Raw genomic sequence first — 124,221 nt, 5'->3', positions numbered from 1 at the left:
CTTAAACTGGGCTTCCATATCACCTCTTCACCCTCTCTCCTCCTTTTCCGGGGCCTGTCCTACCTTTCCACTCCTGTCCAGGAGGGATTCCCAAAATGTCCTCCTTTTTGAGCATGACTAAGGCGTGTGAATGTCTGTTTCTAGGAGTGTTTTGAGCTTTTCTTTGGTTACTTCCCTCCCTCCCTTTTTTCCTTGAAGGTCCTCCATTTGGCGGTCCCCAGGCATCCCAGCACCACTAGCACCCTGCCCCTGTCCTCCTCGCCCCCGCCCTGGGGCCAAGGCATTTGGGGGCCAGGGCTCTACTCTCTTGGGAGAGGAGGCACTTTTCAATAGGTGGCTGGGTGTCCTTTCCCACTTAGGGAGACCCTGAGGCAAACCTATCATTTCTCCAGAGGAGGTTTGCATGGCCTTCCCTTGAGGCTGAGAGAGTGTGGCTTGCCCAAAGTCGCCCAGTGGGTTTCTATGGCCAACCAGGGCATCAAACTCCTGACTCAGACCACTACACCACACTGTCCTCGCAGAGCCAGCGTGTCCTAGTGGCGGCAGTGGACTCGGACTCTCTGGACACCAGGGTTCAAATCTTGACTCGGCCATGGAAACCCCCCGGGTGACCTTGGTCAAGGCACACTCTCTCAGCCTCAGGGTATGGCCATTGCAAAGCCTCTATGAAGAAGTCTGTAGAGATAGATCTTGCAGCCCCTTGGAGACTCACTGAAAGAAAGAAGTTGGCAGAGGAGCTTCTATAGACTACAGTCTACTTCCTCAGATGCATATGGTCATATGTCTAGGAAAGCTCATGCTACCAAATTCTGATTGAAAAAAAGAAGTTGGCAGCAGGAGCTTTCCTAGACATGAGTCTACTTCCTCAGATGCATGAAGAAACTTGCCATAAATCAGAAATGACTTGAAGGCCCGCAACAACAACAAAAAGGCAAACCTAACCCAGGGTTTTCTTGGCAAGGTTTGATCATGGGAGGTTTGCCATTGCAATTGGAAAGGGGGTGAATGTCCCTTTCCCTCAGGTGTCCCTTGCTCCCTTTGCTCACTGGAGGACTTGGTGCCTGACTGGCTCAAGCAAAGGTGAGGAGATGACATGCACATCTTTAAACACGAGCAACTTACATCATGGTTGCATCCGCACTGCAGAAATAATTCAGTTTGACACCACTTCAACTGCCTTGGCTCCATGGTGTGGAATTCCATGATTTGTAGTTTTGTGAAAGATTTAGCCTTCTCTGTCAGAGAGCCTGGTGCCATAACAAACTACAAATCCCAGTATTCTATAGCACTGGGCCATGGCAAGTAAAGCAGTGTCCAACTGCATTATTTCTGCAGTGCAGTTGCAGCCTTGGATTTGCAAGGGAACTTTTCAGGGCCCTGGAAATATATTTAAAAAGCAAGGTTGGACTACAACATCATAAAGCTCCACATTAGTAATCGCTAGGATTTCCTTGATTATCAGCCTGGTAAAATTTGGGAATGGTAGAATTCTGGGAATTGTAGTTTGTAGAATTCAGACTACCATTCCCAGGATTCCATAGCATTGAGCCTTGGCAGTTAAAGTGGTGTCAAACCAGATTATTTCTGCAGTGGGGATGCAGCCCAGGTTTTTAGAGAGCAATAGTAAGACACATTGCTTGAGACACACAAACACGCACATGCAGACAGGTCCACCTTAAGTTGGCTTGGCATGCAGAGAGCGTAGGCCTGGCTTTCACCAAAATCCCCTGGAATTCTTCCCTCCAGGACAGAACCAACAGGAACATGTCGTGTCAGGCAGGGAGCTGCTGCTCAACTCTTTCTCATCCTCTTTCTTGAGGGAAGAAAGTAGAGCCAGGGCTAGCAAAAACAACAACCCGCCCCTCGTAAGGTGTATCATCCATGATGACTGGGGCAGGGGTTTGGAATGGGTGGCCCTTGCACAATGACTATTCATGGCAGCAAAAAGGTAGGAGAAAGGCTCAAACCAAAGCAGAAACTTAATTTTTTGTGGGTTTGTCAGGCTATGTGGCCATGTTCTAGAAGAATTCATTCCTGACGTTTCACCTGCATCTGTGGCTGGCATCGTTCTCATCTTTCTCAGAAAAAAGTTAGGAATAAATTCTTCTCGAACATGGCCACATAGCCTGAAAAACCCACAAAAAACTATGGATGCTGGCCATGAAAGCCTTCGACTTCACATCAAACCAGAAACTACTCGACGATCTGCAGTAGACCCACAACTTTTTATCCCAACTGCTTATCAAATAGCGACAAGGCTAAGGGAGATTCCTAAGGAATCCTGGAATTTGTAGTTTGTTGTACTAAAGCACTTTGAGAAAGGCTAAATATCTCACAAAACTATAGATCCCAGAATCGCATAGCAGTGAGCCATGGCAGTTAAAGTGATGTCAAACTGCATTAATTCTGCAGTGGAGATGCAGCCTCTGTCCCCAGTTCTGGCATCATCCTGTTTGGAGGATGAACAGCCCAAACCCCAGTTATGGTGCAAGCAGTCCAGCAAGTCTCGCACCAAAACCGGAGCATAACAAGTTTAAAAAGCATTAAAATAACTTAACAGTTTCTCCAAACCCTCTGAGAAGATCTGGAGCCTTCCATTTCCATGCCACAGCAGCTGTCTGCACATGCATCCCACTGGGCTGCCTGGCACATCCGCCGTTGGCGCAGGTTGCTTGTTCTGAGGTCATGGATGTGACTGTCGCCAGGTACCTCATTCTGACCTCAAGTGAGCAACCCACAATTGTGGCAGGCACACCTGGCAGCTTGGTGGGACTGCTATTTAGATACCTGCCGTGGCACAGAAACATAGACCAAGGTAAGGGCAGGACAGGCTATGCCTTCCAATGTGGCACTGATAAAGATTTCCCTCCTTCCTGTCACAAATTTGGCTTCTTAAAACAAATAAGTGTGGTGGGGGGGATCAAGAATGGGGTTTTTTCATACAGAAGGACTATGATATGAACTTAATTTTGGAACCAGAAGCAAATGCCTATGCAGTCTTGCTCCTTGCCACCTCAGATGCAGTCTGAAACTGCTTTACTCGGGAATTACTCTCAAATAAACATATACAGCAAGGTTTTCCTACAAATGAGAGCCAGCATGGCATTAGTGGAAATAACATGAAGACTTAGGCATTTATCATACAGAGGTTTGGGGGGATGGATGGGGGGGTTTGTGGCTCAGATCCGACGTGACTGTGGGTCCAATGATGCGAATTCACATGGTAACATGATGTGTTTCTATGGTAACTCCTTCCGTGGTGCTTCCGCAGTGAATCCAAAGTGATTCCTCATTTTGGTGAATTTGGTACTAAAGTGAATTCATAGCATTCGCATTCAAGCTCACTTCGATTTCACTTTGAATTGGTCTGGTGTGGAAGATCACTCTGATGTTGCCCCCCTTGGCCCCCTGCTTCCTGTTCCTTCATCCCCCTCCTCCTCCTTCACCCCATCTCATCCTCTCTGCCACCTATCCCATCATCCTCTGCCTGCTCCTGCATCTCGATGAAGGATGACAGCTAACAAGGGGACAGGGAAGGAGGACAGCGTCCAGAGCCCCAGTGAGCATGTGCAAGGGTGCCAATTTGAATCGTTGAACCCTCAAAGTATGTTCCAGTGTGGTAATACAATGTGCACTCACTCTGCTTTGCTTGAATCCGCATCACATGACTTGTCTGGAATCGAACTGACTCCACTTCCCCTTCAATTCGGAAGGGCAACAGAAAGGCAACCAGGTGTAGTAAAACATCATGTTTTAATGTGAATTCACATTGCTAGACAGGAGTGACTCTGGATCTGGTGTGAAAAAACATCATGCTTTGCCTTGCTAGAACAGGAGTGATTGTGGATCTGAGCTACAAACCCTCCAAGTGTGATAAGGGCTTATGATGACCAGGATTTGGATCTCTGCTTGGCCACGAAAACAGATTGGGTGACTTTGGGCAAAGTCACACTCACTCAGCCTCAGAGAATGGCAATAAGTTCGCCATAAGTGGGAAACAACTTGAAGGCAAACAACACACACGCACGCATTCCTACAAATGTGTGCCTCTTCTCTCCCAGCCACTGTTTTAGACATAGCTGTTCCAGTGAATAAATCCAATTAGATCTCACGATCCAGGCAGTCCACCCACAGGAGGCCTAAGGAAGCTGGAGCAGGGTAGTCAGGGGAAACCCAGGAGCGGATGGGGTTAAGCAGTGTCTCTCCACCCTCCTCTTCTGTACCCAGGCACAGCCTGTCACACAATTACGTAAGCAGCTGTAATTTGAACCTTAGAGTCATATACTTGGTTTGGCAAAAAAGTTTTTGTGTGTGTGTGTGTGTGTCCACCGCAAATCTCCAGGGGAAAGGTGTCTACAGGGGAGGTGGAAGAACTGCTGTAGGCAGCAGTTCCTGGCAGGCCTGCCCTCCACGTGCTCAGAAACAATGCACATTCTCCCGCAGAGACACCGCAATAGTAGTAACCAATGTAAACTTTCTTGGGCGTGGTGTCAGTTCTGGCAAGCCTTCTTAGCTCCTATAAAGTCCTGGCCCCTTATTGCTTCCTCACATTTTATGAGGTAATAATTGTACTTGCTTTGGCCACACTGCTGCTAGCATGGGTTTGTGGCTCATATCCGCTGACTGTGTGGAAACAAATGTTACTCACTCACTATTTTTGGACTCAGTTTATAGGTTTAGGGGTGTTGTAACCAAGAAGAGCCAGCATGGTTGAGTGGTTGAGCATTGGACTACAACTCTGGAGACCAGGGTTCAAATCCCTGCTCGGCCATGGAAACCCACTGGGTGAACTTGAACATCTCACACTCTCTCACCTTCAGAGGAAGGCAAAAGTAAACCCATTCTGAATAAATCTTCCCAAAAAACCCCCTTGTGATAGGGTAGCCTTAAGTTGGAAATGACCTGAAGGCATGCAACAACAACCTAGAAGAAGGCCCCCGTGTGAAAAAGTCAAAAGTGAGCTAAGCAATGAACCATAAATACCATGAGGGTTTTCCTCTGCTTAGCTGAAACCAAGGAAAGACTTGAAAAAATTGTTGATGTATTCTTGTGGGTGTAATATAGGGAAACATCATGAATAGTTCCAGTGCTGAAAAACATGGAGCACAATAAAGCACTGGTAATTTTGTCAAGATGTAAAATCTAGAGATTACTCAATATATGGAAAGGCCCCAACAACATCCTTCAAAAGAAACATAAAAATGAGAGCTTATTTCTTAACTGGTTTTGTCTCCTCATGATATCACAGAGAACTAATCAGGATTGTACTTAAGAAAAAGAAGGAAATGGTAGAGTCAAGAGAAACCTTCACAAATTTTAAGGTTAAAATTTGCTTTCCTGGTTTTCTCTATCGTGCTATAGCTCTTCTCACACAAGTATGCTGACATTTCATATACTACCTCAGCAGGTATTTGTATGGTAAAAAAAGAAACTGATGAGTTAAGATTTGTGTTTATTATAACAAAAACAAAAATACTGTAAGTACACTGCTGCATGCTAGTTGCTTCTTTAGTCGTGCAGCTGTATCCTAATGTTTTTATCAGTTCAGGATCACGTCCTCCCATATAAACCACCCTGTTATGCTCAAATCCTCTGGCAGATATTTACTGCAGTCAGCCAGTGGACAACTGTCAGCCAGAGGACTTCTTCTTCAGCCTGTGGAATGACCCGCCGGAAGAGATTCATCAGCTAAATACACTGTCCAGATTTAAAAGATCAGTCTCTTCTGGCAGGCTCATCCAGATGATTTTTAAAATGTGAATTTTATCTGATGAATTTTATATGTGGATTGCTTTAATATGTGCATATCTTATTTTTCCTTTTAAATTGATATGTGTTTCAACTGATGTTTGTTTGTTAATTGTTGTTGTCCCACACCTTGATCTATGGTTCCTTCTTCTTCTTCTTCTTCTTCTTCTTCTTCTTCTTCTTCTTCTTAATGATCTACCTGTTACGAGCTATCTTGAGTCCCGGTTCTGAGATGTAAGTAAAAGTAGTAAATAAAGAACCTGCCTGGCACCTTAGATATGTGATGGACTGTAACTCCATCCATAGCACATGTGGCTGCCCACCATCCACTTTTAATGGATCTGTTGCATTGCAGTCACTTCAGTGGCTTAGTCCCCCTACTGTTTTTTAGGCTGAGAAGAGTAACTGGATAAGACCAGAATATACGGTACAGAGCTGTAAGAACTGTAAAATGCAAGGACAGTTCCACTGAATCATCATTGTTATGCCTGGCAATTCTGAGAAACAAGGCAAATAGCAAAACAATAAGGAACTACTATCAGCAGAGCATATAGTTTATGAAATAATCTGGAAAATGGCTGGCATGTTGGATACCATCACATCTACCTGGATATCTATCCATTGTATGCTCTGTCTCCCATTGCCTCTAGCTAGACCGGGACAGTTAGCTGATGGGTTGGTGAGTATGCCTGTGTGAATGGGAGTATGTATGTAGAACCACTTGTTGCAAGAACTTTAAAAGCCACTTCCTGACCAGACTAAAAATAGATTATCTGAATAATATGTATCTCCATTGGCTATGCTGCCTAGGTCTGATGGGACTTGTAAGCCAACCACAAAAGATTTGGATGGCCATAGTTATTCATGGCTCATATATATGTATTCATCTCAAGGTGTTTTAATTGCAGATGTCATAATATCATATACACACCACCACCACCTGTACTGTTGGAAGGAAGGAAGCTATCTTTCCCTTTGGCAGCAAAATGCCTTTGGCTAGCGTCTATTATGGCTGTTCAGATTAAACAGCCTAACTGTGAACTGTATCACAAGCACAGTTTGCCGAAATAGATGTGAAATATATCTGAAACAAGAAAGAAGCATATGAAAGCAATGTATGTATGTGTTGAAGTGATATAAGATACCCAGATATTTCAGACTGCCAGTTTGTGATTTTTGTAGTCTATAATGACAGTGCATTATAGGAACCCAACCTATTTAAGGAATCGCCTGCTTCCATATAATCTGCCCTGTACACCCAGATCCTCTAGGAGGAATTGATTGCAACCTGTAAGGACTAAACTGAAGGCGACCTCCCAGAGGACCTTCTCCGCTGTTGCTCCCACCCTATGGAATGGCCTGCCGGATGAGATCCGCCAAATATTCAACCTAGTCCTGTTACAGACGGGCAAAAAGTACGTACTAGGTACATACTAGGGTTAGGAAAGGGCGTCCTTTCCGGACGCCCTAACCCTAGTATGTACCTAGCACGTACAAAATGGCAGCACCCATTCTACATGTGCACCAGCATTGGGATATCACAACTGCACCGCCTCCAAATGGCACCGGAAGGAGCTCCAAAACAGTTTGTGTCGCTGGTGCAGCCTTTACACGGCTGCGCCAGCGACACAAATGAGAAAGGGACTGAGTGGCCCCTTTCTCTTCATCCTCGCCGCTGTTGGGTGTCCTTGGGGCATGAAGCCCCAAGGATACCCCTTTCCAGGCCATGGGGAAGCGGCCTTTTGCCGCTTCCCCGCGGCCTGGAAAGCGATGGATCGGGGCCTCAGAAGCTGCCCTGTGGCAGCTGAGGCCCCAATCCGGTGGGGAAAGGGGCGGTAACAGGCCGCCCCAAAAGGGCGGTCTGTAAACCGTCCTAGATAGCTTTAAAAAAGCGGTCAAGATGGATCTCTTTTGGCAGGCCTTCCCGGAATACATATAGATTCCTCATACTTGGAATATTCTGTATTTGTACAATCCCAGCCACGATGAGTTTGCCCAGTGCTTTTGTGCTATGCTATTGTGTGATTTTAATATAAATGTGTTGATTTTAATGTCTGAACTTTAATGTTAGAACGGTTTAATTCCTTTTTAAAGGGGGGGGGGTTTGTATATATTTGTATTACTGTTATCTCTGTACATCTGTATTATTGTAATTGTTGGAAGCTGCTTTGATTGTTTCTTACAAATAAATGGGATTTAAATAAAGGTTTTATTTTATTATTATTTATAGTGCATTACAAAAATTTCGGTGCAATGTGAGTGCATTTTATGACTCATTTACATGCATTATTAAGACTTGTAATTACAATCAAATGACAGCATGAAAAAGTTAAGAACTCAATTCTGTCTATATCTGTCTAGAGTTCAACCACTGAGTTCATTGCCCTTTGTTGTTGTGTGCCCTCAAGTCATTTCTGATTTATAGCAACTCTATGGCAAACCTATCATGGGGTTTTCTGAGAGCTGAGAGTGTATGACTTGCTCAAGATCACCCAGTGTAATTTCAAGACTGAGCAGGGATTTGAACCCTGGTCTCCAGAGTTATAGTCCAGTCTTTATTCCCACATTAATGAATACAGAATGGATCTTCAATGTCATTCCTATCTGACCCCAGCCCACCCCACCCTGTACCACTGGCTATTTACAGCTCCATCCCATGCTTGTCTACTCTGTTGTAATTCCCATTGATTTCAGTGAATTGTATGAGAAAACAAAGCAAAAACCGCCAGAGAGTAGCATCTTTCTCCTTTTCTTACTGCATGATGTCATAACGCGTCAGTTCTCTTTCAGTGGGAGACAATTTTCTAGATAGAAAAATTGGTTCGGCAAAAAACACGCTTTTACAACAGTCTCCCTCAGGAAGAGAACTGAAGCACTACAACATCATGCAGTGAGGCATGGAAAAAGGTGCTACTCTTTGGCTTTGTTTCTGCTTTTTTTCTCTTGTGATAAGCCTTGATGGTGTTTCTTGAAGGTTTTCTTGTGCCTGGAATATGGATTTTTTCAAATTCTTCTGGTTCAAACATGGAACTGTATAGAAGGAGCAGAAAACATTGTCTTCGATTTGTAACTCTCTCTCCGTCTATCTAAAAAGATTGCATGTACAGCGCTGTGTAAATTTACAGCGCTTCATAAATAAAGGTTAATAATAATAATAATAATAATAATAATATTTTCCTAGTGCTTCTTCCATCTTTTTGCTTTTAAAGGAAAAGGCACTAGAGTTGCACATTGTGTTTTGATTGGCAGCATAACAGGTTTCTGTTTGTGAAGCTTCCTTACAGATCCCTCAATATAAAATTTCAGCTTTCATTGATTATTTCCTTACTCTTAATTTTTCCCATTCCAGTTCCAAAATACATGATTTTTGTAGTCTCTTTACTTCTGTCACTTTTTTCCATGCTGCTTACTAACCTTATTGTTCTCATCAATAAAAACAAAACCAAGTTAGATTTAACTACATCACCCTTCCTTCACCTAGTACTTTATAAATGTTATTGCTATAATTCCCATAATCCCCAGCAAGTAACAGGGAAATCCCATGAATCATTTGTTGCTGGAGCATTCCTGGTTCTTCCCAGGACAAGTACTTTTAGGATGTTATCACACGGGGGAAATTGGAAGGTCAGTGCAGTGTGATCCCAGATGCAATCATGGGGTTTTACATTTTTTGTGTGAGAGGTTATCACATGTAATCGAAAATGCTAAGTCAATTCAAACCCAATCCAAGGTTAACCGAGAGATGTGTAAATTCAGGGAAATATAGAATTATAAATCCTGTTCCACTCCAAAGTTGTGTTCAATTCGAATTTGGCAGGTATGGAACGCATGTCTCAGTCACCCTTGGATTGGCTTCGAATCAGACTACAATTCCCAGGCTCCTTTGCCCGGGGGGGGGGGGAATACTCTGGCCTCCCAAAAAAGTTAAAACACTGACCCCCAAAGTCCGCCTTCCCTCCCTCCCTCCCTCCCTCCCTGTGTGTGGGGCTTTTCTCTCAGCCTTGCAAAGTTCCTCTGGGAGTTCTGGAGCTGTTTTGGTGATGAAGCAGCCCTCCCTCCCCCACAAAGACACACACACTGCCTCCCTCCTTCTCTCGGCTCTTTCTGGCTCTTTCCCTTTGCAAACTCATCCTCTCCAACTGGAGGGAAGGGATTGGCCAGGGCTCTCTCTTTCTCTTTCACAACCCTCTCACAGGGTTTTCTTGGCAGGTTTATTCAGATGGGATTTGCCATGGCCATTTTCTGAGGAGGCTGAGAGAGTGTGACTTGCATCAGGCCACGCAGTGGGATTCGATCCCTGTCTTCTAGAGTCATAGTCCAATGCTCAAACCAAATACAAGGTTGCTTTGGACTGATTTTGGTGAATTGCCTAAATAATGTGAAATAAAAGGTAATGAATGAACAAATAACACAAATTACCTAAAAATCATGAAATAAAGGGTAATGAATGAATCTCACCATCCACATACTTGTGTTCATTTCCAAATTGGCCCCACTTCCTTTTCTTTCAAAATTGAGAGACATTCCTCCTGTGTTAATAATGTCCTTAGATTGCAATGTTGTCTCAAAATTATTACAGCAATTGCATGAATTTCCCGGGAAAATGCCTTTTTAATCCCCTGATTTTCCCATGTGATAGTCTCCATAGATTCACAATGAAAGCAAAATCCAAACTCTCAAAATAAAATGAAATGAAATCACCTTTTTGATATTTGTACTTAGAAAATTATTTCTAATTTTGTTGTACAGTACAGGGTATTTTGGAGCTTTTCTTGAAAATGTACCCGTGAGATATGGTGACTCCAGGTTTCTTTGCAAACCTATTCTGTGTATATCAGTCTCTCCTTAAGTGGAAAACATGCTGTTGTGTCCTTCTTCAGACAGTAGGCAACTAAAGAGAATTAACTTGCTCCTTTCCTAATTCCAGTTTATCTCAAGCTGTCAAGAAATATATATTTACTCAGATCCCCACTTTCCTTGCTGTAGTCTAAATCTAGATCAGCACCCACCCTAGGATTATCTGCCAAAAATTAGGGACGAGAGATTTCTGTCTGTTTTGGCCCTCAGTGAGTCCACTGCTTATTTTGTGTTATGTGGTCTTTGCATGTTGTCCACTTAAGGAGAGACTGATATACACATGTATCTTTCATGTATCTTCTAGGACTTTAATTGGTATTACGGCCAGAAGGTAGGGGGTCTAGATTAATATCCACAAGCCAGAATTTGTGCCAGGGACAAATCATACAGTTTAACTCCCTTTTGTATCTTCTCTCTCTCTCTCTCTCTCTCTCTCTCTGTGTGTGTGTGTGTAGTTGTTGTTGTTGTGCTCCTTCAGGTCACTTCCAGTTTATGACAACCCTAAAATGAGCCTATCATGGGTTTTTCTTGGCAAGCTTTGTTCAGAGAAGGTTTGCCATTGCCTTCCCTTGAGGCTAACAGAGTGACTTGTTGAGTGGGTTTCATGACTGAGCTGGGAATCGAACCCTGGTCTCTAGAGTTGTAGCCCAGCACTTGAACCACTATGTCACACACTGTAGTAGCAAGAAGGAAGCTATGGGTTTGTGGGGTTTTTTCTCCTCAAGGGGCCTACTGACCCCAGAAGGGAAGGAATTGTGCTGTGTTTTCAGCTCCAGCTCCCCATATATCCAGACTATTGGCCATGTTAGCTAGAACTTATAAGAGTTAGAATCCAAAACATAGAGAGGGCACCAGGTGGCCTGTTCCACAGAAGAGGTGGGGAATGGGTAACACTCAAAATGTTGAAGAACAACTTCCATCCTTTCTCCTAATGATCAGGGCTGATGGAAATTTCATTTCACTAGCATCAGGAGGTCCACACATCGTGAAGCCCTAATGGAGAGGAGAAATTGTTCCCTGTTTATTTTCTGAGTTTCATCTGCAGATGGGAAATTTCCAGAAATTTTGAAGCCATGGGGAGAAAAACCCTGGGGTTTTTTCCCCAGAAAAAAACTGGGAAAACTGAAAAAAATGCAGTTCTAGCAATCTTTGCAGATTGAAAGTCACTTGGTTTCTTTAGGAACATAACATGCATCAAGTATAATATGTCTTGGCATAAAAGTGTCATGTTTGATATATTTAAGGTATAGTTTATTCAGGAAATAATTACAATTTGAGATTATTAGTCCTACAAATGGAGCTACAAGATCCTGAACTGGAAGGAACACATTAACTATAAAGAATCTTTTTGTTTTTGCCAATTTATGAGGAACAGGCAAAAAACAAGCAAACAAACAAAACAGAAGAAATCATCAACATTAGCAATACAAATAAAATTATTTCCTCTCCATTAGCTACCCAAAGTGCCTTGTAGACATAAAGCACTCATTCCTAGAAAAATAAGAAAAGGAAACCAAGATCAGGAATTACAAGGATGTGAAATACTGTACATAGGAGCTCATCACTTGGTGTTTTAAGTTGGCTTTAGCTTCCAGGGCTGCAGCTGGGATGCAGGATGGAGGCAGGGATCATCACACACTAAATCACTGCCAAATTGCTGGCCACCATCAGCCCAGATCCAAGCTGCACTCTGCCAGCACTTTTTAGAAGTCAAGTGATAGTCTTACATAAATGTCTACTGGCTACATAAATTTTAGAAAGAATGCGTGGGGGATATACACCAAGCGATAAGCTCCTATGTACAGTAATGAGCCCTGGTAGTGTAGTAGTTAAATGCCTGTACTGCAGCCACTCACTCACTCACAAACCACAAGATTGTGAGTTCAGTACCAGCCAAGGGCTCAAGCTCGACTCAGGCTTGCATCCTTTTGAGGTCGCTAAAATGAGTACCCAGCTTGTTGGGGGCAATTGGCTTACACTTTGTAAAGCGCTTAGGGAGTGCTTAAGTGCACTGATAAGCAGTATAGAAATGTACTTGAGATTGCTATTAAATGTTTTCATCATCATTCAAAAGGAACATATTCCATAATCCAATCCCCTCCCAAAATGTGGGGGGGGGAAACCTTCCACCCCTCTCAAAAGTCTTTGGATGTTTTAAGTGCCTTCATATATCTAGTTTTATCCCAAGGATATGAGTCAAGTTTGCCCTGTCAGCCTTAGAACACTTAGAAGAAAACGGGGGTGTGCACGGGTGCGCATGGGCGCACAAGGAACGGGATGGGGCTAAGAATGCATCTTACTGCAAAAGAGAATGCCGCCGCTGCCACTGGGTATTCCAATCACCTCCTACATCCGTTCCAGAGGGCACGATTTCTGAGAACTGTTCCGAAGCGTTCTCAGAAATTGCGCCCTCTGGAACAGATGTAGGACACGATTGGAACACCCGGCGGTGTTCCATGCGCGCCCATGTGCACCAGTGCGTGCCCCCATTTTGGAATGCAACAGGCCCGTTTCAGGGCCTGTGCGATATTCTTCTTAAAATTCTGCTGTCTCAGGGTTGCCTATTTTGCTGGCCAAACTTGGTCTGGGTGTAGGGGTGTGTGTGTGTGTGTGTGTGTGTGTGTGTGTGTGTGATAAATCATGGTCCTGTATGTGGCAAAAATGTATCCTGCCACCTTAACATCTTCTCCACACGATTTGGGGCAGGGGTGGTGGGAGAAAAAAAGACAAAATAGGAAGACATGAAAAAACTTTGTAAGTCCCTTAGGACTGTTTGACTTTGGTTGAAACTGAAGCAAGCACTACGTGGGGGAATGCTTGATACAACCGTCACCAACCACAAGTTATGCAAACAAATAACGTAACAGCTATTTCACATATACTAAACTGCATGTTCTCTGGAATGAAGTGGTACAATTGGCCAAGCAGCGTATTTACCACAGTGGTAGGTAAGAATACAGTAGATGTTATCTAAAAACTTCAAACTGTGTACTTAGCATTAATGAAAGTATTATTCACACTACTGCTATAGGGAGGACTAAACTACAGTAAAAGCGGGTATGTAGGAATTTGGCAATCAAAGTCTTCCACTGTGAAATATTCTGAAGAAAATTCAGCACTAAAGAATCAATCACAAGCATCATGACTACTGAAATTTAAAGCACCTATGTTAAGAGAGCAAGTATGGTGTAGTGGCTTGAGTGTGGGACTATGACTCTGGAGACCAGGGCTTGATTCTTAACTTGGCCATGAAACCCACTGGGTGACCTTGAGTAATTCAAATGCTCTCAGCCTCAGGGGAAGGCATTGGCAAACCTCCTCTGAACAAATCTTGGCAAAAGAACCCCATATGGCCTTAGGTTCACCATGAGTCAGAAATGACTTGAAAGCATTTAACAACAACAAGTTTGTGAAGTCAACAGCTTTCATGGCCAGCATCCATGGTTTTTTGTGGGTTTTTCAGGCTATGAGGCCATGTTCTAGGAGAGTTTTTTGCTGACGTTTCACCAGCAGCTTTGGCTGGCATCTTCAGAGAATGCTGGCATGGAAGAGAGTGGGACACACACACGCACACACACACATGCACGCACACGCATGCGCGTGCACACACACACACACACTGTGTTGAGAGGAGGTGATTTGCATGTTAATCTGTGTGTTGGTTTGTGGTTGAATGGCAAGGTCTCAGGGTGTCCATTTACTTAATGATCCATTTTTTGCTGGGAATCCCTCTGGGTGGTTTTCATTTGGGATGGTAGCCAAACTTTGTTTACTTTCAGGGTTTCTTATTTCCTGTTGAAGTTGTCCGGGTGTTTATGGATTTCAGTGGCTTCCTTGTGCATTCTGACCTGATAGTTGTTGGCATGGTCCAGAATTTCAGTGTTTTCAAATAGCATTTTGTGCCCAGGATGGTTTATAATGTGTTCTGCTACTGCTGATTTTTCTAGCTAACCCAGTCTGCAGTGTCACTCATGCTCCTTGATTCGTGTTTGAACACATACACATATTAACATGCAAATCACTTCCCCTCTCTTCAATGCCAGCATTCTCTGAAGATCCATGCACAGCTGCTGGCCAAACATCAGGAAAAAACTCTTCTAGAATATGGCTTCATAGCCTGAAAAAGCCACAAAAAACAACAAATTATTGTTAACTGCTGTCAAGTAAACTTTGACTAATGGCGTCCTCATGAATGAGTGACTTCCAAGTCACCCTATCATTCACAGCATTGCTCAGTTCTTGCAGATTCAGGCCTTGACATTCAAATTCAGATATATAGAAGAAAATGTGACTTTGGATTCCCATGCTTAAACTGAAAAAAAAAATTCTTATGAATATTTGCTTGGGATATTTTTTAAAAACATATTTTTTCATGTTATCACTGCACTGAACCATTAGAAAGCTTTTCCACAAATCTAGCTCTTTTCTGCCATCATGTGGCTGTTGTGACTCCAAACTTTTAGATATACCAGTTGCATCAAGTCCTTTTTTTCTTCCTGTGCTGAACCATGTTTTCACCAGTCTGTCCCATTGTTTCTCTGATTTTCTTCCTCCTTGTCCCCCATCACGCTCTCACACAGGAGTATATCACACGGGGCTTTTTGCAGGTCAGATCCAGGGTGACTCCTGGTTCAGCTATGCAAATTCACATTATAACGTGAATGTTTTATCACACCTGGCTGCCCTTCCATTGCCCTTCTGAATCGAGGAGGAATCGAATCCAAGGCAAGTCATGTGATGCGGATTCATGCAAAGTGGAGTGAGTGCAAATTGTATTACCACACCGGTACATACCATGTGGATTCAATGATTCGAATTGGGACCCTTGCACATGCTCAGTGGGGCTCTGGATGCTGTCCTCCTTCCCTGCCCCCTCCTTAGCTGTCATCCTTCATCGGACTGAAGGAGCAGGCAGGGGCTGATGGGATAGGTCGCAGGGGGTCATTGGTGCCAGTATTCGGATGCAGGAGCAGGCAGGTACAGACAGACAGATGTAAGGAAAAGTAGCTTTAAGATGCATAGGTGAAAACACCCCTATATTTTTTATCAATTATGTCATCCTGCATCTTAAAATATTCTGTTTCCTCAGTGACTCAAATTTGACTTTCAGTTTCCTCTGATACTCATCTGGATTTGAATAATCTAAAATTAACTCTGGTAACCTCTTTGTTGTTTGGGGCAAAGTGTTTCCCTACCTCTCCCTTGAATTTCCGTTGTGGTTGAAATAATGAGTAATCCAATAAATTTGTGGATGACAGTGTGGCATATAACACCACAGACATAAACTTATGAGAATTTTCTGAACTGGGAACTTTGGTCTGGTCTACAGCTAGAAGGAAGCAGTCATTTAAACCAATCATAAGGGACAACCCAGATGAAGGCACACTGTTGATAACAGCCCTGCATTGCACTAGGTACATGTTCCTTTGATTGCCAATCCCTTAAAGAAGAAGGGAGTCTGGTTGCCTAGGTCTAAAATGGGGGCTAGCATTTGGAAAATCTAGAAAGGAATCGTTTTTTGTGGTTTTTTCGGGCTATGTGGCCATGTTCTAGAAGAGTTTCTTCCTGAATCTTTGCCACACATTGGACAACAGGGTGGTGACTGCTGGAGGGCAGCATTGACCCCCATGGGACCTCATGGTGTTACATCCTGGGCTGAGTTCTCTAGATGCCATGGGGGAGGGTAATTTTTACTTTTCTGACCCATTCTCTCAGTACCAGTTTTACCATGTTTTGAGATCCCCCTGGTATATTTTATGTCCAGGTGATGCTTCCCCCCCCCCCCCCGCCCATGGGACAAAACAGACCCCGGCTGTCCTGATATGACAGGGACAGTGTCAATCAATCTTCTGTCTTCCCAATTTTCCAGCTGCTTTTAAAATGTCTCACTTTCTCTCTCCCACTTTCCTTGTTTGTCCTCAGCTTACTTCAGTTGCTGCAAGCTGAGTTCAAACCACAACAGTTTTCACTGAATTAGCTCAGCCGAGGGGGATGTAGAGCATGAGACCTTGCCCAGTAGGTTCAACCAAAATCAAACAGCTACAGCCTCTTTTAGCCTATCTGTTCTTCCTCATTAATAATTGTTGCCATCTTGACCACCCCGATGTTTCTTGGCCACACATGCCCTGGTTCTTGTGTGAAATGTTGGAGGGTATGAAATAAATCAGAGGCCAATTTCCTATTTAGTTCATTGGTTTTTTTTTTTAAAAAGCTTGTCCCAGTTTACATATTGCTCTAGCAATTAAAAAAAAGCAAAAAGCAAAACTGCCCCCAACATCCCCTGGCACTGTAGGGAAACATATTTCCCTACAGTGCCAGTGGTGGTGGTAATCATCATTCAAAAATTGCTGGATCTAGTGAAATGCTAGGGAATCTAAAATCAGCCTTGTGGCTGTGTAGCTCATAGACAACATTTTCCTCACCCCTGGTCTAGGATGGGCAAGGACCACTTCCCCACAGTGAGTGTATAGCTTGCTTCCTCTGTATTTATTGATCGTGCTTATCATGTTTCTATAGTTGTTTTTCTCAAACTGTTGCTTGGATTTCACCGGCCAGTCTCAATGCTTGGAAAAGTTACTTTTTTGGACTATAAATCCAAGAATCTTGCACCTGCCATGGCCAGTGGCCATATTAATTTAGGGTTCTGAGAGCTTTAGTCCAAAATAAAACAATGAGATCTTCTCCCATTTCTACATGGGCCTATGCATTGCAAGTGCAATTAGCAGCTGCTGCTATTGTTAGTCCAACAGTAACCAACCAGTTGTGTGTGCAGCCAGCCCACAGGACAGTCAAGCAGAAATGTACTGAGCAGTCTTCACCCAGTAGGTTTCCATGGCTGAGCAGAGATTTGAACCCTGGTCCAACATTCCAACCACTATGCTAGACTAGCTTTGAAACTGTATCGTGAGGCAAATTCATGGTCCTGAATGAATTGTATCGGGGAGTGGGGGAGAAAATTCATGGCCCTGTGATCCAGGCCTCTCCCATAGCTGCCTTCAACAGGGGGTGATAGAAAGGCAGCAGGGACAATGAAAATGGCAGCAATGTTTCTCCTCTTTAAAGAAGAAAGTGCTTGGCTATGGCTGCAACAATGCATCCTTTTAAAGTATTTCCTGAAACATACGGATATTGCCTGGTATTATTATTATTAAGCTTTATTTATAAAGCATTGTAAATTTAAATTTTAAATTTTAAAAATAGAATAAAATAAAATAAACCTGTCTATGGCATACATTCTACAAAAACAATTAATTATTAAACATAATAGATAATAATAGCTATGGTCAAAGGAACCACCAACTTGCTCTTCTCATGCCCTCCCTAGCCTCAGGCCCTGAAGGTGACATCTTTTTTGTTCAGCTTGCTGCTATTCCATTTATCAATATTTGAAATTAAGGTGGCACTTGGCTGAAGCCTTGACTAAAGTGTCTGTCTACAAAACATGGGAAAAGAGAGAGGGGAGGAGTGTTCTTGGACCCACTGCCACTCATCACCTTATTTTTAATTTTAAAAAGTAGTACAAGTGGAATGGCAGAAAAAGTGCTCCCTGAAAAACCCTTACCCAAGGAAAACCTTGCCCTTAGTTAGACCTAGCAGTGTTTCTGGAAACAAGGTTAAGTGTAAAAGCAAAATAGAAGAAATGACAGGGGATGAATAAGCATACTTTGAGAAGCATGTGGTGGGAGAAAGAAAAATACATGCAACTAAAATTGTCTCTACTTGGAGCTGCTGGAAGAGCAAACTCTGTCTGAAATGGGAAGCAGAGTCATGATACCCGTAGTACTAATGCCTGTGCTTCACCTGAGAAAAGCTAAACCATTGAGCTCTCTGCTACAAAGAGATAGCTGTAGCAAAGAATTTATCAAAGAAAGATTAAATGTAAACATAAAATTGCCAACTGATCATATCAAATTCAGTCTATATCTGCCATCATTATAGGACAGATTCCACATTCTTTGCATTCTTCTTTTATGATTGGTTTGCCTTAGTCATTTTCAATTCTCTCCAAGGAGGTCTTGAGGGTAGAGGTTTGAAGAACCCATTTGTAGGACTTGCCACCAAATAGAAATGTGTTCTGCATATTTTTGTACAGAATGATTGATACCATCAAAGTGGGAAAAGAAAAAGAAAATACTTTAAAGCCAATTGGTAGAAGTTCATCTTTGTTTTTAGCCCCCAAATGAACAGTGCACTTTGGGGGAGGGGTTAAAGACACTTACTGCTAAATTTCATTTTCCAGCCTAGTTTGCTGCACTCGGTTCATTCAAAAAAGTTGCTGAGTTCAACTCAGCACCCATCCAAAGTGAGCATTCAGGAGAACTGTGTCAGAAAATATTATCTGTTGATTGGCTGAAAAGGAAGAAAAGTCAGCCATGGAGGTGAGGCCTGCATCTTTCCAAAGATGGTCTCAGACATGAAGTCTGAAAATAGTAGAAGGGGCCATATACAATGAAGAGTGCCTTTAGATAGACCTGTAGGTTGTTATGACATCCAGGTTTCCATTACAGAAGCAGTAATCATAATATCTAAAATCTAGTGCAAAACAAATACGAATCTCCTTCACAGATGTGAGCAGAAAGCTCTACTGTCATCACATAACCCTTTCCCCTCCCTATTCATGGCTTTGGGAGGAATCTACCTCAGAGGCGGGTGGGGGGGGGGAGAGCAAGGTCTGGGGCTGCATACGTCATTCACTGGATCTGGAAGTACAGCATTGCTCTGCATCTCTCAATGCTCCTTTTTTTTTTTAAACAAAAATTGAACTGAAAAGACCCTTGGTGCCCTCTAGGGCATATAGGGATCACTTCCAGTTTTTTTTTGGGGGGGGGAATGCTCCCCTCAGCCATTCTTCCCTGCCAAACAAACAAACAAAACCTGGTAAAAATTGCCTTCATATCGACCCTGGGGGGAGGAGTGCTTCTTCTTTATAACCAGTTGGGATTGAGGAGGCACACAAGGACCCCTGAGTGTGTCATGTTGCCAGTCCTTCATCTGGTCCCACCGGAGGTGTGAAGATATTCCTTTGGGAATTCACTAGCACTGAGAAGAGCTCAGTAACCACAGGGTGGACAGGACAGGTCACAGTGGTCAGTATGTCTGGGGTGATAATATAAAGAGCCGGTCTTCTTCCTTGCGGATCCATCTCATAAGTTTGTTAACAGCAGTGAGAGCTGTTGCTTTGGTTCCCAGGGGGCTGAAGCATACGTAGAGCTCAAACGCACTAGTCACCTAGAGAAAAGGAATGTTAAAACTGCATTACAACATGCCATCAAAGCAAAGAAGTCCCTCTAGTGTTGTTGCTATGTTCAGAATGAACTAACCCTCCATTCATCTTGTACACAAGGAGATGTTGGCGTATTGGTTGTAAGAAATGATTTGTGATCTTTTGCACTGTGCCATCTGAAGCTGGGGAAGGAATGTGTAACTTTTCAGGAAGAAAACTGATGAAGAATACTATACTTGTAAAATGATAGTGGTGAAAGGGCCTGTGGGATTTAGAGTTAAAACCTTACAGACCTTTTAAGCAACAGCACTTTAAAAAAAACATTGTAATGGGTATTGGTGAATGTATCTATAAAATATTCCCTCAGAAGACAGATAAACAAACTAATGTTTATTTGTAGTTTGTTACAATACATGTTAATTTAGCTTTTGATTTTTTAATCTTTTAATCTTCTAATCCTAAAATGGCAAAACTGTATAATAAAGGAATATACCACCTGTCAGTAAGCAAAGTTACATCTCTGGGCTGGGGAACCTTTTGCCATCCAGATATTGCTGGCCTTAAGCTACCAGAATACCTTACCATTACTAGCCATGCTGACGGGCTGACTGGAACTGAAATTCAAAAACACCTGGAAGGCCAAAGGTTCCCCACTTCGAGCTCCTGCTCCAGTTCCTGTTTTTGCTACAAATTCTCTAGAAATGACTGAGTCACAGCAGCCAGGAAGTGGAACTCTCACCCAAGCCAGGAGATTTTCATTTGATCCAGTATAATAGATGTGATGCAGAGGACGGGAGGAATTATGGGCCCGGCTGTGTAAATACTGATATAGTTCCAGAAGTCTCTCTTTTTCTTCCTCAGTAATGTAGGGAGCATCGATTTCTGGGCTGGAAAAATAATTTTTCTTTGGTTAGACCTTCTCATCATAAAAGAAATGAAAGCAGAGCAGCTGCTTCTCATGTATCTCCTTCAGGAAGAAAGCAAAACCAATGAACATGGTAAATGTTCTCCATATTGTCAGATGAGCTATAATTGAAATGGAATATCTAGTTAGTACAGCTACAGTTTCATTTATAATGGGCACTATTAACTGTAATTACAAACTTGGGATCAGGAAATGGATAGACTGACTAGGGACTTCCATAATGTCTACAATACATTTCTGCCCCACAGATCATATGTCTTGTATTGGTGCCATGCAGAGGGCCCTTTAACTGGAACTACAGCCTTCTCTTGTTTTGTTTGCAACATCCAGGTTGCTTGATTTATTCCAGAAAAAGTTACTAGACTGGAAAGATACTCTTAATAATCATTTCTCACCATCAGGTTTGAAACAAGATGCTAGAAATATTTCTACAATCCATCGTTTTATGCCCAAGAATTTAAAAAGCATAAATTGCAATTATTTTTGTGAGAACATAACAGTACATATATAGTCGCCTGAGAGTGTGTTTTGACTCCAGACTGCTGAAACAAGGGGAAACAAACAAGGTGCCCAAACTTGGCTAGTATTTAAAAAACCAAGAATAATGTTTAGCTCAGTTATTCAAACAGCTACAGCTCACTTTCTCTGCCAGCTCACAACCAGTGGGGTTGGCAGGAACTTGCCATACAGTCTCTCTTATAAAACATGTCCAGGGGTAGCTTGGTTGGCCATATAGCAAAGTACAATAACATTCAAAATCCTCAAAAAGTGATATTTTTATTGGGCCAATGAAAATGCACAAATACGTGTTGCAAGCTTTTGAAGCTCCACTGGCTTCTTCATCAGGCAAAGGTGTTAACAATCAAATATATTAAGAAAGAAAAATATGACAGTTAGACACAAGCCTACATTTTTTCCATAAGTTGTTATTGTTGTTGTTCTCAGTTAAAATGATATGAGAGGATATCCATGCAGGCAGGCCACTTGTCCTTCTGGCCATGTGGGTTTTGGGTGACAAAGAGTTGTAAAGTCCAGGAAATAAAATTTAAATTCCATTAGCAACACAAAGAGATACCTCCTTTGAGAGCCAGGTTGCTACTGTCCTTTGGGACAACAACGACATCTTGACAAAATGTTGGCCTGTGACTAACATCATCATATTTTTCTTTCTCCTATATGATTTTTGACACTTTTGCCTGGTGAAGGAGCCAGTGGAACTTTGAAAGTCTCTGTTACAGTGACTCAGACATATCTTGATGTCCTATGGCTAAACAAGGATGCCATCCTGATTGGTATGAACTACTCTGACCAAAAAGAAGCCACAGGTAAAAAAAAATTACTCCTGTTCAACCTTGCTCTCAACAAAGCAGCCAGAGATGTTGCTTACCTGGTGAAGAGTCCTGAACTCTTTGATTTGTAGATGAAGTGACGGAGCTCTGGGATTCCTACTTGGGAAGCACTGTAGAAAGGTGTGCGCAGTGACTCCAGGAGGGCGTGATGAACACCACGCTTCTTCAGGCGCTCTTGGAACTTGCGCTTACAGTCTGACACGGTAAAAAAGTCCTCACGGTCCGTGGATATCAGGAGAAGGCACAAGTCAGTGTCTTGTTCTAAGTAGGAAATGTGGGCATGGAAGAAACCACTGGAATTGAACTTGGGCAGGCAGATAGGTGTCCAGGCCTCTCCTTCTCTAAAAGAGGAGGAGGAACTGATGAGGTTAAAGAGTAAGTGGAGGTCAATTGGGTGTAGGAATTGGTCCTTTTTTCTCACTAGAGACACCAGCTGGTTCTTGGACAGTAGAATGGCAAATACTAGACTTTTGGCTTTGGCTTGCTGGAGGCAGGAACTCACTGCATCCCTGACCCCGGCAGCCATAGGCAGGCAACGGGCAGCACCCATCAGAAAACTGGGGTCCCTGGCCATCAGGTCTAGCAAATTGTTGGTGATACGCTCGGAGCCTGCCAGCAGTCTCCTCAGGTCATAGTTCTGCTTCTGCTGGAAGATGCGGTTGAGCTGGGTCCATGTCAGAAGACTAACAATCTGGTAGTAAATATAAAGCAGCTCCTGAGCAATTTCTTGCTCTGACTGCCGAGTATGAGCCACAGCGACAAGCACTAGCGGGCTTCTGCGCACAAACACCATCTTATATCCATCTGCCAAGAAAGCAAAGATGGAGAGGAAAAAAAATGATAAACACATATCAGTATCTTCTAATTATTGCGCCAAACCCCAGCAGGAAGCAGCGATAGTTCTTTTTGGGTAGAATGTGAGGCTCACCAGATGTTGCTTGTCTGCACCTCCCATCAGACTTAGTATTTAGGACAACAATTCCTCATTTCCCCCTCCCCCTTATTCTATAGCAGGACAGGAGAACATGTAGCCCTGCAAAAGTTGCTGAACTGCACCTTCCACCAGCACTGAACAAGATAAGTCAATGTTGAGAGATGATGGAAACATCTGAGTGCTTCAAGTTCTCCAGCCTTACTATAGGTAATGGTGAGAAGAAAGACAGTGTCCCAAGCAAATAAGTTTGCATTCACTACTGTGACAGGAAAATTAAACTCTACCAGTAAACCAGTATTTTTAATCTACTAGTAGCAAGGGAGCACTGAATCTTACAGCAGGCATTGGCAGATCTGGGGGTCATTTTTTCTTCTGGGGTACTTTCAGGTCTGCATATACAAACAAAAGTGCTCTATTTTTTTAAAAAGCAGAACAAATATAGAAATGGTCTAAAAACACTTTTGATTTTTTTAAATTAAAGAGTCTGGTGGGGGCGGTCCATCTTGGGGATGTAACTGGTGGGGGGATGAAGGATTTGCCCCCCAAATAAGATCCCCCACAAGTTTTCCTTCAGTCCCCCAAATTCCAGCATGATGCTGACCCTGGGCAGGTCACACTCTCTTAGCCTCAGAGGATGGCAATGGCAAACATCCTTTGAACAAATCATGCCAAGTCGCCTTTGGGTCGCCATATGTCAGAAATGACTTGAAGGCATATAACAAGATTTCAATGTAAATGTCCCCTGCAATGTGATATATTTAGTACCTGCATGAATAGACCGGATGGCATTTTTTTCTGCTTCTAGGAAGGACACTAGAGCCATCATCACCCCCATGGTGCTGGACAGTGCCTCTTCAGATCCATAGCGGGAGTACACTGGCTTGCCTGCCTCACTTAGAACAAAGACATGTTTCTGGTGCATACGCCAGGCCTCCATGGTTATATCTTCCTCCTCTTTCCCAGAGAGGATTGAATCTCGGTGTGAGGACTGTGGTGAGATGTTGAGTTTGTCCTCTTCACTCTGCCTTATCTCTTCTTCCAGATCCAGTGCTATACCAGTAAGCTGAGTACTTAACTCGCTGAAGTCCTTGCTGATCTCCTCCATTTTTGTCTGGTCATCTTGGGCCTCTTCCCTCTCAGCTGAGCTCTGGGGAATTGCATCCTGATTATCTGTGCCAGTCAGGTCCTCATAGGATTTGGCATGAACAAACATGGCTCCCTCCTGGCCGGCCCCTTATAAACAATACCAGAATAGTTGCTTAGAGCCTTATTGCATGACAAAAGAAAGCCAAGAGAGAAGAGAGATGGGCAAACGAACATAAGCACCTTTAATGACAGAAATAAACCAAGGTTTTCCTCAACTTCATGGCGGAGTATCTGTATCAGTGATGGCAGAGAACTAACTGAATGGATGCCTTTATTTTAATAGCACTACCATACTAGCAGATGGGAGTAGCTGTATTTTAATAACATGAACCAGAAGCCATAATGAATATCAGCCTCCTGAAAGCACTCCAGTTCTACAGTTTTCTGTACAATAGAGAAAGCCTAAGTGCCTTGCATTTTAAAATTATGGAAACTCTACTGCCAGAGGCTTGATATTTTGATTCTCATCCAAGCATCTGAAATTAATTATTCATTGTTCATACTAAAGCAAAGCATATGCAGATACATTTGGTACTTCTCACAAAAGAACCTGGTTCCTTGAAATCTAACAACTAAGGAATGGAGCATTTGCTTTGGGCAATCAGTAGGAAAAGAACTGAACTATCTGCAGATTAAGGTTACTCCCAGGAACATGGAATGGGGACAGGGAATAATTCTCATTGTTCAGAGCAGAATTTATTCTCTGGAATACAGATGGATGGGTTTGTGCTGCATGTCAATCCTAACCCTTAGCCATAGTTTCTTTTATACAACCATACTGCTGCTATAATCCTGCTGTCTATAGCAGAACTATCACAATCACTAACCACTAGACTTGATGGCTAGGGCGTTTGACCATTAAAGTTCAAAACACCGGGAAGCCAGCAGTTTCCCTACCTCGGTCTACATACTGCTTTATATCATCTTTCCTCCCACTGAAATGCAGAAGTTTACTCTGTTTTTGTGGCTTCCACTTCCTTTGGCCAAAGGAACATTGCATGTATTAACTGTTTTCATAAGGGGTTTGGAAATGGTTCTTACAGTACAGTTCATATACTTAGGGCTTCTTCAGAATAATACAGGACAAAACTCTGCTTTTACCCCAGCTGAGACTAGTACTGATGGTTTGAGAAGAGAGTTTTAGGGGGTTAATCAGAAAGTGGTGCCTGGCTATGTTTTTAGTATATACTTGGGAGGATCAGAGACATGACAGGCAGCTTAGCATCAAAATTACAGTAAATGATTATTTCTTTAATATGGCTGAGAAATGAACACATATTTCACATGTTAAACAAGAATGGCTCAACCATGTATACAAAAAGGAAAATTATAAGGAGGCATTAATTTTCTATAATAAGTCTTTCCAAATGTCTCCTATAGTGTCATTCTATGTGGAAAATGTTACATTAACACATTCAATTCTATTAGTTTTTCTTGAAAGATTAACAATTGCTATGCTCCCTATAAGCCAGAAGTACACTCCTGTGGCTCTCTGAAAGGACAGCAAATCCTATCTTTCCCTTACCATTAGGCAGTGGGAGTTACAGTTAAACAACATCTAGAGGGCCACAAGTTGCCCACACCTAGTGTCAATCATTACTTGGATTGGAAGTCATCCTATTTATCACTAGATATTCAGCCAAAATGTCACAGGATATAGGGCAGAAGGTCTCAGTATCAAAGAGAAATAAGAAAGTGATGATAATATTACTACCAACCAAATACTTGAATCACTTTCAGCCCAAACCTACCTGGTTCGGTTCCCTGAGCCAGCCCTGGAGTAGGACTTTCTGATCTCTCAGCATATTGTCTGTCAGGAGGGACCAGTGACCCATTGAGCACGTCTCCACTTTTCTGTTTGTAAACATCAGCAGCCATCACTGAAAAACCAGAGGAACCTGTAACCAAAAAAGCAGAGGGGAAGGCAAACCAATCAACCAACAGTTGGTCTTTATTGTCCCAGTGTACTGCAGAACACTCCAGCCTGAGTGAAAAGACAAGTGGATCTGAGTTTTCCCTAGCATTATATTTATACAATGGCAAAGATTCAATATTAAATTTCCCATCGTTACCATGTGAAGTGGTTATACCGCAACTTTCCTTTTACACCTTGCCATCTAAGGAAATGTATGTTACAGTCGGCCCTTCTTATACATGGATTTTTTATACGCGAATTCAAGCATACACGGTTTGAAAATGTTCAAAAAAAGTATAAATTTCAAATATCAAACCTTGATTTTCCATTTTTTATAAGGGACACCATTTTGCTATATCATTATATTTAATGGGACTTGAGCATACACGGATTTTGTTATACACGGGGGATCTTGGAACCAAACCTCAGCGTATAAAAAGGGCCCACTGTATTAACATTTTCACATTACATTTGCAGAAGTGAGGCAACAGTCTCATTCATACTACACAGCTATAGCATTTTGATACGACTTTGTAGTTTAAATGAGGTATTCAGAATACTCTGGCAGAGAGTTCTAAATACCTTACAAAACTACCAATCCAGAATACCATAAAATGGAAATTCTGGAAGTTAAAGTGATATCAAAGCACTTTAGACCAAGCTCCTATATTGCTTCACTGTTACATAAATATATGCCAGCAGAGTTACATTATGCATCACCTGCACTGAATATCAATATAGTGCAATGGATAATAATAATAATTTGTTTTATTTATATACCGCTATTCCAAAGATCATAGCGGTGAACAGCAAGTAAGCTAATTTGCCCCCAACAGTCTGGGTACTCATTTAACGACCTCGGAAGGATGCAAGCCTGAGACGAGCTTGGGCCCTTTTGCTGGTCTTGAACTCGCAACCTTGTGGTTTTGAGTGAATGGCTGCAGTACAGGCATTTAACCACTGCGCCACCAGGGATGTGGATCAATGATCAATACACATGGCTAATAATGCTTTGGGACAAATGCAATGCACAATGCACAAATGCAATGCATAGAAACAATGAGCTTTCACGTACAATGTACTACCACATGAGCAACAGCCCCACAGCTGCTCTTGCTGTTATTGTTGTGTGCCTTCAAGTCATTTCCAACTTATGACAACCCTAAGGTGACCCTATCATGGGGGGTTCTTGGCAAGATTTGTTCAGAGGAGGTTTGCCATTGCTTTCCCCTGAGGCTGAGAGCATGCGACTTGTCCAGGGTCACCCAATGGGTTTTATGGCCAAGGGGGGTAATCGACTAAAACAGAATTAAACAATAATAGTATAAAAACATTAAAAGCATTAAAAGCATTTTTAAAAAAGGCAGAAACATAGGTGGGGAAGAATAGACAAATGAGGGGACAATATATCTGAGGAGGGTAACTAAGTTGGAAAGGCCTGCCGGAAGAGATCCGTCTTGAGTGCTTTCTTAAAAGCTGTCAGAGTGGAAATGTGACAGATCTCCTCCGGCAAGTCATTCCATAGTTTAGGAGCAGTAGTAGAGAAGGCCCTCTGGGAAAGTGATGTTAACCTAGATTTTTAAATAAATAATAATAATAATAATAATAATAATAATAAATTATTTATTTATATCCCGCCCAATCACGAAGAATCCGGGTGGGTTACAGCAGTAACAAAAATACATCACAATAACAATAGAATAAAAATAACATAACAAATTACAATAATAATAAATAGCAAGAAGAATGCATAGCAAATAACCACAATAATAAAAACTGCATAACAAGTGACAGATCAAATCAATACAACTCAAGATTAATCCCCAGAATACATAGCAAATAACAATAAATTTGGCTGTAGTAGATTTCTTCCAGAGGACCTTAGTGTGCGGGGCGGACAATAGGGAAGAAGGCGTTCCTTCAAGTACTGTGGGCCCAAGCCATGTAGGGCTTTAAAGGTAATCACCAACACCTTGTACTTTGCCCGGAAACTAATAGGCAGCCAATGCAGAAGAAGATGAACCTGTATTGATTATGCACAAGTATTTAAGGGAAATGCTACTTTTTTCTCAGAGAACGGAGAAGCTGGACTTCAAGCCACAGTATTGCTGATCCCTGTGGCTCTAACCTGTTTGTGATTGACAGTGAGGAAGAAAAGGTGTTTGTTCTGCATTACACAGGCACTGTGGGTCACTGGATAGGCCTTCACAAGGGTTCTGATGAAACCTGTGGCTGGCTGGATGGAGAAGAATTCAACAACTTGTTGAAAATGAAAGGTGAACTGTGAATTTCTGAGCACCAGCTTCATTGTTCCCTCACATTGCCATGAAACAAGAAACTGGATATGCAGTTAGCCTGATACATAAACAAAGTATAAAAATTGAATGAAAAACCAATGGAGCCTATCGTAGTGTGACCTATATGCCTAGGGAGGGGCCAAACAAATGGCCTGGAAAAGTTGGCTTCCGGGTGGTTTGGGGGTGTGGCATTTTGACAGCACCTGCCCTGAACACGCTGGGAAGGCACCCAGTCAAGCCGCTCCAGGGATGTGGCATTTTGATGCCACATGCCCCGGAGTGCCTGGAAGCCATCCTGGAGTTTTCTGCTCCTATTTGGGCTGGTGGTGGGGCAGATTGGGGCCGTGGCATGTGCTTGCCAAGGCTCCGGGGTGAGTAGCTCCAGGCAGGCCCAATCCATTCTTTTGGTGAAGTCTGTTTCGCTCCTAATTATCTGAGAGACCATACCTTCCTATATGAGCTTGCCCAAGTTTTAAGTTCATCAGGGAAGGGTTTTTAATTTCTCACAAGCACATCTAATGAGGGCATGTGAGAAAACCTGCTTGATGTGTGGTGATAGCAACACTCTGGGAGTGTAGATCCCTGCCTAGCCTGGTGGTGGTGCTGGGACAGCCCTGGAGCAATTGGGCCAATGCTGCTAAACTAAACCAAGCAAGTGGAAATTGGTAGCTATCTTGGAAGAGAAGGTTAGTGCATTACAACTTCAGTGCATCGGAGAACAAGAGTACTGCCTGGATAGAACATAGGGAGAACTGAACATACAAAACCAACAGGAAGAAACTTGCAGGGAAAATGAAGAGGTCTGTAATAGTGAAGAAACACCCTGGAGGAAAGTCAGTCAGTAGCAGGTTGTACAGACGGGATTCATATTTCTCCAACTAAACAATTACTTCCTACATCTTCAGGAAGATAGCAGCAGTAAAGATGCACAAACAGAAAACTAGTAACAAAGGATACTTCATGCCAAGTAAGGAGTCAGGGCAACAGGGAGTGCTGGTTGTGGGCTCACCGCTCAGGGGTATAGAGGCACCTATGTGCCAACCTGATAAGATGTATTGGAAAGTGTGCTGTCTTCCTAGCAGATGTATCTGAGATGTCACTGACAACTTGCCAAAAGTCATCAAGAACACAGATCAGCATCCCTGTCTCCTTATTCTTATTTTACAGAGAAACAGTACCAACAAAATAACCAAGAACATATTCTGAGCAGATCACCTTTGACTATGAAGCTTTGGGTAGGAAGGTGAAGGGGTTTGATGCACAGGTAGTATTCTCATCAATTTTGCCAATTAAGGATAGAGGGCTACACAGGAAGAGTATTAAGATACTAAAAGTGAATGACTGGCCGTGTAGATGGCATATATGGGAGAAGTTTGGCTTCTAGGGCCACGGTCTTCATTTTTTAGACATGGGACTAATGGCTACAGACAAGCTGCACTTCACAAAGACTGGGAAGAATGTCTTTGGTAGTAACATGGCAAGTTTGATCAAGAAGGCTTTAGACTAAATCCTTGGGAACTGGAGATGATAGCTCAAATATCAACCTAAAGGTGTGCTGGATGGTGTTACAGCCCCAGCCCCAAGAGATAGATGCACAGCCTGAGGATACTGAGGACTTTATCACACCTGAGGAATTTCTCTTAATTTTGAATGAAAAGAAAGTGGGGTCAGAACACATTTACATGAATTCGCTAGTTCAGCGAATTTACATGAATGCGAATTGCGTTTGAACTGACTTCCCATTGTCCGAAAATAGCATGCCATTGCCTGAAATTGCATGTGGTAGTCTGTCACGCAATAATGTGAAACCCCATGATTGCGCTTGGACTGACTTCCCATTGCCCAAATTTGCGTGTGGTAGTCTATCACACAATAACATTAAACCCCATGATTGCGTTCAGATTGCCAATGGATTATACTTCCAATTTCCCTTGTCTGATAAACTCCTGAGATTCAGCTTCTAAATCTGGATATTTGGGTTTCGGTGGTGGCTAAGAGTGATATTCCCCACTCAAAACTAGTGAGCTACCTGTTCCTATACCTAGAGATCTGTCATCTGATGGTGATACACAACTTACTTAAATCTCATTTGGACTACTATAATGTGTTCTATATAAGACTGTCCTTGAAGAATGTTCAGAAACTTCAGCCAGTTCCAAAAATGTGTAGCCAGATTGCCAACTACCTTGCTGTAACAGCTTGATTGGTGACTGGCTTATTTTCAGGTGCAATTCTAAGCATTGGTTATGAATGATATGGCCCTATATGGCTTGGGTTCAGGCTATCTGAAGGTTTGTAGCTTCTTATATGAACTTGTCTGGAGTATGAGATTTTGAGGAAGATGCTTTGTTCACTCCTGTCACCCTTTTAGCCATTTTTTGGGTGTGGGGTTTGAGAGAGAGTCATTTGGATAGGTAGTCCTTGGCTTTAGAACTCCCTTCCAAAGGGAGCTGTTTTAATGCTTTAATGGTTTTTACTTTTTAAAATGGGTTTAACTATGCTATTTTTTACTTACATTTTAATATTAATATTTAATTATTTTTTTAACTTTTATTTAATGTTTCGTTTTTATTGTTTTTTTAAATTATTGTAAGCTGCCTTGAATCTCATTTTTGGAGAAAGGTGGAATATAAATCCCATAAAATAAAATAATACAAAGTTAAGTCGAAGGCTTTCATGGTCGGCATCCATAGTTTTTTGTGGGTTTTTCGGGCTATGTGGCTATGTTCTAGCAGAGTTTTTTCCTGATGTTTCGCCAGCATCTGTAGCTGGCATCTTCAGAGAAGATGCTTTCTCTGAAGATGCCAGCCACAGATGCTGGCGAAACGTCAGGAAGAAACTCTGCTAGAACATGGCCACATAGCCCAAAAAACCCACAAAAAACAATACAAAGTTACATCACCAGGCATTCCCATCAAACTTGGAAAAATATTCCTATTTGGTCATATCTTTTCTAGTGGAATTGAATCTCGTTCAAATGTGTTATTATAGGGGCAAGACAGTTTAACTTTCCAGACATTGATGGACAGCTTCTTCTGTTGTACCTCATCACTGGATATACTGAGTAGGTCTCGTGGTTACTAGAGTTAAACGTCTAGAAGGCCTCAGACCTGTATTACTGGATGCATTTTAGCTGCTGTAACTTATTACTAAATAAGTACTTTGTATTGCTTTCCTTTTAGGTTTGTAAGAAAAGATAAAACAGCAACAGCTGTCCAGCGTTTCATTCAAGTCAGCAGCCAAAATAAACATAGGAGGGAATTTCCTGTCAATGGGGTGCTAAAAGGAGTAGATACATAGTAAAGATAAGATTTTAGCTGATAGCGTTACAGCATCTACCCAGGTCTAAAACAGCAGAAATAACTGATCATTTAATGTGTGCAGGGCTTGGAATGCATGTGAATCTGCACAAACTGGCAAGACTGAAGACGATTCACTGGCTCTGTGCGCATACACACCCCAGAAATCAAGCTCTCTTGACACATATTTGCCTCTTGTTTAAGAGTAAAATTTGGGGGCATTTTATATAGCAAACTCCAGGTGATTTATGACTGTGCACAGATGTGCCAAGAGCTAGTACTTTCCTCTGATGATCCTAGGAGAAATTAATATCTTTTTCTACCTGGATACTGGAGAATACTTGAGGTTTATTGTTATAGTGGGCTTGCTTTCAAAATCACTGGTAGGTAGTTTTGTGCCATCTGCTGCAACCCTTTCTACTGATAATTTGAGCATCTGAGGCATTCCCAGCAGACTGCTAATCAAGGAAATCCTAACTATTACTAATGTGGACCTCTATTATATTGTATTCCAATCTTACTTTTTAAGTACATTTCCGTGGTCCTGAAAAAAATCACTTGTAAGTCTAAGGCTACAACTGTACTGCAGAAATAATGCAGTTTGACACTGCCTTAACTGCCATGGCCCAATGCTATGGATTACTGGGATTTGTAGTTTGTTGTTGCACCAGAGCACTCTGACAGAGAGGGCTAAATATTTCACAAAACTACAAATCACAGAATTCATAACACTGAGCCATGGCAGTTAAAGTGGTGTCAAACTGCATTATTTCTGCAGTGCAGATGCAGCCTAAGATTCAATAAACTGTAATTCGTAAAGCTCTTAAATCTCCCCTTTTGTGGCCACCAAGCACCTTAATTACAAATTAGCATATGTTAATTGCAGCTGGATTTCTTCTATCCTGTTGCAATTCCCAGTTCATAAATTGTTCTTACACTTGCCCATTAGCATATCTTTTATGCTGAGATTTAGGAAGAATTTTACTTCTCTTTTTAAATGTCAAAAATATTGCCCCTATACATGTTTACACAGAGACTGGATTTTAATGAGTAGTACTTCCAAGTACCGTAGGTGTAAACAGGAATGTAGCCAAAGTGATCTCTATATGAAGTTGGAATGCTCAGTTTTATTATGTTCAGTTTCTGTATCATCATGGAAAAATACAGAACTATAGGCAGTCTTACTACAGAGCTTGGGAAAATAATTTTCATGGTCTGCAATTCCACAATCCCCCAGCCAAGCTTGGTTTCTTTTCCTTCTTTCTTTCTAAAATAATTTTTATTCAACAGCATAATAGCAGCAGAGTAGTCAATAAGAAGATAACAAAAAGGTCTACACAATAACTTATAACCTTATACAATAAAGTTTTGTTTTTCTAATGTTAATTTCTCTAAATAGTAGAAACTTTTATGTAAAATTCATAGATGTAAAAATATGTGTTTACAGTATTTGTCATTCTTTTAGATAGTTTAATCTGTTTCTAGCCTTATTGAGCTTGGTTTCTAAATGACTCCCCTTGAATTTTGTAACATAAAATGAAGAGAGTGCAGGACAAATCTGAGGGGAAACAGCACCTGTCTTAATACTCAGAAACAGAGATTATCCTAAACTGCATCTTCAATTGCATCTGATTCACTTTCTCTTTTATTTAAATCTCTCTCCCTCAGACTTTAGAGCAAAACAAAGAACATGCTCTCCAGTATTTCACAGACACAAACTGCCCAAGCAACATCAGAGTGTGGTTAATAGGGCAAAAGATGCTAATGAAGGAGAAGACACAGGAGAGGCTGCAGCCTTTCCCTGAGTCTATAGGGGAAAACAAGATCCTGTCCCCTCCTCTACCATCCCAGCTGCTGAGTTAATTCAGGGCAAGATTCTGTCCCCTCCTCACCTCTCACAGCACAAAATAGTTCTGCACTTTGAACTCAGTTTGCAGCAACTGTTATGAATAAAATGGGGGAAGTGGGGAAAGGAGTGAGAAACTGGGACATTTTAAAAGCAAATGGAAAAATGAGAGGACAGATTAATGAGGATTGCCCCTGCACAGTTGGAGGATTTGACAGAGACCAGCCTGGGAACAGACTGTGCTATCAACATGGACATGTTTGGTCATATCCCAACGGTGTCTCCAAGTACACATATTTCTTCTGTGTACTGAATGGCTGCCATATTCCTCTAAGGACTGGGAACTGGGAGACCTGGATTCAGGTCTTACCACTGGTACAGACTGTGGCTGTGACTTAGGACAAGCTACTGTTTCATTTAGATTTATTATCTCACCTATACAATGCAATAATAGCCATTTCTAGCAAAGCTGTCCACACAAATACAGTTATGAAGTGCTTTGCTAGTGAAAAGGCATAACATAAAAACTAAGAAAAAACAGCACTGCTGTTCTTTACCTCGCGAGAAAGAGTTCTTGAGCATATTGTTTGACTGGCTACTGCTTGCTAGCATAAAATGTTCTGAAGACAAAGGATTCAGCCCAGCATATTTCCCTAAAACTTGTGCTATTTTACAATATCGTGTTCTAAGTGACAAGAACCCAGGTTAGTAGATTATTCAAAAAGTGCTAACACAGCTACGTCATCTGCCCCTGACATTCCTATGGACTATCCCTTTATCAAATATATATTTCATGTTCTGGATAGCACTCCATACTTCTGACTAGATGGACTACGATCTATAGAAGCTCATGCTTTTATCAAAAAACCCTTTAAGATGCCTCAGAAATCTTAATTGTACTTAATAAATTAATGAGTGCAAATCTGCAGGGCTGGACGAACTGCTTCCCAAAATACTGAGAGAACTTGCTGATGTATGCTCTGAACCCCTTTGCTTTCAATCTGGAGGAAATCCTGAAGATCAAATTAAGCGACAAAGAACTGGAGAACTGCAAACATTGTCCCTCTCTTCATTAAAAGGCAAAAAAGAAGGTTCAGGAAACTACAAGCCAGTCAGCTTGAGCCCAATAAAAGGGAAAATATTAATTAATTGTTTTTAGCCGAACAAAATCTCCCAGAGTATGCTGATTAACTCAAGCCATTGTGTAGGTTCCCAAATTCTGCTTTCTGGGCTATAGGCTTTGCTGGAGGCATAGTAGATTCATTCAAATAAACTGAATTTCTTTCTAATATATGTTTGGCTGCATTTCTGTGTCCTGACTCCACAGCAAGGGTGGGGAGGGGAGTTTGTGTTCTACTAAAAATAAAACACTGAAATTATATATGTCAAGTTAAAGGACAAAATCAAGAGGCCTACTACCCCTCTGCCTGCTCCTTCCTGTTTGCTCTTACAGCCCCAGCTAGCAATAGAGCAGCAGCACACAAAGGATACTTACAGTTTTGACAGGAACAGGCTGCCAAAGGGCGGAGAGCAGCGCAGTGTCAGGACTGATCTGCGCCTGTTTCTGCTGTTGCTGGTGATGCCTAAGCAGAGAAGGAAGAGTGTAAGTCTCCAGGGGAAGAGGAAGGAGTGTCCTGCATGCTGCTGGCTCCTTAAGAGATTGTCACTGCAGTCATGGCTATGCTTCCTAGCCCAGCCAGCTGATTCTGTCCTTGCCAGCTGCAGCCAGGGAAGTGCCTACCTACTTCTCTTCTCAGAGGTCACTTTTGCAGTGCCACAAGGCCCAGTGCATCTTGGGGATTGTAGTTCACAACTGCAACTGAGTCTTTTGATGGATGAAAGAGGTGGATGAAATCCAAAGAGGATGGAAAAGGATTAGAGTTGATCCACATCTTCCAACATTTGAAAAACCAAAACCAGACAGAGGCCTGTTACAGACTACCAAAATAAAGCCGCTTCGGGTCTCTTTGGAGGCATGCTGTTTAAATGATGCATGCAACCTAAGAATCCAGAAGCTGCACCAAAGCTGCACTCCAGTGCTTAGGAATGGAGTGTGGCTTTGGCGCGACCTCCGGACTCTTAGGACCCATGTATCATTTAAATAGTATACCTCCAAAGAGACCCGAAGCAGCTTTATTTTGGCAGTCTGTAACAGGCCAGAGTTAAGCCTTCCGTCAACCCAGAAATCCCTCCTCCCTGTTTGATCATGATCATAGTACATAAGTCTCCCTTATGTTTAGAGCAAAAGGGTTTTGGATTTTGGGGATTTTGGAATACCTGTGTTTGCATATTCAGCACATTTTAAAAATTATTTTATTTAGAGTATTTATACCTCGCTCTTCAGTCACAAAGATTCTCAGAGTGGTTTACAGATGCTAATATGACGGTTCCCTGCCCTCAGATTTACAATCTAAAAAGACATGACATAAAAGGAGAAGGGAATGGCAGTGGGGAAGAAGTAATAAGATATTAGACGTAATAAGATACCTTGGAGATGGGACCCAAGTCTAAACAAAAAATTCATTTATGTTTCATATACACCTTATAGACTGAAGGAATTTTTATACAACATTTGTAATAATTTGGTGCATGAAACAAAGTACATCAAACCATTGGAAAGCAACGGTGTCACTACCTCAGCCACCTTGAAAAGTGTTGATATTTGGAATATTTCAGAATTGCAGATAAGGCTGATTCAACCCGTAACAATTTTTATAGCACTTTTGGAGTATCTCAGGTCCTATAAATACATTATACCATTAATTCTTACTACAAATCCCTAAAGCTGGTCTGTATTACTATTTTCCCATTGTGGTTAAGGATGAAGGAAGAAGCCCCTTTTCAGGCTATTAAATGACTTGGAGGCACACAACAATAACAGCAACAACAAAATGGTCTGTTCTGATGTTTTCAATAATATGCACCATATTATTAAATGTTAGGTTTAATACCATCAAAACACTAGCAGCATAGTTACTCATGAGGAAGTTTCAGTTATTTTTGCTCTACGGCTTCCAAAATTCACAACCCATTATGGTCACTGGTTACTCTAGCTGGAAGATTATGGGAGTTGTATAGTGTACAGTTGGCCCTCCATATCAACAGATTCCTTATTCGTGCTTCATATCATAACCATCCTCCAAAACTGAGCATCTATAGTAAAGTTCGTGTTATTCTTTCAAATAAATCTGCTGCATATCCTTCTACACCTGTTAGCCACGACTTGGGCCCCATCTCCAAGATAACTTATTATGTCTTATATCTTATTACCTCTTCCCTACCGTCATTCCTTTCTCCTTTTGTGTCATGTCTTTTTAATCTATATTACTATCAGACAAGAGAGCCAGCATAGAGTAATGGTCTGAGTGTTGGACTAGGACATTGGGAGACCAGGGTTTTAGTAACTAATCAGGTCAGGGAGGCTTTTATAAGGGCTGTGTGGTTTCGTTATGTTTCTAACTTTTGTGCTTTTCTGTAATTTTATACTGTTTTTAGTTAGTTTTTTTGTGGGGTTTTTGGTCTATGTGGCCATGTTCTAAAATAACTTATGCCTGACGTTTTGCCTGCATCTGTGCCTGGCATCTTTCTCTGAAGATGCCAGCCACAGATGCTGGTGCAGCATCAAGAATAAACTCTTCTACAGCATGGCCACGTGGCCCAAAAAACTGCACAAAAAACTATGGATGTTGGCCATGAAAGCCTTCGACTTCACATTGTTTTAGTTAGTTGATTTTAATCGCTTTTTAAAATTTTATTGTAAACATTTTAAAGGCTTTCATTTGTGAGCAGCCTTGGGTCCCTTTCTGGGACAAAGGTGGTACAGCAGGACAGAAATAAACGAATGAATAAGGGTTCGAATCCTTGGACAAGTCACACTCTCTCAGCCTCAGGGGGGATTGCAAAAGCAAATCCCCTCTGAACAAATCCTGATCAGAAAACCCCATGATTGGTTTGCCTTAGGGTCGCCATAAGTCCAGAATGACTTGAAACTACACAGCAAAGAGGAGAAGAGGACTAGGAGGGAGGAGAAAGTAAGAAAATGAGGGGTAAGGTAGCATTGTTTAAGGAATCTAGATGAAGGTGTAAGATGAATAATATGAATTGGTAGAAGGTAGATGGGATCCGAAGAGCTTTAGTTAATAGATTTAAAACAATGATAAATTTTAGAGAGATGGTTAGTAAGGAATTTGTGTTTGCCAAGTTAGTAAGAGATATATGTTTGTCTAGTTAAGGTGTTGTTAAATATTTTTTTCCTTTTTCTTATGTTATATGTGTATATCATGGTTGTTTGTCTTACATGTAATGAAATATGCAACTAATAAAAATAACTGTTTTTAAAAAAGAAACTACACAGCAGCAGCAACAACAACAACAACACAGCCAGATACACTGAGGGGCAATGGCAGAACCTAATCCCGCCTACAGAGTCTACAAAGGCAGCCTGACTGAGGGAGTGGACTACAAGCCTCGCCCTGCAGAGGGCGCCAAAGAGAAGCGGGAAAAGAGTGGCCAAGCATCCTGGGAAATGTAGTTGGAAGGGGACTACTGTGATTTCTTATTTTATTTCAGTTTAGTAAAGACGTCCGCTTAGCTTCTTGATTCCTCCTGCTCCTGAGCAAGGCACGAAGCAGCAGTCAGGAGCGCGGGGAAATTAAAGCCACGCAGTTATCCTGAAGGGTCCAAAACACACTGCAGAAATAACCCAGTTTGAGACCGATTTCACTGCCCTGGTTCTGTGCTGTGGAATCCTTGGAATTGTAGTTTATTGTGCTACCAGAGCTCTCTGACAGGGGAGGCTAAATGTCTCACAAAACTACAATTCCCAGGATTCCCTAGCACTAAACAACAGCAGTTAAAGCGGTATCAAACTGGGCTATTTCTGTAGCACCGTTTTCCCTCTCTTTCAAAGCAATTCAGTGGTCCCCAAACTGGGCCCTTTAAGGGATTTTGGACTTCATCTCCCAGAATCCCTTACTATTGGCCAACATGGCTGAGGCTTCTGGGAGATGAAGTGCAAAATTCCTCAAAGGCACAGTTTGGGGACCATTGATAGAGGAAGAGTGGAGTGAATCCAAGAAAGTGCCTGCTGAAATATGCCAGTTAATGCTAAAGGCCCCCCGTGCTATTCTCCTTCCCCCGCTCCCTTCCCTTTTTGGGTTGTGTGCCATGGAATCCTTTCCTACTTAGGGCTACCCTATCATGGGGGTTCCTTGGCAAGATTCCCTCAGGGGAGACTTTGCCTTTGCCTTCCCCTGAGGCTGAGAGAGTGTGACTCGCCCAAGGTGGCACCTCCACTGGGTTTCATGGCAGAACTGGAATTCGAACCCTGTCCTCCAGAGTCCTAGTCCAACACTGGGCCACACTGTTGTTGTTGTTGTTGTTGTGTGCCTTTACATTGTTTCCGACTCACGGAGACTCTTAAGGCAGTGGTCCCCAAACTGTGCCCTTTAAGAGATTTTGGACTTCACCTCCCAGAAGCCTCAGCCATGTTGGCCAATAGGCCGGGATTCTGGGAGCTGAAGTCCAATAATCCCCTTGAAGAGCAGAGTTTGTGGACCAGTGCTCAAAGGGAACTCTATCACGGGGTCTTCTTGGCAAGATTGTTCAGAGGAGGTTTGACATGGCCTTCCTCTGAAGCTGAGAGAGTGTGACTTCCCAAGGGGTTTCTATGGTTGAGCTGGGAATCAAACCCTGGTCTCCAGAGTTGCTGTCCAACGCATATGTGACCCTATAACCTAGCAGATATGCAGGGACAAGTATATATATATATATGTGTGTGTGTGTGTGTGTGTATACCATATTATATATATAAAACACATGTATATCCTATTTCAATCAGACTGACAGGGCTATTTTCTTCGGAAACCATTGCCCACCGCCCGCCTATGGTCTCCGTCTCATAAATGGAGGAGGAGGAGGAGGCTTTTCCAACGAATTTGGGTCCTCTCTAGCCATGGCGACTCTATGCTCCCGCGGGCGCTAGGGAAGTAGTCACGTGGCCCTAAGCCACCGGAACTTCCGGTTTCTTCTCCGTTCGGCGCTGCGGCTTCGCAGGAGGGGAGGAAGGAAGGAAGGGAGCGCGCCTGGAGCGGCCGTTCCGCGGCTGGCGGTGGACCGCCTTGGTAAGTGGGATAAGGATGGAGGAGGAGGAGGAGGATGATGATGATGATGATGATCCAGGGAGTGTTGTCTTAGGAGCGCTCTCTCTGTCTGTCAATCTCTCTCGCGCGCGCCGAGTGTCGGTTATCCCGCTGTGGAAGACGACGACGACGACGATAAGCGGGAAGCGCGCTCTCGGCCTTGTCAAGAGGGCCGGCCGAGGATGGGTCCCTCCCGAGGCCCCTCAGGAGGAGGCGGTGGGTTCCCACGATGTGAATCCACCAATCTGTAGAAGTACAGTAATACAGACTGGCGCCTCTTTATCGTGCCCCGGCCCCAAGCATCCTGGGATTTGTAGTTCGGCGGAGGCACCCCCCCCCGCGCCCTTTTAGCGGAGAAGGCTAAAGGCCTTGTAGAACTACGCGCCCCAGGATGCCATAGGATGGCGCTAGAGCACTGGAAGTGGTGTCATGAATGTGTAGATGTGTGTGCATATGTATATTATAATATTATATATAAATAATAGAGTATTATATATATAGAGAAAGTATTATATGTATATATATATGTGTGTGTGTGTGTGTGTGTGTGTGTGTATATATTATACACTCACACAGATATTTTAAAAAATTCAATAGCACAAACTTTTTTCCCCTGAGGAGCTGGTGGGGTTCACAAATGCTTAGTGTGTGTGTGTGTGTGCGCGCGCCAAGTGTGTATGTATGTATATGTGTGTATATAATATCAATCCTATGGGAGAGGTGAGATAGAAATAAAATTTTATCATATATAATAAGTGTGTGTGTGTGTGTGTGTGTGTGTGTATTAAAAATCCAAAAGTGCAAACCTTTGTTCCTGGGGGGCCAGTGGGATCAACAAATGCTCACCCAGAGAGTTTCTACACCTGTGGTCCCCAAACTGTGCTCCTAAAGAGGTTCTGGACTTCAGCTCCCAGAAGCCTCAGCCATGTTGGCCAGTAGTCTGGGATTCTGGGAGCTGAAGTCCAAAATCCCTTAAAGAGCACAGTTTGGGGACCACTCATCTACACTGGAGCAATCATGCTGTTTGACACCCATTTTAATTGCCCTGGCTCTATCCTACACACTCACTTTGGCAGAGAAGACTGAAGACCTTTTAAAACTACATATCCCAGGATGCCAGAGAATGGCATTACAGCACTTAAAGTGGTGTCAAACTGCATTATTTCTACAGTATGAAAGGGGAAGGTGGGAATATTGAGAATCATACTGCTGGTGCAGAGCTTAAGTTAGAGAGTTGTAAATGTAACAGAGTACTGTTGTCCCTCTATAGCCACAGGTTCTTTTTCCACAGACTCAGCCATCCACAGCTTGAATACATGTATATATACACACATACACAGTGTGCCCGTGTCATACACGGGCGGACCTTACACGGCTTCCAGCATATGCTGGAAGCTGTGCAGTAAAGGGGCACGTGCCCCATTGACTTTAATGGGTCTTGAGCATATGTGGAATTTCCCTTATTGGGGGGGATGGAACTGATCCCATGCGTAAGGGAGGGACCACTGTATATTCCAAAACACAACTTTGACATTCCCATAAGGGGCACCATTTTACTATACCATTGTATTTAATGGTACTCAAGCATCCACAGATGTTGGTATCCACGGGAGAGCCTGGAACCAAACTCCAATGGATACCAAGGGCCCACAGTTTATCTTCAGAATCTGTGCTCTGGAGACAACGGCCTGTTACAGACTGCCAAAATAAAGCTGCTTCGGGTCTCTTTGGAGGCATGCTGTTTAAATGATGCATGCATCCTAAGAATCCGGAAGCTGCACCAAAGCTGCACTCCAGTGCTTAGGAATGGAGTGTGGCTTTGGCGCAACCTCCGGACTCTTAGGACCCATGCATCATTTAAATAGCATACCTCCAAAGAGACCCGAAGCAGCTTTATTTTGGCAGTCTGTAACAGGCCTACATCTCTGTTGTCAAAGGCCTTTGGCCAGACTGACACTATGGAGAGCTGCCATTACTGTGCAGCAGAGGGCTACAGATGTACTTTATTTACTCCATGACTTATGTAAGCAAGTTTCTTACATTGTTAAATTTTACCAGAGATACTTACTGCAGATGAGTAACTGAAAGAAAGGTACAACTCTCCCCCAATTAAAATCCAGATATTATGGAAATATGATATGGGGAAGATTGAACTTTCAATAAATTTAAAATGGCTCCAATCAACCAAAGACTTGTTTATGCTGTAATAGCGCTTGACAACATTTATCCTTTCCTTGTTTTATACTTATTCCAATAAGATGTCTTCTGCAACACTGCATATTTTTAAACATAATGATTTTTTCCTTCAGCTGTTTGCATCATGCATATAAAAATATAATGTTAGTGGTTTTAGTAAAGCAATTGAATTAATAAATTAATTGAATTAATAAATAATTGAAATAATACATTAATTTAATTAATTTAGAATTGATCACCAAATTTGGTGATAGCTTTATTCCTAAGGAAGAGACCAAATGCAGTGGGGCCAGTTTTGTGTTTCAGTGGCAGTTGATGCTGCAGTAAGACCACAGTGAATTATGAACTTGATTCAAAGGACCTGAGCTCTGCCCATATTGAAAAGCAGAAATTATATGGAGCAGAAAAGTATTAAATAAACTGAAATGCGCCAAAGTGAATTGTCAGTGTATTGATTTTCACTTTGCTCCATAACCCCAGAGTGACCTCATATTTCTCCCTCAGTTGCTTACAAAGTGGGTGGATACAAATTTAAATTAAAGATGTGTGGCATTTTCCTTTTCATTTAAAGATACTCGGAAAGAGTTTTGTTTGGTGCGTTTGTGCTTAAATTAGAGTTAGATTCGATTTAAATTAGGTGATAAAAAAGAAAAGAAAACTGGAACACTTGTTGCAACAGTGATTTCCTTGCAGGTACCCAGTTCCGTAAAACTTTTAAAAATGCCCCAAAGTTGCCTTAAGTGACAAAATGTAATGTGACAAAAATCAGAACCACAAAATTAATAAAAATGTTTAGGTAAAAAAATGAATACCAGTCATTACAAATCTGGGAATGGAGGTGTTTTTTTTTTGCTCATTGAATAATAATAATTATTGATAAAAATTTAGAGGTGACATGTTAAATTTGGGCAAGATAAGGCACATTCTTGTACAATTATTTATTGTACTGATGGGTTTATACATGACACAAACCTGCTTGTAGATTTATATACTCAGAACACTGACCAATTTCTATAATTTTTAAAATGTAAACATATGTGTGTGTGTACATATCAATTCTTGTTGAAAAAAAATCAGACACATTTATTAAGTGAAACTGGCTTTCATAATGTTTCTAATAACTGAAAAGAAGATGGCATCAGGCAGATCTTCAGCAAAAGGCAGTCCTTTAATCCAGACACTATTGCTGAGAAAAAGGTCCTGACCTGCAAACCCAACAAATTAAGCTCAGATGCTGTGACACAGGGTGTTATACTTCTGTTAATGATCTCAGTGGGCGGGCAGAATCATTGAAGCAATTGGCCTTTTAATTATGGGGGGTCCCTGCCATACAGAATTTTAAAGGTGGTGACTAAGGCCCTGTTCAGACTGGCCATTAAGGCCAGCCTGGGGGTGGAGTCAGGGCATCACATCCACATGACGCATGCCCTGACTCTGTCCCCCAGGGTGCCATGATGCCGCATGCTGCTCCTTATGGCGTGTGGCGTCATGGGAGACAACACACCTCTCGAGACATCTTGTCAGGCCCACAAATCACTGCTTCTGTACCCCTCAGCAAAGAGTCCCCAACTATGACCTCATGCCTCCTCCAAGGCTTAGCAGTGACTGTTCCCTCGGGTGGGACTCTCAGGCTTCCCTGCTCTGTCCCTGAAGTCTGTCCATGCTGCTCTTCCTCGTCTTTCTTGATAAGGGAAAGAGATTCAAATTGATTCTCTAGCTGCAAGTTCCCAGAACAATCCCTTCTTGGCCTACTTCTCTGTGTGACATTCCTCCAGCTATCTGCCTCCTGTGTATGTGAAATGACCTCCTCCACCCCAGCAACTTCCTCTGTGTGATACTTGTCCAAGATCATTAGTTCCGTTCTGTCCAGGAAATCCTCTTGCTCCCTAATATGCTGAAGTGTAGCTACTCTGGACTCCAGCTGCTGTACTTTCTCCTCCAAGAGCGCTACCAACTTGCACTTGGTGCATGTCAAGTTGAGCCCTCCTCCTAGTGCTTTCTCCTCCTTTGCTTCTGTTCTTTCTCCATGTCTCCTCTCTTTTGACAGGTATGAATAAATTATAGAACTGTCATATAACTGGCATTTGTTGGTCTTGTCTTTTGTTCCATTTGGATATGAATTAAATTGCTGTAATATCACAACAGAGCCAGTGTGACATAGCGGTTTGAGTGTTGGGCTACAACTCTAGAGGCCAGGGTTCGATTCCCAGTTTGGTCATGAAACCCAGTGGGCAAGTCACACTCTCTTAGCCTCAGGGGAAGGTAATGGCAAACCTTCTATGAACCAATCTTTGTAAGAAAACCCCATTATAGGGTTGCCATAAATTGGAAATAACTTGAAGGCATACAGCAACAATATCACAATGTTTTCTGGGAGAATTGAGCACCTGCAAGGTCCATTGTGATCTTCACTAGAGAGATTTAATGAAGGACCCAAGTGTCAGTGACTTGGCAGCTGTTGATTCAACTGGTCCAATGAGATACAGAGCCTTACAAGTCTTAGACCAGGAGTTGGAGACTGTGACAATTTCCTACCTCTGGAATCAATCAGTGCAATTCTGGGCTGCATCAGTAAGAGCATAGTATCCTTATTAAAGGAGTTACTAGTGCTTCTCTGTTCTGCTTTGATCATACCTGACCTGGAATACTATGTCCAGTTCTGGACATCACAGTTTAAGAAGAATATTGGCAAGCTGGAATGTAGTGACCAAAAATCCTCTTCTTTTGAAAAACTATTTTTTTTATTGTTAAATACTGCAGTAATGGTCTACAACCTGCTGAAAAGGTAAATTGCCAGGACTGATTTAAAATAAATTGTGATTTTTTTTTAAAAGGGTAAAAATTCAAATTGAAAGTTGATTTTTAAAATTTAAATGAGATTTTTAAATTGTCTTAAAATGATTACATAAAGGGGTTTAGGTGAAAGATAACTAACTATATAGCATGTGTACATTCAGTGAAGGTGTTAACAGTAGCTCATGAAGATGAAAAATGATCAGTCCAGGTTTGCAGCTCATCTGCTTGAAATGTGCTTTCTGTTCTCTCTCCCTTAGAAGTTAATGAATCGAGCATTTGGGAGATATATTCCCATATTTAAATGTAATTCTTCAAATAAGCATCTGAGAAAATGTAGTATTTATAATGCTTAAGTCACATCATTTTTCCTTGAAACCTTTATCCTTCCAATATTTATTAATAAGTTATTCCTATTGACCTTTTAGAAACTGCCTAAATTTTATTTTTAAAGCAGTGTGCAGTTATTTAAATGTTTAAACAGTTAACCATTCAAAAATCCATGCACATGATCAAATTATCTCATTTTTGAGGAATGAAAATTAGCGTGAAAACAGTTAAGAAAGATTGCTTTGCGTGTACGTACCTTTTAATAAACCCTTTGTTGCTTGGTGTTGTTAACTGCCATCGAGTCAACCCCAGCTCATCATGAGATTGTGGATAAGACATCTCCCTGTCCTCCACTGCTCTGCTTTGGTCCTGCAAACTCAGGCCCTTGGTCTGATTGAGTGAATCCATCTGGCGTGTAGTCTTCCTCTCCTTCTACTACCTTCTACCTTTCCTAGCATTATCGTCTTTTCCAATGAGTCGTGCTTCTCATGATGTGTCCAAAGTATGACAGCCTCAATTTGATCATCTTGGTTTCTAGGGATATTTCAAGCTTGATCTGTTCAAGGACTCATTTGTTTGTCTTTTTGGCTGTCCATCGTATCCTTAGCACTCGTCTCCAGCAATACATCTTGAATGAGTTGATTTTCTTCTTATCCTTTTTCACTGTCCAACTCTTACATTCATACATGATGATGGGGAAGACAATGGCATGGACAATTCTAAATTTTAGTGCTTAGTTGTATGTCTTTAGGATCTTGTCTCTTTCATGAAACCCACTTTTTTGAATATGTTGTAAGGTTACAATACAGTATTACTTAAAATGTTCATTAAATGGAATCTTTTCTCATTAGTGTTTTAAACTGATTTAATTCGTTAAAATGATTTTTTCAAAGAAGCAATGTTTTCAGTCTTATATAAAGGGACCAGGATCATGCTGGATCCTTGGAGACCAGACATCTGACCTGATCTTGGGGTAAACAGCCCTTAACGTGGATCCCTAGTTTGCCACAGAACTTCCTGGAAACTTTATTGGAAACTCCGACTGTTTAGATGACCCGCTTGCTCCCTTGCTTCTCCACTAGTGAGTAGACCCCCATCACTGTGCCTGATGCAGAAACACATTGCCAGGTGCCCTCGTTTTCATGTCAGGCACGGCAGAAGGGGTCTGCTTACTAGTGGAGATGCAGAGGGAAAGGAAGGAGCACATGCTGGTAGCGGGTTCCTGTGCTGGTGCAAGGATGGATGTGTAAACACTCCGCTCATCCCCACACTAGTATGAGGACCAACCAGGGTTAGCACCTGGAACAGGAAAGCATCTGTGCCAGCCCTGTCTGCTCAGGGCCTTAGGCTGTATAGCTGAAAAGTGGTGACAAATAGAAACATTTTCACAAAAAACAGAATTTTCAATCAACTTCATACTTGAGACACATGCTCCCTCTGCTGCAGAATGGCTTTCTGATAAACTTTTCAATAATATTTTGCATGTTCAAATTGGCTTAGTTATTTTTCAAGTGAAAATGTGTGACATATGTTGATTTAAAGGATGATGTCTAATTCTGGCTCATGGATTAATTAAAATGTGTTATATCTGTATCTCATAGATTCTGTAGTTTAGCAGCAAAAAGAACACCGTGGTTGTCAATCACAGGCAAAATGTGGGGAAATCCTCGACCAGCTAACAGAATGGGTCCTTTCCGGTAAGTATTTTAATGTGAAATATGTTTTTAGTGATATTAATGCCACATGTACAGTTTGAGAGATAATATGTTTCTGTTAGCTTACTGAGGATAAAACCAAAGATATTGGGCAGCTGTACCTATATTTCTGTCCTGAGAATAAAACAGTTATCTGAAGAATTCTTTGCTTCATGAGTGCCCTAAATAGACCACAGGAAAGAACCCATAAAAACAACTTTTGTTGATTCCATGTGTCTTTGTACTCATTAGAAATTGTTTATATTCCAGTTTATAAACTTAAAACTTAAAGGTAGAGGCTAGGGGGTGGAAGTATCCATCTTGTGTGGAAGGTATTTGGCGATACACAGGAAGAGTATACAATGAGCTAACCTTATTGCCAGTTGGAGTGTTTCAGGCAGTCATATCCCCTTTCAAAATACTCAATTCTTTTCTCCATTCCAGACTTGGGGAAACTGAAAGGTTTATGGAAATGCAATGAGAATCTGCAGATTTCTCAGATGCTTTGCTTCTTTAACTTTTTGTTTCTCAGAATGGTAATGTTAGATCAGAGCCCCTCAGCTTCATGTTGACACATTCACCCTGGTTGTCAATTGCATAGATGACAAGTTTAGTGTCTTTGACTTTTTTTTTAATTTTCTGAAGAAATCTTTTGTTGTTAGCTGCCTTTGAGTCGACTTCTAATTTGTCCCTTAGAATGAATCTGCTGTGTCTCTTTGGCAGAGCTAAAAACTTGTTACAGTTTTAGTGACCTAAGAATATCTCTAGTTTAAGGGAGATAAAATACAGTGGACCCTTCTTATACATGGATTTTTTATACATGGATTCAAGCATACACGGTTTTAAAATGTTCAAAAAAGTATAAATTTCAAATATCAAACCTTGATTTTCCATTTTTTATAAGGGACACTATTTTGCTATGTCGTTATATTTAATGGGACTTGAGCATACAAGGATTTTATTATACACAGGGGATCTTGGAACCAAACCCCAGCGTATAACAAGGGTCCACTGTAATATAAAATGTCTACGTGTCAGGAATGGGTGCAGTGGACACAGTCCAGTTCTCCATTCCATCATTTTGCACAATACATGGAAGGCAATGTCTAAAGAGTCTTTCTTTTAAGCTCTCTCCTCATATTTAAAACATAGATATTTATGTATTGAAATATTTTTTTCAATATTATAGTCTTGTCTTACTAGAAAAATATAAGTGTAGTAATTCTGTTTTGTGAGTAGGTTTGGAAATAAATATTACCTTTGAACAATCTCTCATTCTCATACTCGTGTTCTTCACAAGAGATAAGTTTCAAATGCACTGAGTATAAAGCTTTATATTAAAGGCAGTGTATTAATATTTTACAAACCAATATACATTCTTGCTAGAACATGTACACTATTAAAGGTTTGCTTGCAGTATAATGTTATTTATTGTTGGATTTTGGTACACAGTATTGGAAAGCCAAAGAATGTAAATGGTGAGGCTGTAGATGGCATTCCTCTACCTAAGATGAATGATTTGTATTTTTAACATATGCTAATACAGTCTAGAAATACCTACCATGTGTAGGAATGATACATGAAGTATTCCTTCACAAGCAGTAACAGGAGAACCAAAGAAAGAGTTTCTTTTCAGATGCTTGTAGAAGCTGGTTTGATGAGTAACCAATGATTGAAGGAGCATAAAAGACAAATGTGGATTTTTAGAAATAACTTTCTAAAAGTTCCGGCTGCAATATACTATGAAACTATATAGATTGTTTCCTTTATTAATTCATTAATATTTCAGGTATTCCATGTTGAGTTCTTCTGGGAATTGTGGTGAAATGGGAGGCGCAAGTTTACTTATCACGTCTGTCGTACACTACCTGCTCTTAAACTACCAAACATCACTATCTTCTGCGGATCTTACTGTTGAACAGCTCTGTAAAAATTTTTTTAGAGAAGAACATGCTGATGTGTAGATTACAAACTCGGGACATTATGAATAACACTGTCTTTATTTCTACAGTGGGAGCCAAGAAGAAAGATTTGCTCCCGGGTGGAACAGGGATTACTCTCCTCCCCTTGATAGTCTTGCTCAAGAAAGACACTCTGGCAACTTCTCTGGCAGAGAATCACTTCCTTTTGATATCCAGGGACTCCCAGGCGTCCTCAATCCTCAGTTTGCCAACAGAGAGGAACCTGCTTTCAGCTTTGGAGGTAGAGATGGACCACATAGTGACTTCAGAGGTGGGGAGGGCCATTTACATGATTTTGGAGGCAGAGATTACCCACCTTCTGACTTCCAGAGCAGAGATGAGTCACATTTGGACTTCAGGGGCAGAGCACCACTCCTTCCAGATTTTAGAGGCAGGGAGATGTATCCAGGAGATTTCCAGGATAGGGAAGGGCAGTCAATGGATTATAGTGGAGGAGACATTCCTCCGATGGATTTCAGGAACAGGGAAGCATTCCGTATGAACTACAGGGATAGGGAAGCCCATGCTATGAACTACAGGGCCAGAGATGATGCCTCATCAGATTTTCGTGCAAGGGGAACATTTGATTTAGATTTCAGAAACAGGGATGGATCTCATCCTCACTTTAGAGGAAGAGATGTATCTGAACAGGAATACAGAGGTAGAGAGCAGCCATATTCAGATTTTAGGAAAAGAGATGTGCCTGATGTAGACTTGAGAGGAATGGGTGCTGCTGACCTAGACTTGAGAGACAGGGATGTACCACATCCAAACTTCAGAAACAGGCCCAAATCCCAGGCAGATCAGGATTTTAGGGGTAGAGATATGCCACCACCTCTGGATTTTGCTGCCAGGGAGACGCCCTTGGTGGAAACAAGTGTTGTCGACTACCAGCGCAGTCAGTCTACAGCACCTCTAACAGACAGGGAATGCAAAATAGAAGAGGATGTTCATGTTGTTAGAGAGAGGTCTTCCTTGGGCATACAGAATGAGGAGTTTTCACAGTCAGAGCCAAGAGCCAGAGAAGAAGAAACCCAAGAACAAAATCTTGAGACTGAATCTTCAGTAGAGTTCCAGAATAGCTGTGGTCCTCCTCCTGCTCATCAGGACCAAGATAAGCCTCCTCAGGCCTTTGCTAGCAATCAGGAACTCTCTGTGACTGAACAGCAAGTACCTGAATCATCTGGACTTGGAGTGAAGGAAAAAAGTGAACTAGATTTCCTTGGAAGGCAGGATACAGACTACAGAGGCATTGAGTACCGAGATGTAGATCATCGGCTGCCAGGAAGCCAGCTCTTTGACTATGAACATGGCAAGTCTTTTGCAGAAGGAAAGTCTTGTAAAGATTCTCAGCCAGATCTTCAGGTATGTGACTTACTGGAGAACTTGATTATGTCTGATAACTATAAGCATATTTATGAAATCTTTCAGGACAGATGATTTCATGTTAATTAAAAGACCTAAGTTCCCTCAGCCTGTTAAGTAGATTCATTCTTCCAGTGGACTAAGTAGTTAAGATATTCCAGAATAATCTTCGGTAGATCTGTAACCGCCAAATGTTTTCAAATAATTATACCTGTTTTGATTCCTGTAAATCAACATTCCTCACCCACAGTTAAAGAGGTGATTGAGAAGTTATATGATTTACTTGTGATGCTGCTGTATTTGAATATCTTTAAAACGATAATTTCTAAAACTAATTACTGCTATTGATTGTGAATCAAAATAATATTTTTAGTGAATGTACATACATTTTATTTAGCCTATTTGCATTTTATCTTTCCTGCACTTCATGATTGTTTTTTAAAATTCTGTTGAATTTTTGTTTTCAAGGACCAGGATTACAGAACCTGTCTCAAAGATGTAAAACCAAGCAAGCTGATTCGACTAGGAAGATTGCCTGAAAATGCCACAAAAGATGATGTAAGTAGTGTTTTAACCTGGTACTGTGTAAAAATGTTCCACATGTAGAGTTTTCTATGTGGAAACACTTTGAGATGGGTAAGTTAAAGATATCTGTCCTTGTTAGAAAATCTGCCTTGGAATACCTTCATGAATTATGTTTTCTTTATCATTTTGATACATCTCAACTGAACCAGTTACTACTGAATCTGAGGCCTGGATCCATAATTATAGAGTCCGTGCTTTGTAAAATCTTGTTCCCTATTATAATCTGGTAGAAATCACAAGCCCTAATTTCTTCCTGATTTGACTAGGAAGATGGGTAGGATTGGTAGCATTCTAGTTATGTTGGTAGGCATCAGATTTTGGCTGGAACATTGTGGTGCCCTTGCAGTTGAATTTTTTCCATTGCCTTACTCCATTCTTGATAACTGCACCCATAGACATTTTTTCTCCTGTACTACTGACTATACTGGCATGCACCAACAGGATTGTGGCCTTTACCTCCACTAGTGTGTATGCTTTAAAGTTCTGCCTTGCTTTTTAATCTGTATTTATCTTGCTTCTAGAAGGGGTTATCTATCTTTGCCATAATTAGAAAAAAATCCTCTTTACTTAGGAGAACATTAAAGCAAACAATGTATCAGCCTATTATTATTACTATCCTCCTCCTCCTCCTCTTTCTTATATCCCACCTTTCTCCCAATAAAGGAACTCAAAGCGGCAGACAACAAATATAAAACAATACAATTTAAAAGGAGTACAATATTAAAATATATAAATATAAAATTTAAAAAACAATTAAACAATTTTAAGAGTTAAAACAGTTATAAATTAAAATGTAACATCTTAAAATTTATAATGCACAACATTTAAAACTCAGCTCTTATCAGCTTAAAAGGCATGACTGCTTAAAAACATCTTTATTTGATGCTTGATGGATAGTAGGGATGGTGTCATCCTGGCTTCTCTAGGGAGGGAGTTCCAAAGCTTGGGAGCAGCCACTGAGAATGCCCTCTCTTGTTCCCACCCAATGCGCCTGAGAGGGTTGTGGGCCTCTGCAGATGATCTGAAGACTCTAATGGGCTCATACAAGGAGATACGATCCTTCAAATACCCTGGATCCAAGTTGTATAGGATTTTATAAGACATACAGACAACTGAAGGCAAGATTGTCAGCTTCAGCTTTTAAAAACACCACTTAATCTTGGTGCATTCTTAAGGACATCCAGTTTTTGGCAAGTAATATTGAAATACAGTGTTTACTTGTAAGTATTTTTCAGCATTGGAAGAGCACACTGAAATCTGAAGTTTTTTCAAGCATCAGTGCATTGGTATAAAAAAATCTGAATTGAGGAATATACTCTCAAAGTTATAATCAAAATTTATAGGAGGGCCTTGAAGATAGCCTTTTTTATTCTGGCCTTTGTAATAATTTTGATGCTTACCGAGATGGGATGATAATGGTTTTATTCTTTTATTTGTAATAATGCTTGTTAGCCACATTGAGCACTGTTTTTATGGGAATGACAATAATAATGTTATAAAATTACCACATAATAGATAAATAAAAACTTAGGAAAACAAAAATGGCCTGTATATGTTTCAGTCTTTGTTGAAGTCTTGAACTGAAAGTCCCCAGATCATTAGAAGCCTTTAAATTCATGCCTGCCTTTTGAACCAGGAAAAAAAACGTCTCCAAAGTGTGGTAACATGTTAAAGAAGAAAAAAGTATTCTGGCATTAACTCTCATGATCTTGAGATCAGTTTGTCAGCTGCATGATAAAGTCCTCCCCCCTCCCCTGCCTCCACCTCTGGATTTTTATTTCTGTTCTCGCTGAGTAGATGTTAGTATTTGCATTTAGGCCGAGAGAGAATGATATTTCTGTTTGTGGTGTTACTGTTTATAATGTAAGTTTGGGATTTGCTTTTGCAGATTCTCAACGCTTTCCAAGCAAGTGCTGGTATCCCCACGAAGAACTTGCGTTTAAAAGATTATACTACAGGTGAGGGTTTTTTTATTGTTTGTTTCCACTGCATGGGTTTGCCTTAAAGGTTGTAAAACATAGGTCAGTTTGTCATTTAATTATAGCTTTCCTTGCTTACATCCTAATTACTCATTATATATATATATTTTTGGGGGGTCATCTAGTCTCTCTCACATCATCTCTAGGGTTGGTCAGGCATAGGCTTAGCAAATCAGTGGTAAATCACCTATGCAAGTTCTACACTAATGATGTGAGGCATCTGTGAGAGACACAAAACAAAGCTGAGAAAGTATTTAAAAACTTTCTTCCCAAGTAGTTCATTTTTATTAAATCCTTTCACCAGGACCATGTAACAACGTCTGTATAAATACAGAGATTTTCTCACATGTAAAGAGATTTCAAGGTATCATTAAAAGATACATCTCTGTTCAGTATCACCAACTCCTGAGAGCTCTGAATGGCTAAGTTGTAAACTTTATATATATTTAGGAGTTTAGTATCCTCTATGATGGGTGGTTTTCTCATTTCAGAGAATGGTTTGTTTACAGAGCCCTGGCTTCACTTCCCATGTTCCTGGCTGGAATCCAGATAAATTACATAAAGGAATAATTTGCAGTTTTATATGTGAATGGAAATAAAGTATATTAAGTTAGGCACGGAATGTTTAAAACAAAAACAAAGTTGCAGTTCCAGAAGGTGGAGATACACAGGAGAAATATGGAGAGGTACTCTGGCAGACTTCACCAGTTATATAAATGTCTGTACAGATTTAGAGTCTGAAATGTCTAGTAAATATTCTCTGTAGCCTGTTAATGTGTCCTTCATCACTATTGCAGCTTATTTCCTAGGAAGCTCAGATGTGTTGGCCTCCGGTAGCTTGCTTATATAGCTACAGTCAAGGTGTGGTCACTGGACATGCTCACAGTTAATTTTTTTCTTTTCAGAAGCTATCCTCATAGTGCCCCTCAACAGCATTCAGTATTCTTGTGTTCAGAATCAGTCTGGTGACTTGGTATAAGCAATTTAAGAAGGAATGTGATTTATGGTTGCTTTTTGTGTTTAAAGAGCAATGTTTAGCTGTTGCGGGTGCAGCTTCTAAGAAGCAAGCTGGGAAGAAATTCTGGGATGTGTGCACTTTTGGGCTGCCCCACAGTTTACTACTTTTGAGATAAATAATGGACTTGTTCAAATGCAACACCAAATTATGTTTTGGAGTTCTGAGCATGAAATTTATGTTCATGCAAACCCTTTCTCCCTTGAACATGGAAACCAGAAATCTGCCATCACAGTTTGTGACAAAGTACAGTGTGCTGTTTAATTCAAACCAGCAAACTGTGCTTTGTGGAAACTATAGTTGCCTAGACACTAACATTGTAAATTACTGTAGACAATGGTATGAAGTGTTGGGGCATGACTGCAGAGACCATGGTTGGTTGAAAACTGTGGTCAGATGTTTCTAATCACTGAATGTGTGGGGATGAGAAAAAGTGCAAGCACAAGGCTTGCTCTTGTGACTCCAAACATGTTTCAGTACTGTCTGAATATCCTCAATGAGTGTGTTCTGCTGGATGCAAAAATATGCCTGTTAGGAAGATAAGTTTATTTCATTTGTTCTTTTATTTAAATCATTCTTAAATTTATTTTAAGTTATTTTTCATATGATGTGTATACGCCTCATTGGCAATGGAATAGTTGTAAGTGATATTTCCTAAGTGGGATGCAAATCTGATGAAAATCTGTCAGTGTGCCTTCTTCCATACGCTGTCCTGTATAAAGAATGATTTTACTCAAATGTAAGACTGGCATGGCAGAAAAACCTACGAGTCCACAGTAGTTCAATTAAATATTCAAAAGATACTGGGCAATACCCAGTGACAGATTTTTAGGGCAATCTTTAGCAAAATGAGGAGTGTGCCATTCCCTCCTGCCTACTGCAGCCCCCTATGTGCCCCCCAAACCTAGCTCTGCAGGGCTTAGGGAACCCTCCAGGATCAGTTTGCTGGGAAATGGAGCTGCAGTGGACAGGGGAAGAAAGTGCCATACCTACCACATGCGGTGCCAGGAAGGGTGACTGCAAGTAGTAAAAAACAGCAATGAAACTGCATCAAAAATAGCAAGGAGTAATAAATGTGTTTCAGGTACATGCATTTGCTTATTTTAATAACGTCACAGAATTTTTCTTTGCAACTAGATGAAACCACCTGTTTGGCAGTAAAGTTGGAATGGAATAGCAACTTAAACATGAATACAGTTGTTCCTACAGTGGTGTAGTGTATTACAGAAATCAGTAATAATCTAGGATTCAATAATTTTGTCAGATGCCTCAGTTACAGTAAGAGCAAATGTCAGAGGAGTTATCTCTAAAAATTAGTAGCAAAGTGGATTTTGAGGAGAATTTTTTAAATATTTAAATATCAAGAAGTAAATATAAACATATGTTACAGTTTACTTTCTATGGCCAAATATACCCCTCCTTGGCAAACTAGTGCGTTTCTATCTATATTTAATTCCAGAGAGCCCCACATACCAGTTGAAAGTGCTTCTTGGTACACATGACTATAAAGGGATGTTTGCTGTTTTCTTTTTTCTTTGAATGCTCCTCTAGAAAGTTCCTCAGCCTTCAGGAGTAACCATTCCAGGTGATGTCTCAGTAGGAATTGGAGGGTGGGGCTCCACTGTACCTGTTGAACTCACTGAATGTCCTTTGGAGGAATAATAATCATGATGATGATGATTTATTTATATAATAGCATCAATGTACATAGGATCCCAGCATATATATATTATCGCCTAATCTGTGACAAAAACCATATTTAAATCCTTGCAGGTCTCTTCTAACAGTTCCCTGTGCTGCATGAGAAATTGCCTTCTGATCTCAAGGGCTGGGAACTGAGAAATAGTGTGAGTTAGTTTCAAGCTTTTCAATCAAAGCTTCAAACTGAAAATAAATTAGAAACATCGAAATTTGTGAGGGATTCAAAATGCAGACAAATTTCTAGATCCTCCAGACATCTAGGTTTGTAGAAAGAGAGTTTTATTTAAAGCCACGTTGATACTTTTTTGTAAGAAAAATATGGCAAAATAATTATTGAATGCTTAGAGGAATGAAAAAACTTAAACACCTCTTATCACATATTTTGTAAGGTTATGAGCAAGTGAAATAATGTTGCAATCTTTGTTTTAAATTTAGGACTTGGTTTATGCACTCATGGTTGGGAACTTTTTAAAGGAAATGAACCCCTAAGGGAAGTGTTGGCAGACCTGTGGGTTTGTACAGGTTTGTTCTCTGAAGTTATTTTGAGCAAGTGAGATGTTTGATTGTTAGACTAGGACTCTGAGATCAGGATTCTAATTCTTTTTTTTAAATTTTTTATTAAATTTTCATACAAATAGTACAAATACATACAAATCCAACAGACATACACGAACATAGCATCCACCCCTACCTTTCCCCTCCCAAGTCGTTCCAAATGACCTACTATATAGTTTATTCTATGTATTCCTCACCCCCCTTTCCCTCCCCCCAACCCCCAATACCTGCTAGCGAAGTGGCAAGAAAGAAAAGGAAAAAAAGAACTCAATTTACCATCTTACCAACTATTATCGCCTAATTACCTCTACATCTACACTGTCATCTAGCATACAACTCTAACTCATCCTCACACATCCTAAGACTTCCATACTCTTTGCTCAAATTGTAATATTCTTGTATCTCTTATATATATTCTATTTAGTATATTCTATACTAAGGATTCTCCTAAGTACATTCTCCATCATCTTTAAATCCTTCACTTTCTCTGTCTTATTACAAATACTTCATTGTGTATACTAGGCTTCTTCAGCAGATAATAAGCATACAAATTATTAACAAATCAGTACAATCTATCATCAAATTTCTAATTCTTGCTTAGCCATGGAAACTCACATAGGCGGGTTACAGACTGCCCTTAAGCGGCCGTTTTCCCGCCGCCGCCATTCGCTGCGGAGGGAAGCCCCAGCAGCCAGACCACGAGGCTTCCCGGCGCAGCGAAAAAGGAGCGCCGAAATGGCGCTCCTTTTCAAAACACGGAAGTGGCACCGCGAGGGGCGAAGTGCGCCCTCGCGGCGTCACTTCCACCGCGACACGTCTGGACGCTATGCATCCAAGACGTCAAAATGGCAGTGCCCATGTGGATGAGTGCTGCCATTAAGGACGCGCTCCACGCGTACTAGGAAGAAGGGCCGTGAGGAAAGTAAGAACCTTCCTAACCCTAATACAGCCCTTCCTAACCCTAGTACGCGCGGAGTGTAACCCGCCACTATGATCTTTGACAAGTCACATTCATAGCTTTAGGGGAAGCCAAATCTCATCTGCATAAATCTTGTGAAGAAAATCCTATGATAAGCTTGCCATAAGTTGAATTAGTGGAGTAATGACCACTTCAGGAAGGGAAGCAGAATGTTGTTGTTGTTTTGTGCCTTCAAGTCGTTTCTGACTTATGGTGACCTAAGGAGACCCTATCATGGGGTTCTCTTGCAAGATTTGTTCAGAGGAGGTTTGCCATTGCTTTCCCCTGCGGCTGAGAGCATGTGACTTGCCCAAGGTGACCCAATGGGTTTCATGGCTGAGCTGGGAATGGAACCCTGGTTGAGTTGTCGTCCAACACTCAAACTGCTACACCATGCTGCTTTCATATTCTTCTTGTACACTATGCCTGTATGTTGGGGGTGGAAATTATGCAGCCTTCATCATGATGTTGGGCAGTAAACTCAGGCAGCTCTAGTCAGCCTAACTAATGGCAAGGAAAGCTGGGAGTCACAGTCAAGCAATATCTGGAGGGTTGCATGATTCCCATCCCTGTTGTGTGCATATAAGGGATGAACAATCCAGTTGGCCCCTGCAGGGAACTGAAGTATTCAGCTTTTTGTCCAACCCAGTAGGATTTGTCCAATGCTCTTCTTACATTAACCACATTCCTCTAAAATTACAGATAGAGTAATTTTCTCTCTGTAGAAAGCCTCAGTATGATATTCATTTATACTCTGTTCTTGATTCTCTTAAGGAGAAAGATACACTACTGCTTTTCACTGCTGGTCCTAGTTGATTTGTTTATATACGACCTTTCTGCAGATATAATGCTTAACTATGTCAGTGCTAACCATGCCTTGTTATATTTACCTCACTTAAGTCTCCTCATGCCCAGGGCATGTATGGATATCATGCTAAATCATACTTTATGCATCATGATAAAGAGCTGCAGCAGGCTTCAGACATGAGCACTATTTCTCTTGCCTGTCTGCCTTTGGCATGACCACAGGGAGCAATTGGGCATTTTCATTTCCAGATCAGATTAACTACAGCTTGTTTTGTTGTGCAAGCCAGACGAAACATGATTAATTTGAAGGGTGGTTTTTTTTTGTCAAACTATGAATTATGAATCTGTCGTTTTTTTTAAAAAAAACATAACATAAAGCATGATTTAGGGTTTGGAATAAATTGTAATTTATGCCCCTTTCCCACTGACTTATAATGCGAATCAGGATGCAGATTATGGGTGCATTATCTTCATTTGAGCGCACATTCGATCCTCATTGCACCGATTTTGTTCCCATTGGAATTCGAATCTGATTCCCATGTGATCGATTTTTCCTGGGAAAACCCTAATCAGTGGTGGATAAACCGGTTTAAAAACGGTGCACATTTTTAGAGGTTTTTCTTGCGCCTCCTGAGTCTGATTCAGGGCAAATGAATGGGAACAACAAGGGTGTCTGATTTGGGAACTTGGGGATGGGAGGAGCAGTGCTCAAGGGGCTGGCCTGGCGGTGTCACCTGCTTGTTCTCTTTCTTGCATTACCGGCGCCATTTTCTCCCGTTCGCATAGCCTTTCCCCTGGTGGAGTGGGAAGCAGGGTAAGGCTTGTGTAGACAAATTATTTTTTTAAAAAATTAAGCTTTTGATCGCTTAGGTGCTCTGTTGGGTGTCCAAATATAGCAAATGCTACATTGACCTCCAAATATGGTAAACACATTAGGTCCCTCTGCAACCTTTCCCCTGCTCCACCTGCACAGATCGACGTGTGAGGAGACCCATTGAACACCATTTTTAACTATTATTATTTTCTTTTTTTTACATGCCTGCTCGATCGCCCCCCCCCCCCAAACAGCCCAGGGAGCAATGGGGCAGGCAATGGGACTTGGGGAGATAGAGGGAGACTGGGAAGACACAGGAGAGCCCGGGAGGCAAAGGGACATGGGTGGAATAGAGGATCCCTTTCCCAGATGAGAAAAGTGCCTAAGCAACTGATTGGCTGTGACGTCAAGTGCTTAGGTGCTTGATTGACAGCTGCTTTTTTTTTTTTTAAAGGTTCCGGAAGGGCAATGGGAATCAGAACATGGGTCAAAAAACCCTGAGTCCGTTTGCCCCCTTTCATAATGGGAACGAGGGAGCAGATTCGAATACGGCTCAGGAAAAAAAATCCGAGTCAGAATCGCAGCAATATAAGCCGCTTTTTTTGCCCAGTGGGGATGGGGCCTAAGGTTGAGTCAAAAGCACTTTCTTAACTTCTCTGTATGAACTGAGGAGCATAAGACTCCAAGTTCAATGAAACTTGTTCTTACTACAGTCCATTATATTTCAGCATGTTTGGGTGTGGATAGCAGAATAATGGTTTAGCTCGCTTTGGTCAGCCTTAACTCAGGTATAGGTTTAGTATCCCTTATCTGAAATTTGAAATACTCTAGAATTCAAAATTGTATTTATGAGTGGCTGAGATAGTGACATCTTTGCCTTCTGATGGTTCATTGTATACAAACCTTGATTCACATATATAATTGTTTAAAATATTGCAAATAGAGTCCTGATGGTGCAGTACTGCGGCCACTTACTCACAAACCATAAGTCCTGTACTGCAGCAGTTTACTCACAAGCCATAAGGTTGTGAGTTCAATATCAGCCAGGGGCTCTGGCTTGATTTAGGCTTGCATCCTTCCGAGGTTGCTAAAATGAGTACCCAGCTTGTTGGGGGTAATTAGCTGACATATTATAAACTGCTTAGGGAATGCTTAAGTGCACTGATAAATGGTACAGAAATGTACTTGCTATTGCTATGTGTATAAGGTGTATATGAAACAAATGGTTTTTGGGTTTAGACTTGGGTCCGAACTCCAAGATACCTCATTATGTATATGAAGATATTCCATAATCCCAGCCCTCCTACCATTCAAAACACATCTGGTCACAAACATTTTGGATACGGGATACTCAACCTGTATTCTGAACCTGTTCAGTGCTTGTCCAGTGGTAGTTTCCAGATTACTTATGCAGCTGGGGAATGGGGAGACTCGGGGAGAAAGGCTGATTCTTGAAAAAACCCTTTTTCCAGTACACATGGTCTGATTTGTAGATGGTGGGTAGCTTTGTCTACACAAATTGTTTACAATCAAATGAGCACCTCATTCTCCAGTTATATATGCTTTTCAGCATGGATATTCCAGTTATTTCTAAGGAATGAAAGTACTAGCAGTTCCTACGCTACTTGGCTGAATGTCAGCTTGGAAACATTGAAAATGGCACTGTGTTGCCATTTCCCCTATAAATAAGTAGTTACATCTCATAATAGCTTGATATTACATTTTACATTTCCTTCAGGAGCCACTAATCTAAAGTTGGGATGAACGCACAAGGATCTACCATTTAATGTACAGTGCGCCCTCATCATACGTGGCTTCCAGCATATGCTGGAAGTTGCGCCGGAAAGGCTTCTCCCACACCCCGAAAGAAACAATGGGGTGGGCACCGTGGGAATGAGCCCCAGTGTTTCTAGTGGGGTTTGAGTTCACACAGTATTTCCCTTACGTGGCGGGGTCTCGAACGGATCCCCCGCGTAAGGGAAGGGCCAACTGTATACTCATTAAATGTATATAGAGAGAAGGTATTGTTTTTGTATGTCTTCTGGTCTGATATTCTAGATACATAGGCATCATATTCCTGTTTAACATATGTTGCAATTGCAGTGTTTTACTGTCATATAAAGGCAGTTTTGTTGTTATTGTTTTGTGCCTTCAACTTCTTCATACTTATGGCGACCCTGAGGCTAAGAGTTACCTCTTGTTGTAAACAGATGAACAATGAGATATACACTTGTAACTTAGAGTTCCTGGCTATTTGGTTATACACACACACACACACACACACACACACACATATGCTGGTTTATTTTGGTTGTTTATTTTATAAATATGCACATCAGGGACAGTTCCTATTTAGTTCTGTAGAATTGTTGTGAAAACCATCTGTAGTGCTGCTTACTTAAACTGGTACATCTTCCTCTGAGTAAACCTTGCTTTTAATTTAGATGTTTATGAATTCTTGATAATTTTGAGATAAGGATGTTTATATGTGTCCCTCTGACCTAAATTTCAGGCAGATGGATGCATTGCTTCTTGAAATAGCTTTCATCAGAAGCAAAGTCAATTTTTACACAGTACAGATGATAAATGATTTCTTCAGGGAAAATATATTACACATGACTTCCATGATTGTCCTTTAATCTGGACTGTTTTCAAGGAAAGGACTAACGCCATTTTACAACTCCCCTATAAATACTAGTATGTGTGTTTGAACTGCACTAGTTACTACGTTTATGCATCAAAATGAATAGGGTTGATTTTTGAATGGTATAATATCCTTGGAATGAAAGGGATTTCCAGAGTTTAATGCTATTCTAACTACTACTGAAAAGTTAATATAAACTGGGAAAGTCCTTCTGTTTCTTGATTCTCTATCTTTAAAATATTTCTCTTGGAAGAAGACTGAAATTCTAGATTTCTGAAACTGATAATATGCTTCTCCAATGATAATATGCTTCTCCAATAAGTTGAGCCCTGTAATGATCAATATTTCTTTAATTTCGGTGAGAATGGAACCATCACACATTGGGTCTTTTTTGACGGAAAAACAAATTATGCAATGTACTGTATAGATTCATAAGAACTCAACAGGAATATGAGTTTGTAGTCAAGTATCATCAAACCAAAGCTTCATTTTGAGCCTAGTTTTAAAGAACACCATCTATTGCTTTTATCTTGTCTTGTGGGAAGCATAGGGTGGTGGTAGCTGGGTGAATTGAAAATATGGCTTTCTGGCACTAACGCAAATCCCGTCTGTATTTAAATGCTGTCCCCAGGTTACAACTATGGCTATATCTGCGTGGAGTTTTCCCTCTTGGAAGAGGCCATCGCCTGCATGGAAGCCAACCAGGTTGCTTTACACTTCGGTCGAAAATGCTGCTAGAAGAATATTTTTGTGGGGAGGGTGGATGCCTAGTGACCTTTTTGAAATGGAGGTTCAAAGGAAGGATTTTAATTCTAAAATGTACAACATGGCAGCTTAATATGCTGGTGTTTCCATAACTCTGGAAGGCTTAATATTTCATGGAAAGAGCCTGTCTTTTTTCTGAAGAATCTGCTTTCTTTTTGTGCACACTTTCAGGCTTGGTAGATTCAAAGTGCAGTAGTGAATAGGTTTTCCAGTTCTGGAGACTGTCCTTGTGTGTTAGTGTATATTGTGGCTTTCACGTACCAGGAACTGCTAACCTCAGTTCACTTTCTGAACTGTGTTCAGTAAACCCAATCTATGCTTCCTCTGAGGAAAATGGTTATATATTTGAATACACACATAGACCTCAATCTGTGGTTCTGCAGGCTAGACCCCTGGTATGCAGTTCTGAATGAAAGAAACTGTTTGTGTCTCATTTATCCCTGGGTGGGTATGTATGGGGCTTTACCTGTTTCCTTTTGTATTCTTTTTGTATTTTAGACATGTTGGAACTGCTTAAGAGAGGTCTGGCCTGTTGTAGATAAACCTGGTTAATTTGATTCCCTTAGAAATGTTGTTCTTATTAACTATAAATTGTAGTGTGGATCAAATTTTTATAGTAAACCTTATGAGGAGAAATAAATTTGATAGTAGTACTTATGGTTCCAAAGGTTTAGAAATTAAACCACATGCTTTCCCCCTTATTTTAGGAGCCATTCAAATTCTCAGCTATTTCTACATGATACATTTATTCATGTTATCGACCAATTTTTGCACATTCCATTTCAGCTGTAGCTTCAAAAATTTTGCCAGTTTTGAAGTAAATTTTTCACAATTTGTATGAGCTAGCAATACCGTGTTACGTAATTACAATAAAGAGATTTCGGTTAAATGTAGATTATTATTTAGTAACAGAGATGAGCACCACCCCCTACAGTTGGACATAACTTGACAACCTTTTCAAGGGGAAACCGTCACTTTTTAATATTTATATAAGTATTACAATTCTGGAATAAAACAAGGCTTTACCTCCAAGTTTAAACCCTAACTTACATGTTCTGTAGATTCTCAAAATCATAGCTAAATTTTGAATCATGTATTCAGATCAGAATATTACAAGTTCCCTAACTCCCTTTGATTATTTGCAACTTCATTCTGGATTATAGCAGGTTCTTCCCATACTTTCCTTTCATTTGCATTAATTTTACTGTATAATCCATCTCACTCAGAAGATTAAAGAACAAATATGAAATTGGATTTACAATTCATTTTAAATATATAAAATCAATATTATGAAGAGCCCTTCTCTAACATAAAACTTGTTCAGGTAGAAAGGTCCTGGAATGATTTATAAAGAAGGTCAGGCTTAGGACAGAATTGTAGTGCTATGAACTTCTAACATCTGTTTAAATACAGAAGCAGTGGAGCTTTAATTTTCCATAATATATACACTGTTTAAAAGTTAGGAATCACCCAACAGAAGTAACATATGTAAATCACTGGGTGATGTACAATGCACAACAGTAATATAACCACAGTGCACAATTGCAATGCACTGCATTGTTGTATGTGCAGCTTTCATCACTGAGCAGAATGAGCCTGTTGTGCTATTATGAATAATTTGCCCTACATGCATAGTGTGGCATATGCATGCATATGTCACTAACAGTATGGCAGTCAGCATCTGTTTCCCTTGACTGTGACAGAATTTTTAAAAAATGCTGTCCAGGTTTGAGTTCAGTATTGTCATTAAAAAAAAGACTTATAAAATAAATCAACAAAAAATTGTTTTCAAAAATATCTGTGTCCCACACCCTAACCTGCAAGAATTCATCTGTTCCCTACAATCAACACTCTAGCTGTAATGTAGGGCCCAAACAGACTGCCCAAAATAAAGCTGCTTCGGGTCTCTTAGGAGGTAGGCTGTTTAAAGGACACACACACATCTTAAGAGGCCAGAAGCTGTGCCAAAGCAGCGCTTTGGTGCGGCTTCCAGCCTCTTAGAACTCATGCATCATTTGAATAGCATACCTCCAAAGTAACCCGAAGTAGCTTTATTTTGGCCTGTCTGTTCGGGCCCGCAATTAGCTCAATGTTTCTTCTTCAGAAACTCCTGTTGCTTACATTTCTGCTCCTCCAAATAATAGTTGTCCAGAGAAGCAGAAAAAACAACAGTCATGGGTAATATTTTTATTTCAATATATACCGTAACTTAAGGATGTACTGCAGAGTGCTTTTCCTTCATTTAGAGTAGCATACACGTTTATCGTGTTTTGCATATTTCTTAAATTGACCAGGTCTATCTTCAATCTGTTAAGTGATGGTATTATGTGTGTATTCTGGATATTGAGGGAAGGTTTGTATAAAAAACACCTGCTCTTTCTCCCCATCCCATGGAAAGAGGTTGTACCATTTTGGTTCTTTAGCCAAAACAATTAAAATGTCCTGTGGAATTTAGAAGCACCACTGAAAGTATATTCAGACATAGCAGTGACCTGAAATTTAATGTATGGCCAAGTTAGCAAAGTCATCAAAGCAATAGGAGCTGGAGCTAGTAATTATGAAATCCCACAGGATTACTCTTATTGTTGTCCTCGGAGGGATTTATTTGAAAATTCAGGCTTGAGAAAAACAAACTTATGTTTGTGCCTTTACATTAGAATGTGTCTTCTGATGTACTGAATTCATTGACTGCACACTGTATCTTCTTTGAAAGGTTTTGATATCATGTCTTGTTCCTTTGGTAGCCTGTTATCATTTGTCTGCTATTAGACTTTGATATCACTTTCCCCTAGTAGTATGGCTTCTGCTGACCACTAAGAGAGACACTGCTTTTAGCTCTCTTATTGAGATGAGGTGAAGAAGGTAACAGGATTATGTTTCTGGTTAAATTGCTTTCACACACTAAGTGTATTCTTATTCCTCACCAAAACTATTGCACTATCGGTGACTGAGCTCTTCATTCATTTCTTTTCTTCATTCAAATATTCTTTGTCAACAACATTGACAAAGATTTTGGAATTTCTTAATTAGTATCACAAGACCAAACTGACAGCTGTATTGAGTTTTCTAACACTAGAGCATTTCTACATTTCTAAAACTAGAACAGAGGAGTGACCATGTGCAGTTTTCCACTGAACAACCAGTTGCACAAGAGATAGTAGTAGATGTGTGCTATCTTTTGATCAACCACTTTTCAAGACTATTGTGTTCCCAGTTTTTCTCTCTGCAAACATTATATCCAGAGTGTCCAGTTTTCCCCCTTTTTTTTTCCAGGAGTCTTTCAGTTTTAGGAATTGTAGTCTCCCAGGATAATTTGGAAGGAAAAACACGTTCTAATGTGTAAAATTTCAGTCAGCTAGGATGCTTATGAGCTTTCATTCAGATAATTTGATTGTCTACAGAGAAATGAAGAAGTTAAGTAGCTGTTCTTTATTTTTGATCTGTTTATACATTGGTTTGCAACTTATATAGCTAAAAGGTTTTGGCCTCAAAACTTTATATATGCCACTGTAGTTTATACTACTTCCACTGCTGTTTTCTCTCAGTTTGTGTCTAACTTAAATATTTCTCTGAAGCGTTGATTAGTGGTGTGATTCCATATATATCATTGCTAGAATAAACAAGGGGCAGGCATCTATCTCACTAGGATATGTTACAAAGCTGTTTTGTTGATTTGATTTGGGGAGTCTACTTCCTGCTGGCTCGAATCTTCATTGGCAGGTGTATACATTCAGTAAATAGGCGTATTTTGAAAATGTAATGCATCTTTTCTTTTAAGTAGCTGGAAACAAAGATATGCTTTTCTTACCATATTACTGATTGTAACTAAGTCATTAGGGTGTGTTAGAACACTTTATTGAAGAATGTTGAAAAGTGTAAAGTTTTCAGTTTCCCAATGAGGTTAGTTTACTTTTGTCCATCCATCTATAGAGCATTGAGAGAAAGATGAGCAGAAATCTTTCTGTGACAGAAGATGTTGCATCCAATAAAATTGGTTGTGAGATGCTTGGATAGTCAACATGAAGAGTTGTGGAGAGCTATTGTGGGCTGATGGCCTGTTTTGGTTATATGTATATGACTTAATTTATAGGCAGAAACCTCTTGGTGATCCATGCAGGAGTAATTGGGAGCTGTGCTACTGGCAACTGGTTGTTCTGACCTTGTGTAAGGAAGTAGCAAGTACAGTGCTACCTCGGGTTACGAAATTAATTCGTTCCGCGGCGCCGTTCGTAACCCGATACATTTCGCAACCCGAAAAGGCTTTCCGTTAGCGCTGGAAAGCCGCTAGCTGCGCTTCGCATTTGAATTTCGCGCCGAAACGAATTTTGTAACCCGAAAAATCTTTCGTTACCCGGAACAGTTTTTTCCAATCTAACTTTTTCGTATCCCGGAAATTTCGTAACGCGATCAATTCGTATCCTGGGGTACCACTGTACATGGTTCTGCCACCCAGCTGCGGCACCCTAGTGCCACTACACACCCAAGTCAAATGGCCACTGATTTGCATGGGAGGTGTGCTAGGAGAGCTCCCTTGCACTGCTACTTGGCCATTGTCTCCCTCTTTGCTGGATTCCATTCGCCTTCCTTAACCTCGGCAAAAATACATTAACAGAACTTTATGATCCATTACCTTCAAATAAGATCTGGACCTGTGTGATGAACTTCTGAAACGGCTGTTCTTATTCACTCTTTATTATTACTTCTTATGTCTATAATGTTGTTGTTGACTTGTGTACTTTAATACAATATAAGAAAACATTCAGTAAGAAAAGAAGAAGAAATGAGCCTCTGGATGAAAAGGCAGGTCAGGGGTGTGACAACACTACTTTGGCAGTGTTTTTTTTAACATTGCATGGGTTCACTGTCTTTTCCCATAAAAATGCTCCTCTTGTGAACACTTCAGGTCCAGTCTTGACTGTATGTTGGACACTACATGTGGCATGTATCTGCTGAATTCTTCTGAAAATCTTCAGAGTTTTGAAGCTGCTTTTTGCAGTTACTTGGTTTGCATAAATTGCAGGATTTCTGAGTTCACTTCTATTTTGTATTACATCCTTTACTGCATGTGGCTGTTACAGAAAGCTCATAAATATCAACTCTTGTATTATCATCATTTGAATATAAAGGCCTATAACATTTTTGAAATTTTAATTCAAAATATATTTGTTAATTGTATCAGAGAGTACATTTATGTAAGATATTGTTCCTATTGTGTTGTGATTATTAATTGCCCTGCTCAGTGAGGGGTATGTGAATAAAAATGCATGTTACCAGTTTTGCAGCTATCTCTACAGATGAGATCTCGGTTTATAAGGTGAATTACAGATATTTTGCACAGAGCAGATTTCCTTTCTGCGAGGAAAGCCATAGAAAGTTGCAGTTTCCAGAAAATAGCACAGTTTTCTGGGCAAGCTACACAACTTACATTTAAAAAGCTACACAGTTTCCCATCGTCATGGGTTGTATGTGTCCTGAGTGTCCCAAAACTGCAGCATATAAAACTGTTTCATTGTTCTCAATATCCATTGAGAATTGGAAAAAAACTAGGCATTAATCATCACCACTGTGTTTTAGCTTTACATGGAAAACAACCCAGCCATTATAGGAAGCATATGTGGTATATTTTGAGGTTGTGCGTCTTTTTTTTTAAAAAAATATATGTGAAATTGTTGAAGCTGGCTTCATAGTACAGTAATTTCTATTGAATTTTGAAATAAACGTAAATATATCTGTTACTAGCCATTTTCACAGAAATCTTCAGTAGTACATTACACTTTGCCTTTCTCTTAAATAAATATTTTATTTTGCATCAGACTAAGATACGGTTCCTGTGTAGAGCCAGTCTTACTCTTGCCTCTTTAGTGAGTGTAGACAGAACCAGCTCTGTTCTACTTCATAGGTCAGATAGTGAAAGGGGTGGGAAGAAGAAAGGAAAGAGGATAGTAGGCCTTTTCTTGTTGAGATTCATCCGATTCTGAAGTATATTGCTTGCTTACACAGAAACCATGTGACAAGGGAAATGAAATTGTAGTGGATTATTCAGATGAAAATATAATGTGTTAGATATCTGTTACCTTTAAGTACTTTCTATGTTTGGTTTCAATTAGCTTGATCAGGATAGTATGTTAAGCTATTGGTTTGCCATGATCTGTTATCTATTTGATTTGATTTTCTTACCTGCAAGAATCTTGGCAGGTATTACCTCCGCTGACTACCTATTTGTTTCTAGACTTGGTTCAAGTTTGTAAGATTTAATAAAGCCCTGAAAGGCCTAAGACCTAGATACATAAAGAAGATTCTTCTCCTTCGTGATAAAATCAACAGGAGAGTTGCTTCACAGTGTTGTTGTTAGCAGTGCTGCAAGTGGATACGGGGAGAGCATCTGTTCTAATAGCCCCTAAATTGGGGTAGACAAGTTGAGTTGGTGGAGGACAACACTGATCTTCCTGAATTTATTGTGGGCTGTGCTTACCATTGTTCTGCTGCATTTGGTATTAGATTTTCAATTTCCCTTTAAACTAAGGTGCATGTTGTATTGTTTTCAAAACTCATCAGTTACAGTATTCTAGCAGCACCACTGAGGTTGTAGACAAGGCCTGCACTCTCTCCTCACTTTGCTTTAAAGGAGAGTTATCTGATGTGTGTTTGCCACTGCTGTGCAGAGCTTCAGCAGTGGTTTGGGCCTTCCTGCAAAAACAGATGAAACTGATGGAGGATATGTATACTGAATGTTCACCTGTCCTGATCTAGATTATAGAATGTCATCCCTGGGAAAAGCAAGGAAGCATTCACTGCTTGTATAGGTAAAACCATTTGGTTCCTATGGTGTTTTTGTTTTTGACTGCTGTGCTGTAGGGTTTGATTTTCTTACTATTATGCTGTTTTAAAGCTGTTATTCTGACTGCTTTAATTTTAACTGTTTTGAATATGATATCTATAAGGAAGGATATACATTTGATGAAATAAAATTACAGTCAGATGACTGAGAAGTAGATAGTGTTCGTATTAAACAGTATCAAACAAAAATTCCCCTAGGAAAAAGTTGACTTTCATTGTCATCTGTGGAAAGTGAAAATATTTGATGATCATATTTTATGTAATTGCAATGTGTTTGTTTATGTATGTTGGCAATGCATATTTTGGGTCCTACATTTTCCCTCTTTGCAAAGGGAGACACCTCACTGGTTCACAAGAAAATAGAAAGAACATGATCAGAAATGGAGACGACAACATCTGAAGGGCTTCAAGTATGCTTTCAGTTAGGGTAACTTGTAACTAAGGAGTGGGCAAGGTGCAGTCTTGGGCTGTGAGTCACTCTCCAAAGCTGTTTTTGCAGCTCTTATCTCTTCAGATACCCCACACTGCCCTTTTTCTGGTTCCTCTGAAAGAGGGGTGAATTGCTGCTTCTGGAAGCCTTTATGAGCAACAGTTCACATTTTAAATAAGTTTCAGAGGCTCTCTGCACTATTTAACTTATAACCATTTTCAGAATTAGAAGTGGACTTCTGACAGTTTGTCTGGCCCTTAAAGGATTCTAGAGGCAGAAAATCGGCTCCTGAACCTGCTGCATTTATCCACCTCTGCTTTAACTTGAAGGTTTTGTGAAAGGGTTGTCTATTACTCTGAAATTCAGAATGGTGCACTCACTGAAGGCACTGTGATGTTAGGTTCCTTTTACGCTGGGCCCTTGGTATCTGCTGAGGATTGGTTCCAGGACCCCTCATAGATATCAACGTCTGTGGATGTTCAAGTCCCATTAAAGCCAATGGCATAATAAAATGGTGTTCCTTATATAAATTGCACAATTAGGGTTTGCTTTTTAGAATTTATACATTTTGAAAAATGTTTTCAAATCGTGTATGCTTGAATCCATGGATAAAAAATCTGTGGATACAGAGGGCTGATTGTACAGACTGATGGAGTAGTTCTCTGTTATCAGGTAGTGAAATCAGTTCTGTAATGCATTTGAAGCAATTTTTGTTTCTGCCTAAGTAGAGGTATAGAATCAAAAAATGTTTTAACCTGCAACTTATTTAAAGCCCTTGCGTAGATGTTGTTAGAAAGTTTTTCATCCATTTACTTGACTAAGATTTTCTGTTGTAGACCTCTTATAGGATAGAATGTTTCTGCTTCTTGTGCTATGTATGTGCTTACAGTTTTTAAAAAACTTCATTGCCAAAAGTAGATGCTGAAATTTTAAAGAAAACATTGCTGTAAAAACCAGTGCTTTTAAAATAACAATAATGGCAAAGGCAAATGGGAATGTTCAAACAAAAATTGCTCAAACAGAATAAATTCTGGCATGGTTTGTTTCTTCCAAACAATTGTGGTGGTTGTGGGCTTTAATTCCTCCTGACTAAAACTCACTTATTCTCAGGTTATAGAATGGGGGGAGGGGGGTACTGACTCAGTAGCAGAGGAAATCTGACTCTTGTTGCCATTTGAGACCCTGATTGATTCTGTCAAAGAGTTAGAGATCTGTTGAGGAATTGAAAAGATTATCTCATGGTGTGTTCTGATCACTTTGGAATACAGCCATACCAATCCTCTGACAAAGAAACTCCATTTTACATAGTCTTTTCACAGGAGCCCATTCCATCTCTCTTCCCCCCTCCTATTTCTTGTCTTCTGTCTAGCTGGAAGGTTTTTGGTTTGATTTGATTTTTGATTTGGTTTGGGGTGTTTTTTTTTTTTTGGGGCAGCATCACTTCTGGGAGAGTGTTGCAGGAGCCCTGGAGAATGATAAGCTTTCATAGTTGTGTTGCAGCAGTGTGCATGGAATGTCTATTTATTTATTTATTTATTTATTTATTTATACCCCGCTGTTCAGCCACAAAGGATCTCGGAGTGGTTTATAGATGGCTAATTTGGCAGTTCCCTGCCTTTAAGCTTATAATTTAAAAACATAAGACAAAAGGAGAAGTGAATGGCAGTGGGGAAGGAAATAAACAAAATTTGACATGGGAACGAATGGGATTCTATGCTAGGTGATCCTGTTGTAGTTCTGTATGTTTACATGCAACAGGCAAGATTTACATACAATGGCTGCCTCCAGAATCGCCTTCGGAGCACGTGTAAAACAGAAAGAAAAGGAGAAAGCATATTAGCCTGCCTCATCAGCTACCCTAGCATATTGAAAAAGCATACATCTCTAAGATTTGCCACTACAGTGGAAATCATAAGAAAAACTGAAGCTGTCAAAAGAAAAGAAAAATTCTTCCTGGGATGCATTTTGGAACAAGTTTTCCAGTGATTTCTAAAAGATTCAAAATGTTTTGTTTAATTATAAAAGGTGTACCTGATCCAGTTGTTTTGTTTCCCATGTGCATGTTATAGTTTTAGATAAAAAGTCTGCTGAAATATGTTGAATTGCTTTTCTTTTATGTGGTGTAGGAACCTATCCTTGTTCTTTTCACGTTTTTTCTACCTCTGGTACCAAAGTACTTAACTAAGCGAAAGTAACAAATGACCTTTTAAAATGTTTTAAGTAGTCTCCAAGATTAATATTACAACATGTATTTTTTGAACTAGAGATTAATTTGCTTTTGCTTTTTTTTTTTTTTTTGCTAAGTATGTATAGAAAGGCAGTTAAGTTTTGTTTTTAAAGAAAGAGCTATGTAGACCTTGAGTTTTTACACCAAAATTGAAATCAGGAAGAGAAGCAGAGCAGAAATGAGATTTAAAAAAGGCTGTCCATTAATTTCCAAAGCATTTCATGAAGATAAATTAAAAATCTTAATTCAGTACCTATATGTAGTAATGGAAAGATAATAACATTTGAAGAGCTGGTTCATCTTTGCTCTGTTGTGATTGGGTAATAAAAATGGCAGCAAGACAGTACTATGACCGCCTGCTTTCTTGGAAGTGTGACCGTTCTTGCTAATAGCCTAAATCCTATTGCTAGATTCTGCTAGAGTAGATGCATTGAACCAATGGAATTTGATTTACTATTCAACAGTTAATTCAGTGGTCTACTACTCAGTGGTCTATTGAGATATCAGTGGGATTTAGGCCTCAAGTTTTTTCTCAGAGTGGCAAATCTGTTTTAATACATTGTTTGGCTTCATAATATCGCTGTGCTTGAACTGTATTATTTGGTATGAAAAGAAATTTCCACCTACATTAGCATTAGTGTAAATCTTTCTCATTCTTTCCTTACCCCAGAATATGTGACATTTTGACACATGCATCGAAAGTACGTCCTCATTTCCCTTCAGCTATGATACAAAATGGCTGGATGTGTTGTTAGTCCACTGGTAAATTAGGTAATAAATAGCTATTATTTTGGGGAACAGAGGATCTGTGTATTCCTTTTATGGAAGTGGACTTACAGCCATGTTTATTCAAGCCTAATGACTTGCTGAATCAACCTACTATACCACACTAAACTGAAGTTTTGTTTTTTGCGTCATTTAATTCATTATCTTTGTCCTGACTTTTATTAAGAGAATGTAGGTTGGCTTCTGATTAAATGTGTCTTACTGCTAATTGATGCATCATATATAAAGGTAAACGTTTCCCCTTTAACAAGTTTGTCTAGTATGTCCGATTGTAGGGAGTGGTCCTCATCTCCATTGGCTGAGAGAGCCAGTGTTGTCAAAGACAACCCAGTGGTCATGTGGCCAGCATGACTGCATGGAATGCTGTTACCACCCCACCAGAGTGGTAGCTATTTATCTACTTGCACTTTTACAGTGGTACCCCGGGTTACGAAATTAATTCGTTCCGCCGCCGCTTTCGTAACCCGGAAACTTTCGCTAGCCGAAAAGCCCATAGATGCTAATAGTGAAAGCCGCGATTTCGTGCGAAATCGCGCCGAAAAGCACCAAAAATTTTCTTCGTAACCCGGAATAACCTTCGTAACTCGGAACTATTTAATTGAATGGATTTTTTTCGTAACCCGGAAATTTCGTAAGGCGGCGCATTCGTATCCCGGGGTACCACTGTACATGCTTTCAAACTGCTAGGTTAGTAGAAGCTGGGACTAGTGACGGGAGCTCACTCATCATGTGGCACTTGGGTCCTTAACTGCCGATGGTGTGATCATCAGAGTCAGCATCTTAACCACTAAGCCACCGCGTCCACAAGTTATATAGGTTGATGCTAATTAATGGTATGTATATGTGCATATATGTGTACAGAGAGAGAGAAAGAAAGAAGAAAAATGGAAACTCTTTCTTTTCTATGATAAAATAGCAGGTTAGCCTTATGCTGGGAGTGTTGTGAGATGATGCCTTATTGTAGTGGTGTTTCCAGAGGAATCAAGTAAAGAAGTACCAAGAATCCTTACCAATTAATGTTAAATGCAGGACAGTCATCTGCTTACTATATCGTTTATGTATGTTAGCTTTAATTAATAGCTCAGAAACATAGGCACACTTGAGTGTTTGTACAGTATGAAGTGCTGTAGTAGGCAACATGGCTTCTAACATAAAACTTTCTTCTTGTAAGAATAATTTTTTATGTAGTAGATAACATATATTCATGCTACAAATGATAATGATAATTTTTGGATTTTTAACATTAATACAAAGAAGGGAAAGAAAGAAAAGATGTACACAAATAAAAAGGAGGGAGTACAGAGAAGATAAATGTGGGCTAGGCACCTGGCCTATGTCTAAACTATGCATGGAAGTTTCCTGATACCCTTTTAAACACAATGCTTAGCTTATGATAGCAGAAATTAGCTAAAGCTAACATAGCTATTAGCTAAAGCTAACATAGAATAATTTCATTTCAGTCAAAAAAAAAACAAGTAGCAGTAAAGCAGAAAAAATAATCCTACACATAGATTGGTAATTCAGTCAGTGCCTTGTCCTCCAGTAGCTCTTGAAAGTTAGAAGAGGAAGATCTGCTACTGAGACAGTCCTATTAAAGTCTTGAGTTAAAGATTACAGATACATCTCAGTTAGCAAATTAGATGTGTCCTTGGGGACTACTGCTTTAATAGAAACTTTGGTACCAGAGGTAGAAATAACATGGAAAGAATAGGACAAGGTCCCTGCACCGCAAAAAGAAGAGCAATTCAACATGTTTCAGCAAACTTTCTATTCAGACATTATGGACATGTGAAATGAAACAACCGGGTCAGTTAAATCTTACATAAGTGAACAAAAACATTCTGAATCTTCTAGAGGCCACCTGGTAGCTTTTTCCAATATGAATCCCACAATGATTTGTTTTCTTTCAACAGCCTCCAATTTTCTCATAGTTTTCATTGTGGAAACAGCTGCTTACCTTGCCTGTTGTTTGTAATCTCATACAGCTACAGTAGGATCACTCAGAGTGGAATCTTATTCTTTCCCATGTCAAACTTTTGCATTGTCAACTCGAAACACACTGTTGCAACCCAACATTGATAGTCTTTCTCCAGCCCTCCTTCACCATCCTTCCACTGCTAGTACTGTTGGAAGAAACCTTCTATCTAGACAGAAGACCACACAAGAAAGGGGGCTGGGCTCCTGTAAAAAGACTTTGTAAAAAAGACTTTGTAAAAAAAACCCTTTGTCAGGATTTCTTAACCGAGGTATGTTTATAGCAATAGCAGCTTCATTTATATACCGCTTCATACCCATCTAAGTGGTTTACAACTGTAAGCTAATTGCCACCATCAAGCTGGGTACTGATTTTAGCGACTTTGGAAGGATGCGAACCTGAGCCGCCTTTCCTGAATAGATAACTGGCCACCAAAACTGGAACTTGTTACCCCTCTGAATCAGCTATAGCTGTTGTTAGAACTATTTATCTTGTTTATTTTAAGATATGTTTTAAATTGTGAATTGTTTAATTATTGTTTTAGGGGGGATTCTGGGATATGAGATTCTGCTGTTTTAACTTGTAAGCTGCCTGGTTGTCATGGACAGAGAAGCGGGATATAAATAAAAATTTTATTTATTTATTACATTTTACAGCAAACCCATTGCTGCAGCATCACCCTGAGTCTCTGTGTCTCTAGCCTCCGTCATTCTCCCCTGTGCTGATACTGCTAAAATTATCCAGCTAGTCAGAGGACAAGGAGGAAACATGCGGCTCAGAGGGCAGAAGACTTCATAAAAGAAGCTGTGCTTTCAGAAATGTGGGCGCACGAGGGGCAGCATAGCGCCGTCCAGGGCGCTTATGGTGCTTCTATAGCAGCGCACAAAGGAGCCACGTTTCGCGGCTCTTTTTTGGAGAAGATCTGGGGGAGAACCAATCTGTACAGCCCCCTTGTTAACTAAGGTGTGTCTATACTTTCTGGTACCTTATAATTGAAAGATCCTGATTTAATTCAGGGCCTTCTAGTGCAAGGTACCAGAAATTGTAGGTACATCATATATACTTGGCATTGCATTTTGTAGTTTAGCATTGACTACAGATCAGTAGGCATCTTGTACCAGAAGAACACTATCATTATTAAATCTTGTAAATGCAAGGGCTTGGACAGGAAAAACACTCCAGTTATTTAAACATTTTTGTTTTGGGTAGGCAAGTTTTGTGCAATGATTCAGGGCATTTATGACAAAGAAATCATGGTATCCTTTATTATTGCATGCTTTGACATTCAAAATCTTTTACATACTGATTTGTATTATAATTTAGAAAACCTGGCGGAAGTCTTTCCTTCAGCTTAATGGTTCATATTTAGCATTGTATTCAGTCCCTTTCTTTCAGTATTTTTAGAGATACTTAGAGTAGTTGCAGTAACACATACACAGTTGTCCATTTTTCCTGGCTCTTTTGGTTAGATTGTTCCAAAGTGGTATGCATTCTGAGTGCTTAATAGTCCAGTAGTAATGTGTAGGGTGCAGGCATTTCCAGTGGAAAAAAATCACTAGTAAATAAAAGATTTGGTGTTTTCTACTGTTGTACAAATTACCCTTTGATACACATTATTTTTTCAGTCTAGTTTAGTGTTGGTTAGGGCTGTGAGTCCACTTTCTTTAAACATTGCAACAAATTAGCTAAATTAGCTAAAATTGCACATAGCTCAAAATAGTAAAATTATTAAGTAATCAGCTATTCAGAGATAAGCAGATAGTTGTTTATGATGAAGAGCATGTATGTCAACTCAGCCTGTGAAAGCAATTCCGATCTTTCATGATAGAGGTACTGGTCTGATGTCTGTTACAGTGCAGCAAGCTACAAACTTAAGCTGTTTCAATCAAAACAGCTTTTTGAACTTTTTGAGTATCAACTTTTGGGAATAATGTTCTTCTTCCAGTTGCCCTTTCATTTTCCCTTGGCTGCCACTGAGTACTAAGAAATTTATTTATTTATTTATTTATTTATTTATTTATTTATTTAGAGTATACTCTTCAGCCACAAAGGCTCTCAGAGCGGCTTACAATTATTATTATTTTTAATTAGACAGTTGTATGAAGGATGTTTATTCTGAGTGAACTCCATAAACTTTGACCTTTAGGAGTAAAAAATGGAAATATTCATCCTTCAGCAAGAAACGTCCTTGACTCAGATAATTTTAGTTGGATAACTTGGGCTCAGGGAGATGTTGTAGCAAGTTTGCGGTTTACAAACACATTTGAAATTTTGAAAACAGAAAAATCTCATAAGGGAAAATGGATTACGTATGAAGACATATTAATCAAAAATGGGAAAGAAGAAAAATTCAAAACAATAAAAGTACTACAGAAAGAAGGAACAGCATTACAATGATTATCTTTTTAATCAACTAAAAGAAAGATTTAAAAAAGATACTGAGAATATTGGAATAGAAACGGAAACAGGAGAACTAGAGAAGATTCTCTTTCAAGGTAATAAAAAAATGATATCCAAAGTATATAAGATACTCTTAAATACAGAGTTAAAAGAAAAATTGGTAAAAGAAAACATGGTAAAGTGGATGCAGGACATAGGACAACAAATACCACTTGACAGCTGGAGAAAAGTATGGCTGGAAAATTTAAAAATTACTAAAAGTGCTCATCTATTACAAATTATTCTACAGATGGCATTTATCACCCTCAAAATTGACAAAGATCAAAAACTGTAAGTATAACTGTTGGAAATGCCAACAACCTAATGCCACATACTACCATACGTGGTGGAAGTGTAATGAAGTGAGTGAGTTTTGGAAAATAATTCATGCATAAATTCAAGATATTTTTCAAGTTAAATTTGAGTTAAATCCTAAATTATTTTTACTAAATATTACAGAAGACCTGAAAGGGAAATTGAACCAAGAAGAAGTGGGTATTCTTTTATACATGGTTACTGCAGCTTGCCTAACATTTGCAAAATACTGGAAGGAAAAAATACTTCTTTACTGGAAGAATGGACTTAAAATTAAATGAATTATCTATAATGGACAAATTAACGATGATTATTATAAATGGGAAAACAGAACAGCAATTTTTGAGGAAATGGGACAAAATAAATTTGCCATGGACATGAGAAGTCCTTAAATAAAGATAAAAACATCTCATTTAGTAGCTTATAAGTAATTGTTTAAGAAAATCCAAGAAGTTTGTATGCCTGTTTTGCTTTTTAAATTTAAATATTATTGAGATGTATAGTGATATTACTATATGTGTATACACTTTGCTTTAGAAAACTGCTGCATGATATAATGCTGAAGAGAAGCTGTATTTTTTGTTTTGTTTTTTAAAGGAAAAAAGAAATTAAAAAAAATTAAAAACACTGGGAAAACTTTGGTTGCTGCCCACCACCATCTATGTATACAATGTACACACATAGATTTATTTGGTCAGGCAAATTTGTATGCATGTGAATGAGCATATTTTTTTACGTTGTTGTGTACCATCAAGTCATTTCTGACTTATCACAACCCTAAGGCAACTCTGTCATGTGGTTTTGTTAGCAAGATTTGTTCAGAGGGGCTTTGCCATTGTCTCTCTCTGAGGCTGAGAGTGTGTGACCTGGCCAAGGTCATCCAGTGGGTTTTAATGGCTGAGCTGGGATATCAAACTCTGGTCTCCAGTACAATACTCAAATCACTACACCACACTGTCTGTCAATCACCCATGTAAATCTTGCATTCTTGTCCTTAAATTACATAATAAAAGTGAACTTCGTGCTTACCGGCGACCCAATGACACAAACCAACAAAAATCCATGCCTCACAAATCCTTGTGGAGTGTCATTGTTTTCACATGGAACGTAAGGAAAAACAAAACAAAATCACAGAGCACATCTGTAAGTTCACATGTGTTAGTTGATTTGATGCTAGTCTTGGTGGTGGTGGATCTCATATAAAAAGCATGAGGATTCATAAGGATCCATGATGCAAATCTGTTATATTTACTGTGCTTCTGTGACTTCATGGTTCAGTCCATCAAAATATATATGATTAATAATTTGATTGTAACCTCCATGAAGGTTTCTGTGTAAAAAATAATAATTTAAATCAGGGGTAGGCAACCTTTTTGAGCCAGGGGCCGGGTTACTGTCCCTCAGATAACTGGGGGGCCGAAGCTGGGGGGGGGGAGCTTCCACCTTCCGGGGGCGGGGCCGTGTGCCGGGGGTGGGGCTGCATGCCAGGGGCGGAGCTTCCACCCTCCAGGGGCGGGGCCAGCGCTGGAGGCCTCCTCTTTGCCGGCCCTTGACGGGGCCCACGGCCCATCAGAGGCCGGGAAAAGAGCCGGCAGGGGCTGCCAGCGCTGGAGGCCTCCCCCTCTTTCTTGGCGCCGCAGGCTCCTTCCCGGCCTCCACGGAGGCCTAGAAGGAGGGAGGAAGCCGACGGCCCCCCAAAGGCCCCGCGCGAGTGGCCCGGTCCGGCGCGGGGTCTTTGGCAATCGGCGGCAGGACCGGGCTTGGGCCGGTCCCCCGGCCTTGGCGGGCCGCATGTGGCCCGCAGGCCGGGGGTTGTCGACCCCTGATCTCAATTGAAGAGTATCTGTTCTATTATAACTGGGTTCTATCTGTGTGGACTTTTCCCTTGCTTTCTTCCTCCAATCTAGCTTTTTCGTGACCCTCACATTGCTCTGTTTCCCCCATTGTACTGACATTCTTATGCTTGCATCCAGCCCAGAGACAGCAGTTTACTTCATCGCTCCTATACCAAACTATTGTTACTACCCACTAGCGTTGCAAGAATAATAACTTTTCTTGTGCTACTTTGGCTATACCAGTGTTATACTTTAGCTTTTCTGCCTTCTGAATAGTTTGTTAAAAAACAAACCTCCTCTTAAGCAAGGGGAAGCATATAGAGATCCCAAGCTAATCCTCTGTAGGTACTGTATAATATAAAATTTATCTTTCTCTCTACTTGTCATAGGAGTTTATCAGAAAAAGGGAATTGGAAGTATAATCCAATGGCAATCTGAACGCAATCATGGGGTTTAATGTTATTGTGTGATAATCCACTACACACAAATTCGTGCAATGGGAAGTCAGTCCGAACGCAATCATGTGGTTTCATGTTATTGCGTGATAGACTGCCACATGCAAATTTGGGCAGTGGCATGCTATTTTTGGGCAATGGGGAGCCAGTTCAAATGCAATGCGTATTCACATAATTGCGCGAAACTAACGACTTTAAGTGAATGCGTTCTGGCTTCACTTTCTTTTCATTCGAATTTCAGAGAAATTTCTCCCTTTAGATAAACTCCATAGTTGCCAGTATCATTCCTTGGGTAATAGTTCCATAGAACATTTCCCTAAAGAGTTAGCAGACAAAAGAAATACTGCTCCATCAGAGTAATTGTTGCCATTTATGTATCTTCCTGAGTTTTCATCTCATGGGTGAAATAATTGTCAGCTGAAAACTCTCTAAGCCACAAAGTTGTTAAGAATATGGCCTCTACAAGAGAACCTCAAAAGCTTGTGGTGGACACCTGTGTAAGGGTCCCCTTATTTGTTATTTATTATGATTATGTTCAGAAATAAGAGTCAGGTCTTACTGCTGTCAAAAATGTTAGAACAAGGCCATAAAAGTGAAAGTCCTATAGGCAAAATCTTTGTAAGGCATAAAATATTGGGAGGGTAGCCAAACGACATAGAAAGATGTATTTGCCATGCCTCGAGGGCCAGGCTTTACAAGTAGAGAGAAATTCTAAAGAGATGGCTGTGTTGGTCTGTTGCATCATAAACTAGACAGTCCCGAGATAGCTTAAAAACTAAAATAAAAAAATACCATTTCATGGGCCAGGTTTAAGTGTATGTATATACATAATGGAAATGGTAAGAAGTAGAAAACGGCATTGCAAAGTCAAACCAGGCAAGACAATAGTACTGTATATGCGACAGTACTGTGCAAAGCACAAATGATTAGAAGATACCATTTGTGTGGGTGCTAGCTATTGATTAGTAGCCACGAATGATGAATAAACACAATTTTTGTATTGTGGAGGTCATCCCTAGAGTTTGTCAGTGTTCCCCAAACTGCTCTTTAAGGGATTTTGGACTTAAACTCCCAGAATCCCAGACTATTGGCCAAGGCTTCTGGGTGGCTGAGGCTTCTGGGAGCTAAAGAGGCTACAAAATGCATGCACACGTGCTCCAAAATACCCCCCAAATGCACTGCAAGGGGAGTGGAGGGCATTTCTACCATGTTCGGAGCTACCTCCCATCAAACACAATTTTTTTGATTTCCTTCTCCCAATTTTGCGCTGAAATGCTTCACAATCTCTATTAGGGGACATAGAGTGCATTTCCACCACATTTTTCAGGCCCAGACTGAACGAAGCCCAGGAGATGCCTTTTCTGAAACCCAGAATATGGTGAAAATGCTCCCATATTTCCGAGATGCATTTTGAAACAAACATCCTTTTTAAAATTTAATTTAATTTAATTTTTGCAGGAGCAGGTGCAGCCCTCCAAGATCTCTTTGGGGCTAATGCAGCCCCCTAGCCTTCCACAATTACCTACTTCTGTTCTATGTCAGTTTTATCAGAAGTGGATGACATTTGTGTTGGTTGACTCATGCATTAATGTGACTGTATTCTATATAACTTCTTTCCTCTATAGTACTGGCATACGTAGTGCTAGCTGTTTAATTATTTGACTTTTAATACCTTGTTTAATAAGCACATCAGAGCTATTTTTGTTGGTTTCTGCTCTTAACTAGTGATATGTATCTAGGCATTTGGGACCTGGCTCACAAATATTTATATTGTGAAATACTCTATAGATCGTGAGGGACAAGGAGGAGAGAATACAAGCAAAATTCTAAAGATATGCTGACTTACAAAAAATTGAAGGCAATAGCAATGGTTAGATGTAGCAGTCTTCCATAATATAGGTGATCATTTTAAGACACTCAAAGATGAATATTATTGCACTATTGATCAAAACAGAAGGCAGAGTGGTCTGTCATGAAGGGAAAAGTGACTAGAGGAAAAGTCATAATAGTTATGCCCAATTGAGCACAAAATTCCTGATACTTGGTGTTGGTCCTACACATTCTGGACATACCTGAGGTGGTGGTGCCTAAACTTTCATAGTCATTTGAGCCTGGAAAACTGAAGAGATCTTAACGGTCATAGGGTAAAGAACATTACATTGGTCCTCTGAAGTCCCAAAGTCCTCATTTAAGGTCTATACTTAAGTGACTACTTTTCTGCTGATGGAAGCATTATTAATAAGTCCAGGAATTTCTAGAACCTTTCCAAACTGGTATGTGAAGGGCTTAAAAGTTAGTATTACCATTCTGACAGTATGTTTTGCAACTGTCATAGCCACAGATCTGTCTTCAATACCTCCTGAGGTGATTTCTTAATACACATGGTACTAGTCAACCTGTGACTGCTTCATTGATTGTTTGGATTCTCTAATACTTTGCTTAGATCCCATTGCCAGAGTCTTTGGGAAGTGTATCTGAATTTATAATTTTATCATGTCAGATCCAGATTATAAAATTTTTCCAAGATTACTGGATTTTATGAGAAAATGGAGATTAAAATATAAAGTAGTTTTACAATTTTCTGAAAACTTTAATAAATCTTTGCTATGTTAGAACAAAATTTGCATAATCTAGTGCAGTAGTTCCTGACCATTGTTCCTCCAGATGATTTGGATTCCATTTCCCGTAATTCCTGACTCTTGACTAAATTGGCTGGGTCGTCTAGGAGTTGAAATCTAAAATGAATGAAGGATCAAAGGTTGGAACTTGTAGCCACAAGTTCACCATTCTGAAACCTCAACATATTGTTATATTTAATTCTTAGTTAAACAGGAGATTGAAATTTAATTACTGAAAGTGCTACTAAGATATTTCTACTACATGCTTATGAGTTATTATGTGCATTTAAATGGTTTCTGATTTACAGCAACCCTAATGAATCTATTGTGAAATTTTTGTGACAATATTTGTTCAAAGGAGGTTTGCCATTGTCTTCCCATGAGGCTGAGAGAGGTGCCTTGCCCCAGGTCACCCAGTGAGCTTCATGGCTGAGTGGGAAATTGAACCTTGGTCTCCATAGTCTCAGTCCAGCTCTGAAACTGCTATTGCCATGTTAGTAATATGGTGTCATCCACATATCTTAAATTGTTGATGTTCCCTCCTCCTATCTTCACGCCTCTTCCAAGTCTAATCCTGCTCTTTGTATGATGTTTTCTGCATAAGAGTTGAACACGAAGCATAATAAAATGCAGTCTTGTCTGATCCCTTTGACAATTGAATCATAGAATCATAGAGTTGGAAGAGCCCACAAGGGCCATTCAGTCCAACCCCCTCCCTGCCATTCAGGAACCCTCAGTCAAAGCATCCCCAACAGATGGCCATCCAGCCTCTGCTTAAAGACCCCCAAAGAAGGAGACTTCACTACACTCCGAGGGAGTTTGTTCCACTGTCGAACAGCCCTTACTGTCAGGAAGTTTCTCCTAATGTTGAGGTGGAATCTCTTTTCCTGGAGCTTGCATCCATTATTCTGTTCTGTTCTCTGGAGCAGCAGAAAACAAGCTTGCTCCCTCCTCAATATGACATCCCTTCAAGTATTTAAACAGGGCTATCATATCACCTCTTAACCTTCTCTTCTTCAGGCTAAACATCCCCAGCTCCCTAAGTTGTTCCTCATAGGGCATGGTTTCAAGACCATTCACTATTTTAGTCGCCCTCCTTTGGACATGCTCCAGTTTCTCGATGTCCTTTTTGAATTGTGGTGCCCAGAACTGGACACAGCATTCCAGGTGGGGCCTGACCAGAGCAGAATAGAGTGGCACTATAACTTTCCTTGACCTAGACACTATACTTCTATTGATGCAGCCTAAAATTGCATTGGCCTTTTTAGCTGCCATATTGCACTGTTGACTCATGTTCATCTTGTGGTCTACTTGGACTCTTAGATCCCTTTCACACGTAGTCTCATTCAGCCAGGTGTCCCCCATCCTATATCTGTGCATTTCATTTTTCTGCCCTAAGTGCAGTACCTTACATTTCTCCGCGTTGAAATTCATTTTATTAGCTTTGGCCCAGCTTTCTAATCTATTCAGGTCCTTTTGAATTTTGATCCTGTTTCTCCATACTGTGTTCTAACAGTGGCCTCTTGTCCTAATTACAGATTTCTCATCAGGACTAGCTAATATATCGGCCCTTCAATGTCTTTAAGAGCGTTCTTTAGCTTTTCGTGACCTATGCAGTCATAGGCTTTGCTATAGTCTACAAAGCACATGCTGATTTTCTTTAGGAATTCCTTGGTGACTCCATTAGCCATCATATGTTTGCAGTGTGTTCCCTCGTGCTTCTGCCTTTCCTGAACCCCACTTGCATTTCTGGAATTTCTCTCTCCATATACTATTGGAGTCCGTATTGAGGATTTTTGCTTCCATGAGAAAGTAACGCTGTGGTTCTATTGCTGTTGCAGTATTTTGTGTCTCCATTTTTGTGGCTGGGGATGCATATTGAATATTTTCAAAATATTGGCCATCGTTTTGTTTTCCATATTTGTTGACATATTTTAGTAATAATAAAACTGATTCTGTATTTGTGGACTGTAGCAATTCAACTGGTACATCATCTGTTTCTGGTGATTTATTCTCCCCAATTTCTCTTCTGGCAATTTCTACTGCACTTTCTTCATTTTTTCATCTTTTTTTATACAGCTCTTCTGTATATTGCATCCAACATACTTTTTTTTTTTTTTTGGATTTTATAATATGTTCCTGTTTATCATAGAGCATCCTGGCTTTTGGTTCCAATTTATCCTTTAGTTCCCTTACCTTTTGGAAGTGATATTCTTCTTTGTTATTGTCAAAGTGAAATGAATGAAACTTTTGTAAATAGGAGTTGGGGATAAAAAGGAGCACCTTTTATTAGAAAGTAGCCAGTGTGGTATAGTGTTTTGAGCATTGGACTCTGGTGCTGGAGACCAGGGTTTGAATCCCTGCTCAGCTATGGAAATCCACTGGGTGACCTTGGGCAAGTCATGCTCTCTCAGCCTCAGAGAATGGCAATGACAAAGCCCTTCTGAAGAAACTTTCCAAGACAACCCCATGATAGATTCGTCTTAGGGTCACCATAAGGCCTTGAAGACATAATAACTTGAAGGCACACAACAACAGTCAGCACTTTTGATTTTCCCATTTCTAAGTGCACATATTGTTTGGACAGTTCTAGTTTCAAGCAAGTAAGGAAAGTATTATGTGTTGTAAGTATTCTTCTCTTGTTCTGAATTGGGCTGCTTTGAAATTGGATTCAAGTGTTCAAAGATGCAGATTTACCAGAGGAGTGATAAAGGCTGATTGGTGAGTTCTCTGTGAGGCCTAAAATATACCCTAGTTTTGTCTGTAGCAGACAGAGAGATTTATGACATTTGCACAGCGGTTCCTTGGTTGACCTCCATGGGCAAAAGGTTCCCTGATGCTTATATCTTAAACGTATTTACCAAAGAGTAAATCTTATATTGAATTCACTAAGAATTTTACCAGTGTTATTTTTTTCTGGTATTTTCAAAATATATAGAGAGAGGATTCCTAGGAAGGTTGGGGATGTATTTATAAATGTTGCACATGAAACTGGAAAGCTTCTTGAAAAGGAAGTCTCTATCTAACCTTGTACAATTTACAAAGAATTTTTTATTGATTTTCATAGTGTCTCCATACATGAATGTTACCATACATACTGGGAAGACAACACTGGAGGTAGTTCTGAAAATAAATCTTGTGTGGGCAATGGAACTTTAGTTTGAATACTTGAGAGGAGCAGTCAGGTCTTTCTGAAAGTGTTTGTAGAAGTCTGATGGTATTCGTTGTTTCTCTGCTTAGCAGCCACTTTTCTGAATTGTGGCCATGGGCTGATATTTGCAAATTCCCTGATCGTGAGAGCTGGGTTTGTTTGTTTGTTTGTTTGTTTGTTTTTGAAATGGATAAAAACATTCTAAACTTGTATCTGTGCTGCTGTAGTACTGGGGTGGGTGACTGTGCAGGAGGTGAGGGGATTTCCACTCTGTGCCCACCCACACATTTCCCTCTGCACCATCATTTGGCACACCTAAAGTAATACAACATCATCTCCACCTGCCATTTTGCCTATTTTTTTTTCAATTTTAAATTATTTTGTGACTTGGTGAGGGGGCTTTAGAGATTCAGTAGAGGCAAGCTGCTGTGGTTTGGGCACATTTTGGGCAGTTTAGGGCAAAAAAAGCCACATAAATCAGCCTGTTGCATTTCGCTAGGGTCTTTTGGAGGCTTCAGGGGCTGTATTTAGAGGTTCCAAGAGCTGGCTGCAGACCACACTTTACACACTAGCCAATAAAGATATCACTTTGGTGGATTTTTGATTGGATCCTGCAGTAGTGAGTGTGCATGACAGTTTAGTTACTAAACAGCCAAAAGCAGGACCAAACAACATGATATATTCCAGAGCCGCCCCCTTCCAAACTCTCCTTCTGGTACTACAGCAAGGCATTCCATACTTGGGAAAGGTGTAGTGAGAAGGAGCATGTGCACCTGCTGCTTGGTGCTTTACCTGGACTGTCTGTAATTCTCAGCTGCTAAAGGCAAAGCTGTTACCTGCTGGCAGAAGAGATGGATTGAAATAAGAAGGGGTCAGTATAACAGGTGGTGCCAGAGGGCAACATGGTGGGTTACATTATTGTGGAAGAAGACCACTTATGGTACATTTTGTGGGACAAGCGAGAGCAGGACATTCTTGATGTTCTCAAGCTCTCCCAGTTTGGATAGCTTGCAAAGCCTTAGTAACAGGTCCTTGGCTTGAAAATACTGCTGCTGGATATCAGTTTGATAAGTGGAAAAGCAGTAACCTGAATGTGATCCTGAATGAATGTGCCACTCTCCCTTTTACCATAGAAACATGATTGGATGAATGGAGGAGGGGATTCTCTGGCTGCTGTACCTGCCTGGGTTTTCCATGCAACAGCAGACAAAGTCTGACAGTATACAATAGTTATAGTTAACTGAGGTGGTTAAGAATTTGTTTGTTCATGGAAGTGATTAACAGAAATATCTCTACTTCTGTTGTGTTGTGACTTGCTTTGACACATGGGGAGAAATTATTCTGAAGCTTGAGGCTGGATACATGTATAGTCCTGTGACCATATTGTCTACTTTGCAAGACAGAGGCCATTTTCCTGTTACTCCTTCTGTGTGACGTTGCCTTATTTAAATGGCTGAGTGCATGTGACAGCAAACTATGAAGTGCAAACTGCAGCTACTTAGGAATAGAACAAAATATAACAAACATTCTCTTCTTAAAGAAGAGTTTATAAGCTGGTTTATTCTAATATTTTGTTGGCAGAAAGTTATAGGATACTTTGCGTGCTGGAAGAAGAGAGAGGTGCCCCCCTTCCCAATTTCTGTTCTGCCTGCAGTTTCTTGCACAGAGAGGGGAGGATGTCACTCCCTTTCCCTTCAACAGATGCTTCTCTGGACTAGATTCACTTTCACAGATGGAAGGAAGTCTTCCATTTAGAACTTAAAATCCAGCCCATGAAATTAATTGTGTATTATTGGCAGTAATAATTCTGAGACTTGAGCATCAAATTATAAGGGGATGGTGTTTTAAGGTATAATAATGTTGTAAGGTGTAATAATAGGAAGATTTGAACATTATTTTCCACTCATACCCAAATCTGAAATATGGAAGAAAGTGTATAAATTATATGAAAGGCATGCTTTCCCCTTCATTTAAAATCATATATATTAGATGTCATAAGAAAAGGGCCAAAAGTTCCTTAAGTTATGAGGTAGAATGATGGCTGGCTCTTTGTAGTAAATAAGTATGAAATCTATAAGTGTATGCTTAAGGTCTTGAAATTTCTGGGATCCTAACTATTGCTTTGTCATATGTGGTAGAATTCAAAGACATAGCCGTGTTAACATGAATCTGAGGAAGTAGCTTCAAGTCTATGAAAGCTCATGCTACCAACTTCTTTATTTCAGTTAGTCTCAGAGGTTCTACAAGATTCCTTTGTATACTGCAGTGGTTCCCAACCTTCCTAATGCCGCAACTCTTTAATACAGTTCCTCATGTTGTGGTGACCCAAACCCATAAAATTATTTTCATTGCTGCTTCATTAACTGTAATTAAATAGGTGTTTTCCAGTGCTCTCAGGTGACCCCCATGAAAGGATCATTCGACCCCCAAAGGGGTCCCGACCCACAGGTTGGGAACCACTGGTATACTGTATGTCAGATGAGTTTGCACAAAGCAAATGCTTGTGAATTGTAGCTTGCAGCCCATTTTCCTCTACTTGGCTGTTCTTCTTATGTTCCTGCTACAATGATGAGCTAGGCAAACCCTCAATTGTGGCTTGTTAATCTCTTTATAAGCCAGTAGGATAAACCAAGATTTATTCTTGCTTTACAAGGCACAATCTTGGATTCACGGAATTTGTTAACCCTTTTCTGGTTTATATGATTGTGCTAGCTAAAGGAGATAGCAGCCAGCATTCAATTTATTAATAGTAAAATGGGATTCATCAGAATTCTAGTTTACACAACTGTGCAAGTGTGACCATTAATCTCTGAATGATTTAAACCCTAATGATAACTTCTTTTAATGAATAAATGTAGGTGGGGCAGTTTTGTAGTGGGTACATTTTCCATTATGCTTACCTCTTCCAAAAGCTACTGCCCTCTTAAAACTCCAAGATACAGTTTGTAGTCCTATAGTATGCATATTTATTTCACATGTACTTTGGTCTTAGTTCTAATGCATTATAGTCCAAGAAGTTAAGTATGGAGACTAATGCTTTTAATTCTCCACCAGTTTTTATTATCCCCATTTTACACAATATAAATATCTGTAGACTAGAGATGGGCAACAGGCAAGAATTAAAGGGCCACACCATCCCCCATTGGACCTTGGAGGGCTGAATGTCCTCTCCACTTCCCCCAGAATTTGGGGTGTGCACTTTTTTGTATTATTAATAGCCAGTAACACTCCCCAAATCTGAGATGGGTGCCAATGACCATTTTGTTATATGGGGAAACTCCTAATATTCTCATATGATTCCCTGCCAATGTGATGGAAGTGGAGGTGTGTTATTAAACCAACACATTTTTGTAACACACACACACACACACACACACACGTGTGTGTGTGTGTGTGTGTGTGTGTGTGTGTGTGTGTGTATATATATATATATACACAAACATACACTCACACATACATACATACACACATATGAAATGTAAGGTATTGCACTTAGGGCGGAAAAATAAAATGCACAGATATAGGATGGGTGACACCTGGCTGAATGAAACTACGTGTGAAAGGGATCTAGGAGTCCAAGTAGACCACAAGTTGAACATGAGTGAACAGTGTGATGCGGCAGCTAAAAAGGCCAATGCTATTTTAGGCTGCATCAATAGAAGTATAGTGTCTAGATCAAGAGAAGTAATAGTGCCACTGTATTCTGCTTTGGTCAGGCCCCACCTAGAATATTGTGTCCAGTTCTGGGTGCCACAATTCAGAAAGGACATTGAGAAACTGGAGCGTGTCCAAAGGAGGGCGACTAAAATGGTGAAGGGTCTGGAAACCATGCCCTATGAGGAACGACTTAGGGAGCTGGGGATGTTTAGCCTGGAGAAAAGAAGGTTAAGAGGTGATATGATAGCCCTGTTTAAATATTTGAAAGGATGTCACATTGAGGAGGGAGCAAGCTTGTTTTCTGCTGCTCCAGAGAACAGGACCCGGAACAATGGATGCAAGCTACAGGAAAAGAGATTCCACCTGAACATTAGGAGGAACTTCCTGACAGTAAGGGCTGTTCGACAGTGGAATGCACTTCCTCGGAAGGTGATAGAGTCTCCTTCCTTGGAGGTCTTTAAACAGAGGCTGGATGGCCATCTGTCAGGGATGCTTTGATTTGGATTTCCTGCATGGCAGGGGGTTGGACTGGATGGCCCTAGTGGTCTCTTCCAACTCTACGATTCTATGATTCTATGATTCTATATATGCACATGCATACACACACATATATACACACATACATACACATATTTATGTGTGTGTGTGTGTGTGTGTATAAAAATGTGAATATATGTATATTTGGACACCACACACATGCACACACACTCGCATACACATACACACATACATATGTATGCATACACACACACATACACACACACACACAAATACATGCACGTATATATTCCTCTGTTTGTATGTGTGTATATTAATATATATTTGCAGGTATATTTACATGTGTATTCTGGATCTGTGTGTGTGTGTGTGTGTGTGTGTGTGTGTGTGTGTATACACATATATATACACACACATGCATACATGTATCTATTTCTATATATGTGTATGTACTAATATAGCTGTGTGTATACATGTACATATTTTTTTCCATTTGCGTACTGCACCCACCCACACCCGTAGCCTGTGGTGGGTGAAATGTGTCTATGCATATGTATATGTGCATATATATATATATATATATATAGTGGACCCTTGTTATACGCTGGGGTTTTGTTCCAAGATCCACCGTGTATAACAAAATCCGTGTATGCTCAAGTCCCATTAAATATAATGACATAGCAAAATGGTGTCCTTTAGAAAAAATGGAAGATCAAGGTAAATTTATACTTTTTTGAACATTTTCAAACTGTGAATGCTTGAATCTGTATATAAAAAATCTGTGTATAAGAAGGGCCGACTGTATATACATACACACACACACACACACACACAGAGAGTATATAGATCTGTGTGTGTATATATACATTCTATTATGTACATATATACATATATATATACACATGTATGTATATATCTATGTATATACATAAACACACATATATGTATATATATGTATATGCGTGTGTATATATATATATATATGTTTTATATATGTATACATACATACATACACATACACATACATGTGTGTGTGTATATACACACACACACATATGTGCACGCACACACACACATATATATACACACATATATATATACACAGGTATGTGTGTGTATATATATATGTGTGTGTGTGTGTGCGTGTATGTACGTATGTATGTATGTATATGTATATATGTGTATTTGGATGCTGCGTGCATGTCTTCATGTGCCCATACATGGATGTATATATGCATATTTATACATGTGTATGTATTCATGTGTGTTTGCCCAACACAAAGCAATCATTCATGCGAAACAGGAAACAGGAAATGGCCCCCTTCTTCAGCCTGGAAGCGTAAAAGTTCTCGATGCGTTCAGAGCCCCACTGAGCATGCACACGGGTGCCAATTTGAATTGTTGAATCCACATGGTGTGATAACTTATGTTGCATCTGCTCAGCTTTGCCTCAGGAATGACTACAATTTCGCTCTTCACGTGTGATAATTAATCACATGAATTGACTTAGAATCAAATTGACTCTACTTCCCCTTCCCTTCGGAATGGCTTTGGATTGGAGGTCCAATTTTCACGTGTGATAAGGGCCATAGAGGACAAAAACTGCATTTAAATATCCACAGCACACCCACCTTTTGCCCAGGATTTTGCCGTTTGGGAAGCAAAAACAGAGGAAAAAGAGAGTCAAAAGACTCCGCCAAACCTATGCTCCACCTTTTTCCTGCCCTGGTATAGACATACAGTCCCAGATGCATTATATGTAGGAAGGGAAGCACAATGTTTGACTGTTTAGTGGACGAGAAGTGATGTTTGTTTGACTGTATGTAGTATATTATTGGAATTTATCTGAAAATAAGGAAAAAATTGCTGCTGAGTTTTGTTTGACTTTTTGGTGGTATAATTCGTTCTGGAAAATGGAAAGTGAAACAACAAAATGATTTTTTCCTTTGAGTTTGGTTAGGAGTGGATAGGAATATGCATATGTAAAGCAGAGGAAGGGCAGGATATAAGCGCAATAAATAAAAACAACATTACAGTCTTGATTAAATAAATTGTTAAATGACTGGTATGCTCTATGTAATGGTCCTTACACTACTGAGATGGGTGTTTAAGATTTTAATCTTTGATGTAAAAATAGAAAATTATTTTTAACACAAAAACTGGAAAACACTTTTCTTTTATATATTGGGTGTTTCCTGTGATGCTAAGATGTTGGTAAACTGGTTAATAGAGTTGATTACTCTTTTGTGATAGCCACGATCAATACAACATTGATAAGCAATTCTTTTAAACAAAGAAAAGCTTGATGCTGGTGATTTCCGCCTGGTAAGTAGTAATTACAATTGTTAATCAAGTAACTTAAAATTTTTTAATTGATAATAGTGCAGTGTCATTATCATTTCTTAATGTTTTTGTATTTCAGGAGATGCAATGTTTCCAGATTGGAACCCACCTTCCACTTAGGAGTACTTGGAGGGCAGAGGCGCTTTGATCTTCAATCTGAGAAACTGAACTGCAGCCTCAGAATTTAAATACATATCTAAAGAATACAGCTAACAGAAGAAATTACTGCTATTAATTTAAGATTAGGCTTGGTAGATGAAAATTCTTTACACAAATTAATTTGTTATAAAAACATTTGCTCCTTAGTTTTTATTTCAGTTGGAATGGTCATGGCAGTGGAAAATTGACTAGTGAAACTTGAATGAAATGTTTGTATAGTTTATACACAGGGGAGAAAACATTTGGCTTCTTCAGATTTTCATTGAATGCCATTTATGATGTAGATTATATATATGTCTAGGGAATGAGCAGGGAATGGGGGGGGGGGGAATCTGTAGGTTGCTTGTAAAACACACCACAAAGATTTCCATCATGGAAACTTTTCTGTGTAATGAGGCACCTAATGAAATTTTTTTTTCAAGAAACCAAATTGGGCTTTATTTCCATAGGTCTTGATAATATTGCAAGAATTACAAGCACAGGTATTGCAGTGAACAGTTGGTTGCTGAGATCAGCAATATCTAATAATTTTTGTGCTCTTGGAAACCAAACGGTGTGGGGAGGAAGGCCTTATTTTATAATTTATGGATAGATGGCTTAGAGGTTTCAATTCAAAAGCCTATCTGGCACTCCTGTATTTTTAGCATATGGTAATTATGCAGATTTTGTTCAGCATTTTATGAAAAGAAACAGTCAGTGGCTATATCTGTTTTGCTTTGTTGCTGAGACATTGGCAGATTTTAATTTATTGCTAGTGGCTTGTACTCCAAGAAATGCTCCCCCTTTTCCCCTCATTTTGCATGATGGGGTGAACATTTCCCAGAAGATGTACTTTTTATTTCACTCTAACATACCACTATGTAGGTCTCTGGGCTGTTTACAGGGTGTTGAAAATATAAAATAAAACCATAATACAATAACCAAAAACATGAATAGTTGTCTGAGCATCCATGATGCCAGATACTATTCTGTAATACAGAATGTCCACTCATTGAAAACTTATGGAGTAGGGAAGATGTATCACACAGCTCATAGTTAAACTGTAGAATTCACTGCACAAGATGTAGTTAGAGCTGCTAGTTTAGTTGGCTTTAAAAGGAGGTTGGATAAATTCATAGAGACCATGGTCATCAGTGGCTACAAATCAGGCTGACTTTGTATCAATCACCCTTAGTATATGAGATAGATAGCACAATTGTGTTCACATTCCTTTGGCATGGCTCCCTTTTGGGCAACAACTGGGTGGCCACTGTTAGAACAGAATGTTGGGCTAGAAAGGACTTAGGTCTAATCTAGTGCAACATAGTTCTTGTGTGAAGTGCCAGTGATAAAATACTCCTAAAGTAATGAACAGATTTGGTAAATTGACTAGCTATGGGAAGAGAGTATAGTGTTGTGCTCTACTCCCGGTCATTTGATTACCTTGCCTACCAGCTTAAGGAGAGTGTTGTACAAACTGAAGCCAGGAGCATATATTATCTTTGAAACATCAATATAATAACTTCAATTTGACCAAGTTTCCCCCTTCAGGATATTAATTTAGGTGACAACATAGTGGAGTGAGAACAACATAGTGGAATCACAAAGCCATAAATGAAATCTTTCATAAAACCAACCAGAACAGGTTAGAATATAGTCAGGTTTTTTTCTTTAACAAAGATAATTCCTGGAAAAGGCTCATTTGCCCTACTAAATAGAGAGGTCTTAAGTGGTTGATGTTTGATTCAGATTCTGTTTAGAAGTGGATACTCTGAAATTTAGCTACACACACAAAATAATAATAATAATAATAATAATAATAATGTTTTATTTATGTTTTCGCGCCTCTCTTAATGGATCGAAGCGGGATAAAAAAGAGCCCTAGGTTTTAAAATCTGACATTCTAACAAGTATTCTGCAGATATATACAACCTTTCTATAAAAAAATATTTTTAAAGCCCCAGTGTTGTCCAGTATAAGAGAATCTGCTTTAGATCCTCATTATTATTCTGGGCTCCCTTCTGCCCCCTAGCCATTATATTCATTGCTCCCTTGCTTGGGTTTCTCTTTCTCCCCACATGAGTGGCATACTTACTATGGGGAAGAAGTCACACCGAAAGAAAGCCTGCTGAATTTTGTGGTACCTCTTGAATACACATGGGGGGGGGGGGGTAATTAGAGATCTTGTTAGGGAGCTTCTCTCGTTTTGTTTTGTTTCAGTTGGGACCTTTGCTTCCTCTGTTCTTGTGCTATTCTTGGCAGGTTTGTGGCACACGAAAAAGAGATGTGAAGCAAATGACAAAATGAGATGTAGTCTTTTCCCATTCCCTAACTCCTCCACACCTTATATATCTGTGAGTTTGTGGTTGAACTCACTGATTGAGGTTTTGCTTGAAAGTTAGCGTCTCTTGAGGAATGCTGGCTTTCTAAGAACAAACCTAGAAGTTGCCCCCTCCAGACGTTGGCGGTATAGCAGTATGATACCAGGATACATTGAGAAGTAAGGGTAAAATGAAAAAGGCACAGGTTTGGTTAGGCTGGCTATAAACACAATATAGAAACACTGACAAAACCAAGACAGCCTTTCCCAGGGAATATATTTTTGAGAGAAAAAGAAAGTAATGGTAAAAATGTAGATAACATTAAAACAGTGCCTTGAAAATTGTTAAAATGCTGCAAAATTGCAGTAATGGTAATAACATTAGCATTGTGCTGGAACAGATCACCAAGATTTTCTTGAATCTTAATTTTTGTGGTTGTAAAAAAATGTTGTACTAACATATGATATTACTTGTTTGTTATCAAGTCATGTTATGGCACCTCTTAATAAGACTTTCAAATGATCAATTGCCTGTAATATTTTATGAATGGTTGAAAATGAACTTATGACATTATGGTATCGTCTCATTCTAATTTTCTGAATTGAGGCAATATGTTTGTTCAGAAGATCAATTAATAAAAGTTAATGGGTTATAGTGTTTGTTTTATTTTTATGAAACTCCGGTTACATCTACATGCCTGTGTAAACCATTTGTGCTCATTAAGTTAACTGTAATATCCACTTTGATGCACAAGGTTTCTATATTTTGTATATGTCTTTGAACAAGTTAGGGAAAGTTATTTAATGTATGTTATAAATAAATGAAATGAGCATCACTCTACAGAATGACTAAAACTGACTATAGCTATACCATTTTCATTCAACTTCTGTCTGGCAAGGAGGTGTTTCAAGAAGAGGCAAGATGTTGTACATCCATTTCCTTGCATGAAAATGAGCAAGTTAAAGATACAAGGATAAAGAATATACTGAGTGAAGTCAAAGGCTTTCATGGCCGGCATCCATAGTTTTTTGTGGGTTTTTCAGGCTATGTTCTAGAAGATTTTCTTCCTGAGTCTTTTCTGTTGTTTTTCCTGCTAAGCAACAGTTGTTCTTCAGAACGTGCACAATCCAAATCCAGTTTCCAGAGTATTGGGCATAATCTGCTGTGCCAGTTGCCTTTTGCTTGGATGATGTTGTTGCTCTCCCTTCCCCACTTCTGCCAGCCCTTTCTACCCATTGAAAACACTCTCAAGAAAGTTGGGGGATCTACTAACGTGTAGTAGTGTCTTTTACAGCTGCAATAAAAGGAGAGAATAACTTAGAATGGGCTGGAGGAATTTTGCATTGCTCCTGCTCCAAGTTTCAGTCATCTCCTCTCTTGTAAGATTAGACTGCATTATTTGAGAGACAGCATGGCGTAGTGGTTTGAGCATTGGACCATGACTGGGGACCAGGGTTTGATTCCCAGCTCAACCGTGAAGCCACTGTGTGACCTCGGGCAAGTTTCAGCTTCATGAGAAAGCAATGACAAATCCTCTCTAAGCAAATCTTGCCAAGAAAACCCATTAATCAGTTCGCCTTAGGGTTGCCATAAGTCAGAAATAACTTGAAGGCACACCACAATAACATTTAGTAGAGTAAAGGAGAGGAGAAAGAGTCATTGTGAAAGCTAGACTTCCAGTCACACACCATTTGATATATTAGGCTTTTTAAGGGAGCCTGAAATCTAGCTTGGATGTTTGTAACCTTAAAAAAAAGGAGGTAGGAACAACTGATAACTATGCAGCTTGTTCTAGAATTTCAGAGTGAAGTTTAACTTGTTATAAATATACTTCTCATTTTCTTGAATTTGGGGAATTAGGATGGATCTATTTGTCTACAGGTTTTTGTCATATACTGTATTATGTTGAGATCATTTGTGCTGACAGTACTTTAAGTGCGTTACAGAACAAAACACTTGAAGGATTGTTTCTTTGTATTTTTTTTTCAGAATAAGATGCGTAATTTATTTAGTCTCAGATGCCTGCCTAGATGTTTTAAGGAACAAATAATGTGGTATATTTAACAGGTCCCCTTTCCACAAAATGATTTGGAAGTGTTTGTGTCAGTGACTGATGACACGTAATTGTATTTATAATGATGAAAAGCATGGAGAAGATAGTATCTTACCAGCCATTTGTCAGATGTGAATTAAGAAATCTGGCTATGGGAACTTTTGTTCCCCATCCTCTTTTTTTAATAAATAAAAGAACCACAGATTGACTCTGCAGGCTAACAAGTTTTCAGTGCTCAGTATTTTATGTTGATTCTAGCTAGTGATAGAGCATTCCTGAGAGCTTCTATGTTTTGCTTCTCTGCCAGTAGAGATAGGTTGGTAGAGGAAAACCTGTAGCTAGGTAAGACCATCTTCTTTCATGTACTGAATTCCTTTTAGCCAAGAAGTACCCACAGGGAGATCCCTGCTTTTTTAGCCTTAATCAGTATGGGAAACTTTAACAAAAGATAGTGATCTGGGAAAATTGTACTATCACACCTTTTTTTTTTTAAACTGGAAGAATGACATCATTTGTTTTTCTGCACATGTGATCTTAAAGGTAGCTGTGATACAAATGTCACAAGCATATAATTTGTCTTCAGGCTGGAAACCAAATATATGTCTTTCCAGTTGAATATGAAAATAACCACCATGGTACAACTCAAGGTTTCAAAATGTAATATTAGAAAACATGTTTAGCAAACAAAGGCTTAGAATGAGTGGTATGATTATATCCATAGTTCATCACTCAAGATGTGATTTTTCCCTATCACCGTAGTGTTTCAGTGGTGTGGCAGTCAATTACTGATGCTTTAGGTTAACAACATGTGTCCCTGCTATTCAAAACATTTTGTCTTAGGCCCAGTCTAAGCTAAAGTTCACTATGATCTTCTTTCTTCTACTCAACACACCCTGTACAGCACACTAGGAACACTGTCATGCATGTTTGTCATAGCAGAAAATTCCCCATTTGACCTCCATTTTGCAGAATGAATGTTTGTTTGTTTTTTGGCTTATGGACTTACACCAATATAGAGCCAATGTGCAGGAGTACAGTGGTCATATTACCTTTGTTTTTCATCAAGTTCTAATATTTCAGGTGTTTAAATCAGCCAGATGGCTTGCTCTTTCCAATACAGATTCTCGTCTTTTTTGTTTGTTTGTTTGTTTGTTATGATTAACATGTTAACTAACACACACACACTCTCTGCCTCTCTGACTTTTTCACCAGGGAACTCTTACAATCGGTGGTAAGCAAGTGACTCTGGAATACAGCCAGTTTCCTGAATTTTGGAATTGCAAGCGAGTGAGTATGTGGAAGAGCCCTTTTAAAATTAATGTGGGAAGAGCAGTGACAAAGGGACTAGAAATATGGTATTTCTGAGGGAGAAATCTCAAGCCAATAGGAATTATAGAGGAATGGAAATACAGTGGGCCCTTCTTATGTGGGGGATCTGTTCCGGACCCCCTGCATAAAAGAAAAAAAGCGTAAGCTCGAGCCCCATTGGAAGTAATGGAGTGCATGCCCAGTATGTGACGCCGTGCGAGCACGCGCCCCATTACTTCCAGGGCATGTGAGGCTTTTTTCCGGTGCGGTTTCCAGTGTATGCTGGAAACTGTGTATGATGCACCTGCGTATGACGTGGGCACACTGTAGGCCATTGGAATCATGTGACTAACCTGTCCAGAAACATGTAGAGTCTGTGAAGATGTATTAGGTTTGATAAGTCAAATGTTGGTCCAAATAGCCCACTCCAGAGGGGCACTATTATGACTTTTTATATTTGAAAGTGAAAATGAAAATTTGCCATATAAAGGTCTTATAGTACTGGTGTTAAGTGCTGCAAGGCTAGAAATAACCAAAGCATGGGAAACATTAGAAAATATTTTGATGCAAAAGTGTTTAAATAGAATATGGTCCACAGTTCTTTCAGAAAAATTGACAGTAGCAAGAGAAGACATAAATGAAGTTTGCTTGAAATTACTTAGAAGCTATTTATTGCTTATTTTTCTGGTGGTAATACTGGATTTAAACCCTCTTTGCATCAAGAGAGATTTTGAAAGAACTCAAATGTATGGTGAATGACAACGACAGTGTTCTCGGTTTCATGATTTGGGGAGGAATAGAAGAAGAAAAATAAAATTATGATATTTGTATTATCTTATGTATTCAATAAATAATATATGTATTTGAAAAAATTCAGATAAAATTAAAAAATAATTGTGGAGGAATAGATGCACCTTTTCTTAGTAGAGAAAATACCCATGTGTGTTAAAAATGTGCTTTATTTCAACATGGGTTCTCCCTATACCCATAGCCTAATGCCAGGGCTAGCCCATGGCAGGAGGAATGCATGCATACAGTTAGATTGTTGCTGGGTTGAAAATTCTTCATCTTATATTAGGGGGTGCAAGATGGAATTTCAGGGGTGTAGCAAAGAGTGGCTTGTGTCCTTCAGTGATGAGTCATGAATCATCAGTCAGTCATTTCTGAATAAATTAGATTCTAAATTGCTCAATCAAAACAGAAATTAGACTTCTTCATTTTCAAATGTGACACTACTTTTGTAGGAAGTGCGAACATTAATCATTTCCTAGGGGTGTGAGGTGTAGAAAAGGTTGGAAACCACTGCCTTAAGTCAGGGAGGAGCAGCATATTTGGTCAAAGGCCACGGTTCCACAGGGATAATCTGGCACAACTGTGTGTTGGTGGTGGGTGGAACTGAAGCAGGTTCAGAGCGCAAAGTAAGCAATTCCACTTCTTCCCTCTTTGCCTCCCTCCCCCCTATACTGAGGATTTCTAAGCACAGGACATCACTCTTGCAGATGACATTTGAAATTAGGCCAAGAGCTACAGGTTGCCAACTCTTGTTCTAAGTGAACAGGTTCTTTGTGAATCACAGCCCAGTATTAAAATTCCAGATGTGCTTTTTGTTCTTTAAGCTGGGGTAAGGAACTGTAGCCTGTGCATTTTGTGCATTGTTCCCCCTCATCCCTGCAGATCCCAAATTCTTTAGGTGAAATTTTTTAAAAAGACAGTCACTGCTCCTAGAGGCCTCTAAGAGAGGCAGAGTTGCTGGAGGGCATACCCCCTCCCCAACCCTGTATCAGAAAATTTTGCCAAAACTTTGGAAGTTGCAACCAGAAGTCGCTTCCAGTTGTGATTCCTAGCTTCACATCAGGAAACATATCTCTCTCCAAAATTATTTTCAGTTGAAAGCTGTATGAGGTGGTCAGTCATAGGGCCAAAAATTGGCCCCCATTGCTGTTGCACTGCTTTAAATATATCAGAATTAAAACAATAAAATGGAGAGCCAATGTGGTGAAGTGGGTTTGAATGTTAGAATAGGCCTCTGGGAGAAAAGGGTTTGAATCCTCACTCAGCCATGGAAACCAACTGGATGACCATGGCAAGTCATTTTCTCTCAGCTTCAGAGGAAGGCAATAGTAAACACACACCTCCAGCAAATCTTGCTGAGAAAATTTGCTGTAAATCAGAGTCTTGCTCACATGTTAATACTGATTTCTTCTTTTAAAATAACTTCAAAAAAGTCTATATTTTGCTCTGAGCAGTGTTGCTGTGTATACTGGGCTGAAGCATCAGTGCCCCTATGAAATTGTTGGAGCATAGCTCCCATAATCTTTTATTACAGTCAGCTCCCCTCATCCACAATTTTTTTTTAATCTGTGGATTCAAGCATCCACAGCTTGAAAATGTTTTTAAAATATGTAAATTCCAGAAAGCTTTTGCCATTTTATATATTTTCTATGCCATTATATTGAGTGGGACTTGAGCATCCACAGATTTTGTTATGCATGGAACCAAACCATCAAAGTTGTTAATTTTGGTAGTGATAGTAGTAGGAACAGCATTAGTAGAACAAAGCAGCTATCGCATCAGGAAACAATGCTGCTTGGAACATTGTCATCAACGTTTTTTTAATCCCAATGATTTATTTATCTAGTGAGATATAACATGTTTGAGATGTTGCTATTTCCAGTTTAGGCCCTTCAGTAGTTGTGCTCAAATGTGTTTTGTTTTCTGCCAACCTACATCTCCAGTAATGCATAAATGCATAATATTGAATGAGTGCCTTCCTCTTCCTTCTCCATCCCTTATTACTTTGGCTTCCACTTCCAGGGATTTTGGGAATGCTAATGTTGCATCACACTTTTCATAGACCAAGGTTGGAAATTGAGGCCTATGGACTGCATTGCTCTTGGTTGGTTTCATGGTAGCTCTTGGAAACTCCAGTGATCTCACCAAAGCCCCCAGTATCCCTCTAAATTTTTTTCTGACCAAAAATACCACATTTTTCAGTTTTTTAAAAAAGACACTCTACTTCCTTCCCTTCTAAGTATATGTAAAAGCTTACTTCAGTTTCCCCCCTCCTGACTCTAGCTTCAGTTGGAAGTGGATGTGATGTCACTTTCATTCCCCTCAAATGGGAGATGCAGCATCACAGTGTGGTCCTCTGAAGCTCCAGGGGTGACTGAAATAACAACAATAATAATACATTTTATTTATAGCTCGCCTCTCTCTGCGGATTGAGGCAGGTTACAACAAACAAGAATAACAATAAGATACAATATACAATTAAAATCCACGTTTCTAATTAGTCACCTACCCCAACCCCCTTCTAATCCTAAAAAGAACTAAAAACAATAACAATATAAGATAAACAACAATATAATATACTAATTCAAATAAAAATTAGCTAAAATTAGAGGTAATTGGAGGCGAGACATCTATCTTTCTTGGGTTAGACAGGGGCTATCAATATCAGTGGAGGGGAGGCTAATCTGGAAAGGCCTGCCTGAAGAGATCTGTCTTAACAGCCTTCTAGAGTGGTAATGTGACAGATCTCCTCCATAACCTAGGAGCAGCAGATGAAAAGGCCCTCTGGGTTACCACAGCCAATCTGGTCTTCTTAGGCTGCAGTAAATTCTTCCCAGAGGACCTAAGTGTGTGAAGTGGATTATGTGGAAGAAGGCGCTCCTGCAAGTAGTCTGAAATGGGGCGGCCTGCCTCTCTGATTGAAAGCAGGCCCACTCCTGAACTAGACATCGCCTTGTAGGTAGGCAGCACCCTTGCATCTTGCTATAATATGTAGGTTGAGCCTTAGCAAAGGTTTTGTTTACCAGAAATTGTCTTGCTGTGCATACAAATGGCAAATTAGCTTAGAGAGACTTAAGCATTCTTTCCTTATATTACACCTTTTTATTGCAGTGTAAAGCAGCCCTTGTGGCGTATCGTTCATGCTGCTATTTCTGCAGACTGCCAAGAACTGGTGAGCTTTCTTTTCTTACTATGTTAAGTTGGCATTTCATGTATGAGTAGGAATGTGAATTCTAAATTAATTTTTTAAAAAGTGGGATGCATACATTAGTATGCATTTCTAGTATTATTGGATTAAGTACTATGCTTCTTTCTTCAGATGGTTAGTTTAATGTGGAAAGCTCTTGTAAAACAAATATGGGAAAAGAGTAGAGCTCAGAAAATTTACCGTTTGGGGCTACAGCACCTAGACTCTCTCAGCCAACTGCCCAATGGCTGTACTACCTCGGGGATTCTGGGAATTGTGGTCTCACAAATTTTCAAACTCTAGGAAAGAACATTCTTGGACAGAGACAGCCCTTCAGTTTGCATGACTCATTTAGTTCTGGGTTTGATGTATTGTTCTGAAGGTAAAGAATCACATCAAACTCTAATATAGTGTTGCTAAGATACGGGTTACCAAAGGCTGGAAGCAGTCCAGAAACTGGTAAAGGTAAATGATACAGAACTATGAGTAGCCAAGGTTGCGAGTTCAAGACCAGAAAAAGGGCCCAAGCTTGACTCAGGCTTGCATCCTTCCGAGGTCGCTAAAATGAGTACCCAGACTGTTGGGGGCAAATTAGCTTACTTGCTAATTAGCTTACTTGCTGTTCACCGCTATGATCTTTGGAATAGCGGTATATAAATAAAAACAGATTAAATAACTAGTGGTACTATTCTTTGCTTAGATGGAAGCTCACATACTATTTGTGTATGTAAAATTATTGTGTTTGCAGTTGACAAGTCTGTTCTTGTATGGACTTGTATGTAAACAGAAAGCAATTAAAATAGTATATGCTACCTAGGACTAAGACTTAATTTTTTTTTAACATAGTAGATATTCCTGTAATGGCTTCCTTAATTTTATTTTTTCCTAGTAACAGACGAAAAAGGTGAAAAAGGTGAAAAGGAGGAAGAAGAATTGCTACCTGAGAAACCAACATCAGAGGAAGAAATTCTTGAGGAGCCTGTTCCTTCACAGGAGCCACCTCCTCAGAAAGTTGCTTCTGAACAGCAGTGCCAGCCTCCAGACACAGAACTCAAGAAGAAAGATGAAAGCAGAGAAGAGTGCCCTTCACAGGAAAGGAAAAGGGACTCTGAAATATACCCACCTCGGAAAGAAAACCAAGAACGTGGTTCAAGAAAGACCATGGAGACCAAACACCAGGATGATGAGAGTAAAAGTAAGTGGATTATGCTTGCAGCCTTATTGTCTTATTTGCTTTCATAATGGACAATTGAGTTTTGTTAATTTGCACAAATTTTAAATTGCAGGTGGCAGTTCAGCATTCTGTTTTCTGTTTATCAGTTACGTTGTTGAGTAGCCTTCATGTCATGTCACCCAGACGTGGAAAAGATCGGTGTACCTATCCTGATGAAATACTCTTTTCTTTTTCTCCTTGTGTTATTTTTCATAGCAATTATGTTAAAACGAATCCCTCGCTTCACTCCACCAGAAGTGATTGTGGGACTTCTGGCACCTTATGTCCGTCTCTCTACTTCAAGTGTACGGGTGATGAAGAACAAAGCTGGCCGGATGGGCTACACCTATGGCTTCATTGAACTGGACTCACATGCTGTATGTTATCTACTTTCTCCTTATCCACATCATCCTTTCTGCACAGTATAATGTCGAAGAGCAATTGGCTCATTATGCAATGGCCCCCATTTTGGCTTGTTTTGGTTTACCATGTTTCAGTTAATTTATTTTAAATTGTTTTACACTCCCTTTAATAAGTCAGCTTTGTAAAGCACAGTTTGAAGTTGGTTTCTTTTAGTAACTCAAAGTTAACATTAACCACAGTTTGTTTCATTTTGGAAATGGATGCCTGGTTGTAAGTAGCCATCAGTAGGGTTTATCCTCTGCACAGTGTAATTTAATAATGGCTATGCTAGATACATCTATATTTCTATATCAGATATTTATTTTCAAAGTAGTTTATTGTTTTGTAGAAGATACACAGAGTGGCCATTCACACTGCAACTTCAACAATTTAATGATGAAGTCATTTTGGAATAGCTTGGGCACAACATGAAGTTGTGAAAAAGTGTAATGCCACCATTCTAAAGAAATTCAGTGTGTCATAAGATAAATCAGGTTCAGAAATCTAAATATATGGCTTCTTATTTAAGCATATTCCACTTACTCCATTAGATTTAATAAAATTTTCTTTCTCTGCTACCATAAATGGCTTAAAATATTTTGGTTACTGGGTAAGTAACTGAGCTGAGATTGTTAACATTGGTGTGTTCTACACTTTACAGGGGACATGTTCCTTCTCTAATTCTTTGTAGTCACTTTCTGTTTCAATTAGCTACTGCTGCACTTGTTTAGGGAGTAAAGGTTAGGCTGGTATCTTAGTGCAACTGGTTTCAGAGGTGCTTAATGGCTGAGACAAAGATGATAGAAGCTCATTTGTTCTACTTGGAGGAGCAGGGGAGCTTGCTTGGATTTGAGTCATCAGAGGAACATGTGGCACCTTGTTAATGTATCCCTGGGCCCGAACAGTCAGGCCTGAACAGACTGCTTTGGGTCACTTCGGAGGTATGCTGTTTACATGAGGCCAGAAGCCACGCCAAAGCCACGCTCCAGTCCTAAGGACTGGAGCTCAGCTTCTGGCCTCTTAAGATGCGTATGTCATTTAAACAGCATACCTCCAAAGTGACCCGAAGCAGCTTTATTTTGGCCTGTCTGTTCAGGCCCTAGGCTATTTTTTCCCTCTTAAAAGGATTTTTCTTTTCTCAGGAGGCACTCCAGTTAGTGAAAGTTTTACAAGATCTGGATCCCCCAATCAGTATTGATGGTCGTGCAGTGGATGTAAACCTAGCCACAGGAAAGAGAAGGTACTAGATTCCACTGTAAACCATTTGCTTGTAATGACTCCGTGTTATCAATTTGTGTTTTCAGTAGACATCTACATATGCATATTGACTGGGCTGTGGTGGCCCATTTTTTTTGAGAAAAATGATTATAATGTAGCTGTATTTATTTATTTGTTTATTTGTTTATATCCTGCCTTTCTCCCCAGAGGGACACAAGGCAGCTCACAGATAAAACCTTTAAAATTATTATAAAATTCAAACAATTAAAATATCTATACAGTGCATCCTTTTTTTACATGGGGATCCGTTCCAGACCCACCCCCCACATAAAACAAAAAAGCACATATGCTCAAGCCCCATTACATGCCATTTTTTCTTCTGGTGCATGGCATATACTGAAAGCAGCGTATAATGTGCCCGCATATGATGTGGGCATACTGTATATAAAATCACATAAGATATATACAATAAAATATAATATAAAAATCACATAAAATATAGTTAAGTTAAAAACAGATTAAAAACCCGCCTGCTCCACCGTGCTATGCATTATGTACAGAAAGACTGCCGACATAAAAATATTTTTACCTGGCAGCAAAAGGCCAGCAGGGAGGGGGGCAGCCTAGCCTCCTGAGGAAGGGCATCCCATAGAGTAGGAGCAGCCACTAAGAAGGCTCTCTCATGTGTCCTCACCAGACAAGCCTGTGATCTTGATGGGACTGAGAGAAAGCCTTCTCCTGCAGATCTTAGGGCTCTTGAAGGTTCATATTGGGAGATAGTCTGGACCCAAGCTGTGTAGGGCTTTATAGGTCATAACCAGCACTTTGAATAGTGCCTGGAAATGAACGGGCAGCTATTTGAGCTGTTTTAACAAGGAAGTTATATGCTCCTGTAACTGGCCCTGGTCAGCATTCTGGCTGCAGCATTTTGAACCTGCTGAAGTTTCCGGACAGTTTCTAAAAGTAGCCCCATGTAGAGTGCATTGCAATAGACCAAATGGGATGCATGTGCTACTGTAGCCAGATCTGACGTCTTAAGGAACGGGCACAGCTGGCTCACATGTTTAAGCTGTGCAAATGCACTCCTGGCCACTGCTGAGACCTGGGCATCCAGACTCAGAGTGAAGTTCAGGAGCACACCCAAGCTGTGAGCCTGAGATTTCAGGGGGAGTGTAATCCCATCCAATCCAGGCAAAGCCCCAATTCCCTGATCTGCCTTAGGACTGACAAGGAGCACTTCTGTCTTGTCTGGATTAAGCTTCAGTTTGTTTGCCCTCGTCCAGTCCATTACTGACAGCAGACACTGGTTCAGCACAGAGACAGCTTCCTTGGAGTCAGGTGGAAAGGAGAGATAGAGTTGGGTGTCATCAGCATACTGATGACACCTCACTCCAGAGCCCTGGATGACCTCCCAGCAGTTTCATGTAGATGTTGAATAACACTGGACAGAACAGAACCTTGAGGGACCCCATAGGCCAGTGGCCAAGGCATTGAACAGGAGTCCCCCAACACCACCTTCTGAGTCCACCCCTACAAGAAAGACTGGAACCACTGCATAACAGTGCCCCCAAGTCACATTCCAGAAAGGCAGCCCAGAAGGATACCATGGTCGATGGTATTGAACGCCGCTGAGAGATCCAGCAGGACTAAGAGTGACACACTCCCCCTGTCCAGTTCTCTGCATAAGTCATCCACCAAGGTGATCAAAGCTGTCTCTCTCCCATATAGCCAGATTGAAATGGATCTAGATAATCCGTTTCATCTAGAAACTCCTGAAGCTGGGAGGCCATCACTGGCTCCAGAACCTTACCCAAGAATGGAATATTAGAGACTGGCCTATAGTTATCCAAAGTAGTAGGATCCAGGGTGGTCTTTTTCAGTAATGGCCTCACCACAGCCTCCTTTAGACAAGATGGAAATCTGGCTTGCTGCAGTGAGGCATTGCTCACCCCCCTTACCCACTTGGCCAGTCCCTCTGTGGCTGCTTTCAGAAGCCAGGAAGGACAAGGATCAAGTATGCATCTGGTGGCCCTCACTTCTCCAAGGATCCTGTCCACATCCTCAGGCTGCACAGACTGAAACTTAGCCAACAATGCAGAACAAGCAGGTGCTGAGATTACATCTGCTGGGCCTGAATCAACTACAACATCCAAGTCAAAGTGAATCTGAGTGATTTTGTTTGCAAATTGCCTCACAAATTCTTCACAGTGAGCTGTTGAATGGTCTTTGTTTTGTTCTTGGGGGCCAGAATGTAGAAGGCCCCTAACCACTCAGAACAGCTCTGCTGGACAACACTGTGCAGATGCAATGGTGGCAGAGAAGTATAATTTCTTCACTGCCTCTATTGCCTTGGCATAGGCCTTCCGATGGGCCCTAGCCCATTTTCGGTCGGATTCACTACAAGTCTTCTGCCATCGTCACCCTAGTCTCCTTCCCACTCCTTTTGTCACCGTCAGCTCCCTAGTGAACCAGGGGGCATGTTTTGTGGGAGGGGACACTTAGGCGCAATCGTGTCCACTGCCCTGGCCATTTCCGTATTCCAGAGATCTGCTAGGGCTTCGACAGGATCACCTGCTAAGGCAACAAGAAACTCCCCAAGAGCTATCAGGAATCTGTCCAGATCCATAAGCCTAATATCTTGTATTTTTGTTTGGTTTCTATAGGCCAACTGGCCCACTACTGTTGTAAAGCAAAATTAACCCTTCCCACCTATGCAACACATTCAGAGCCTTCTGTTAAATCATAATATTAACTGTTAGTAACTCATGTCTATCTTATTTTTTTCTAGAAATGAATATGGAGACCAGGGTGATTCTTCCCGCTATGGTCAGGTATGCTTGTATAATCTGTGATGGCACTCAAGGGAGTTAGCCATTTTCTTTCAGCTGTGCTGAGACTAAATAATAGAATTGTACATATAAGTATTTGTTGTCATTCTTAAACATCCTCTCAGGTGAGCAGGAAGTTGTCCTCTTTAGTCAATATGTGGAAGACTAGGCATTTCTGTCCTACATATTTGGCCTGAATGAGAACCGTTTGGTGTCATTTTCCAGTAGATAAGAATGGTGCATCCTGGACTATGAGTTGCTCCTCCCACTTGCTCCTAGTAGGCAGGACAAAGAATGAAAAGGGGGCCCTCCCCATGTAGCAATGTGGGGGAGCAACCCCTTTGAAATCCAGTCTTTTCCTGCCACCTGCTCCTAGAGGGCATTTGCTGAGCTCTCTGATTGTTGTGACGACCATTTTAGGAAGTCCTTTTGCCTCTTTCTGACTTTCACTATTGCCTTTGTAAAAAAAACAAACCCACTTCTCTTTCTGTCTCTCCGTCCCTCTCTCCTCCTGCTGCCTGTCTCAACCTGTCCTTCGGTCTTTCCTCCCATCTTAACTACCCTGGGGAATTCAAAGCAGGAAGGGAGATTTATTGAAGAGGAAGCTTAGGAAGGAAGAAGAAATGACCATGGCAACTGGTAATTCTTTCTCCTGCCTGACCTCCCTCCCTCTGGCCTGCAGAGGGCAATGGCCGATGGAGGTGGAATTTTGACAACAGCCAGAGGAGTGGAATCCCCTTCACACTACTACATCTTCCCTTCACCACTTCCTAGCCCTTGACAGGTCTGTGGACAGGGAGGTGTGCAGTTCCAGGGGGAGTGTGAATAAATGAGGGGACCCAGATCTGCCCCAGGGGTGGAGAAAACTGTCCCCGGAACTGGAGGCACGGATAGGGACCCTAGTGTCTAGGGAGGCTACTACAGCTGCTGCTGCTACCTTGGGGATCACATAAGACCATTCCAAGTCCCCTGGGAAGTTAGAAAGAGGGCAAGTTAACACCCGGTACAGATACACCACCTCAATCAAGAAAGGTTACCATTTCATGTCTGGAAATTGAGCAGAGCATGTTGAGGGCCAAGGGCTACTCCAACAATTTCATGAATACCATGCTGGAAGCCAGGAGGTCTTCTGCTGTCAGAATATGAGTTTTTCGCAGATGGTGCAAGTGGAAAGGGCTGAATTACAGGCACATCTCATTAGTGTCACTGCTGAAATTTCTTCAGGAAGGCATTGACTGCAGTCTACTATCACAGGTAGCAATATCACTTGACATGGTGGCAAGAGTGACATCACACCCTGATATCCACACCTTTCTGAAGGGGCTGTCTTGAACAGGCCATTGCTTTCCGACCTGCTACCTGGACACAGTACTCAAGGCACTGAGAATAGCTTCTTCAAGCTTCTACAGAAGGTGACTCTGAAGCACCTTATGTGGAAGGTACTGTTGCTCATGGCCATCACCTCAACCTGTAAGGTCTCAGAATTGGAGCATTTATTGTTTTGGGATGACCTCAGCATATTCAGATTTGACTCGTTATTGCTGTGTCTGGACCCAACCTTCATCCCCAACGTCAGTTTGGCTTTCCACAGATAACAGGAGGTGATCCTCCCATCATTCTGCCCTTGACTTGAGAGCAATTGGAAAGGATATGGCGTGTGTGTGAAGTGTGGAGGACCATCAGGATTTACCTAAAGAGAACCAGAGAATTCTGGGCATCTGAGACATTGTTCATCTCTTTCCAACCATAGTCAATGGGAAAGAAAGTCTCTACCTCCACCTTGAGCAGTTGGATCAAGTCTTGCATTGTGGCCTGCTATGAGTCCCTGAATGCTTCCACCCTACCAGGATCATGGCCCATTGCACCAGAAGTGCAGCCACTATGGCAACATGGGCCACCAGTGCCCTCTGACAGAAATATGTAGGGTGGCCACTTGGAAGTCTTCTTGCATCTTTTTCATGCACTACAAGTTGTACTCCTTCAAATTGGCGGAGGCTGTAGGGGAGAGTCCTACAACAGCTGATACAATCTGAGGATGACCACCCTAGTGAGGGTAGCTCTGGCAACTCCTGTAGTCCAAGATGCTCCACCCTTATCTACTGAGAAAAGGAATGTTACATCTTACCTGTGAGACCTTCATTTCCAGTAGATAAAGGTTGAGCATCTTACCCACCCAAAGAGTGCTGATGAGAAAGTCAGGACTCAGCAGGGAGTTGGGACCTCTAGTTGCCCTTATAGATGTTGTCTGGGCTCCCTGATTTTTACAGGAGCTGAACCTATCTTTACCACTGTGGCTGTTGGCTTTAGTTGTTCTTTCTTCTTCTTCCTTTTGGACTACTACCACTGGGTAAGGTAAGCTGGGTAAGTGACTGAATTCTGAAAAGGTTGGAAAGGACTCCTTTTCATTCTTCCTCCTTCCTACTAGGAGCAAGTAGGAAGAGCATCCCATACTCCAGGATGCTCAATCCTTACATACTGAAAATGACCGTCTTATAGGTAAGATCTAACATTGCTATACATTACTATCTGTTAGCTTTGTTGAACTGTGCCTTCATGCTACAGAAATCTATTTACTCTGTTCTTGCAACATTAGTGCATGTAAATTAACTTGGAATGCTTGTGGTGGGAAAATGTTCTGTTAATCCTATGTCTCCAGGCTTGTATTTTTAAATGTGTTTGTATTTTAGGGCAAACGGGACAGGAACGACAGGAGAGGTTCTGATTCACAGAAACGACGATCAGATTGTAAGACACAATCTCTTTTTTTCAATTATTTTTCTTGGCACATTGCAGATACTAATTTTGATAACTCACTATTTTGTATTTAAAATGTGTCTTCTGTAGAATTATGATTTCAGTCAAAATAAAAAGCTCACAAACAAACCTTGCTTTTAAAATGGCTATGCCTTAAAACAATGAGAGACGGGTAAGACAGTCTCAGCTTAAGATGTGTATCATCTATGGAAGTGCATGACCTTTTTCTTTCTTTCACTTTAGCATCTTCTGATGTTTCCACATTCATTTATGACCCAGACACTGGAAACTATTTTGATCCCATATCAGGGGTATATTATGATCCCAATACTCAGGTAAGAGAGTATGCTTGCATGTGTTCTCATTTTGCCATTTGCTTACCAGGACATATTATCTAAGTGTTTGTTAAATGTCACTACCAGAGAGAAATACCAATGGGTCGAGAAGCATCTAAATCACCCCCACCACCATCACCACCATCACGTAGTGGAAGGAGACGTAAAAGCAGAGAAAGGTCAAATGAAAGAGAGGAGACCTACAGCAGAGATAACAGAGAGAGACGGGAGAGACACAGAAACAAATCAGCCAAGGTATATATTTGTGTCATAAAATCACTGTTATGAATCTCCCGCCCTACATAGTCTTAACCTGTAGAGAGGACTGAGGAATCAAGCTACTATAACTGAAGCCTACCTATGAAATTAGGTAAGTCTAGAAATTTGCAAAAAAAATGCATATATTTGGGCTTCCCTTAGATCAGTGCTCAATTTTTTGACCCGTGGGGGTCCCCCCCCCACACCTTTATATCTACATGTGGACATTGCAAACCCCTCACTCAGTGTGGAATATAAATAAAAATACTTTGTTTATTTAATGTGCACATTTTAATTCACATATGGATGTATGTTCATATTTTAACATGTTAAAAGAAAATAACATCATCCAAATTAGAACAGTATTATTTAAGTAAATTCAATATTTAGATCATCCAGGATTTCCCCTCCAGTTAATAATAATTCTTTAGATGTCTGGTTACTTAAAAATATAGGCTATTATCTCAAATAGATCAAATTCTGGTCCAAAACACACTGCACACAATGGTCCAAAACACACTGCAGAAATAATCCAGTCTGGGACCACGTTAATTGCCCTGACTCAAAGCTAGGGAATTCTGGGACCTGTAGTTTTGTGAGACATTTAGCCGTCTCTGTCAGAGAGCTCTGGTGCCATAGTAAACTACAGCCTCATACAGACAGGCCAAAATAAAGCTGCTTTGGGCCACTTTGGAGGTATGCTGTTTAAATGATGCATGCATCCTAAGAGTCCAGAAGCTGCACCAAAGCTGTGCTTCAGTTCTTAGGATTGGATCGTGGCTTTAGCGTGGCTTCCGGACTCTTAGGACGCATGCATCACTTAAATAGCATACCTCCAAAGTGGCCTGAAGCAACTTTATTTTGGCCTGTCTGTATGGGGACTACAATTCCAGGATTCCCTATCACTGAGTCAAGGCAGTTAAAGTGGTCTCAGACTGAATTATTTCTGCAGTGTGTTTTGGACCAACCTGGATAAGTTTTATCTCTTTTGTAAATGTTAACAGGCCACCTAGATATGACATTATTTTAGATACATCTGTGATGACATGATTACAAAAATAAGATTGCACATGGACAAGATGTACAATAAATAATCTAATCCTTTAAAAAAAATCCCTGATCAATCTCATTAAATTCTAAGAAGTATCCAATACATAGATCCATTGAATTTGACCCTGAATTTGAAGCAGGGTTGGGTGAGGGGAAACCCATTTGTTGTTGTTTTTAAAACTGCTTATATATTAATACTGTGAAACATTATTTTATGTTATTAGAAATTTAATAATTTAGAAATTATTTTATGTATTAGAAAGCTTAATCAGCATTTAATGCATTTAACAATCCAAAGTTATTAGGTTTTGATTTCCATCTTTCAATAAAACACCATTTTTTACTTTCAATAAACAAGATGAGTGAAAAGAAACAAGAAAACATATTTTGCTGTACTTCTCCTATTAAATGGTTTACATGGAAGGGACAAGGGAGAAGAAAAGAATAATTAAGTTGTAAAGCATTTGGTGCAGAACCCTGGCTGGTCAATAAATTTTAATTCCCAGTCTTTCTGTTTCAGAATGATCCCCAAGAGGAGAAGCTTCCTGCAGAAGATGTCTTTAAAAAGCCACTACCTCCTATTGTGAAGAAAGAAGAGAGTACACCTCCAGTAAGAAGACCTTACTTGGCACTTATTTACCTTATAACATTTTTTCAGTGATCTTAGCCACGTTGAAACATACCTAGTGCGAACAGCAGTAAACTAGCCAACAATAATTCTGAGCTGAGTTTATAGAAGAAAGTATCCTGCCCCCCTCTGCTGAGAGCAACACTGAACAAATGTTGGGTGGTTTATGCAGAGCTCAAGCTGAGCAGTAGTGGCTTCTAAGGATGCCTCCATACAGTCCCCCTAGGATTAGCTTAAAAGGCTTCATGATTACAAGCAAGTCTTACACCTTTTTCTTTTTTCTACAGCCAAAGGTGGTGAATCCTCTCATAGGACTCCTAGGGGAGTATGGCGGAGACAGTGACAATGAGGAAGAGGAGGAAGAGGCAGAACAGCCTCAGCCACAGCCTCCTCCTCAGCCTCAGCCTCCACGACCACCAGTGCAACAAGAAGAGCAGCCTCAAAAGGCTGAAAACGATGAAGATAAACTGACTGACTGGGATAAGTTAGCTTGTTTGCTTTGTCGGAGGCAGTTTCCAAATAAGGAAGTACTGATAAAGCATCAACAGCTTTCCAACCTTCACAAAGTAAGAACAGGAGAGTCTGCTGGTTCCCCCCCCCCTTTTCTTTTCAAGGAGAGTCTGCTGTTTTTCTTGAATCTTACTTCATTTAACTAATCTTCTGACTGGCAGGAATGTTAGAAATAACATCAGAAATTAGAAAGGTTCATGATAATTGCTTTTCCAGATAGGGCCTTGATCCATGCTTCCTTCACAGATTGTGGACACAGTATACCAAGTTACCCAATCAACTAAAATTGAACAATGATAGAATTACAAATCTCCTATAGTGCAATTTTTTTTTGGCAGTAAAGCCTTATGGGATGGTGGGGCACATGACAAGGTCCTCTGTTGATTATCTTGAATAACTTCTTCCAGTGAGAAGGGTATTAATTCAAGCTGTAAATATATTTATGTTGGATACTAGTTCTAGTATTGGAGTTCTAGCTTTCATAAAGTTCTTTCTTGGTTTCTGATGCAAGTTGTTACATTTTGTCTAGCAGTTGAATTCCCACTTTCTTTTTTCAGTATATTAATTGCTATTGTGTTGTATTAAATCTGAAACAATGCAAACATTAGTCATGGTTTGCTTTAAACCTACAGTTTCAAGCCAGCTTCAGACCATGGGTTCACACTCTGGTTTAAAGTAAATCATAGTTAATGGTAACCATAGAGTGTGTGTAGTGAAAAAGGAAGTTACGGAAGAAGGAGAATGTGTGTGATCCTGTTTTGTTCAAAGATAAAGCCGTTTGCAATTAAAGATAATTTCAAAATATATAATAATAAACAATAATTAAAATAGAGACTAAAGTACTGAATTCAATTAACATAAAATGAAAATACCTTCCCATGAGAAAAAATGTCAATAAACATCAGAAGTACAGAGTCAAAAGTCTGCAACTGGATTGGGTTTTTTGAACAAAACAGATTTTAGTTTGACATTGAAAGAGAACACTCACATTTTGAGCCTTGTTAGGGATGGCATGCCACCAAGAAGGGGCGTTTACTGGAGAAATGCTGTTGCTTGTGGATATATACCAAGCTCCGTTTGACAAGTGCACACAGCCCTACTTTAGGAGGATTAGAAAGTGATGTTCTTTGGGAATAGAGTGGTAAATGGAATAAATATTTGTGTGTATGCATGCATGTGTAATAATGTTTATATTTTGCATTACTTATTATAATTATCTTGTAATGTGTACTTGCATTGGTTTCATTGAGTTTTCTAAATGCTAGAAGAAAACTACCATTAGCAATATTAAGTATTCAAGAGCTGCTTGTTCATTTTACTTTATTCTTACAGCAAAATCTAGAAATTCATCGGAAGATAAAACGATCAGAGCAAGAGCTGGCATATTTGGAAAGGCGAGAGCGAGAGGTGACTGGGAATTGGGAGAGTTGTGTCTGATTTTTATGGTCCTGTACTATTGTGGTTTTGCTGAAAGAAGGATCCTGATATGTAAACAAAACACTAATTTCACAGTACCCCTCATTTGTACCTGTGTGCATACTGTATGTACTGTGGAGTGTAAACCAGAAATATCTAGACTAGAAGGGGTTTTTTTTTTTTTTTGGCGGGGAAGAGGGGGGCAGAGAAAACCAAGTAGCCTTCGAGATGTTGCAGGAATCCACCTCTCATCAGCCTCAGACATCATGAACAATAAACTGATTAACAGCCTGATCAGGGAGAATGGCAGTTGAACAACGTATGGACGGCCACAAATTCTCTACTTCTGATAATAGACACTAGGCTGAAATAAGTGACTTCATAATGTGAATTAAATTGTCATTCTTAGCCTCACTCGTTATTGTCATACAATGACAATAATAAAAATCAGTGTACTAGAGGAAAAAGGATGTGTAATAATGTTTCATGTTTACCTCTGGGTGCCCACCTCAAAGGGTTAGGGGACAGTGTGGTGCAGTGGTTTGAGCACTGGACTTAGACTCTGGAGACCAGGGTTTGAATCCACACTTGGCCGTGAAAACCCATTGGATTCCTTGGACAAGTCACACTCTTTTGACCTCAGAGGATGGCAAACCCACTTTGAACAAATCTTGTCAAGAAATCTCTGTGATAGATTCACCTTAGATCAGAAACTACTTGAAGGCACACAATAACATTTATGATACCAGATTAACTCAGTTGATAAGCACCTCCTCTGTGTGACTTATATGTCTCGCTGTGATTTCCTTTGCAATTTGAAGGTTGTTGATACTTATTTTATTTTTTCTGTATGTCAATTAGTCCAGTTCTGTTCAAAAATAACACCATTTGTTAGGGTAGTTTCCAAGGGGAACAAAATAAAACAATATGATAGTTTAGGAACATGGTTTGTTATGAATTTCTATGCTATATGCTGTAGAGAAAGGCTGCTCCAAAATTTTATCATACAAGTGTTGAGAAATTTCTGTTAGGATGAGTTTAAGCTTTCTTCCAGAATTGACAGCTCATCTCTCTTTGCTAAGTAAATACTTGGAAGAAAGATGGGTAAAAGATTTAATTCTGACTGTAGAATTTAGACCCACAAGAGAAGAGATTTCCTTATTCAGCACTGTGCTGTGAGCCAGAGTCCAGATCTGTTTTATTACTCTCAACATCAGCTTCCAAACAAGACTCCAAATGTACTGTAAAACAGTCATATCTTTTCACTTTTATGTTGATGGAAGGTTAATTGACAGGGTGTTGTGTTTTGAAGCAATTTGATATTGAATTAATACAGTTTTAATTTACAAGGTGGGTAAACCTTTGAAGAGATGATGCCTCTAACTTGTATGGGTACATATTCTTTGTAGGGAATCTCTGGAAAGTGAAGCAGGATAGTCTTTTGCAGTGGTAAGAGAATAGGTATTTTCTGTATTAATTAGATTGAACAATAATTTATACAGTGAATTCCAATTAATATAGAATTTGACATGAACGAAAGAGTTTGGGGACTATAACTAGGGAAGGAAATTCACTGATGCCATCTTTACTAATTCTGCTTTCTAATATAAAGGGAAAGTTTAAAGAAAAGGGAAGTGACCGAAGAGAGAGATTTGAGGAACGGGATTCACCAGAGAGAAAGCGGACAAGACCTTTCAGGAATTCTGAAAGGTAATGGCATGAAAGAAAATGTGCAAAGTACCCATACAACTTATTTTGAGTCTTCTAAATAAGAAATGAAAGGAATGTGTAATGTGTTGTTGATGTTTTACTATGTATTCAGTGCTTTACGTAATTTCTTCACCCATGGGCTGCATACAGATTCTCCAGGCTTTTCTGTATGCCCCTGGAGCCAAATTTTCCCTGCCTCAAAATGGACAATCTTGCCTCCAGAGTAAACATTTTCTATTTTGAATGCTATTTCAGGGGATTCTTACGTCTTTTGGGCGCTCAAACAGCAATGTTTTTAAACTTCTAGTTTGGTAAAAAGTGGTGGGCATGGCTTGCAGAATGCGCGTGTGTGTGTGTGTGTGAAAAGTGGAATGAGTGTAACTCCCAGACCTTCTGTAGTTGGCTACTCCACTTTTAGAGTAATCAGACCATCTTGCATATGTTTTCAGTAATGTTTACAACTACCATATGTAATATGAAAAGGCAGATCAGTATTTCCATGTTGAAAGTTGAAAGTTTTCATTTTTATAATTATCTTCTTATTTGTAATGCTATTATATGCAACTATCAAGACATTATCTTTGTATATGTCTGATACATTGGAACGATTAAGACACAGTTTGTAGGGATGTATTTTCAAGCCTTAATACCTTAAAGGCACCAGAGTCTGCCTGATTTTGGAAGGTAAACAGGTCAGCTCTGGTTAGTACTTGGATGGGAGACTGTCAACAAATACCAGTGCTGCAAGCTATATTTCAGACAAGGAAGGAACTGACTTTAAAACCACCTCTGAGTACTCCTTGTCTAAGAAAACCCTATGAAATTTTGAGTTCAGCGTAAGTCAGCAGGGCAACCTAAAGGTAGATACACACGCAGGTAGTTTTGGAAAATTTATTTCTTTGTCCATGAAGCCTTTAGAGAAGGTGCAGGAAAAACTTCCTAAAGTATTGATTAATTTCTGGAAAACTACACAGAATTTGCTAATTTCTGGAAGTCTTGCAAAGCATTTTGTCTTCTCCCCCGTCCCCTGCTCCAGCAAGACAGATTTTTAATGGAAAAAAATGCACAGTATCATCTAGTACACATGTACAACTCCTTGCTACTCGTTATTTTATTTATTAGCAAAATGTATACTTGTCAGAATCTGGGATTTCCTGCCATATGTTTCATTGGGTGTGGTATAGTAATAAATATAAAAAATCACATAGTTGTTAAGAGTTGACAACCGCTTAGGGAGTGCTTGCTATTGCTATTGAAGGGGAAGGCTGGGAGGCATAGTACTAAGGAAAAGGAAAGGGGAATGCACATTCAAAGAGACATCCAGTCTTTGAAGCTGAAATTTGCAGATGTGTGTGGGAGATACTTTTCGAAGTATCTTTCTGGTCGGAAGCTGATAATGGCAGGAGATTGGTACAGTTTTGGGGGCTGGGCTGAAGAGCCTGTGGTGAGGAGAGAGGGCTGGTTTGCTTTGGATGCTAAATGAGTTAAGAAAATGCCCTCAAAGTTTTTCAGTGGGGTATTGTTAAGGTTGTTGGGCAACAGGATTTGTTGGAGTAAAAACAGGCATTACAAGCCTGAGGTTATCTCTAGGAAACATATTGACAAGTCTGCCTAAAGTTTCAGTTTTGTCTGTGAAATATGTTGTTGCTTATACACCTCTACAAATTGTTGAAAATGCTTCCATATAACATTTTTTTACATGTGTTTACAGTGGTTATAAACCCGCTGCAGGACGAATGGAGAGCAATAACAAAGGAAGCCGTATGATGCAGGCTATGGGCTGGAAGGAGGGCTCGGGTTTAGGACGCAATGAACAGGGCATGACATCACCAGTGGAGGTATAACTCTTGTCTTTACAAAAGCAGCTTGGTTCTTAGTAGCTCCAGTATATGATCAGGTGCATAAACAGTATGTCTGCATGAATCTACATCCCCCCCCCCCCCCCGAAAGACTGATTGTTGGCAGAGCTGTGCCTTATGAAGAATTCTGGCTGGCAGTAAACCATAAGAGTCTGTTTCCACCATATGACACTCAGGGACTGTTGAGGTTCGATGTCAGGGATCGATGAGGTTTGAAGTCTGGCTGCAAGCTTTCTTCACAGTGCCAAAAACAAATGGAAAATACCATCCGTCCTCAACCTGAAATACCTAAACATTTATGTACAATATTACAGGTTCAAGATGGAGACGTTTAGAACGATACAAGAAGGTTTGCAAATAGGAAATTGGATGGCATCGATAGACTTGAAGGAAGCATATGTTCATGTCCCAATTGATCCATAAAACGAAAAATATCTGAGAATTCAATATCAGGGAGATCATTATCAGTTCAGAGCTCTTCTGTTCGGATTGGCTTTGGCAATAATAGTTTACCTAAGACAAAAGAAAATAAATTTATTTCCGTATTTAGACAACTTATTAGTGAAGACAAAGAATCAGTTGCAACAAGATCTAAAATATACAATACACATATTAGAAAAATATGGACTTCTGATAAATTTCAAGAAAAGCCAGTTAACACTGACTACGTCACTGATTCATTTAGGAGCAGTAATAAATACAAAAATGGTTTACATAGCCCTGTTGGATGAACGGAAGAAAAAAATGAGACAAGCAGTAATGACATTACTACACAGGAACAAATTACAGCTAATGAAGCTGAAAATATTGGGAATATTAATATCAAAGAAGCTGGTGCCTTGGGGCCAACATCATTGCAAGACAAGTAACACAGCATCAGTTACTTAGAATTGAAAGCAATCAAGCTAGCCCTGCTCTCATTCAGGAGACATATTCAAAGTCATCATGTACAAATCAGAACAGACAACATGACAGTAAGAGCATATATAATGAAACAAGTTGGTCTTCATTCCAAAGCATTGGTGCAGGAACCAAACATGCTGTTCAGTTGGGTGGAAAAACACCTGAGCTCACTGGCAGCAGTATATTTGAAAGGAGCATGCAATATAAGAGCAGACTACTTGAGCAGGAACAAATTGCATCCAGGCGAATAGGAACTGCATCTGGAAATGTTTCGAAAACTGCAGCAGAAATGGGGTCTGTTTATGGTTTACCTGTTTGCAACATCAAAGAATGAAAAATTGCAATGGTACCACTCCATAGATGGGAGCAAGACAGCAGAAACGAACAATGCATTGATGATCTCATGGCCCAAAGACTGGCATTATGCTTTCCCACCCATTACAGTAATTCAGAGAGTCATACAGAGGATATAGCAACAGCAAGCAACAGTGGTATTGGTAGTGCCTTATTGGCCACAATAACCGTGGTTCTCTCAACTTCTTCAGATGTTGGTAGATCAACCATACAAACTACCACACAGGAAAGACCTTAAGTCAAGGGCCAATTGTACATCCAAACTCAGGCTGGCTCAATTTAATGTCTTAGAGACTGAGCGCCAGAATTTAATAGGAAATGGATATTCCACAGCGGTGGTGAAAACTATCATGTCATTGAGAAGGAAATCAACAAAATCAGTCAGTCAGTCAATCTTTATTAGGCATAGAAACGAAATCAATATACGTGAAGACTTGGAAAACATTTGGTAAATGGTGTCTGGAAAGGAATATACAGTTTGTGGAGGTGAACATTAAGCATGTGTTACAATTCTTACAAGACAGTTTAGGAAAGGGTGTCAGGCCGAATACATTAAAAAGGGGGTATCGAAATCTTGAGTTTGATGGTGTAGCAACATTTAAAACGTTTCTTAAGAGGAGCTACTTTAAAATCATTCCCAACTAGACATAGGTTTCCATCATGGAACTTGAGTCTACTACTCAACAGATTAACAAAACCACCCTTCAAACCAATGTCAGAGGCCACATTAAGAATGTTGTCAACAAAGTTGTTTTGCTAGCAGCCATAATTTCAGCAAGAATGGAATTATCAGCTTTAACCATAAACTCTAATTATTGTAGAATAAAAAAGGACAGAGTGGTATTAGTGTTAGATCCAACATTTATACCAAAATGCCCAAACAGTTATATGATACTAGAGGTTTTGTATCTACCTACCTTTTGTCCTAACCCAAGACATCCGGAAGAGATGAGATGGCATACATTGGATGTGAGAAGGGCCATAAAGGCATATATAAAGAGAACAAAATCTTTTTGGAAAACAGAGTCATTATTTGTTTCCTGTAATCCAAGAAATATTGGTCAGAAAGCATAAAAAATGATTATAAAGATGGATAAAAGTGTGCATCTTTCTCTGTTATGACTAGGAAAAGAAATCAAACTGTGACCAGTTTGGCCACATTCAACAAGATCTATCTTCACTACACCAGCATATTTGGTGCCAGGATCACTATCAGAAATATGTGATGCTGTGGGGTGGAAAGAGCCATCAACATTTATTTGCTATTACAAAGTTGATAAATATCATTCTGCAAAAGCAACGTTTGGCAGAACTGTTTACAGTCTATGTTGTCAAAAGGTTAATCTGACCCATGAAGAAAGGCCTTGGATATATCTTATTAGTAGTGTATTGTGCTTCCGGACATCTCATGAATGTCAGATTGGATTTACCCATGAAGATTCATTCAGAGTTGGCTGGAGAACTAATCCACACTTGCCCCTTAATTTTTTTAATTAATTAGATAGGAAATTAGGATTGTTAAGGCTTTATAAATAAACTGACTGAGGAGGGCAGGAGTTCAACGGATAGCAACTGAAAAAGAATGTTAACTCCTGCAGACCCGTTTGATGCGAGGAAACCCATTAGTAGTAGTAGATGGTCCTTTGGCCATCTCTGAATGAATCTTCACGGTAAATCCAATCTGTTAGTGCTCTCCAACTGTCCCGATATGGCAGCGACAATTCTGATTACTTCTGTGTCATCCTATTTTTCTAGCTAATTTTTAAAATGTTCCAGGTTCTCTCCTCCCCACTTTTCCCTTGTAGGAAAGGTGACTCTCCACCTGGCAGTTTTCCCCTCCCACAGGTCTCAGTAATCCAATTGTTCTAGGTGTTGATTGAGGATTTTTTTCCTGGACCTCTCTGAGAGGTCCTGATTCAAAGGTCCGCCACATTGGCCAGATCTTGCCATCTGCCTTCAGTTCTTTTGTGCAGCAGAGCCACTTTTTCATGCACAGTTCTACCAGCCGTTGAAGCTTCATATTTGCCCTCACTGGCAATTTACCCATCCTCCCAAAGGCGATATATTAGTCCCAGTGGGCTGGCAATGGGGATGCTCTCTGCACCTCCATTTCCTACACGGGGATCTGCAGCTAAATGCTTACTCCACCCAGGCCCCTGTAGCCACCTCCTGGAAGGCAGTATGAAAATTCACTGTACCTGCTGCTCACTCAGTGGTGCTAATCCTCATTCCAAGGAGGTTAACCCAGCCCAGTCCAAATGGGCCCATGCTAGTTTTATCCCGGATGGACCCTCAATTATAAGCGGGGGGGGGGGGGACTGAGATATCAGCTCCTACCACAGCCACCCTTAGTGTTCATGGACTGCGGGTCGATCCTGAATGTGTGTGGAAAGAGAGGCCCGCTACATACCTTCCTTGTTGTCCAGGCTGGCGGCGGCCTTTTTTCCTCCGGAGGGAAGCCGCAGCCGCCAAACCACGCGGCTTCCCTCCACAGGAAAAAGAATCCACAAAAAGCAGGTTCTTTTAAAGCCGCAGGGGTGGCGTAACAATGGCGGCGCCCATGTATATAGGGCACCGCCATTGTTACAGTGCTGCGCCGTACTAGGGTTAGGGACTGTGTGGTTGCTGCGCGGTCCCTTAACCCTAGTATGGTGCCAGCATGGCGCTTTAGCGCCGTCTGTACCGCATCATAGTTAGCCTTGATCAAAGGACTCCCCTCTCAAACGGAACAGCCTGGCAGTCTGTATAGGAGCAAAGAAAGAGCAACTTTATTGATAGGATTCCAACATTTATCAGCTTGCAAGGCAATGTTATAGTTTACTAGAAATTTGCATGTACATTATTGAGATTCCCATGACTTCATTTAGTATATATTTTAACAATCAACAGTAGACCATTTAATGTATTTCTCTTTAGTCAGCCCCTGTACATAAAATGTATGAAATGGGATACATCTGATACGGGAAACTGCAGTCTCCAATAATCCTGCAGCTGTATCTCTCTCTGTTCCCCTGCTCACAGTTGTTTCTCAACAGTCAGGACTCTGTAGTATGGCTGTACTAGGGGACCCAATCTACTTCTGTCAGTCTCATAGATATTGATCTACTCATTTTATTTTGATTCTATGCTGCCTAGGTGTTGAAGGTAGTGGTTTGGTTGGGAGAAAATATTAATATCTTTCACTATTGATTATAATTAGGGAGGGGAATCATGTTTCTACTTTCACTGCAAACTGAGTTCAGAGGTCAAATGTTTGCACTGACCTAACTCAGTGGGGGGAGAAGAGAGGAAGAGGGAAAATCTTGCCCTTCCCAGTAGACTCAAGCAAAAGCAAACTGCAGCATCACCTAGCTTGTATGTCATTTCACATTAATAAGTTTTAGTATCTTGGCTACATTCAGATGTTGCTTGGTTACACGTCTTTGTTTTCATTTGTGAAATGCTGGAGGATATCAGGTCTGCTGTTACAGCTTCATGTCCCAACAATATGTTGAGTGTTACGGGGAAAGTGCTTTTGATGAGGATCTGATTTGATGAGATTGAAAGTTGGGTAGATAGATGTTTTGTTTTTTTTAAAAAATATTACAAGCGTATATATAAAAGGCTGCAAACTATGAGATATATTAGTCCTAATGGGCTGGCAATGGGGATGCTCTCCGCCCCTCTGGGCAGTGTTGGGAGCACATTGGATAATGGTACTGGAAGTGGGGTTCATAAAGAATACCACCAAAATTAAATTGGTATAACAACATTATATACTTAACACCTTTATTTTCAAGAGCATTAGGCAAGAGTAGTTGATTTGGAAAGATATATTCATTTGTGTTACACCTATTATCGAAAGCACCATTGTTAAGCTATAGCAAGAGTATATTTTGCTTCCATAAGGAATGTCTTACTGGCAATGAAAAGGCAGAACTGGTGAAATGTTCTAGGTAGAAAAACATGCATGTATGTGTATTATTTTTTAAAATATGGTATAATTTTCTTTCAGCCAGAAAATCGGAAGAGGGGAGCAGGCTTAGGGACCCAAGGGAGGCCCAGCAGAAGGCAGTCTAATGAAACGTATCGGGATGCTGTGCGAAGAGTCATGTTTGCCCGCTACAAAGAACTTGAATGAATGCAGAAAAGATTCCCACCACAACCAACGCATCCTGTACCCTTTGGCCCACTTTTGTGTCTGTCTGTTGTTTTTTGAATCAATGTTCTTTTGCTGCTCAAGTGTGTTTTTGTTTCTTTGTTTTTGGAATAAAAAAGTTGATGTTTGATCTTTTCTTCACTCTTCCCAGATTTTTGAGCTAAATCTCAGTAGGGATATCGTTTCTGTTCAAGTCTCTTTAATATGACTACATCTTAACATATATATGCAGCCTCTGCAGTGTACTAAAGGCATCCAATTACAGTCCTCTGAATACATTTAGGGCTAGGAAGACTGGCAAAAAGAAAAATACATTTTTTATTATCTAAAGTATTCAAAAGTTAGTATATTAGCAATAATTCTGTGACATTCAGGCAAACTGTATATATTCAAGGCTGTGCACTTTGCCAGAAGATGAAAACAATCAATAGTATACAATATCCACTTGCATACAAAATATAAAGTACAGATTTTACCAATATAGTCATCCCTCCATATTTGAGGCTTTGATATTTGCGGATTTGATTAATATGCTCTATCTAGGAGGTCCTCCAGTGCAACTCTATGGTCAACTTTAAAAGTTGCAGTGAAAGACCTAGAGATTCCTAGAAAGAATTCTCTACTCGGCCTTTGTAGCTCCTCCAGCGCAATTCTATGGTCACGTCTGTCGGATGTTGACCACAGAGTTGCGCTGGAGAACCCAGAGATTCCTAGAGATGTGTCCTCTCAGGTAAAAACATGGTGTATCTGTTATTTGTGTTTTTTTCCATATTCACAGGGGTATTGTGCAAATATGGAGGGACAAGTGTATATATAAAAGGCTGAAAACTATGAGACCCAGAAGTGCCCAAAACCCTGCTGAGTTACTTTTCCTGTATATGTCACTGTTTGGGATGGGGGGGGGGGAGTGTGAAAAGGGAAAATTCTGCATTTCGATACATTTTTGTCCATTCAGCTTCACCTGGCTTGTTAAATTCAAAGATATAGCAATCGCAGTTTGCAGAATCAGTATGTAGACAGATCTTGCAGCACCTCTGAGACAAACTGAAAGAAGTTGGGAGCATGAGCTTTCATTGACTTCAGTTTACTTCCTTAGATGCATTTGGTGGAGTGAGAAGCCAAAGACAGACGTATATATGCCATTAAATTTGTTTTTATTTGTTCTGTGTTTTTGACCAAAAGAACCACAAAAATAAATGCATGGAGGGTGTTGGAGGGGCTGGGGAGGGCACCTATGGCCTGCATTTTCCCCACACTGCTATAAGAAATTATGTGGTGTGAAATCTGTGCAGGTTTTACTTTACATCTGATGAAGTAAAGAGTAGATCTGTATAATGCATGTAGGTGGCCAACTTTGTTAAGGCAGAAGAAATACAGTGGTACCCCGGGTTACGAAATTAATTGGTTCCGCTGCCGCTTTCGTAACCCGGAAACTTTCG

At 40.2% G+C, this 124,221-nt stretch overlaps 2 protein-coding genes across 11 annotated transcripts; one reads left to right on the top strand and one right to left on the bottom strand.

Moving 5' to 3' along the window:
- Positions 1-17,774: 17,774 nt before the first annotated feature.
- Positions 17,775-39,414, bottom strand: MON1A (MON1 vesicular trafficking associated A). 7 transcript variants are annotated; one of them, XM_089526056.1, is made up of 6 exons: positions 35,035-35,243; positions 25,934-26,080; positions 23,802-24,269; positions 22,141-22,906; positions 20,568-20,715; positions 17,775-19,833 (listed from the first exon to the last, which is right to left on the bottom strand). In XM_089526056.1, exons 2-6 carry the CDS (start codon positions 26,058-26,060, stop codon positions 19,693-19,695), a joined length of 1,650 nt encoding a protein of 549 aa, XP_089382182.1. In that variant the 5' UTR covers positions 26,061-26,080; positions 35,035-35,243; the 3' UTR covers positions 17,775-19,692. The 7 variants fall into 7 exon arrangements, with proteins under 7 accessions (XP_089382182.1, XP_089382201.1, XP_089382156.1 ...); XM_089526030.1 differs by lacking the exon at positions 17,775-19,833 and adding an exon at positions 39,385-39,414 and having other exon boundaries at positions 20,249-20,715; positions 35,035-35,122; XM_089526039.1 differs by lacking the exon at positions 17,775-19,833 and adding an exon at positions 37,837-37,919 and having other exon boundaries at positions 20,249-20,715; positions 35,035-35,122.
- A 159-nt stretch (positions 39,415-39,573) lies between these two features.
- On the top strand, positions 39,574-122,917 carry RBM6 (RNA binding motif protein 6). 4 transcript variants are annotated; one of them, XM_089525968.1, is made up of 21 exons: positions 39,574-39,661; positions 46,600-46,695; positions 48,704-50,018; positions 50,487-50,576; positions 52,492-52,561; positions 61,708-61,781; positions 97,132-97,206; positions 101,131-101,191; positions 102,102-102,401; positions 102,636-102,796; positions 103,964-104,061; positions 106,828-106,870; positions 109,555-109,612; positions 109,865-109,956; positions 110,044-110,211; positions 111,785-111,874; positions 112,180-112,458; positions 113,735-113,809; positions 115,431-115,528; positions 117,240-117,366; positions 122,639-122,917. In XM_089525968.1, exons 2-21 carry the CDS (start codon positions 46,652-46,654, stop codon positions 122,762-122,764), a joined length of 3,444 nt encoding a protein of 1,147 aa, XP_089382094.1. In that variant the 5' UTR covers positions 39,574-39,661; positions 46,600-46,651; the 3' UTR covers positions 122,765-122,917. The 4 variants fall into 4 exon arrangements, with proteins under 4 accessions (XP_089382094.1, XP_089382076.1, XP_089382103.1 ...); XM_089525950.1 differs by having other exon boundaries at positions 102,096-102,401; XM_089525960.1 differs by lacking the exon at positions 39,574-39,661 and adding an exon at positions 39,810-39,895 and having other exon boundaries at positions 102,096-102,401.
- Positions 122,918-124,221: the final 1,304 nt, after the last annotated feature.

The sequence above is a fragment of the Sceloporus occidentalis genome, unplaced genomic scaffold (genome assembly GCF_023333645.1).
Source record: "Sceloporus occidentalis isolate IW3139 unplaced genomic scaffold, rSceOcc1.0.p SCAF_1, whole genome shotgun sequence".
NCBI lineage: Eukaryota > Metazoa > Chordata > Lepidosauria > Squamata > Phrynosomatidae > Sceloporus > Sceloporus occidentalis.
The sequence above is the reverse complement of the archived record's forward strand: the minus strand, read 5'-3'. Positions and strand labels throughout refer to the sequence as shown.

Bases quoted from the DNA above. Each gene is read 5' to 3' on its own strand.
- RBM6 (XM_089525950.1), top strand. From the start codon at position 46,652: ATGTGGGGAAATCCTCGACCAGCTAACAGAATGGGTCCTTTCCG. The intron at 102,797-103,963 runs GTATGTTATCTA...TTCTTTTCTCAG, and splicing joins TTGAACTGGACTCACATGCT to GAGGCACTCCAGTTAGTGAA. The intron at 104,062-106,827 runs GTACTAGATTCC...ATTTTTTTCTAG, and splicing joins CTAGCCACAGGAAAGAGAAG to AAATGAATATGGAGACCAGG.
- MON1A (XM_089526030.1), bottom strand. From the start codon at position 26,060: ATGGCTGCTGATGTTTACAAACAGAAAAGTGGAGACGTGCTCAATGGG. The intron at 22,907-23,801 runs GTACTAAATATA...CTTTCTTGGCAG, and splicing joins CATCCGGTCTATTCATGCAG to ATGGATATAAGATGGTGTTT. The intron at 20,716-22,140 runs GTAAGCAACATC...TTATTTTTCCAG, and splicing joins AGTTCAGGACTCTTCACCAG to CCCAGAAATCGATGCTCCCT.